At 38.9% G+C, this 128512-nt stretch overlaps 2 protein-coding genes across 2 annotated transcripts; one reads left to right on the forward strand and one right to left on the reverse strand.

The window, feature by feature from the left end:
* Nucleotides 1-6480: 6480 nt before the first annotated feature.
* On the reverse strand, nt 6481-37701 carry ANKRD16 (ankyrin repeat domain 16). The gene is made up of 8 exons (XM_043965403.1): nt 36827-37701; nt 29169-29389; nt 22829-22871; nt 22637; nt 20304-20367; nt 16056-16093; nt 14637-14798; nt 6481-6546 (listed from the first exon to the last, which is right to left on the reverse strand). Exons 1-8 carry the CDS (start codon nt 37189-37191, stop codon nt 6481-6483), a joined length of 960 nt encoding a protein of 319 aa, XP_043821338.1. The 5' UTR covers nt 37192-37701.
* Nucleotides 37702-38788: 1087 nt separating this feature from the next.
* On the forward strand, nt 38789-117178 carry FBH1 (F-box DNA helicase 1). The gene is given in 22 exon segments (XM_043965402.1): nt 38789-38855; nt 52896-53036; nt 53039-53053; nt 61200-61762; nt 63246-63376; nt 64834-64969; nt 67642-67832; nt 71978-72073; nt 72316-72410; nt 82077-82245; nt 83035-83257; nt 85978-86065; nt 86153-86239; nt 87470-87606; nt 90867-90966; nt 91050-91171; nt 92905-92980; nt 107081-107278; nt 107631-107756; nt 109129-109235; nt 111884-112015; nt 113427-117178. Coding segments are annotated over 22 exon segments (3105 nt in total). The 5' UTR covers nt 38789-38854; the 3' UTR covers nt 113598-117178.
* The last annotated feature ends 11334 nt before the right edge of the window (nt 117179-128512 follow it).

The raw sequence follows: 128512 nt of genomic DNA on the forward strand, positions 1-128512 counted from the left end.
GGCATCTGTCTCAAATTATAAAAATCTATTTGGGACAGGTAGGCAGGCCCACTCCCCAGTGACCTATCCACACCCCTACTTCTCACTGTCGGGGAAAACAAGGTGGTAGGAAGACCTATTTCCTTTGACTCCTCCCTCAGCCAGACTGCCCAGAATCAATCCAAGATATTTGACTGCCAACTTCTCTATTCTTTGCAGTCAGATAGAAGAAAACTGAGCTTTACCATCTGCCCTGCCATTGCTTCCTGGGGACCTCCAGGCCTTACTATTTGCCAGTCTCTATGTCTTACAGTCCCTGGCACTGTCATTTGACCTGATATAGCTTAAAGACTCCTGGGCCTTGCCATCTGCCCAGCAGCAGAACTTTCTATTACAGGCTTTCTCCCCTAATTGGAGTGTGAGCTCTTTGAAAACAAGGACTGTCTGGATTTTTCTACTTGAAACCTCAGGTTTTGTACAATGGTTAGCACATACTAAATGCTCAATGATGCTTCATTCATTGCAGAGAAGGTATTAACCAGCATTGGTAAAGGGCATTTCTTAACCTGGACATTCCCTATAACAATGAAATCACAGTTCCAGTTCCTTTCCTATCTATACCTCTTAATCCATCACTCATCTTTTAGTCTCACTTTGCTCTCTTTGTAATTTTGATTCAATAGTTAAACCAGTTCAACAAGTAGAGCACTGTTCTCCACCCTTGAATTCCTTGCCCCTTTGTTCTTTCATTCTTCACACCCTCAAATCAAATCAAATCAAAATAGATGTAGGAATATGTGATTTGACTATCATGAGACAGGATTGCATAGCATGTTCATATTTTCACAGGATTTCTTTCCTTGCTTTAGTGGTAAAAACCTAGAATTCTACTATTAAGCCTATAATTTCTCGTTGTTTAGTTGTGTCTGACTCTACATGGATTTTGTCCATGAACTTCTCTTGGCAAAGATACTGGAGTGGGTTTGCCATTTCCTTCTCCAGTGTGTGTTCCCATTTTATAGATGAGGAACTGAGGCAATAGAGGTTAAGTGACTTACCCAGAGTCACACAGTTAATAGTATCTGAAGCTGGATTTGAACTCAGATCTTCCTGTCTCTAGGCTTGGTGCTCTGTGTACTATATCACCTAGCTACCCTATGATAGGGCATATCTTAAGCCTATCATAGGGCTTAAGGAAAACCAAGTGCTTTGTTAATACTTATTGAATAAAGTGTCAAATTATGCTTGTGGTTAGAGCCTAAAATTTTTAAAATGGAGGAATAAGACCAATTAAAACTCCATTACTATTCAGATGGAATTTACCTAAATGCCAGAAAAATATGTCTGTTCGGATGTTGAGGTTTTATTTTTCTTGTTTTATTTTTTAAATTGGAAAACTTAGAATTTCATTTAAAGTGTTCACAGACAACATTTATAGCCTGGGAATAAGTATAAATGTAATTTTGCTTGTAATCAGCCACTCCCAAGAACAGAAACTTTTTTTTTTTTGGCTCAGTCAGGAAAGGTTCTTAGAATTATAGATCTACATCTGGAAGGGACCTAGTCTATCCCCCTCATTTTACAGAGAAAACAACTGAGGCCAAGGGAGATTAGGTAGTGTACAAGTTTCAGATGTAATCATCACAGTCTTTACAGTATTTTACCAAAAATAATCAACAAACACTTACTGTGTGCCAGGCACTGGGAAAACAGATAAAATGAATGAAACAATCCCTACTTAAAGGAGCCTACATGCTTTTTTTTTTTTTAAGGATCTTTTGTCAAGGTAATTTTTTTTAAGTGTAGTAATCCTTGTGGATCTGGTACATGGGGGAAAAGGTAATAAAAAAGCAAATTCTTTCTAGTCTAATCAGGAGCGAAAAGCTGATACTCAGGTAGCTGAGAAATGTTTGCATACTGAGGGGTAGTGAAGACTTATTTATAACTCTCTTCTACTTACCTCTTCGCTGCTACTCCCTGCTCCCCGACCTCTGCCCCACTTGGTATGCCCCTCACTCCTTAAACAAGTCCTCGGAGAGCAGGGTAACTAACTGAACCAAGAGGAATTCATTTAACTGTGCTATTTACTTTTTGTTTTGTTTTTTTTTTGTTTTTTTTAGTGAGGCAATTGGGGTTAAGTGACTTGCCCAGGGTCACACAGCTAGTAAGTGTTAAGGCTCTGAGGCTGGATTTGAACTCAGGTACTCTGACTCCAGGGCCAGTGCCTCTATCCACTGCGCCACCTAGCTGCCCTGCTATTTACTTTTTGACACATATGCAGTATAATGGCATATAATGGGGACAGCTTAGGTGTGCAGTGGATAGAGGACTGGGACTGGAGTTGAAGAGACGTGAGTTCAAATATGGCCTCTGACAATTACCAGCTGAGTGATCCTGAACAAATCACTTAACCTCTGTTTGTCTCAGCTTCCTCATCTATAAAATGGAGATAATAATAGCACCTCTCTCCCAGCAATGAATTATGTCTGTGATGTGCTTGGTACAGTGCCTAGCACATGGCAGGTACTCTAAATGTTAGCTGCTGCTTATTATTAATTCACCATGACCTAATTCATTAGCTAATATACTCCATTTCTTTTCAAGGGGACACCTGAGAGGGTTACGCCTGAAAGATGAGGCCACTGAATGGGTAAAGAAGACAACCCTCACTCACTTCCACTCAGGAAATTAAGGATCAGAAATGGTGATTTTAAACTACTCATTCTCAGCCTCAGATTTAGAGTACTTTGGCATCCTGGTAATAAATATGAGTAGTAGTAAAAGAAAACAAATTCCCACATTAGTAGTATTTGAAAATGTATAGATATAATATTTTGCATCTTGAGTCCATCACTTGTCTATCATGGTAAGGTAATTCATCATCAGAATGAAAGGAGAAGGCATTTACATTCTTTTTTTTTTTACTTACATTCTTTTTAAAAAATTTAAATTATTTATTTTTAACATTCATTCCTTTTTTAAAAAAAAACTTTGAGTTCTCTTCCTTCCTCCCCTTTGAGAAGGCAAACAATATATCAATTATACATGTGAAGTCATACAAAACATTTCCATATAGCCATGCTGCAAAAAAAGCAAGCAAAATAAAGTTTAAAAAGTATGCTTCAATCTATATTCCAAGTTCATCAGTTCTCTCTTTAGAGGTAGGTAGCATTTTTTTTAACATAAGTCTTTCAGAATTGTCTTGGATCTTTGTATTGCTGAGAATACAGAAGTCATTCACAGTTTATCATCTTACAATATTGCTGTTACTATGTGCAATGTTCTCCTGGTTCGGCTCACTTCATGGCACAAGCTCATATAAATCTTTCCGGGTTTTTCTGAAATCTGATTGCTTATTTCTTATAGCACAATAATATTCCATCATAATCATGTATAATTTGTTCAACCATTCCCCAACTGATGGATATCCCATCAATATCCAATTCTCTGCCACCACTAAAAGAGCTGCTATAAATATTTTTGTATATATAGGTCCTTCCCTTTTAAAAAAAATCTTTTTGGGATACAGACCTAGTTTTGCTGGTTCAAAGAGTATGCAAAGTTTTATAGCCTTTTGGATATAGTTCCAAATTGCTTTCCAGAATGGTTGGATCAGTTCACAACTCCACCAACAGTGCATTAGAGTCCCAATTTTCCCACATCCCCTCCATCATTTGTCATTTTCTTTTTCTGTCATATTAACCAATATGACAGGAGTGAGATGGTAGCTCAGAGCTATTTTAATTTGCATTTCTCTAATGAATAGTGATTTAGAGATTTTTTTCATGTGATTATTGATAGCTTTGATTTCTTCTTTTGAAAACTGCCTGTTCATATCCTTTGACCATTTATCAACTGGGGAATGGCTCTTATTTGTATAAATTTGGCTCAGTTCCCTATATATTTGAGAAATGAGGTCTTTATCATAAGAGAAACTTGATGTAAAACTTTTTTTCCTCACTTTCTTGCTTTCCTTCTAAAGGAGCTTACATCCTAAGGAGGAAGACAAAAAGGACATATATAAATGTATAAAAATATAAAGAAAAATAAAAGTATTTTAGTACAAGGTACTTTGGAAGGAAGGGTATTATGAGTTGATGGGTGTGTATGTGGAATCAGCAAAGTTTTCATGTAGAAGGCAAGTTGTGTCTTGAAGGAAGAGAGGTATTCTATGAGGCTGAGGTGAGGAGGGGGCAGTGATGGGGCATGGCTAATACAAAAGCAAAATAGATAGAGTGTTTTGGTTGTGGGAAAAGATAAAGGCCCAATTTGGCACAATTGCCATGTCAGGAAGATCAGTCTGTAATGATAGGATTGAGGTCAGGTTGGGACAAACAGAAGAGTTTATATATTTTAATCTGGAGGAAATAGGTAGTTACTAGCGTTGGTCAAGTAGGGGAATAATTGATCAGATATGTACTTAAGGAAAATAATTTTGACAGACAGGGAGACCAATCACGAGGCTGCTGCAATAATCTAGGCAAGAGGCAATGAGGACTTGTACTGAGGTGGCAGCTGAGGTGTGATTTGAGAGGAGGGAAATATTATGGAGGTAGAAACATTGAGATCTGGCTAATGATGGGGGTTGTGGAATACCCCCAGCTTATTATAGACATTTCCTTTCCAAACACAAACCCAGGCCCATGAAATAATATATGTGGGGTAATGGAGTGTGAGGGGTTGAGAATAATGACAAGGTTATGAATCTGGGAGACTAGAAATTATGGTGGCAGTTCTGACAGGAATATAGACGTTTGGAGAAGAGGTGGGCCTGAGGGGAATTGAGTTATCTATCAAATAGATAATGAGTTCCATTTTGGACTAGTTGAGCTTGAGATGTTTTCAAGGCATTCACTTTGGTTGGTTTTTTTTTTTTTTTTGCGGGGCAATGGGGTTAAGTGACTTGCCCAGGGTCACACAGCTGGTAAGTGTCAAGTGTCTGAGGCCAGATTTGAACTCAGGTACTCCTGAATCCAGGGCCGGTGCTTTATCCACTGCGCCACCTAGCCGCCCCAAGAAATTCACTTTGAATGACTGAGACTAGATATATAGATCTCTGAGTCATCTGTATTGAGATATTAATAATTTATTTTTTTTTAATTTTGCAGGGCAATGAGGGTTAAGTGACTTGCCCAGGGCCATACAGCTAGTAAGTGTCAAGTGTCTGAGGCTGGATTTGAACTCAGGTCCTCCTGAATCCAGGGCCAGTGCTTTATCCACTGTGCCACCTAGCTGTCCCCTGTATTGAGATATTAATGAAACCCTCTGGAGCTGGTAAGATTACTCAGAGCATACATAAAGGGGAAAAGAGGGCCCAGGACAGATCCTCTATATCCTCAGTTAGGACATGGGATGTGGCTGGTCATTCAATAAAGGAGACTAAGAAGGAGCTGTCAGACATGCAGAAGAACCTGAGAATAGTCCTATGAAAACCCAATGAAGAAAGAGTATCCTGGAGAAGGTAGACAGACAGCAGCATCAAAAGCAGCAGAGAAGTTGAGGAATGTTAGGAAAGAGAAAACACAATCAGATTTGGAAATTAAGAGTTACTTAGGGGGGGCAGCTAGGTGGCACAGTGGATAGAGCACTGGCCCTGGAGTCAGGAGTAAATGAGTTCAAATCCGGCCTCAGACCTTAACACTTACTAGCTGTGTGACCCTGGGCAAGTCACTTAACCCCAATTGCCTCACCAAAAAAAAAAAAAGTTACTTAGGGGGGCAGCTAGGTGGCACAGTAGATAAAGCACCAGCTCTAGATTCAGGAGGACCTGAGTTCAAATCTGACCTCAGACACTTGACACTTAGTAGCTGTGTGACCCTGGGCAAGTCACTTAACTCTCATTGCCCCACCAAAAAAAAAAAAAAAAAAGGAGTTACTTTGTAGCCTATGATCAAACCCAGAGAGGGGAGAAAACCCAGGGGAAGAGGGTGGTTAGCGTGTCAAATAGTGTATAGTTGTCAAAGTAGAGTATAGTTGGAAGGAATGATGATTGAGAAAAGACCAATAGATTTGACAATTAAGAGATCATTTGTAACCCTTCGATCATATTGATAGAGAAGGAAATTTTACAATGAAGATAAATAAATCATATCAAGTAAATTGTGACACTGTGGGGTTAACTTCAAAAGTGGGGAAACTGAAGTACAAAGTGGGAGGTATATGCTGGGTTAGGATTTCACATGTCTGTAATAGAGTTTGGAATACAACAGAGGCTTTGTAGTTCTCAGAAGTAAATCTAGTACCTGGACGTTGTCTCCTGATGATCAAAGACATCCTTACTCAGGTATAGAGGAGGAGCTAAAAGCACCCAATGATGTCCAAATTCAATAGTCATGTTTGTTAACCAAAAAATTAGCAAGAAAGCTATAAACACTGCCTCTTAAATATTTCTTCTTTTAGGAAAATTTGTGGGTCATGCCATTTTTTGGTCAAAGTGATAAAGAATGTCTTGTTTCTTTATGAGCTCTCGAGCCAGGGTCCCTGTGGTGTCTGGAGAGTCCTTTAGTCCACATTCAAGGAGAAACTCAATGCAGGCCAAGTGCTGACCTGCACAAGCCAGATGCAGGGCTGAAGGAAGATATGATCAAAATGAACTTAGTACAACATAGCTAAAGCAATCCTTAATAGATTAACTCCATTTAAAGCAATACCTACAAGCTATTTTTGAGCTATTCAGTTGTCCACAATATATACTTTCAAAAGTTCATCACCATATCCTTCCCATAAACCACTAAGGTATGCTTTATATGGAAAGAAAGGGTTTTTTTTCAAAATTTAGTGAATTCTATATATGAAAAAATATCAGCCCCCATATGAGTTTGTTGAAATGAAACAAAATAAATTCTGAGCTGTCCCATTCCGGTCAATTTGCTCTGAAATTACTTTCAGGGGCCCACATTTAAAGAGTTAGAGTGAAAATACAACTTCTAGACCCACTGTAGATACCTACCCAAATATATGCTTAACCTCCCATTTCCTCAACTTGCTCATTTCCCATAACTTACCACTTTGCTCCTCCAGTCACGCCTGAAAATAATCATAACCCTTGATTTTGTCATCACACACAAACGTACCACTTTCATATTACGAACTCTAAAATTCCTTCATCTGATCACAATCCCATGTCACTCCACCTCACACTCCACTTTGCAACCCCAAAGCCTATCCTCTATCCTCACTGTGACCTCCAATTCTTTGACCCCTCAGTTCTTTCCCAGGCCATCACCCCAGCACTGGCTACATTCTCCTTCCTTCCAGGTCTTGACTCTTTGGTTTACCGGGTCCACTCTACATTGTCCTCTTCTCATGGGGCCCTTGCTCCCTTAGCCTATTGAAGATCTTGCTCTGTCCACCATGCACTGCCTTCCTTTCTAACAAAACTGTGTTGTTAATTGTGCCACTATAAATTTATGTTACATAATCTGAACTGGGCCCTAACTGTAGCAAGGCAATTATTTTACACCTCCCTAATGGATGCACCATCCCACTTTCCACAGCAGCTCTTGCAGCCCTTTTCATGCCTGCGCAAACCTCCCATGCCTTGTTCTCTTCCCACCTTCTCACCTGGCCTCACATTTCACTGAAAAAACTGAGGCCTGTCTCTAAGAGATCCCTTATCTTCCCTCCTCTGCATTGTAGATCACTTAAGTGCCTTTCATCACTTTCTCTTCCTTAACCTGTCTAGTGAGAAGAGGTGGTCATTCTAGATAAGGCAAAACAATTGGCTGAACAAGTGATCCTATTCCATTCTGTCTTCTCCAGCAGACTGCCCCTTCCATCATTCCCCTCATCTTCAGTCTCTGACATCTGGCTTCTTCTGTACTGCTGACAAATATGTCTAGGACTTCCCCAGCCTCCAAAAACTCTCACTTGATCCATCCATCTCTACTAGCTACTGCTCTATGTCTCTTCTCCCTTTTGTTGTTAAACTCCTTGAAAAGACCATCTAGAGTTGATGCCTCCACTTTCTCTACTCTCTCTTCTTCATTCTCTGTAGTATGGCTCCTAATCTCATCATTCCATCACAACTACTCTCTCCAGAGTTACCCATGATCTCTTACTCACCATATCTAATGGTCTTTTATCAATCCTCAATCTTATTTTACCTTTCTGCAGTCTTTGATTATGTTGATGATCTACTTCTCCTCGATAATATCTCTAGGTTTTCATGATGCTCTTTTCCCCTAGTTCTCCTCCTACCTCTCTGACCCTTCCTTCTGTATCCTTTGGTAGATCCTCATCCAGGTCATGCCCATTAACTATAGGTGTCCCCTGAGGCTCTGTCCTGGGCCCTCTTTTCCTCTCCCTCTCTAATATTTCATTTGATGATCTCATCAATTCCTATAGATTCAACTATCATTTCTATGCAGATGATGATCAGATTTATTTGAACAGCCCTAACCTCTCTCCAGAACTGCATGCTCACATCTCCAACTGTCTATCAGATATCTTGAACTGGATGGTCTGTGGACATCTTCAACTCAATATGTCCAAAACTGAACTCGTTATCTTTCTCCCCCAAATCTCCCCAAGATACATATACAAGTTGTATATATAAAATATGCATATATATATAATACACACATATTGTCTGCCCTGCTTATATCTATAGTAGAGAATAAATTTTATATATGTATGTACATACATATATACACGTATACACATGCATACAAAGGTAGAAATGACAAGACTTAATTAGATGTGTGTGTGTGTGTGTGTGTGTGTGTGTGTGTGTGTGTGTGTGTGTGTGTAAAAGAATGAGAGGTTGAAGATGACACCTGGGTTGCAAGCCTGAGTGTGATGGTATCCTAGACAGTAACATGGATGGTAAGAAGAGGAGAGGATTCAAGGCGAAGATAACGAATGTGATTTTGGAAATGTTCAGTTGAAGATGTCTATAGGACATCCAATTTAAGCTATTTAAAATGTGAGAGATGTGAGAATTCAGTTCTGGAGAGAGGTTAGAGCCATTCAAATAAAACTAAGAATCATCTGCATAATTGTTGTTGTTTGTCCTCTGTTCTTGAAGAGGATCATGACATCTGGCAAAGTCATGACTTGCATTGAATTGGATTTAAGTGAGGGAGGGCTATGCAAGGTCACCACCCTCCCTCTCTCCTCCAGAACCATCTGGGTCCAGTGGCAAGATAAAGAAGACTAGAGATGGCCCTGGATGTTTAAGGCAATTGGGGTTAAGTGACTTGCCCAGGGTCACACAGCTAGTAAGTGTCTGAGGTGAAATTTGAATGCAGGTCCTCTTGACTCAAGGGCCAGTGCTCTATCCACTGTGCCATCTAGCTGCCCATCTGCATAGAAATGCTAATTGAATCCATGAGGACACACACACACACATACCACACACACTCTTTATCTCCTCTAATACTACCACCATTCTTCTGTAGGCCCTCATTACCTCATGCCTGGATTATTGCAATAACCTGATGTTAAGAGTAGGGTCTGCCCAACACAAGTCTCTCTTTATTCAACCCATCCTACTCTAATCCATCCTCCACTCAGTTGTCACACTGATCATCCTAAAGAATGAGTCACCCAATATCACACCCATATTTAATCAACTTCAGTGACTTGCTTGTAGAATCAAATATAAAATCCTCTATTTGGCTTTATAATGCCCTGCATAACTTGACCACCACCTGCCTTTCCCCTTATTCCCCCCTACTTACTCTTCAATCTGGTCATACTGGCCTGCTCACTATTTCTCTCACAGGACACTCCATCTCCATCTCTAGGCATTTTTACCGCCTTTCTCCCATGCCTGGAACTCTTTCCCATCTCATTTCTGCTTCCTTGCTTCCCTGACTTCCTTCTAATCTCAGTTAAAGTTCCACTTTCTATAAGAAGCTTTTCCCAGTCCTCCTTAGGTGGCACAGTAGGTAGAATGCTGGGCCTGGAGTCAAGAAAACCTGAGTTCAAATTTTCCTCAGATACTTCTCTGAGGAGTTCTGTGTGTTCCTTGGTAAGTTGCTTAACCTTCCTCAGACTGTTTCCTTATCTGTGAAATAAGGAATAATAATAACACCTACCTCCCAGGGTTGTTGTGAAGATAAAATGATATAATATTTGTAAAATGTTTGCAAATCTTAGAGTTCTGTATCAAGATTTTTGATTCTTATTTTCTCTGAGATTATCTACAACTTACCCTGTACATACCCTATTTATACATAGCTTTTTGCAAGTTGTCTTCTCCCTTGGATTCTGAGTCCCTTGAGAACAAGGCTTTTTTTTGCCTTCTTTGTATCCCCAGGCCCTGGTATACAGAGGGTGCTTAATAAATGGCTAACTGACAGATTGACCTATTAATCTAAAGATAAGGTACACATACGTGGATTGGTTGGTATGATTAAGAATTGGTTGAGATCCAAAGATGTCACTATTTAGTTTTGTAAATGGAATAAGTGATTTCATTTTTTAGAAGATGCTAATCCAACAAAGCTATTTTGTAAAGATAAGGCAGCAGGGGCATAGTAGAGAGAGGGCCAGGCAGATCTAGTTTTACTTCCCACATTTCACATATGCCGGCTGGGCAATCTATTGGTGCTCTAGACCAATGGTGTAAAACTCAAAGAGGAATGGATCCTTGCCTGCTGAATAGTGATTTAGAAAACCACAAATTAACATTATCTATGTTGTATTATATTTTTATTTTGTTAAACGTTTTTCAATTACATTTTAGTCTGGTTTTGCCACAATTGAGGTTTTTTTTGTTTTTTGTGCAGGGCAACGAGAGTTAAGTGACTTGCCCAGGGTCACACAGCTAGTAAGTGTCAAGTGTCTAAGGCCGCATTTGAACTCCGGTCCTCCTGAATCCAGAGCTGGTACTTTATCCACTGTTCCACCTAGCTGCCCCCCACAATTGAGTTTTAAGGCTGCTTGCTGGCAGGCAAGTTTGACACCTTTGCTCTAGATAATTAAGGCAATAAATTGCAAAGAAGATGCTGATATTCATTGGTAGAGGGGTTTCCTTAGCCAATGAAATTACAGATGGAGGCTTTATGCTTAATCAATGAAATGTAATCTTCTTAAAGTGTTACTCTGTTGCTTTATCATTGTGCCCAAGTTTTCTCTCTCTTTTTTTTTTTTTTGGTGAGGCAATTGGGGTTAAGTGACTTGCCCAGGGTCACACGGCTGGTAAGTGTCAAGGGTCTGAGGCTGGATTTGAACTCAGGTCCTCCTGAATCCAGGGCCGGTACTCTATCCACTATGCCACCTAGCTGTCCCCCACCCCCCGCCCAAGTTTTCTCAAAGTGTTTATGGTTAAGGTAGGAACTAATGGTTCTATCAGGTCCTACCAAGCTATAAATGCTTTGAGTATGAGCCTGATGATAGGCACAGTGTTTTAGTCTAGCTAAATTCAAAAGGTCATTACTCTTCCCAATCAGTAGATGATGAATTTCTTTGGCCACAACTCATGAAACTACCTATTAAGGTTCAGAGTGTTGCAATTTACATCATTGGAAGAATAAACCAGTGAAATTAAAGATTATTTGGAGCAAGTATTTCATATGAAACTCAAATAAGATCCAAATTCAACTTACAAAATATTTACATGGTTTGTTTACACTGAACATCAACATAATATATTGTGACATTAGTTCTTACCTGATCGATTTCTTTCATCTTTAGACTCAAGGTCAGCTCCCAAGGACAAAAGAGTCTTCACTGTACTTGTATGTCCCTCCTGATTGATTAAAGAAAGTAATTACATTAATGTGCAATTGAAATAAGGTCTTAAAATATATTCTAATATGCCAACTCTTTATTTTTGGCCATCTTTTTTCATTTGTGAGTGTCTCTCCTTCTTTCCCCTCTCTCATTCTCAGCACTTAAGAGATTAAAGAAGAGGAGGAAAACAGGAAGGAACCCCTGACTACTATAGATATAACCTTCCTAGAACCTCACATAGCTATTGCCCCTGTACTCTTGTGTGAGTTTCACAAAATAAGGGCCAATTTAACAATTGTACAGCAGTATGGAACACTGTGCAAACCTACCTTTAAATATCTCTTCTTTTGCAATCTAAGTGTTAATGGAACTCCCAGAGTTTACCTGTAGCACATAGGTCAGTTAGATTGCTTTACCTCTCACATTTGTTGTTATCTTAAATATAATTTTTATATAAATATGGGGCAGTGATGAGACTATTAAAATGTAACACACAGCATCAAAAAGTCTCACACCAGGGGTAGCTAGGTGGTGCAGTGGGTAAAGCACTGGCCTTGGATCCAGGAGGACCTGAGTTCAAATCCAGCCTCAGACACTTGACACTTAACTAGCTGTGTGACTCTGGGAAAGTCACTTAACCCTCACTGCCCTGCAAAAAAACCCAAAACAAACAAAAAAGTCTCACACCAACTGGTTGTATATAGCAGGCCTCACGCTTTGTTCACAAATTTAGGAGACCACTTAAGTAAGTCATAAACTTATTTATCTGTGATTGGTTAGTTCAGTTGTTTAGCATTTATTATACTAAGGTCATGGGTTTAGTTCAGTTCCTTGGTGGGTCCATTACACTGGTTTTGTTCTGTCACCTAATACTAAGCTATAACGTTGTATATACATGTCCTTGATCATGAAGGTGACTGGACATGAGAATGTGTGTAGATTATTGCAAATTCATCATTACTTGAAAAATAATTCAAAGTATAGGCATTACTAATGGTGTATCAATTGTTTCATCTCTGTAATTGGTGAGCAGAACACAGCTCTTAAAATCTGAGAGGAGGCTCATTAGATTATAGATTTTAAGTCGGAAGGGTCCTTAGCAATCTAGTTAAATCCTGTCATTTTACAGATGAGGAAACTGAGGCTGAGAGCCACAGGGTATCCAAAGTCACACTGAGGCAGAACTGGAATTGGAATGAAGGTCCTATAACTCTAAATCTAGCACTCTTCTCACTACTCTATCCTTCTCCTTGAGGTAAATTGCTTACTGATTAGTGGAAATTAATTTGTCTAAATGGTTCATGTGTCATAAAATATAAATCCATGTATCATAAAATATAAATTAATATTCTTTTAATACCCTACCCCCTGATCTCACATATGATAGGCAATATCTTAACTTTTGACATACTATGTGTCTGTTGAATACAACTCATAAGAGTTTTTACAGAATCAAATCACACTGTTTTTAAAAATGTAGAAACTGGGTATCTCATGAAGGTAATGGCTTTTTTTAAGATTAAAAAGATTAAAAAATTAAAATGGAAAAATCATCATTTCCATATACAAAGAACTGAAAATGTATTGGATGTGAAAATATGAATCTCTATTTCATGCAGCTTATTTTTCCATTAAGTATGACATAATAGATCTAATATTTAACTTTGAAAGCTGTCCTGCTTGTTCATGTTTCTTCTGATCTTCTTTTTTTCCTATGCATTTTTAAAAAAAATGCTTCAAACATCTCTCTTCTTCTTTTTTTTGCTACCCTATCCTGTTACAGATCCTTTTCTTTACTACCTTTTTCTATGTCTCTACAACCTAGTATAAGGCTTATGACACCATTAATATAATTAGCTTATTGTAACCATAGAACAATATAATGGCCCTTAAAATCCATGTGATTCCCTCTTGTGCAGCTTTGGTGTTTATTTTAGAAGAAAAGTTAGGAGTACAATCACAATCATTCTGAATCTCCAGTGAGGAAAATTCCTAGCACTTGGGCAGAAGTTTGTCTCACTGCCTTAATTTGCATTTCTAGCTAATTACAAGTTTCTCTGTGGTTGAGGTAAAATTGGGGTTACTGGAAACATTTGGATAAAGAAAAACATTATATTACATCTGTGGATAGTCAGGTACCAAGAAGGGAAATGGGAAAGAGGAGACTTTTTCTCAGGGCCTCCTTCTGTCTCTGAGTAGAGGGGGTACATTGGTGGCCTAAATCTTCTGTCCCAAGATGCCTATAAGGACGATTGCCTTGCTAGATATCTCCCTTTTTGTTCATCTTTTTCTCTCTTCTTCCTTTATCTTCTCTTTCTCCTCTTGCTGGTTGCCCTTAAGCTGCAGATTCTTTTTGACTCAACTAGAGGGGGCCAAAGACAATCTACCCAGCTGCACTCCTTTGGATTTTTCTATCATGATTACCTCTTCACCCTGTCTCTTCCCACACACAAAGGTGCCTTCTCCCCGTTTTTGAGCTTCCTTTAGTGTGTCTTCTTCCATAAGACTGTAAGCTCCTTGACAGCAAGGACTATCTTTCTTTTTTGTATTTATATCCCCAGTGCTTAGCACAATGCCTGGTACAGACTTGGTGCCTAATACATGTTTACTGCTTCACTGACTGAATTAGGTATAACCCTACATCTCCTCTGCTTCCATATCCTTGTATTTTTTTAAACAAGTTCCTCTTGTTTGATTCTGATTGATTTATTCAAGAAATATTCTCACCTAACAAAGATAATTACTTTTAGATGTGAGATAATCAATGGAGCCTTACTCTTTGTGGGGCATGTTTCTGCTTTATGGCCTACTTAATTTAAGAAGGATAATTATTCAGAACTCACCTGCTTTAGGAGTTGTGCCACATGTGATTTCACCAAGCCAACCCACATAAATGAGTTGTTAAAAGTTATTCAATGAGGCAGCTGGATAACAAGTCAGATAGAGATAGGAATACCATTACAAATAAAACCAACCTTAGCAGCATAGTGGAGAGCTGTGTATTGAGTCACTGTTGCTCTCTCATCAACTCCAACACCAAGATCAGAGACTAGGAATCGAATAGCTTTTTCTTGACCAGTGACTGCTGCTTTGTGTAAAGCTTGGGCACCTAGGATATCCTTGGCTATGAAACAAGCCTATTAAATGGAAAAAAGATGAGAGAGAATAAAGACAAGTTCAAAAGAAAATTGGAGTAAAGGAGTGGGTGGGTTAATAATAGTATTATAATAGCTAGAATTAAAGAGTGCTTTAAAGGGCTTTACCTAATATTATTTTATTCTCATAGTAACCCTGTAAGGTAGATGCTATTATTATTCACGAATTCCATTTTACAGATGAGGAAACTGAGGGTGGGAAAGTTAAGTGACTTGCTAGGGTCATACAACTAGAAACTGTCTCATGTAGATTAGATTGATCTCATGTCTTCTTGGCTCCAAGTTACCTTATTCACAGTGAGAGTTAATTTTACAAATAGTAAGACAGATTTTACAGATTGTGGGTTTAAAAAGCTCTTCACTTTTTTATATCCTTTAGTCACTACCCTTTAGATAAAATGAAGTAGGCATTTTTACACTCATTTCAATTAATAAATAAATATTTATTAATAGCCTACTATGTGCCAGATACCATACTGGGATTTAGGGATACAAATAAGAAGAATGACAATTCTTACTTGTGATGAGTAAATGTAAATTCGAATGGGGGGGCTAAGATAAAGAAATGTAAAAAATATAAGAATATATAAAAATATATAAAGAAGATATATAGCCTGAGAGAGGTTTAGTGTCTCACACAGGATTGTGCAGCTAATGATCATTTGAAGCAGGACTTGGACCCAGGTTTTCCTCCCTCCAAATTCAGTACTTGGTCCATTGTGATATTACTGCCCATATAAAAACATGCAGGTAGAATGAAAAATACTGAATTCACACATAACTATAAAGGAAGGCTTTTGGTTTAGTGGCTAGATAATTGGTCAAATGATTTCAGCAGCCAGTTCTCCAAAAAATTTTGAAGAATACTCCAAATCACTAAAAACAAGGGAAATGAAAATAAAAATAGCCCAGAGGTTTTACCTTACACACTGCAAATTGGCAAAGATGGACAAAACAATAGTAATAGTCAATGTTAGAAGGGTTGTGGGATGATAGGTACCCAGTGCATTGTTGGTAAAGCTATGAGTTGGTACAATCACGTTAACAAAGCAATTTGGAATTATGCAACTAAAGTGAATATAATGTCCCTATATTCAGAGATTCCATTACTTTTCCAAGGAGCCATAGTGGGGTTTTTTTGTTTTTGTTTTTTGCAGGGCAATGAGGTTTAAGTGACTTGCCCAGGGTCACACAGCTAGTAAGTGTCAAGTGTCTGAGGCTGGATTTGAACTCAGGTACTCCTGAATCCAGAGCCTGTGCTTTATCCACTGCTCCACCTAGCTGCCCCTAAGGAGCCATAGTTAATAAGAAGGTCCCTATCTGCAGCAAAATATTTATACCTGCGCTTTTTGTCATAGCAAAGAATTGGAAACAAGTAGATGTCTATGGTTAAACAAACTGTGGTATGTGAATGTAATGGAATACTACCATGCCATAAGAAATTATGAATGTGATGAGTACAGAAGCATGGAAAGATCTACATAAACGGAACGAGATTGAAGTAGAGCCAAAAAATAATATATACAATGACTACAATAATGTAAATAGCAAACACACTCAAAAATAAAAAATTTATGTAGCAAAATTATAAAGATTAAATATGAGTCAAAAGAAGACATATAAGAGGACACGCCCAACCTACCCCTTTGTGGAAGAAGGAGGTCCATAGGTGATGTACATGTTTTCAGACTTTTTCAATGTATTAATGAATTCCGCTGATTTTTCCTCTCTTTTTTTTTAATCTTAAGAAAATAGTATTTGTTATATGGGATGGCTCTCTGGGAAAGAAAGGCATACTGCATATAACTATGATGGTGGAAAAAAATCCCCAAAAGATATCTATTAAAACTTATTTAAAATATATGTATATGTATAGAATAAAAATAAAATTATGTATTTAACAAGGTAATTTGGGAGGACACTAGCTGGTGGGGAATCATACAGAAAATGGTGTCTGAGCTGCATCCCAAAGGAAGAGAAGGATTCTTTGAAGCAAAAGCACAGAATGAGTGCATTCCAGGCATGTGGGATGTCCAGTACAAAAGTACAGCAGAGGGAGATGGCATGTCGTGAGTAAATAACGTTCTAAACCGAGAAGGCCAAATCTCAGAGTACAGAAGAGAGAGTAACAGTATAAAGACAGCTTGGGGCCATATTGTGTAGAACTTTAAAAGCTAAAAAAAAGAGGAATTTATATTTTGTAGATGCGATAGGAAACTAATGGAGCTAGTTAAGTAGAGCAGTCATATGGTATGCACTTAAGGTGAATTCTTTGGTAGTGATGTGTAGGATGTATTGAAATGGTGAGAGACTTGAGGCAGGAAGACCAATTAGAAAAGCACTGCAATAATCTAGGTGAAAAATGATGAGGGCTTGACTTGATAGATAGCTATTTGTAGAGAGAAGGGGTGGGATGCAACAGATGCTGTGAAGGAAAAAGCAGGGGAGCAAGGGAGAATGAAGATTACAGGACAATGTGGAGATTATGAGCTTGAGATACTAGAAGTAATAAAAACACAGAGATTTGAAAGAGAGGTAAGATGAGTTTGGTTTTAGACATGTGAGTTTAAGTTATTTCTGAGACATCCAGTTTGAAATGTCTGGCAGGCATTTGGTGGTCTGGGATTGAAGTCTGGGGGAGAGACTTTTTACAGATAAAAAAATTGAAGTTTAGGGATGTTTTGGCCAAGGTAAGAAGGCTAGTGAGCAGAACCTAGGTCTTTTGAATTCAAATCCACCATTTTCTCTGTGCCTTTCTATACATTTATGTGTGAATGCAATATATTTCATTTTGTCTGCATGCCTTTAAGCAGAAGGGCAGCTATGTGGCACAGTTGATAGACTTCAGGGCCTGAAGTCTGGAGGACTGGTCTTCCCGAATTAAAATATGGCCTCAGATACTTACTGGCTGTGTGACCCTGGGCAAGTCACTTAACCCTGTTTGCTTCAGTTTCTTCATCTGTAAAATGATCTGGAGAAGGAAATGGCAAACCACTCCAGCATCTTTGCCAAGAAAACCCTGAATGGGATCACGAAAAGTTGGATACAAATGAAATGACTTAACAACAACCATACCCACAGTGGGTAGACTGCTGAAATTGGAGGCAAATCCTGCTTCAGACAACTTTTAGCCACACAACCTGGGGGGAAGAAATTTTGTTTGTTTGTTTGTTTTTATTTGTGGGGCAATGGGGGTTAAGTGACTCGCCCAGGGTCACACAGCTAGTAAGCGTTAAGTGTCTGAGGCCAGATTTGAACTCAGGTCCTCCTGAATCCAGGGTCGGTGCTCTATCCACTGCACTACCTAGCTGCCCCCTGGGGGGAAGAAATTTAACTTCTCTCAGGATCATTTTTCTCATCTATTAAATGGGGATCATAATAATACTTGCCTTACAAGGTCATTTTGAGGATCAAATGAAATAACACAAGAAAAGTATTCTGCAAACCTTAAGTTGCATCAACAAACTTGTATTACCTACTTTCTTTGTGTTGGGCAGTAGCAGGGGATAGAAAGAAAAAGCAAAACCAGTTCCTGCCTTCAAGCATTCTAAAAGGGGAGACAAGACCTACATAAAGAAGTACAAATAAGGTACATGAAGAACAGAATAGATAAGAAATCATCTTAGAAAAGCAAGTGCTAGCGGCTGAGGAACCTGCAAAGACTTTCTGTAAAAGCCTGTGTTTGAGTCTTTTAGGAAGCCAGGGAATCAGGGACTTTAGAAGCAATCTGTTCCTCCTTTTTTACAGATGAGGAAACTGAGACCAGAGAAAGGTTATCTGTCTCAGGTCCCATAGCTAAGCTGTCCTTGCACCAGTGAATCTTACATCCAGCCCAGTGCACTGTCCATCACACTAGTCAATGTCTCCATGTTAGTGTTATTTATCATAAAACATAAATTTGAGGGCAGGGATCATGTCTCTTTGCACAGATTCCTTTAAAATTAAGCGCATTTTCATGATGATGACTGAGTAGTTCAGCCCTGACCTCTCTCTGGACCTCTAGTCTCACATCTCCAACTGCCTATTAGACATCTCAAATTGGATGTCCCATGTTTTAGTCATTTTTCAGTCATGTCTGACTCTTTGTATCCCCATTTGGGGTTTTCTTGGCAAAGATACTGGAGCGGTTTGCCAATTGCTTCTCCAAATGATATCCCGTAGATATCTTAAGTTCAACATGTCCAAAACCGAAGTCATTATTTTCCCCCCCAAACCTTCTCTTCTTCCCAACTTCCCCATTATCTGTCAAGGATACCACAATTTTCCGGTTGCACAGGGGTCATCCTCAAACACCTCACTCTTTCTCACTCTCCCAGAGCCAATCTATTGCCAACTTTTACTGTTTCTACCTTGGCTACATCTCTCCTATACAGTTCTTTCTCTTCTTTGACATGGCTACCATCCTGGTATGCCCTGAACTATTGCAATAGCTTGTTGATGGGTTTGACTGCCTCAAGTCTCTCTCAGCTGTCAAATTGATATTCCTAATAAACAAGTCTGACCATATCACTGCCCTATTCAATCTACCCCAGTGGTTCCCTACTGACACTAGGATCCTCATTAAAGTCCTTGATAACTTGCCCCCTTCTCCCTTTGCAAGTTTCTTACCCCCTCCATTTACTCTGCTATCCAGGGACACTGGCCTCCTCACATATGAAAGAATGTTCTCCCTCCTCATCTCTGCCTCCAGCTTCCCTGACTTCCTTCATACCCATCTTCTACAAGAAGCCTTTCCCAGGTCTCTTTAATCTTAGCACCTTCCCTTTTTGATGACCACCAACTTATCCCATATTTCTTGTTGTTCATAGTTGTTTTCATGTTGTCTTTCCCATTAGACAGTGAGCTCCTGGAGGGCAGACTTTTTTTTCTTTTTGTATCCCCCATGCTTAGCTTACCTGGCATACAGCAGGCTGACTACCAAAGGAAAAGGATACTTATTTTAAAAATAATGAAATATTAGGTGGGTATTTAAACAATGGAATAAAAAGATGGGCTGGAGGGGCAGCTAGATGGCGCAGTGGATAGAGCACCGGCCCTGGAGTCAGGAGTACCTGAACTCAAATCCGGCCTCAGACCCTTGACACTTACTAGCTGTGTGACCCTGGGCAAGTCACTTAACCCTAATTGCCTCACTTAAAAAAAAAAAATGGGCCAGAAATTTCACATAGACTTACTTTATTCACATGACATGTCCTCAATTATGAAAAACTGAGAACTCATTATATACATTTAACAGTATTATCTTCATTCATAGAAAATTAAAGTGCTTTAACCAGCGTCCTAAAGAAATTTGTTAGTGGAAGAATATTAGACTAGAACACAAGTCTTTCTGATTGGCAAAATAGTGTCAAAAGTTGAGTCAGCTAGCACAGACCTTCTGGCTAGCAGCTTTTTCCTTGAATTTGCAGACTCAAATGAATGAACTATAATAGTGTCCATACCTTATGTTTTTCAAGGAGAAGTTGCGTCTGTGTTGATGTGGCCCACACTGTATTGCATCCATAAAGGGGGTAACGCCACATTTGTCTCTGCTGTCTGGCTCATACGGCACCTAGCAAGAAATAAGCAAGAAAGAGAGGAGCTAGGTACAACCAAAACAACTGAAAAGCACCAACAGAAATCCCTCTGACAGGCACTGAAGGTCCTTTATAATCGGGCTCCAATGACATTCCCAGGCTTATTCTACATCATATTCATCTTCACATACGGTACAAACAGGCCCCAACTGCCCTTATCACTACTGTGAAACAATACTCCTTAGTCCTGGCTCCGTGCTTTTATACTTTTATACTGGTTGTCATTCATGCCTGGAATGCTTCAACTTCCTTACATGTATCTATTAGAATCTTGCTTTCCTTAAAGATTCAGCTTAAATGACACCTTCTTTATGCTAGTATGCTGAAACCACCCCCCCTATTTTGGCTGATACATTAACTAGGTGAAAACTGGGAATCAATTCAAACAAAAATTCTTAGAATAAGGACAAGAAAGTCATTTGATGAAGTGAAATTAAGCCACACAAGAGGTCTATTGCAATTGTCCATGGGGTTTGTTATACCTTTTGTGTTATTGTATAAAAACATTAAGTTATGTCCAATGGGAAACCTTTCCAGAAATTGGAAGATGTGGCTTACCAAGAAGGAACTCCCTGTGGTGAGGGTGGGGAGGAGTTGAAGAGAGAGGAGGAGAGGCCTTAGTCAGGTCTCCTTTCCCCCTGTACCAGGGTTCCCCCCTCCCCCACTCCTGCAACATGGGTTAGGCCCTAAAAAGCAATAAAGCCAGGACTTGATTAGCCTTTATTAGCAAGGCTCAAGCTGTGTGTAATTGGGTTATATGGACATGGGTTCTTGGTCACCTACGAGCACTAAAAGGTTCTACCCAGTTGGGCTCAGGACCTTAAGATTTAGTGGATGCTTAAGAATCATCATATCCACACCTGCTGAACAGATATGCTTCCATATGGAGATTAGGACTCCTCCCCACCACGCCCACCCCATCTCAACCTAAGCATCCCTGCTGACTATCTTTGCTATGTTAGAGCTAAGTAAACTTTCCTTTGAAATGTTCTTCCTTTGAAATAATGCCCTTATTTCCTCCCAAAAGCAAACTTAAACTATCAGACCCACCTCTCCAAAGCTTCTAACTTTGAAGGATCTAGAGAATACTGGACTTCTTATATTCTCCTTTGGTGTTCTAAACAGTATTCTTTTTTTTTTTTTAGGCAGTTGGGGTTAAGTGACTTGCCCAGGGTCACACAGCTAGTAAGTGTTAAGTGTCTGAGGCCACATTTGAACTCAGGTATTCCTGACTCCAGGGGCCGGTGCTCTATCCACTGCGTCATCTAGCTGCCCCTCTAAACAGTATCTTGATAAGCTGGCAGCAATGTCTACACTGGGAGCCAATGGCTGACTGTATACAGATTCACCATGCTAAAGGGGAGATTCTTGAGTACTCCATAAGTGGGAGAAAAGGACTTCAGCAGCCAAGAGCTGGAAGTTACCCCTTTGCCACCTGTGGTTTTTAAGCTGGAGCCCATTTTTTCACAGATGTTACACTTACTTGTTGGAGAGTAATTTACATGTTTTTGGAGGAATGATTTGTACCAACCGTGTACCAACTTAGTCCAAATTTTATCCCTCCCTTTCCTTCCTCCCCACTCTCCTCCCTGAGGGGGTAAGCAATCAGATATAGGTTATGCATGTGCAATTATGGTAAATATTCTTTTCCAAAAAGCTACTTATAGCTAGCTAATTAAATGATTTTCAACTGATAATCTAAAGGAAGAAGCATATCATTGAAGGCTGGAGCATGGCATGAGAGACTACTTATACTCCTCAGGGACCTTGAAGGGGGAAATATGGCCAAATTAGCAATAAGCATTTGACTTGTCTGTTAAGAGTAGCAGTTGGGATAAAGATCATTAGAACATATATAGGCTACATACATGAAGCCTTTTCTGATTCTCACCACTGCTAGTGTCTCCCCTCTCCCCAATTACTGTGTCTATTTATATATGGAAATATCTCTCCCAATATAATGCAAACCACTTGAAGACAAAGATTGTTGTACTTTTGTCTTCGTATCTTCAGTGCCTATCACAGCGCTAGGCATAAAGTAAATTCTTAAACAATTTTGGTTCCCCTTCATTATCATAAATTATTTGATGAGTTGGCCAAGCGGGGTGGGATGGTCTAAGGTCTAGCTTTTTAAACTGTGGGTCTCAACATTTCTTGGGCAAAAAGGGTTCATGAGTGGAAAAAAGTTAAGAAGTTAAAAGTTTAAGCTCTGGTCTAAGCATCGGGAATTCTCTTAGGAAAAACCCTTCCATCAATGCTGACAGGTAACCATTTTTTTTTGCATTTTATAATAATTAGAGAGTTACCTGGGGCATTGAGAGTTTAAGTGAATAAATGTCTGAAGCAAGATTTAAACCCAAGTCCTTTTACTCCAAATGTCAAATTTCCTCCACTTGTGCCTCACTGCTGAGAGCACATATACAGAAGTCAGCTTACCTCTCCAGAAGTACCTTCACTGCCTCTAAGCAGCCATGCATTGCTGGTATTGAGATGGAAAGAGAATGAAAAAAAATTAGAGCTTTTGAGCATTTAGGCAACAAACTTCCTTCCCCAAACTCTAGTGCTCTAATTCCTTGCAGATCATCATTTATGAGAAAAAAAAATCAGTTTTAGAAATGTGGATAAATTTTACCTATAAATTAGAGACTCTGAAACCATGGGGGGTGAGGACCTCCTGGGTTTAAGGAATTTACAAATAAGGAAGAGATGATTAGATTATTTTAGACATTTCAAGTCCTTCATTTGGCAGCCCTTGTCTTTCTAAAGGGTGATTTTGTGACTACCTTGGCTTTGTACTAGGGGGAGAAAAGGAAACACATACATAAGACTTAAGTGTCCAAAGGAGATCTATTCGAAAGACATTCCTCACAGCCAGATGAAGATGGCAGTGGAATCCTGCATTCAAACTGATAATGCTACAGGCATTCCCCAGACTGGGGTGATGTGGCCTATCGAAAGATAACTTTCAAGCCTTTTCTTTTTGTATAGGAAAAGCATCTCTGACATGTGCTAGAGAAGCTTCCTCCTTCTTGGAGGCTCCAGCATAGTGGCTGGTGGGGAGTAAGGAGTTATCTGCTACTTCTGTGTCCAGATCTATGCTTTGGGATCTTTAATCCTGGGAATTGGTGGAGGTGGATGAGAGCATGTCTCAAACAACAGGGACAAGGAAGGTTTTTTCTATGATGCTCAATATTATGGAGCTTTTTAAGCCCATATGGACACTTTATCTATGGGTTATGATTGGGAAAAGAGGAAAACCTGGGTTGGTTCTGAGAATGAAAGCAAAGAGCAAGGATGCAAGCCAGTAATACCAACAGACCTTCCCAGGGAGTTCAGGAGGATTGCCAGAAGAACACCTTGGTATTCTCACAAGTAAGGAATCAAAGGGCTTACAGAGATGCTTAAATAATTTTAAATCAATTATTGTGATTCTAAATATGAAAGCTAACAGAGTCCATAAGGAAAGGGAAACACTCTTTCTTTTTAAAAATGTTTGTATTGTTATTTTCTGTTTCTTACATCACTATGGTTATCCCAAATTTCCATCTCCCTCCCCCTCCCAGAGAGCCATTCTATATAACATAATATTTTTCTAGAGAGAAAAAAATTTCAGCAAAACTGATTGATGCATTGAAAAAGTCCAAAAATTATGCAGTGATTAACACTTGTAGACCTCCCACCTTCAGGAAGGGCTAGATTGAGGGTGTCTTCTCATTTTTCTTCATTTGAATCCCGCTTAAACTTTATACTTTTGTTATATTTACTTTTGAGTTTTGGGGGTGTAGTTGTTCTCTCCATTTACATTATTGTAATCATTATTTATGTAGTTTTCTTGTCTCTGTTTACTCTGTATCAGTTAATATAGATCTTTCTGTGCTTCATAGTATTCATCACACACATGATTTCTTACAATACAGCAATATTCTATCACATGCATGGAGCACGATTTGTTTAGCCATTCCCAAATCAATGGGTATCCCTTTGTTTCTGATTAAGTATCACAAAAAGTGTTGCCATAATTTATTTACAGTATATGGGGACTTTTTTCTTATCAAAGGCTTTCTTGGGGATATGCCCAGTAATAGAGTCGCTGGTTCAAAGGGTATTTACATTTTAGTCACTTTATTTACATAATTCCAAACTGCTTTCCAATATGGCTGGAAAGCTCCACCAACAATGTATTAGTGTGTCTATCATTCCACAAGCTCACCTCCAACATTTACTGTTAGCATTTTGGGGTCATTTTTGCCAATTTGCAGGTGTGAAGTAAAACCTCAGGGTTGTTTTGATTTACATTTCTCTTAATATTAGTGATTTGGAGCATTTTTTTTATTTGGAGCATTTAAAAAATTAATTGTGAATATTTTGTAGTTCTTTTGAGAACTGTTCATTTCTTTTGACCATTTAATTATTGGAGGATGGCTATTGCCTTATAAATATTTACTTGTTTATATATATTGGATACGAAACCCTTTGGAAAATTCTGATGCAAATATTTTCCCTTTTGACCACTTCTTTTCTTATTCTGGAAGCATTAATGTTGTGCAGAAGCTTTTAAGTTTCAAGTAATCACAGTTATCTATTTTATCTTTTGTAATTACTTCTATCTCATGTTTGGTTAAGAATACATCTCCTACCTATGACTAAGAGATATATGATTTGTTTTTCTTCTAAATTTGAATAGTATGATCTTTAATATTAAGGACATATATCCGCTTAGACAAAGGCAGGTAGGTACACAAAGGCAGGATGAAGTACCAGGCTGGGATTCAGAAACACCTGAATTCAAATATGGCCTCAGACACCTATAAAATAAGCTGTAGAAGGAAATGACAAGCCACTGCAGTATCTTTGCCCAGAAAACCGCAAATGGGGTCATGAAGAGTTGGACACAGCTAAAATGACTGAACAACAACATCCATTTAGATTGCATTGTGGAATGTGGTATATAATGTGTTGATCTAAGACTAATTTCTGCGAGACTGCTTTCCAGCCTTCTTAGCAGTTTTTATCAAATAGGGGATTTTCCCCTAAATAACTTAAGTTTTCTACTTTATCAAACACTGGGTTATTGATTTCTATTGTTTCTGTATCTTTTTTTGTCTAGTCTGTTCCATTTATCTTTCTTCATTCTTTAGCCAATACCTGATGGTTTTGATGACTGCTGCTTTATAATATAGTTTGAAGTTTGAAAGTGTTAGTCTCCCTTCTAATCGTTTTTTTTTTTTTTGGTGGGGCAATGAGGGTTAAGTGACTTGCCCAGGGTCACACAGTTAGTGCCAAGTGTCTGAGGTCACATTTGAACTCAGGTCCTCTTGACTCCAGGACTGGTGCTCTATCCATTGCACCACCTAGCTGCCCCCTCAACTCTGATATTTTAGATATTTTGTTTTTTCAAAAGACAGATAGTTAATGCATTTTTACATTTAGATCTGTGGACATTATTTCCTTCCTTTATGAGTGATTTTCTTGTTGATTTATCTATGTTCAAGGTCTTTGAACTTTCTTCTTCCTGAAATTTTTGGTAATTGTAGGGTTTTTTCCCCTCCTTATTTTCCTTATCACTCATTTTCTGACTTCGATGGTAATTTCCTTGGGAGCTTCATCTCAAAGTATCTCATTCTCCTCCCATGATGAGTACTTCATAGTTCACCAGCCTAGGTCTTTGTCCCAGGTGACTTTTGAGTGATTATTACTGGCCCCAACTAGATGCTGTGTTCTTTCCCCCAGGATTGGTGGAGTGCTATACAGCTCCAGTGCAGCCAAGTGTCCTGTCCTGCTTCCTCTGTTCCTTAGTTCTTTGCCCAGCACTGGAAGTTCAGAGCTTTACAGGACTGTTGCTATAGGGTTGTCCACCATGGCTCTGGCTCTGCTGGAGATACAGAGTTATTTTCTCCAGCACCATAAGTTCAGAGCTTTGTAACACTGATGCTACAGGGTTGTGGACACTGGCTGGTTTTTGCACCTGAGGGACTATGGCTGACAGGGCAAAGCCTAGAAATGGGGGTCTCTACTCTTGGGTTCTGCTAGTGTAGCCTTGCTGCTAGTAGTGTGAGAGGTAGAGAAAAGTGCCGAGTGAGCTCAGGGTTACTGAATTGTCAGTTCATGCTTTAAGAAAAATTTCTTTTAGATTCTGGATGTTCTAGACGATAGATATAGTTGTAGTTGCTTTATCTTTGGTGCATAATTTCTGGTTTGGAGAGGTTTCAGAGTTAATGGGAACCAGAAAAATTTCTAGTCCTCCATATTCAGAAACAAACTTTAAAAAACCAAAGTTTTCTCAAGGCCTTAATTGTTAATATAACTATTTATAAGCATATATATGCATGTATATATTCAATAATAAATAATATTGATTAATTTCTATTTCTCAGAGTACAAATATAAATTCATTTGTAATTACAAAATTCTAAGAGGTAAAAACTATATCCTTATACACATAATAAAAGGTTATAGAAACCACAGGCCAGATGCTATGAAATGAATCTCAGCAGTCACAGTTTAACAGGCTAGGTAACAACCTAACATTACCATTTGATCCAATGTTTAATTAGATAAGGCAATATTAGGGTGAACAGTTAATTCCCTAGGCTTAACAGTAAACTGAGTTTTTCAGGATAGGTAGGCTTTAGATAGCTACAGAACAAATAGGAGTTAATTTATTTAACTTCTGATAGGGGAAAAGAGCAAAGGAATGAAAACAATAATGAGCAATATGTATGGGGAGACAGTGAATAAACCAGCTTGGCTGGAACATAGTAGTTATTAATTGAAAATAGAGGGAAATAACATTGGAGAGATAAACTGGGACCAGCTTAAGAAAGTTTTTGAATGTCAGGTTAAGAAATTTGGAATTTATCTTGAAGACAATGGAGAATCATGGAAAATTTTTTGAATAAGCACATCATACATACACATCTATACATATATAAAAACACATTTGCATGTCTGTACTATATACTATATATATGTGTATATATATATATATATATATATATTACACTTAATGATTTTATCAGCTCTCATGATTTAAATTATCATCTCTCCATGGATGATTCTCAGATCTAACTAATCTTAACCTCTCCTGACCTCCAATCTTATATCTCTAACTGCCTATTATACATATTTAACTGAACACACATTTTATACTCAGCATGTTCAAATCTCTTCATAGTACTACCATCCTCTCATTCACCTAGGCTTGCAAGCTAGGTTTTATCCTTGACTACTCACTCTCAATCCCTATATCTAATTTATCACCAATTCCTGTCATTTTTGCTTTGGTTATATCTCTCCTATACTTCCCCTTCTCCCTTTTGACATTGCAACCACCCTGGTATAGGCCCTCATCATCTGATACCTAGACTACTGTAATAACCTGCTGGCTTTTCCCCCCTTTAACTTCATGTGTACAGCAAATGCTTTAGATTAAAGTTTCTTCAAACTCAAAATCCAGGATTTTATTCCATACCCCTTCTCCTCGTTATGTCATCTAATCTTATATTTTGGTGGTGGCGGGGGTGGGGGGGGGTAGGCATTAAGAATTTCATTTACTCCAATGACTTCAAAGTTATGTTTTTAAAAAAAAATTTAATTTTTGTGGGGCAATGGGGGTTAAGTGACTTGCCCAGGGTCACACAGCTAGTAAGTGTTAAGTGTCTGAGGCTGGATTTGAACTCAGGTACTCCTGACTCCAGGGCCGGTGCTCTATCCACTGCGCCAGCTGCCCCAGCCTAGCATTTTCTAAGCATCATGCTAAGCATTTGGGATAGAGAAAAAATGAAAAGTCCCTTCCCCATCTAATCTATATTTTTCCATATGTAGCCAGACCCATCGGAGACCCATCTTCCTTTTTTTCAATTTAAATTTTAAAAATTAAAAAAATTTTAAAATTCATTTTGACAGCCTCAGACACTTGACAATTACTAGCTGTGTGACCCTGGGCAAGTCATTTAACCCTCATTGCCCTGCAAAAAAAAAATCATTTTGAACTTGAATACAAATTGAGAAAAGAACAAAACGAACATTTCCATGTACACAGCAGAACATGAAAGGATTCAATATAAAATAACAAAATTCCATTTCTCAAAACCTATGTAATAAATCCTCCACATTGTCTTCAAAGTAACCAAGGTTTTCTGTGCTTCCTTCTAGGTTTTCTTTTCTTTTCTTTTTTTTTTTTAAGTGAGGCAGTTGGGGTTAAGTGACTTGCCCAGGGTCACACAGATATTAAGTGTTAAGTGTCTGAGACCAGATTTGAACTCAGGTACTCCTGACTCCAGGGCCAGTGCTCTATCCACTGTTCCACCTAGCTACCCCTAGGTTTTCTTTTGTTCTTTGTTGTGTACAGACCCTGCTCCACCCTAGACAATGTATATGTGTGTGTGTGTGTGTGTGTGTGTGTGTGAGAGAGAGAGAGAGAGAGATACTCCCTGACTGGTCCATGTTCCATGAAAGCAGGGACCACATCTCATTTCAAAATCTTCTCTAGAATTAGACATATGTCGCTATGATTCTGTTATGTAATCCAGCCTATAAAACAAACAAACCAGTGATCAAATCTAACATGTGTGCAGCTCTAGAATTAAAGATCTCTAAAGACTTAGATATAGAAAGGACCCTCAAGATAATAGGTCCAATCTTCTCTTTACATAAGAGCAAACTAGGGGCTAAGTGATTTGGCCAAGGCCACACAGGAAGTAAGTAGCAGCATTGGGATGTGAATTCGTATCTTTTGACTCCAAATCCAGTACTTTGAGCAGCCCAGAGTCTATACCTGCAGTATGTAGAGGTGTTCTTCTGATTTTGCTTTCTGTCTGCCAGACAGCCGGGGAAACAGTAAGCAAGTACAGGAGGATCACAGGGTCACCTTCTCGGCTGGCAATATGAAAACTGTTCCAACCATCTTTGTTCTTCAGGGTTGGATCAGCCCCATGTTCCACAAGATCCTGGATCACTTCCAAGTTTTTCCTTGTGCAAGCCATCATCAGAGGAGTCCTAAGGCCGGTAAAGAGAAACTTATCAGGCTTAAGATTAGCTAAGTACTATTATTATATGACAATTGCCTAATAGTTAAATTCTTTGTGTTGAGATGGGAAACTAGAAGGATTTAAGAGCTAAGAAACAGCATAGTAAAGGTTTGTGGCCTCTCTTAGCAGCTTCTCTGCCTGTTTTGTAGACTATGGAAAAATAACAAGGGGAGAAAGAACTGTGATGTATGAGGGGCAAGAATGTGATGCAGAACTCCAGCACTGCTTCTGTATTCTAGGCACTGAGATAACAGAGGGTGGTTGATAGCAAGTGCAATACTATTTTGGGGCTCTTCCATTATATCCCTAGTAAAGTAAAAGATATACCAGAAACATGAAACAAGCTGGCTCTTGCCCACAAATAACTTGCAACATAGTTGGAGAGACATAATAAACAATCAGTGAGTACAAGAATATGGGAAAGGAACAAAGATGAAGGAGTAAGATACAATAATATAGTTCAACTTTTTACCACACCTACTCCATGAAAGATTGAGAAGTACCAGACCAGGTGGTGGTTGGAACAGTAAAGGACAGTAAGTCCTTTTTCCTGTCCCCTTGAGCACAGGAAGAAAGGAAGAGGACTACCTGCAATGGTGAGGGGGCCGAACCAGGAAGGTCCAGTACAGGACCTTCCAGATCCCAGGTTTATTTGGGGCCTGAAGCTGTGTAATGAGGCATGGCGTAGGAGTAGGAAAAAGCCTAATTTTCTCTAACCCCAGAGCAAAGTATCAAAACCTTCCCTCAGAGATGGGGTCTGCAGCCTAAAGTATGTACTCCTTTCTCATCACCCTCAGCTTTGGGTGCAGGAATAAAGAGAGGAAAAAGTATAAGAAAATAGGATGAAGGGAAATACACAATAAAGCATCATAAATGTGAACATGAATAAATTCAACCATAAAATTGGAAGAGAATAGCAGAATGGATTAGAAAGCAGACTCCATTAATGTGTTGTTTACAAGAAATATATTTGAAATATAAGGATTCACAAAGAGTTAAAATAAGGAACTGGAGCAGATGACTATTGAATGGGAATAGAAAAGAACAGATACATTTCTCAGTACTAGAAGGAACCTTTACAAAAACTGACCGTCTCTTAGGCCATAAAAACCTCATGACCAAATACAGAAAAGTAGAAATATTAAACCCATCCTGACCACAATGAAATAAAAATTATATTAAATAAAAGGTTATTGAAAAAAGATCTACAAATTAATCAAAAACTAAATAATCCTAAAGCATTGGTGGGTCATTGAACAAATCACAACATACCAAAATTTGTGAAATGCCTCTAAAGTAGTCCTAAAAGGAAAATTTATATCTCTAAACACTTTCATCAAGGTGAGAAAGATCTAATCAACGAACTGGGAATATAACTAAACAATGAAAAAACAAACAACCCCCCCCAAGAAAACCAATAAATTTTTTAAAAAACTCAGATACTAAAATAGAAATTCTAAAAAATTAAAGAAAACATCAACAAAACTGAAAGCAAAAACCCATATTGAATTAATAAATAAAAATAGTTTAAAGACAAAATTAAAAAACAATAAAATAGATAAACGATTTGCCAGTCAGATTAAGAAAAAAGAAAAAACAAATTACCAGTATTAAAAATGGGAAAAGAAAATTTATAATAAAGGAATAAAGCAAAGTATTAGAAACTATTTTGCCCAATTATATGCCAATAATACTCACCAATTAAATGGATGAATACTTTTAAAAGTATGAAATGCCCAGATTAACAGAATAAGCAACAGAGAAATAAACCTAAACTCAGAAAAAGATATTGAACATGTCATGAGTGAACTCCCAAGGAAAAAACTTGAGGACCAAATGTAATTACAAGCAAGTTCTATCTATTGTTCAAAAACCAATCAACTGCAGTATTACATAAACCATTTGCAAAAGTAGGAAAGGGGACCCTTTCAAATTCCTTCTATGATGTGAAAATTTAAAATAAAATATGAATTTAAAAACCTATAGCAACATATCACAAAGCTATATGCTGACTAGGTTTGATTGCTTTAATGTTAGGGAAAACCATAAACATAATAAACCATATCAATAATATGAGTACAGAATAAAGCATTTAATTGTGTGGCACTGGCAATTAGATACCAAGACAATAGAAAACATTAAAGCAATGACCTATAATAGAATGAATACCTAATTATAAGCAAAGAGACTTATGTTCTTAGTTCAGTCTCACATTTTTTGGCCTCTGTTGCTTTATGTGCAAAATGAAGGGGACAGACTGGATGAACTCTAAATTTCTTTCCAGAGTTAAATTCTGATTCATTGATTATTATAAGGGTACTAATTTTCAACACAGATAGATAAAGGCAAAGGAAATTAGAAGAGATCAATGAGGACTGGAATCTTTAGAGAAGCTTACAAAAGGAGGTAGAACTTAAACATTAACTAGATAGAGATAGGGGGAAGGTGTCTTAAAAGGAAAGGATAGTGTGACCAAAGCTTCAAAGGATAGAATGATTATGGTGTGTGTAGGGGAAAATTAAACCATTCCTACTTCTAATGTTTGCCTATGTTTATTTTAATGCAATGACTCTACCCGGTTGAATAAATTGTCTGTTGCTTGATGAGATGCTCACACTGTGCAAGGCACAAGAACCAAGACTGACTAAGGGAAGAGGAAATTCATATCTCATTAAGTGAAATGATGGTCAAAGTTACCCATATTATTTCAATTGCTTCACTTTGTCCTCTCTCTTCTTTCTCCCCCTCTCCCTCTCTCTGCAGGAAGTCACTTGATTGTGCTGACTCATTACAAATTTCTTATCCAATCTCAGGTAGCTAGGTAGTGCAGTGGATAGAGCACTGGCTCTGAAGTTGGGGGGACCTGAGTTCAAATTCGACCTCAGACACTTATTGGCTGTGTGACCCTGGGCAAGTAATGTAACCTCAATTGCCTTAAACATCTGGGGACATCTCCTGATCTATATCTTGCCATTGGACTCAAATGACTCTGGAGGTGAGAGTGAGGTTGCTGGGTCCTCCTTTCTTTTTTCCTCTACATTCTCTCTGAATTCATCAGCTTCCATGGGTTGGTTAATTTATCATCTTTATGAAGATGATTCTCATATCTATATTTTTTTCTGAACTCCAGTCCTAAAGCCCTAACTGCCCATTGGACAGACATATAATATTGGATGTCCTGTAAGCATCTCAAACTCAACCAGTCCAAAAAAGAACACATTTCCCTGCAAAACTCTTACCTCCACTGAACCTATTTTTGTCAAGAACATCAGCATTCTTCCAGTATCTCAGATTTGTTTTTTTTTAATTAATAAAGTATTTTATTTTTTTTCCATTACATGTAAAGATAGTTCTCAACCTTTCTTTATACAAGCTTTACAATTTCAGATTTTTCTCCCTCCCTCCCCTCCCTCCCCCCTCCCCTAGACAGAAGGTAATCTGATATATATATACATATACACACACACATAATAACATTAATCCTATTTCTGCATTAGTCATGTTATAAGAGAAAAAAAAATCAGAGCAATGATGGAAAACCTCAAAATAGAAAAAAACAACAGCATCAAAAACAAAAGAAATAGTGTGGTTCATTTAGCATCTATACTCAGCAGTTCTTTTTTTTTTTTTTCCTGGATTTGGAGATCCTCTTCCATCACGAGTTCCCTGGAACTCTTCTGTGCCATTGCATCGGTGAGAAGAATATAGTCCATCACTGTAGGTCAACACTCAATGTTGATGATACTGTGTACAATGTTCTTCTAGTTCTGCTTATCTCACTCATCATCAGCCCACGCAAGACCCTCCAGGTTTCTCTGAACTCCTCCTGCTCATCATTTCTTATAGCACAATAGTATTCCATTGTATTCATATACCACAACTTGTCCAGCCATTCCCCAATTGATGGGCACCCCCTCAACTTCCAATTCTTTGCCACCACGTAAAGAGCAGTTATAAATATTTTTGTACATGTGGGTCCCTTTCCCCCTTCCATGATCTCTTTGGGAAAAAGACCCAAAAGTGGTATTGCTGGGTCAAAGGGTATGCACAGCTTTATTGCCCTTTGGGCATAATTCCAAATTGCTCTCCAGAATGGTTGGATCAGTTCACAGCTCCAACAATGGATTAGTGTTCCAATTTTCCCACAGCTTCTCCAACATTTATTATTTTCCTTTTTTGTCATTTTAGCCAATCTGATAGATGTCAGGTGGTACCTCAGAGTTGTTTTTATTTGTATCTCTCTAATCATTAGAGATTTAGAGCATTTTTTCATATGGGAATAGATAGCTTTGGTTTCTTCATCAGAAAACTGCCTGTTCATATCCTTTGACCATTTCTCAATTGGGGAATGACTTGGGTTCTTATAAATTTGATTTAGTTCCCTATATATTTTAGAGATGAGGCCTTTATCAGAAGTACTGACCTCAAAAATTGTTTCCCAGCTTTCTGCCTCCCTTCTAATTTTGGATGCATTGCTTCTGTTTGTACAAAAATTTTTAAATTTAATGTAATCAAAATCATCCACTTTGCACAGTATCTCAGATTTGTAACCTGTGTATAATCTGTGACTCCTCACTCTCACCTGACATCCAATCTATTACTAAATTTTGCCATTTCTATCTCATCATATCTCCCTATCTCTGGGTACACATGATGTAATCAAGTGATGGATCATTCTCCTTTTGTTAACTTTAACTCTTCAGTCGCCAACTTAGTTTAGGACCTCATACCTTTCACCTAGGCCAACGTAATGGCTTTCCTAATTAGTATCCCTGCCTCAAGTCTATCCCCACTCCAATCCATCTATTACACAACTGCCAAAATGATCATGTCATTCTCCTACTCAAACTCCAGGGACTACCTGTTACTTCTAGGATCAAATGTAAACTCCTCTGCTTGGGATTTAAAGCTCTTTACAATTTGGCCCAGACTCTTGTCTCTAGCCTCCCCTTCCTGCACTCCATGGTTCAAGCAAATTGGTCTTTTATGTCACAAATGTCCCTTTCTCACCTTCACCTCATAGAATTCCAGGGAAGCTCAGGTATCTCTTTCTATACTGTCATAGCCCTCCCCAGCTACAGTTGCAGCACCTCCCTTATATATTTATATGTTTATCTCAATAGAATGTAAGCTCATCCAGAGAAGGCATCATTTCACTTTGTGTGTGTGTGTGTGTATATCTTTTTTTTTTTTTTAGTGAGGCAATTGGGGTTAAGTGACTTGCCCAGGGTCAGACAGCTAGTAAGTGTTAAGTGCTAAGTGTCTGAGGCTGGATTTGAACTCAGGTACTCCTGACTACAGGGCCGATGCTCCATTCATTGTGCCATCTAGCTGCCCCAAAACTGTGCATACCTTTTTTTTTTTTTTTTTTTTTGGTGAGGCAACTGGGGTTAAGTGACTTGTCCGGGGTCACACAGCTAGTAAGTGTTAAGTGTCTGAGGCCGGATTTGAACTCAGGTACTCCTGACTTCAGGGCCGGTGCTCTATTCACTGTGCCACTTAGCTGCCCTGTGTGTGTATATCTTGAAAGATTACCTGCTATATAGCAAATTTTTAACAAATGCCTGTTGCATTGTTTGTCACACTATGCATTATAGTGATCTGTAATTTCATTGATTTAAGGAACTTCCTAATGAGGAAGCCCCTTTGTGGGGGACCTCATCTGACTCAGTCTGGTCCCTTGGTAGTTTAGGTCCAATAGTGGAACAAAATGAGACATTTGTAAGTCATTCAATAATTACAAAAGGCAGTTTACTTAGTTATGGTAGGAGAAAGTATATCCAACAAGGATATTCACTAAGGACACTTTGATTGATTTGCCCTGCAAAGGATAAGTCAATCAAGCAACAGAGCAGGGCTGGAGCTTTGTAGTTTTTTGTACTCAGATGACCTTTAGTCTCTTGAGCCATCTAAGTCTTCATGACAATTTCAATACCTTTTTAAGGAAAAGAATTAGCCCAGCCCAATGGGGGGTGGGGTGGTGTCTTTGGTAACTACTATTTCTCTTAGCATAAGCTTCTTCTTTTTTTTTTTTTTTTCAGGGGCAAACATTCCTTTACTTCTGTAACAGGCAGAGTGGGGATTACAAGTTGCTTTCTCCTCCCACCTTGGAGGCTCCAGGAATAGTCCTGGATGCTGCCCATGGGGCTGCAAGCCCACCTGGGGCCAGGGGTCCTGTGCCTGTCCCTGCATTACAATCCTGTCTCCAGGGGAGGTCTCCAACGAGGTCAGGCAAGGGGGAGGAGGGGCCCTGGACCCCAAGGGGAAGATGGCTAGGGGTGTCAGGGTGCTAGCTGAATTTGGCTTTGGTTAGCATACTCTTCTAATGCACATCAGCATCTTTTGTCAGTTATATTCCTAAGAGAGTTGCTGTGAGCACTGAAATATTTAGGGATGTGCCCAGCCACATAACTAGGTATGTATGATGGGAAGGCCTTTATTTGCTATGCCATTCTGTTTCAGAGTCACAGAATCTATGGATTTAGAGATGAAAAGGATAAATCATGTCTACCAAAATAGAATTAGTGCAATTTCTCAACATTTCTTGTTATAAGAGTGCTTCCATTTTATAGGATCTCACCTGGTATTTAGTTTATCATTCCAGCTATCTATTGTTTATGTCTCTGATTTGTTCTTAACAGTGGTTCACAGACATATCACAGCTAGTGCCAGAGTGAACCAGTCTCACAAAACTTAGTAGTGTGGGTTCTGAGTAAAAGTAAATTGAAAAAAATGAATGCAATTAAAAAGGTGGATATCTGGCAAAAAAAAACCCCAAACCCTAGATATACATTATATACAAGCATATAATGCTTTAAGGTTTGCAATGTGTTTTCCTCATGATAATTTGAAGACACAGTACAAGTATTATTATCTACATTTTAGAGATAAGGAAACTGAGGGAATCTGAAAAGTTAAGTGACTTACCCTTGATCAGCTAATAAGGTGGAATTTAAACTGAGGTCTCATCTGTAAAACAGGAACAATACTTGTAGTGCCTATCAAAGTATCTGAAGTATCTTGTTGTAAGAGGCAAATGAGATGACTTCTTTTAAAGGACTACAGAAATGTCAGTTACTCTCATTATTAGTGTTATGTTCCTTGAATGCCAAACAGATTTTAAACTCTTTAAGGATAAGGGAAGTGTTCTATATTTTTATTTTCCTTCTCCTGTGAACTTTGCCTGCATAAAACACATAACAGGCACTCCATAAGCAGTCATTTGTTTGCCCTGTCTCCTAGCCAGCTGACTGCATTTTAGGAGAAGGTTGCGCGAGGGGGATGAAGCTCAACTGAATGATGAGCCAGCAGCTCGGGGAGACAGAAATAAGGAGGGTCGCCGAAGCCACAGCCTATCTTCGGGCAGGGCTTAATCTACGGACACATCCAGACCCTCCCCACCTACCAGTCCCCCTTCTTCAGGCAGTCCACAGCCGCCCCTCTCTCCAGCAGATACAGCACGCAGTCCCGGTGTCCCATTGACGCCGCCTCATGCAGGGGACGCTTGTAGTCCCGGTTAGGGGCCTCGATGTCCAGCGCCCAAGCTTCAACCAGGTAGGCCAAGATATCCCGATGCCCGAGGCGGGCTGCGGAATGTAGGAGAGTGTCACCCGCCCTGGCCGGGCAGCCGGTCTTCACCTGCGGGCCGCGGCTGTGCTCCAATTTCCCGAGCTCCTCTTGCAAAGGCCTTAGTAGGCCCTCCTGGATCAGCCTGAAGAGCCGCTCCTGCGGCTGCGGCTGCGACTCCTCCGGGCGCCGGCGATGGGCCATGACGGCGCCCGCGGCTTGGGCTCAGGGGGAGGCTCGGGAGCCTGGCGCAGCGGGAGGAGAGGTAGGAGGCGCGGGAGGCCCCGGCGCCGAACCTGATCCGAGGCCGCTGCCTTAGCGCGCCTGCGGCTCCCTTAAGGGAGGACCCGCCTCCCCGCCTCCTCCGGGGACGGTGAAGGGAGCGAGCGGCAGGCCCGAGGCCCTTCCTTCCCTCCGCGCCTCTTATTCCACGACTTTGCCCTGGACTGTGGCTCCCCTTCGGGGAGCCGGGGTTGGGACTTGCGGGGTTTCATCCCGGGAGGGCTCTGACTCCCGATGTGCAGGGTGTCCCTAAAATCTTAGTGCTGTCAAAGCTGAAAAAGCTTTTGGGAAACCTCACGGGGAGTGTGTGCATCAGTGTGAACGGGGTGAATGACATGGGGGTGAGCGAGGATGGGGCGGCTTTCGTAGCATCCTAGATCTCGAGCGGGAAGAGTCCTCAAAGGCCTCCTAGGCCGACCTTCTTATTTTACAGACGAGGCAAGTGGTGCTGGGGAGGGACTAAGAGACGACAGAAATCAGAATTGTACACGTTAGGGATGCATGTCTGTGTGGAATGGGCAGCCTATTTGTAGCCTGCTCAGTGGGTGGGGGAGGGAGGGAGAGAATGTGGAAGTGGAAATTAAAAAAAAATTCTAATGCGTTTATGCTGTGTGGCTCTTAGATTTTTCTAAGGGCTCCAGAGACGGAGCTACAGATATTCAGTAAAATGCTAAATACCTCAATACCTCAAAAGATGCAAGGTTTAAACTTAGGTCTTCTTCATTTCAAGTCTGGCATTCTCGATACGAAACAATAATTTAATAAATTCCTTTTGAACGGAATCTGCAATCCACTCTCCTGGTACCAACTTTGAACCTTAATTTCCTCATTTGTGAAATGCGAGGGTTGGATGATCTGTAACTATCCCTCCTACGCTACTCCGCTCCCACCGGCGTTCAAATTCCCCCACCCCCCCCACATTAGCCTGAGAGCCCCTAGAGAGCAAGAGCTTTTTTTGGGGGGGGGTCTTTATTCCCAGAGTTTAGCATGGTGCTTGGCATATAGTAGGTGCTTAATAAATGCTAGTTAACTGACTGACCCTGGCTAAATTCTGTACTTCAGTTTTCCCATCTGTAAAACAAGAGGGTTGGTCGAGATGGCCTCTGAGGTTCCTTCTAGGGCTAGACTAAAGATACTACGATCCGGACGGCCTAAGTCCTCAACCAGTTCTCCCACCGCAAAAGGGGTAACCCAAGGAAATTCTCTTCCCCCTCTAAGATCAGAATGAAGAAGAAACAAGAGAAAGAGTCGAGGCTTGCCATTGGGTGGCAGTCTGCTTCGGCATTTCTATTGGTCGAGAGGGCAGTCAATTAGTTCCATTGGGGGCGGTTGTTGTTGTTTTGGGTTTTTTTTTTTTTTTACATGAGCTGTGGCTGAGGGGTGGGACTTTGGGGAGGAAGTCACAGGAATTCCGAGTCCTACTTTGTAGCGGTTTGGGAAGATTGGAACCAGGCCGGAAGGAGCGGAAGGATCGAAGGGGCGGAAGGGGAGAAAGGGCGGAAGGGGAGAAGGGGCGGAGGGGCGGGGCTGTTGGAGGAGGAGGAGGCCTCTGCGCGTCTGTAGCATCCACACTCCGAAATACCCAAGTCCGTGAGAGCGGGTGGCTTTGCGGTGAGGGCGGGGACTGGGGCTGGGGAAGGAGGTGGAGGGGGTGGCTAAGCCCACCCCAGTTTGGCAGATTTAGAACCTGAACGACGATCGCTGGTTTCCGATCCCACGGATGCGTTTGTTTATTCTATTTGTATGAGCAGTGTGACCTTAGAAGAGTCACATTTCCTCCGTGGGCCTGTTTCCTCCTCTGTAAAATGAGGGGCTTAGCTTAGATCTCAGGAAGAGAAAGCCCTTTCGGCTCTAACATTCCATAATTCTATGGAAGACTAGATTTGGTAGGAGGAAAATACAGCTGTTTTAGAGAGGGGGAGGGGGAGGCTGGCGAGGGGGAGGGGTGAGATCGAGGGAAGTAACGCCACAAGCATTTATTGAGCTTTTAGAATGTTATAGACATTGTGCTAAGCCCGAATAAAAAGAAAATCCTTGCCTTCAAGGAGCTTACGTTCTAATGGGGGAAAGAACCCCCCCCTCCCCCGCGGAGCTAAAGAATGGGTGGGAGGGAGGAAGAGAAGGAGACCCTGGTGGGACGCGGTCTGGAGGGAGAATGAAGATTGGCGGGCCTAGGCCCCTCCCCAAAATGGAGGCTCCGATGGTGGTGCTGGGGGGGGGGGGGGGGCGGGAAGGCTGAGGAGGCCGCCGGGACTGAGGGAAGCGCAGGATGAGACTAGCCAAGGTATGCGGCTGGCGAGAAAACGAATCCCCGCCATGTGCTGGAAGAAGCCCGTCCGATGGGCCCAAGTAGCCACGCTTCCCCGACCCTCTGCCTTTTTCGTGGCGGCTTCTTTTGCTCGTGCTTCCGCTCTCCCTGCTCCCAGGGCTTTCTCAGTTATCCTCTCGAACTGCCATCATTACGCGGGGGAGAGGGAGGAGGAGGAGGAGGGAAGGAAGGCAGGAAGGCGAGGGAGGGGAGAAAAGTGGCTGTGCACAAGGAAGCATCTCACAAATCGTCATTTCTTACAATTGGGTAATATTGGGAGAGGCCTGAGTTCAATTTTCCAGTTTCCACATTGTGACTGGTTGAGCGGTTTTACCTTTCATCATCTTTGAAAACAACAACAGCAACAAACAAACCTCCTTTGCCTCCTTCCTTTTCCCAAACCCTCATACTTAAGCATGACACTCAGGCTGATTGGCTGTCTGGCTCTGACTTAAATTTCACTGTGCTTTCACCCATCCTGACCCCCCCACTTCCAGGACAGACCTTCCCTCCCACTCTGCCTATTAACATCCATTCTTTCTTTCAAGCCCTAGTTCAGCTGCCATCTTTTCTATCACATCTTGCCTTCTCTGCCCTCCTGGCAAACCTGGCATGTTATACCTGGCAATCATACAACAAGTGTCTATTGAGCAGTTAACTGTGTACCAGACACTGTAATAAGTACTGAGGATACAAAAGAAAAGCAAAAATAGTCTGTCCTCAAGAAGCTTATATTCTAATGAAAGATGTATGTGCAAGTGTGCACACAGCCAGCCAGCCAGCCAGCCACCCACTCTACTCCCCTCCTCCCATTAGTGAGTTCTTCCTCAAACTTCCTCTTTAGGGGAAGGTCCTGACCAGCCCCCATTGGCTACCTTCTCTAACCTTTTTTTTAGGATTCCCTTTTATATGTCTTTCCTCATTAGAATGCAAGCTCCTCAACAGTACCCCCCCCCCCCGCATTTATTACAGTGCCTGGCACTTGATATAGGGCCTTAATAAATGCTTGTTGCCTGTCTGTCTAGAAGGAAGGGGATCTTATAAGGGGATGGGAGAAGAGGAAAGGTCTTTTGCAGAAGGTGGCATTTGAGCTGAATCTTGAAAGTTTGAAGTGAGGAAGAAGAACATTCTAGGCATGGGAGACAATGCAAAGACACAGAGAAAGGAGTTGTTTGTTTTGTGAACAGAAAGACCAGTATAGCTAGACTGTATGTGGGGAATTAATATGTGAGAAGATGGAAAGACAGGAAGGTGCTAGATGTTTAAATGTCAAAAGGAGTTTTTTTGATCCCGAAGGTTTATTGAGTTGAGGGCGAGGGTGCTACAGGCTGACCTGCACTTCAGTAAAAATCAGTTTGGTAACTGAAGGATGGATTAGAGTAGGGAGAGAATTGAGGCAGGGAGACTTACTGGTGCTTTTTTTGCAGTAGTTCAGCATAAAGGTGGGGAGAACATGAACTAGGGTGGTGGCTGTGTAAGTAGATGATGTGAGGGAGTGAGGGAACCTGGGTACTGGGCGGATGATGGTATGCTTCCCAGGAATTGTAAGTTGGTAAGAAGGATGAATTGAGGGGAGGGGTATGATGAGTTCTTGTTTAGATATGCTGAGTTCAACATGCTTCTGAAACTTCTAGTTCAGAATGTCCAATAGGTTGTTGTTAATGCCGGACTGGAGCTCAAGAGAGAAGCTGTGGCTGGATGAGTAGACCTAGGAATCATTGTTAGGTGGTAAAGTGGGTATGAGTCCTGGATTTGGAATCTGGAAGATCTGAGTTCAGGTTGCACCCCAGATAACTTAAAAGTTTTGTGACCTGGCAAGTCACCACTCTCTCAGGCCCTTAGTTTTCTCATCTGTAAAATGGGAATAATAATTACACCAACCTTATTGGATTGTGAGGATCAAATGAAATATGTACAAATCTTTAAAATGCTTTATAAATGTTAGCTATTATTTGTATAGGGGTGATAATTGAGGAAGAATTGTGTGGGTAATGAAAGAGTATTGAAATAGGAGACCTGTGTCATTTTGGTAATATTACTTATCTGTTAGACTTTATGTGTAGAAACAACCCATTTTACCTCACAGACTTATGAAGGACAAACAAGATAATGCATGTGAAGTAAAGCTGTCTGTAAACATGTTATTACTATTACTGTCATTTTTAAATTAGATAATCATAGGGGCTTTGTGGATGATCTAATCTAATCTTTTGGCCAGCTAGACTGAAGTCAGGAAGACTCATCTTCCTGATTTCAAATGTGGCCTCAAGACACGATCTGTGTAACCCTAACGCAAGTCACTGGACCCTGTTAGCTTTAGGTTCTTCATCTGTAAAATGAACTGGAGAAGGGAAATGGCAAACCATTGCAATATTTTGCTAAGAAGACCCCAAATAGGGTCACGAGAGTTAGAAACAGCTGAAAAACAGCAATCTAATCTTCTCATTCTGTAGATAAACTAAGAAGGGAAATGACTTGGCAAGAGCCTGGTTAGTGGCAGAGTTAGATCCATATTCCCAGTCTAGTTCTTCCATTGTACCACAGAACTTCCATAAGGATAGTGTTGTTGTTGTTTTTTAAACAGTCTCATTCCCATGTCTTAGTGTTGTTTTTTCACAATACTTAGAAGCCCTACCCTTTGACATCTGATCTGGGCCTGAACCTTCCTTGAGCAATAATATTTCCTTGTGTTCTGGATCCAAGCCTCCTAAAGCCCCCACTTCCTTCCATCCCCCCATCAAATTGTTTTCTGCTTTCTGTGACAACTAGCTAACCTGTTAAATAATTATGCAAATGTGTCATTTCCCTTTCTTTCTTTCTTTTTTTTTTGCAGGCAGTGGGGGTTAAGTGACTTGCCAGGGTCACACAGCTAGTAAGATGTCAAGTGGTCTGAGGCCGGATTTGACTCAGGTACTCCTGAATCCAGTGTCCGTGCTTTTAACCACTGCGCCATCTAGCTGCCCCAAATGTGTCATTTCTTGTCAATTGAATGTTTTATTGAGCACTAGGAGAGATGCAAAGATGAAGAAAACTTTAAATGCTATATAAATGTAAATATTATTGTTTCGTAGTAACATTGGGATAGGGAGTTAGGACTGAATTTGTGATTTCAGTGAGATAAGGAATTCCCAGATGAGCAAACTTCATCTACCAGTCTATTCACTGCAGCTAAGAGAATTGCTCAGAGTACCAAAAGGATAAATGACTAAGGCAGTGTGACCAGTGTGAGTCAGAGGGGACACTTAATGGGTCTTCTTGACTTTGAGACCAGCTTCCCATCCACCATGTCACGGCACTACTAATAAAACAGAACATGGTGAAACTCTGAAGAAGGAGGCATGAAAACCTGAGTTCTAGACCTTCATCTGCCACTTACTGGCCAGGTGACACTGTTATGTCACTTAATTGCCTTGGGACACATTTTTCTTACATATAAATAAAATTATTTAAAAGGGTTGATCTCTTAAAGTTTGTTCCAATTTTGACATTTTATAATCTTATTCTATACAGGTCATGCCTTTGAACAGTTTATAATCTAGTTTTTAAAAAAGATGAATAAAAATAACTAATAGAAGGTAAAAATTTAAAAGTTCAGTGAAAAGTACAAAATGCTTTGGAAATTTAGAAAAGGGAGAGATTGCTTTTTTTTTTTTTTTTTGTGGGGAAGTGAGGGTTAAGTGACTTGCTCAACATCACATAGCTAGCAAGTATCAAGTGTCTGAGGGGAGACTTGAACTCAGGTCCTCCTGAATCCAGGGCTGGTGCTTTATTCGCTGTGCCACCTAGCTGCCCCTGAGATTGCTTTTTGCTTATGGGTTAAGGGAAGGGTTCCTATTAGACGTTAAATTTGAGTTGGGCCTTGAAGGCGGGCTAGGAATTGGAGGAAGGGTGGAGTTGTGTTTTTTTTGAGGGGGTGAGAAGAGGAAGGCATACACACCATCTAGGAAACAGGACCTTCTATTAAAGATACATATTTTTCTTTTTTAACAAAATATTTTTCTCCATTATGTTAGAACAATTTTTAACCTTCATTTTTTAAAAATTTGAGCCCCAATTCCTCTCTCTCTCCTCCACCTTCTTGAGAAGGCAAGCAATTTGATATAGATTGTACAAGTGCATCAGCACTTAGGTGGCCCAGTGGATGGAGTGCCAGTCCTGGAGTCAGAAGGACCTAAGTTAAAATGTGGCTTTAGGGGCAGCTAGGTGGCACAGTAGATAAAGCACTGGCCCTGGATTCAGGGGGGACCTGAGTTCAAATCCAGCCTCAGACACTTGGCACTTACTAGCTGTGTGACCCTGGCAAGTCACTTAAACCCTCATTGCCCTGCGTCACCCCCCCCCCCCCCAAAGTGGCCTTAGATACTGGGCAAGTCGATTAACCTTGTTTGCTTCAGTTTCCACATCTATAAAATGAGTTGGGGAAGGAAATGGCCAACCACTCCAATATATTTGCCAAGAAAACCCCAGGTGGGGTCATAAAGAGTTGGACACCACTGAAACAACCGAACAATACATGAGCAGTCATGCAAAACATTTCCATACTGCCTATGTTGCAAAAAAAAAAAACGACCAAAAAAACCCAAGAAAAATAAATATTGAAAAAGTATGCTTTGGGGGGGAGCTAGATGGTGCAGTGGATGAAGCACTGGCCCTGGATTTAGGAGGACCTGAGTTCAAATCTGGCCTCAGACTCGTGACACTTACTAGCTGTGTAAACCCTCATTGCCATACCCTTCACGGGCCCCCCCCCCCCCCCCCCCCCCCCGCCCCAAAGCTCAATCTGCATTCAGATTTCTTCATTTTTTTTTTGGAGATGGTAGCATCATTCATCATAAATCCTTTGTAATTGTCTGAATCATTGTATTCCTGATGATAGCTGTCATTCACAGTTATCATACTGCAATATCTCTATCACTGTGTACAATGTTCTCCTGGTTCTATTCACTTCACTTTGTATTAATCGATAAGGAACTTCCCAGATTTTTCTGAAATCATTCTGCTCATCATTTGTTATACCACAGTAATATTCCATCACAATCATATACCACAGTTTGTTTAGCCATTCCCCAATTGATGGACATCCCATCAATTTCCAGGTCTTTGCTACCTCAAAAAGATCTACTATAAATATGTTTGTACATATAGGTCCTTTTCATTTTTCTTTGATCTCTAGGATATAGATGTAGTAGTGGTATTGCTGGAGCAAAGAGTATGCAGCTTTATAACCCTTTGGGCAGAGTTCCAAATTGCTCTCCAAAATGGTTGGATCAGTTCAGAATTCTACCAACAGTACATTAATGTCCCATTTTTTGCACATCCCCTCCAACATTTGTCCTTTTTCCTTTTCTGTCATCTTTGTCAACCTGAGTGGTGTGAGTGGTACCTCAAGAGTTGTTTAATTTATATTTCTCTAATTAATCGTGATTTAGAGCATTTTTTCACATGATTGACTGTGGATAACTTTGATTTCTTATGAAAACTGGCTGTCATATCTTATTGACCATGAATCAATTGGAGAATGACTCATATTATAAATTTGACTCAGTTCTCTATATATTTGAAAAATGAGGACTTTATCAGAAAAACTTGGCTGTAAAATTTTTTCCTCAATTTACTGCTTTCCTTCTAATCTTACCTGCATCAGTGTTATCTATGCAAAACCTTTTTAATTTAATATAATCAAAATTATCCATTTTCCATATTGTAATGCTTTCTTGTTTCTTCATAATTCTTCCCTTATCCATAGATCTGACAGGTAAAATATTACATGCTCCTTTGCTATATGTTGAAATCATGCGCCTATTTTGCCCTTATTTTGGGTATATGGTGTAAATGTTGGTCTACACCTAGTTTCTGCCAAACTGCTTTCCAGTTTTCTGAGCAGTTTTTTATCAGATAGTGAGTTCTTGTGCCAAAAGCTTGGATCCTTGGGTTTATCAAATATTAGATTAGTATGGTCATTTATTGTATATTTAATCTATTGCACTGATCCACCACTCTTTTTCTTAGCCAGTAGCAGATTGTTTTGAAGATTACTGCTTTGTAATATATTTTGAGATTTGATATGGCTAGCCCACCTTTCACTTTGCCCCCACAAATTCCCTTCATATTCTTGACCTTTTGTTCTTATAGATGAATTTTATTCCTTTTTTAAATAGTTCTATAAAGTAATTTTTTGGTAGTTTGATTAGTATGACATTGGATAAGTCAATCAATTTATGTAGAATTATCATTTTTATTATATTGTCTTGGCTTACCCCATAAGCAATGAATATTTCTTCAGTCATTTAGGTCTGACTTTATTTGTGTGAAAAGTGTTTTTTGATTATGTTGCTGAGTTTTTTCTTTGCAGGTAGATTCTCCCACGGTTATTTTAAATGAAATTTCTTTTTCTAGCTCTTGCTGCTGTATTTGGTTGATAGAAATCTGATGTATTTATTTCCTTTTTTATATTTTCCTGCCTGGAGTTGGCTTTGTGCACTGCGTGTGACTGTGACAGGACTCAAACTGGATATTGTAGGCCAAGATTCGATTCCTGGTGACTTCAGGACCCAAGGCATACTGGGTACTTCTGTCCCATCTTTGTTACTGTGGGAAGGCACTTTTTGGGAACTGGTTTTGTCCCCTGTTGCAGGCTTAACAGGATATCAGAGAGTATACTAGATCTCTCCAAAGGCCCAATATTGAATGTCAATCAATAAACACAAGTGCCTACTACATGCTAACTGTGCTAAGGATGTGATTCTGCATACCTCTACTATTCTATTAAGTCACCTACTAGGAGTTGATATCCCCTACTGTGACTCCAGCAGGCTTAGGTTGAGGTCCCATTGACTTTAGAGCTTTATTTACCAGATATCACAGTATCTTCATGCTGCCCTGGTACACACCCCATCAGAATACTCATAAAATCTTCTTTTGTAGTTCAGGATAGAGTGGACGTTTGCTGATTTTATTGAATATTTCTTTTATCCAGAGTCTTTTTATCTCTGAGAATTTCTTGTGGTCACTGGGCTTTTCTTGACACTTTTCATATCACTGTCTTTGCAAGAAGTCCTTTAGGAAGAAACATTTTTAAAAATCACATTTGAAAATAAAACCAAAAACAAACCGCACACATCATACTTTAAAGAAGTTTACTTTCAATATGGAAAAACAAACACTTAGAATTTAGATTGTGCATGTGAGTGTATAAAGAAAGCTGTTTCACTTTTGAGGAAAACCTGATGTCACTTGATTATCTGATTAGCTCCCATGGGTTTTAATTTTATTTCTTGAAGATAACTCCCAGTTCTACATATCTAGCCCCAGTCTTATTCCCTGAACTCTAATCCCACATTCCCAACTGTGTATTGGATATTTGTCTTTCCCTTCATGCCCTGGCTTGTCCTCCCCACACCCCTAATCTTACCTTCCAGATTTCTTCATTTCTGCCGAGGGGTATCACCATACTCTCTCTTCAGGTTTTCAACCTACTATTCTTGACTTTTTCTCTTTCCTCTTACATATTCAATCAGTTGACAAATCTTGTAATTTCTATGTCTTTAACATCTCTCAAGTTTATCCTCTATTTCTATAGCTACCACCTTAGTTTAGGACTTCATCTCTCCTTTTTTACTAACTGTCCTTCACACACCTGCATCCTTCATGTCACTCTTCCACTTGGTAAACTCCATTTGCTCTCGGTTTTGCATCTAAGATCACACATAAACTTGGCACTCTAGCTCCCATTTCCATGCCTTTGCAGAGGTTCTCTCTCATCCCTGAAATGTACTCTTGTCAGCCACAAATAAAATCCCTTACTTCAGGGTGTACCTCAAGCATCATCTTCTGCACAAAGCCTTTTCAACTTCTGGCACACTCCCTCCTTAACTTCCCTTTTATTTAACCTTTGGTTTTTTTCAGTCATGTTCAACTCTTGGCAAGGATACTGGAGTGGTTTGCCAATTCCTTCTCCAGGTCATTTGCAGATGAAGAAACTGAGGCAAAACAGGAATAAGTGACTTGCCCAGAGTCACATAGCTAGTAAGCATCAGAGGTCAGATTTGAATTCAGGAAAAGAAGTCTTTCTGACTCCAGGCTGGGGCTCTATCTACTGGGCCACTGCTTTTTAAATTACCTAGCATGTGTTCTCTCTGTTAATTCTGTATATCTTTTATAGCCCCTTTGCAGTGTGATTCTCTTAACTTTACTCTAGGCTGGCTTCCTTACCCCAATTTCCCCTCACTCCAGCACATCTGGGATTACCAGAGAAAAGTTAGAACTACATAGTTACAAACTTGAACTCGTTTCTGAGTCCTAATGTAGCCCTTTGTGGGGAAGATAATATTACTTATCACATTAGCATATTTGTTCCTCTTGCTCTTGAGTTAATGAAGCGGTGACAAACTCTTTTCATTCACTCACCCATAACAGGGTGCTGAGAAAGTGTTACATGATTGTAATGATTTGTAGTTTAGAGAATTTAAGCTTAAGCTAGAGAACTGCCCATTTACACAGTCAGTCACTATGACACTATGATTAAAAATAAAACTTTTATTTAAGGATAAGGAAGAACAAGAATAATGTAAAGCAAGTACAGAAACATTCAATACACCCATAAACTTGGGCCACACTGTCCAATACATGTAGTATTTCTCTCAACCTTCCAATATGAGTGGGTGTGTGTTTTTAGAAACTTAGCAGGGAGATAATGAGTAGGAAAACTCATGTACTTGGGTTAACAAAACTTGTACAGTAAGCATTGATATCCTTGGTTGCTTAGGAACAATTTGTACCACACAAAGCCTCTTCTCTGTTAAGCTGCTCCCATTCTGGCTTTCTTCTCTTCTGTAAGGCTCTTGAGTTAATGAAGCAGTGACAGATGTTTAATTTACAATCACAAGGTCCTGAGAAAGATATGCTATTGTGACATAAAGTTTCCTTAAGCTTGATAATTACAAAGTTCCTCAGCTTGACTTAGTAGGGAGATAAGCCCAGTTAGCCTGCCCTCAGTGTGATTCTATTTTTGTTTAACCTATCTAGGTTAGGAGGGCTTACACCAACACTCCTTAGGTTGGCTCTCTGGATACTGTAGACATGCTCAGCCAATTCTTCAGTCAGTTTGAAACTTCTTAAAGTCGGCCATTCAGTATCCTTTTGTTTCTCCCTCAAGCCACTTTGAGAGGTTTCACTCCTCAAACTGTAGGTGGAGCTAGGGGGTAATAGCTCAGACTGCAGCTGACTTGTGCTGTTGTCCAGCACGCTTCTTACCACCTGCTCCAGCCTTTGGGACATTCAGCCTGTAAAGCAGTAGCTCTCAGTCAGTCAGCAGGCTCCCAGAAACCCAGCTGAAGTTTTTCTGACATCTAACTTAGCTGATGCCTTCTTAATTAATTCTGCCTTTTTGCAGCTGCCTTTTTCACTTCCATTGCCTCCTAACAGAGGTCAGTGGACTCATTTTTCTTTTATGAGATAAAACTCACAAAATCTACCTTTTTTTTCTCAGACAAACCCAACAGTAATTTCCCCCAGGGTCCTAAAGTTATGTAATTTACCTCTTTATCAGTTTATAATGTTGGAGGCAATTGGGGTAAGTGGACTACCCATGGTCATTATAGCGAGTAAGTGTCTGAAGCTGGATTTAAAATTCGTACTTTGGATTTCAGGGCTAGTGCTTTATCCACTGTGCCCACCTAGCTGCCCCAGCTTGGTGACACTAAAAAACCTCGCCATAATATGCAAATGAGTAGGAACCACACTACCTTACAACCTCAGTCATTCTCTACCTTCAAACAGGTCATTTCAGTGCATTCATCTGAGGGGACAGTTCTCTATCTGGTCCTCTAGCCAACTCTGTGGATCTCTTCACATTTTACGGGAGAAACTTTACTTACTTGTTTTTTCTTACACAGAAGTAGTTTCTTCTTACACAGAAATTCTTTTTCCGCCCCTTTCTACAACCAAACTGTTTGGGTGATGGTTTACATTCCTTGACTTTTTGTATTATATACACTTTTGGTTCCCTGGTGAAATCTATGGATTATCAGTATAATGTTTTTAAATGCACATAATAAAATACATAGGATTACAGAAAAGTCCAGGTATGTTGAAATATAGTTATCAAAAAATATATATTTTTTTGTTTTTTGTTTGTTTTTTGGCCAGGCAATGAGGGTTAAAGTGACTTGCCCAGGTCATACAACTAGTAAGTGTCAAGTGTTTGAGGCTTGTAACGATTGGAATGACGCCACCTGCTGGAGACTTAACTGTAGAAGAGTTCTGCCCATGAAGCGAAGGCTTTGAGGGGCAAGACCAGGAGTCAGAAAGTGACGCGGGCTAGTGGGGAGGAGGAAGGAAGAGACTGGCGCTCGCTCTCGCGCTCTTTTCCTCTGGACTCTGGCGGAGAAGGGAGCTAGAAATGTGCTCTCCCTTTAATCGATAGGAATCTAGGCCTTTTTCTCTCTCTTTACCAAATTCTTATTCTCCTTAATAAATGCTTAAAAGTCTAACTCTTGCTAAAGCTTATAATTTATTGGCGACCACTCAGTAGATATTTTAGACAGTTTAGCTAGAATTTTAGCCTTAACTAAGGCCGGGTTTGAACTCAGGTCCTCCTGAATCAGGGCCGGTGCTTTATCCACTGCGCCACCTAGCTGCCTCAATATAGATATTTTTAAAAGACCAAGTCCAGGAAACCCTGTTTTACAAGCTGCTTTCATCCTTTAAGGAAAAAAAAAAAATTCCTTTTATGCACCCTTCAGTAAGTAAACTGTTTACATCTGAAAGACGTAGCACTTATAAATTTATTAGTTTTATTTCCTGTTAAGCGCTTATTTAAAGTCCTGCATGGTTTCTCTGGTGCAGTCCAGCCTGCTTTTCTCTTTTTTAGTTCTGGGCTTTAGCTATGTTATTACTGTATTATATGTATTGCTTAATTGGCTGCTGATCTGAATGAATGAGTTAACTGCTATTGCATAGTAGTTATTTTTGGCAACTGTCATTTATCCATTTTAATCCATTTCTTTGGACTCTTAGAATTAGATAATCAAAATTTTATAGCTAAAAGGAACTTTGGACATCATCTGGTTAGTCATTTCATAAATCTTGTCATAATATTTGTGTTGTAGTAAATTTACATTTGTTTTAACAGAACCTGTAGCTAACTGACACAGTGTAAAACTGTAGAAGACACAGCATTTGGAGCCAGAGCACACCTATGTCAGGACCTGTGTGACCTTGGACAAGTCACTTAACTCTAGGTTTCAGTTTCCCTTTCTCTGAAATGTGGGGGTTGGACCAGATGTCCTTCATGGTTCCTTCTAGCTCTGTCTTTGATCCCGTGACTGTACAGATAATTTGCTTATTACCATGTGTCCATATTTCTACCCCCCATTAGTTTTGTGGTATACAGCTAATTTGTATCCTATAGGTATAATTAATTCATTGCTGGAGAAAAAGGTTTCTTTAAACTCATAAACTTTAAAAAACAGCTGTTTCCTACTTTTGTAACATTTAAAGACTTTAGCTTGATTTTAGAACTATGGTTCAGAGGAGACTGAAGCCAAATAGCTATTGAAATTGCCTATGCCATAGAGAACATCACTTCACAATTTAAACTTATATGTCACCACAGTCAAATTTTTGTTTCTTTAGAGAATAATTGAGTGATATTCTAGCGTTTGCTAGGTTGATAATTGTTTAGAATCATGAAAACAAAATGCCCTGGAGCAAGGTTATATGGTAATGTAGTTTAACTCTTCCTTTTTTCTCCCCCATCATCTTATACTCTCCCAGCCAGCCGCTGTAGGCAAAGTAGAATATCATAATGTATACTTCCAGAGTTCACCATCAATAATCGAACAGTTAGGAGTACTTTCCTACATAGTTTCTGTTAGTTTCTTCTGTCATAATACACAGGAAACATATAGATATAGGCTTTCCCTTTTCATTTGAATCGAGAGTATTGACAAAATCTTAATTAATACTCCGCTTTTGATATTATAGAAGAATCTGGATAGAGTTATGTAAAGGATTATGTGAGTTGGGCTCTTTTCTTTTTCTTTTTTTTTTTTTGGTGAGGCAATTTTGGGGTTAATGACTTGCCCAGGGTCACTCAGCTAGTAAGTGTTAAGTGTCTGAGGCTGGATTTGAACTCAGGTCCTCCTGAATCCAGGGCTAGTGCTCTCTCCACTGCGCCATCTAGCTGCCCCGAGTTGGTTCATTTTTAATACTTAACAATACATTCTTGATGATTTTATGGTAATGAAAATAAATAATGAAAATCCATGAACAATTTTTAAAAAATAATTTTAAACCCCAATTTGATTTAATCCAACAAACATTTAGTAAATTATGCTTTGTCAGTATTATGTTAAATGTTGGGGGAGATGCAGAGTATCAATAAAGATGGTTCGCAGCTCTTATGGAACTTAAGCCTAGTAGTTTTATCAAAGAGGTGACATTTGGGTTGGGCTTTAACAGATATGTTGGAAACCATGTCAGAGTTCTTAGATTTTTGTCTGTCATGGGAACGTCCTTTGGCAGTCTGGTAAAAAGCTATGGGTCCCTCCTGAGAATATTTTTAAATGTGTAAAACAAAAATACATAGGATTGTGAAGGAAATCAATTATTGAAAGCAATTAATAAAATAAAATTAAATGTGACCTTGGGCAAGTCACTTAACCCTTGATTGCCTCCAGAATATATATGTGTGTGTGTGTGTGTAAAATATTTTTAAAATCCCCTCAGAGCCCAGGTTAAGAACCACCGGTGTAAATAGAAAGAACAAAAGAAAAGAAAAGAAAAAAGAAAAGAAAACGAATGCTGTGTAATTGTAATGACCAAATTTGGCTCTAAAAAGAAAGGAGAAATGCATCCATCTTTCTTTGCAGAGGGAGGGAACAGTGGACCTGAAACATTGCATGTCCCAGCAGACAGAATTAGTGCTCATTTGTTCAGAAGATCAGAGATGTAGAACTGTGAGAGATATTAGAGGTCATCTAGTTTAACTGCCTTACGTTTTGACAAGGGAAAAATAGAAGACATCTTAGCTGTAGGAACAAGACATTATTTACCAGTAGTATTATAACAATAAATAACAAAGTCAGCTATTTTCATTTTGCTATTCTCAGCTCTTTCTTGAAATACTAGGAAGTGATTCTTAGAAACCAAATGGTCAAAAGTTGGTAACTGGGAAGGAGCGGGGGAAGGGGCCAGGACAAACCAGAAACTGGATAGTTAGCTGCTGGATAACTGAGATTTGATTGTTTTTCCTGGCCAGCTTGCTGAGTTAGTGATAACTAGTAATGTTCCTTTCTTTTTTTTCTATTTCTTTCAGTGAGACGGTTTAAGCGCATACAACTCACAGCTATTGACTGCCAACACTTGGCCCAAAGCAGGGAAGGCTCGTTTTCTCTGACCCAGCCCTTAAGTCGAAGGTGGACAACTAGAGATCTGAACTGGAGACTCTATCCTAAACCACAAAAGGAAACAGAGGTATATTTGTACTTAAAAAACTGAAAGAGGATGTAAGAGGAAACCTAATTTAATTTCAGTTTGACAGGAGAATACACATCAGTTTGACTTCTCTTCCAGGCTGAAACCCTAGAGTACTCTTTGACCTTATAGCCAAAAAAAAATAAAAATAAAAAAAAAATTGAGTTACAGCAAACACCTAGGTTCAGAAATTTACAGGAAACTCGGTATTCAGGAAGCTGTCATAAACAAAGACTTTAGATAATGCAGTGGAGCAAGCCGACAAAGCTATGCATGTACTCTGGTAATATAAACAGAGGTTTGTTGTGATGGATGTAAGAAACTCACTTAGCATGAGGCGAGGAGGGATACATGGTAGGGAGGAAACATGCTCAAAGTTGGGGTTCAGGTGGTAACATATATTCTAAGAATAGGCTTGGTTGGGATATGGGTAATTTGGCCCAGATGTTGAGAGGGGCATTCCTATCAGAGCCAGATGTGGGTAGAGAAGTTCTCAAGGTCACTTGCTTTTTTGGTATCAGGACTACTTAGCCTAAGTGACTCCCTATGGGAATCATATCATAAGTGTAAATATCAAATTATATAAAAGTTAAAAATTATCCCACTCTTTCATCTCCTTTATCTGCCTGGTCATGAAGTATGATCCATTCTTCCAAAATGTTTTTTCTTCATTCACACAGCAACTAATTTAATTTAGTTTAGGCCCATATCACCTCATGTTTAGACTATGGTGATAACCTCCCAACTGTGCTCAGAAACATTTTCTGTTTCACTCTATTCTGTATATTTCGTAGCCAGATTAATCTTTTTAAAATAATAATTCATCAATGGTTGCTTGATTGTTTGAGAATCATTCCTCATCCTGGTAGTATAACCTGGCCCTACTCAATTATCCAGCTTTGATGTTCTGCTAGTCTTAAGCATGTGGCATAACGGAAAGACAACGGGTTTGAATCTTACCTCTTCCTCTTACTGTGTGACCTTGGGCAAGCCCTTTTTGATTCTAAATTTTTTCATCTATAATAACAAGTATAGTATATAATGTTGAAGACAACAATGAGGTGGAGCAGAGAACACTGCACTTGGAGTCAGATAAAACCTGAGTTCAAATCCTGCCCCAAATATGTATTAGCTCTCTGAATCTGGGCAAGTCATTTAAACCTCTGTTTGCTTCAGTTTCCTCATCGGTAAAATGGGGATAATTACACCCCCAATTGCCTTAAAATTCTCAGGGTTGTGAAGTTCAAATGAGATAATATAAGCTTTTTGCAAACTTTAAAGCATTGTATAAGTCCCTGGGGATACAAAGAAGAGCAAAAGGATAGTCCTTGCCTTTAAGAAGCACCCAATCTGGGGCAGCTAGGTGGCACAGTGGATAGAGCAACCGGCCCTGGAGTCAGGAGTACCTGGAGTTCAAAATCTGGCCTCAGGCACATAACACTTACTAGCTGTGTGACCCTGGGCAAGTCACTTAACCCCAACTGCCTCACTAAAAAAAAAAAAAAAAAAAAAGAAGCAGCACCCAATCTGATGGAAGGAAACAACATGAAAATGACTATGTACAAATGAGATTAGCAACCTCAGAGGAAAAGGTCCTGGTAATTAAGAGGGGATCAAGAAAGGCTTCTGTAGGGGGCAGCTAGGTAGCTCAGTGGATAAAGCGTAAAGTGGATAAAGAGGACCCTCCTGAGTTCAAGTCCAGTCTCAGACACTTGACACTTACTAGCTGTGTGATCCTGGGTAAGGTCACTTAACCCTCTGTCCCTTTTTTTAAAAATAAAAGGCTTCTATAGAGATGGGAGTTTAGCTGGATCTGGGAAGGAAACTAGAGAAGACAGGAGGCAGGAAGTGAGGAGAGGATTAGATTTACATTATTTTTTGGGTCCTTTCCAGGTCCATATCCTCAAACTGTTAAAAGAAGACTCTTTACTCCCAGCCAGGTTACTATCCATTGTCCTTTGAATTTGTCCAAATCATTTCTACTTTTTGTTACTTTATTATCCTGGAATGCTTTCCCTACCCTAATCGCCGTCAGCTCTTATCCTGCCCAATTGTTAAGAACTAGGTCCCAAGTCCCATCTCCTTAGTGAAGTTTTCCTTCAGTAGAACTTTGAATCTTCCCCCTAAACTGAAATAATACCGATCTGTGCTGGGGGGAGGGCGGGGGGCAATGAGGGTTAAGTGACTTTCCCAGGGTCACACAGCTAGTAAGTGTCAACTGTCTAAGGCTGGATTTGAACTCAGGTTCTCCTGAATGCCAGGACTGGTGCTTTATCCACTGTGCCACCTAGCTGCCCCCCTACCATTTTGTGCTTTTTTAAGAAGGATTTTACATTTATAAAATACATTAAAGTCCAGGGAATTTTTACATATATTATCTTTTTTTGTGTGTGTGAGGCAATAGGGGGGGGTAAGTGACTTGCCCAGGGTCACACAGCTAGTAAGGTTAAGTGTCGGAGGTCCGGATTTGAACTCAGGTACTCCTACTCCAGGCCGGTGCTCTATCCACGTGTGCTATCTAGCTGCCCTACATATATAGTTATCTTAGAGGCAGCTGTGGCATGAGTCATACATGTATAGTCATGCAAAACAATTTCCACATTAGTCAGACCGAAAAAGAAAGAAGACCCCAAAAAAACCTACCAAACTTAAGAAAAAGAAACGTAAAAAAAAAATGTGCTTCAATCTGTATCAGACACCATCAGTTCTTTCTCTGGAGATGGATTGCATTTTTTATAAGTCCTTCCGAGTTGTCTTAAGTCATTAATATTCTTGAGGATAGCCACGTCATTCACAGCTGATCATCTTACAATATTGCTGTTGCTTTGTATATAGTACATCTCACTTTGCATCAACTCATCTTAGTCTTTCCAGGTTTTTCTGAGAGCATCCTGCTAATTATTTCACAGTTACTATTGCTAACTGAATTTCCCTCCTTCCTACTCCCTCCCCATGTCATTTACTCTATTCTCTATCTCCTTTCACCCTTTCCTTCCTCAAAGATGTTTTACTTCTGACTGTCCCCTCTCCCAATCTGCCCTCCCTTCTATTACACCCTCCCCCCCCAATACTCCTACTTTCCTTCAGGGTAAGATAGATTAGTATACCCAATTGAGTGTGGATGTTATTCCCTCTTTGAGCCAATTCTTATGAGAGTAAGGTTCACTCACTCCCCAGCACCTCCCCCATCTTCCCCTCCACTGTATAAGCTTTTTCTTGCTTCTTTCCTCTCTCACCCCTTAATTTTATTTTTTAAAAGATATCATCCCTTCATATTCAACTCACATCTGTGCTCTCTGTCTAAATATACTCTACCTGCCCTAATAATGAGAAAGTTCTTATGGGTTATAAGCATCATTTTCCTATGTAAGAATGGAAACAGTTTAAGCTTTTAATATCCCTTATGGCTTCTTTTTCCAGTTTACCTCTTTATGCTTTTCTAGAGTCTTGTATTTGAAAGTCATATTTTCTATTCAGCTCAGGTTTTTTCATCAAGAATGCCTGTAAGTCCTCTCTTTCACTGAATTCCCATTTTTCCTCTTCAAGGATTATATTCAGTTTTGCTGGGTAGATGATTCTTGGTCGTAATCTCAGTTCCTTTGCCCTCTGGAATATCATATTCCAAGCCCTCTGATCCTTTAATGTAGATAAAATCCTGACTGTGGTTCCACAATACTTGAATTGTTTCTTTCTAGATGCCTATAATATTTTCTCCTTGACCTGGGAGCTCTGGAATTTGACTATAATATTCCTGGGAGTTTTCATTTTGGGATCTCTTTCAGGAGATGATTGGTGGATTCTTTCAATTTCTATTTTATCTTCTGCATCTAGAATATCAGGGCAATTTTCCTTGACAATTTCTTGGAAGATTAAGTCTAGGCTCTTTTTTTTGATCATGGCTTTCAGGTAGTCCAATAATTTTCAAATGATCTCTCCTAGATCTATTTTCCAAGTCAGTTGTTTTTCCTATGAAATATTTCACATTGCCTCCTATTTTTTCATTCTTTTGGTTTGCTTTATTGTGTCTTGATTTCTTATAAAGTCATTAGCTTCCATTTGCTCATTCCTAATTTTTAAGGAGTTATTTTTTTCAGAGAGCTTTTGTATCCCCTTTTCCATTTGGCCAATTTGGGTTTTCAAGGCATTCTTTTTCTCATTGGCTTTTTCTACTTTTTTTTACCATTTGGCCTAGTTTGTTTTTTAAGGTGTTATTTTCTTCAGCATTTTTTTGTGTTTCCTTTACCAAGCCATTGACTTTTTTTCATGATTTTCTTACATCATTCTCATTTCTCTTTCCATTTTTTCCTCTGTCTCTCTTACTTTATTTTCAAATTCCTTTTTTAGCCCTTTTATGGCCTGAGACCAATTCATATTTTTCTTGGAAGCTTTGAATGTAGGAGCTTTGACTTATTTTTTTTTTGGTGAGGCAGTTGGGGTTAAGTGACTTGCCCAGGGTCACACAGCTAGAAAGTGTTAAGTGTCCGAGGCTGGATTTGAACTCAGGTCCTCCTGACTTCAGGGCTGGTGCTCTATCCACTGCGCCACCTAGCTGCCCCGCTTTGACTTCTTCTGAGGGTGTATTTTGATCTTGTCACCAAAGACACTTTCTAGGGTCAGCATTTTTTTTCTGTTTGCTCATTTTCCCAGCCTATTTCTTGACTTTTAACTCTTTGTTAAAGTGGGGCACTGCTTCCAGGGTGGAGGGTTCACTGTCCTAAGCTTCAAGGGCTTTGTGCAGCTGTTTTCAGAGATCCTTCTAGGTATTTGTAAGTTTTTAGTTCAACCAAGGTGATATGATTTAAGGAGAGGTTTGTTTACTATTGTGGTCTGTGAGCTGCCACAAGCCCACTTTTCTGCCCTGGAACTGTGAGGTTCTAGCTCCGCTGTGGCCACAAACTGGTATTCTAGTGCTCCTCTCAGCCCTGGTACTACCACCCAGGACTGCAATCTGGATCCATCAAGTATGGGAAAGCAACAGAGTTGTACCTTCAGTGCCAGTAAAGAGACCCTTCTAATCTCCTTCTGATCAATTATTTCACCCCCTTACCATCTGTGGGCTGAAAGTTCCAGAAGCAATCATTGCTGCTGCTAATTCAGTGGTTCCCAAAACCTGCTCCTGGTTTGCTGGGGCTAGGTCTGTGTTGGCGCGGGTTGTGTTGCACTGTGCTCCACTCTTACCTCGGTACAACAGACCTTTCTTGCTGACCTTCTAAGTTGTCTTTGGAAGATTATTTTATCCTGTCCTTTTGTGGATTTTGTTGCTCCAGGAATTACTTTATGGCATTATTTAAAGGTATTTGGAAAGGTTTTGGGGAGAGCTCAGGGGAATCACTGCCTTTCCTCTGTCATCTTGGCTTTGCTTCTAATTTTCAGTTCTTTCAAAGAGAGGAGTGTTTACTACTCTCTTAGTCTGTGCTCTTGTCTGTGAGTGACCACAAGCATTCTTTTCTTCCCTGGAAGTGTGACCATGGTCCCATTCCCCTGTGGCAACAAGTTCTTGTTTCCTCCTCCTTGCCCTGAGAGTAGAGCTCAGAACTTCAACCTGGAACTGTGTATGGGTAATACAACAGAGTCTTACACCCATTGCCAGGAAACAAACCCCTATCTCCTTCTGACCAATTGTCCAACTCCCTTATGGTCTGTGGACTAAGATATCCGAAAACTGCTACTGCTGACTCAGTTACCCCAAAGGTCTGCTACTGGCTTGCCTGGCATTGCTTTGGCTAGACTGCACTCTACTCTCACCCTGATGTGACAGAGCATTATCTGCCAACCTTCTAAGTTGTCTTAACCTAGAAAATGTTTCATCCCATCCTTTTGTGGGTTTTGCTGCTCCAGAATATGTTTTTAGGCATTATTTTAAAGTTGTTTGGAGGGGAACTTGGGAGAGCTTAAGCCAGTCCTTGCTTTTTTCTACTACCTTGGCTTCTACCCCTTTGATATTTTTTTCAACAGTTGACCATTGAAATTTATTTTCTTTTTCTCCTCCTCCCCTTTAATTTCCTCTTCCTTTGGTGGTCTGTTATCTGGGCAGTTTTCTTTTATGAACTATTTAACCTCTAGCTCATGGCATTCACATAGTCCTATGATTCCTTTTTTTTTTTTAATCTTAATCTCTTTTCTAGGTCATTTGTTTTTGTTTGTTTGTTTTTGTTTTTTAGCTCAGGGCAATGGGGGTTAAGTGACTTGCCCAGGGCCACACAGCTACTAAGTGTTAAGTGTCTGAGGCCGGATTTGAACTCAGGTACTCCTGAATCCAGGGCCGGTGCTTTATCTACTGCACCACCTAGCCGCCCCCTTAGGACATTTGTTTTTGATATGAGATACCTTACATTTTCTTCTATAATTTTAGTCTTTTGACTTTGTTTTAAATGTTTCTTATCGCTTTGTGGCAACATTGACTTCTGTTTGGTTCATTCTAATTTTTAGAGAGTTTATTACAAAATGTGACTTTGTAGATGCTTTGGAGTCATTCTCTTCTCTGTCTGTGTCTTGACTTTCTTGCTACCATAATAACTCTTTATGGAGAGATTCTTTTGTTTGTTTGTTCATTCTTCCAACCTGCTTCCTAACTTTAGACTTGATATTAGAGATGGATTCTGCAGTACTTCTGGAGTCTGGGCTAGTTCTATTTCTGCTTTCTTGGAGTATTGAATGTTGTATTATTCTATGATCTCAGGGCCAGGCTGGGGACCTACAAGCTTTCAATGCTTCCATAGTGGTCTGACGGCAAAGTGATTGCTATCCCTCAGGTCTGGGCTCTGCAATTTCTTGATCTGCATTTGGATCTGTGCTAGAATAGAGTGCTGCTGATCTCTGTCCCTGTCAGCCAGCCAGAAAGTTTTATTGGTTCGATATGGGGGAATCATGGGCTCTTTTTTGGTCTGGGATTCCTCTCTGCAATCTGAAATTCCTCTTTGCAGTCTGGGCTAAATGCTGGATATGAGCCTCTGCTTTGAGCCTGGAGTATGAGCTATACTGCTGCTGCTGCTGCTGCTGTTGTTGACATTTCTCTTTCCAAACACAGCCCAGGGCTCTCCTATCCAAGAATCCCACTCTCTTGCACGGGTCTCCTCGATTTGCCCTGGATCTGTAATCCAGAAATGAGTAATGTGTGTCACGGTTGCATTGGCATCTGTCCCTTTTGCAGTGCCCTGTTATGGGTCTGGTGGAGTATGGGTCTGCATTGCCCTGGTGCACTTGAGTATTCCATAGGCAGTATATTCCTGGTCTGAACTTAGTGTCCATAAGGTCTCTGTTTCTGTCTCTCTATGCTGAGCTTGGGTGAATAATTGATTCACTGTGCTTTTTTCAGGATTTCTCTAGTGGGATTCAGTTTATTGCATATTCTATATCTGTTTAAAGGATTTTTTTGCAGGCAAACTCCCACACCAGTTCTTACCACTTCTCCATTTTAGCTTTACCTCTGCTTCTCCATTATACCTTTTAATATTTAACAAAGAGCCAATGTGCTTTTCTGAAACCTAATGACTAGATCTCTTCTTCATAGAAGACCTTCCAAGACATGAGTTTTCTTTAACAAGAATAAGTCAAAAGGGACTCAGGTCTTGACTTAGAAGGGTTGAATGTATGTGGCTCTAAATCTATGAATGTGATTGATCATATCTCTCTTTTTTTTTCCCTTCAGCACATAAGTTCTCAGTTTGCATCATGTTATTCAGTACTTATTTAAATATTCCTTAGTATGGTACAGCACATAGTACCAAAAAACATAAAGTGCTTATTCTTCACTCATTTATACCTCAGCTCAAGTGTCACCTCTTTAAGGACTGTTAAATTTTTATCTTTGTATCCTTAGGGCCTAGGAGAGTGCATGGCACATAGTAAGCATTTTATTGACTAATTGACTGACCAAAAAAAAAATGGTTATTGATTGACTGATTAGATTCGTTTGCGTTTCAGAATTTGTCCACCTGTACCTAAAGTCAAATATAAATGGCACATGGATTTACTGTTTTCCATGGTCAGTCATTTCTAGTCAACCCTCTAATCTCCTCCGTTAACATGGATAATTAGGAGTTAGTTTGTGTAGTTAAAGAGCACTAAGTGTCTGTAGATGTTCCAGACATAGAATATGGTAGTTATTATTCATTTAATTTCTTTCCTCCTTGGTTTCTCCATGCAGCACTAGGATTTCAGAGACGAATGACTGATTACTTCCCAGTTAGTCAACGATCATGCACCAGTGACATGGCCCAAAGTGGCTCAGCTGATGACAATAATACTGCTGATGATGAAATGGCCTTTGCTTGTGGTTTGCCTCAAGAACATGAAAGGGAATCTAAAGTAGCCCCTTTGGGATCTGTTGTGACTTCTAGGAAGCGATGTCTTTCCTTTGACCAGGAAGGAAGCCAAGCCACAGGAAGAAGCCCATGTGGTGGTGTTGCTAAGAAAAACCTTAAGGACCAATCCACAGATCTTGGGGAAACAAAATGGGAAATGAATTGTTTATTCCAGGTCCCAGTGGACCCTGGAAAAATTAAGCAAGAAGATGGGGGAAATGGCCCTGAACCTGATGCTTATTATGGACTTCTTGGAAACTTGCCTTCTCAAGAACCCCAGAGCCACATTTGTAGTCTCCCCACTGAAGTCCTGAGGCATATCTTTGGTTTTGTCCCTATGGAAGATCTCTATAAGAACCTAAGCCTGGTGTGTCACCTTTGGAAGGAAATTATCAGTGATCCACTGGTAAGTAGGGTGCCTGTAGACTTGAAATGAAATAAACTTTCTCTTATAAAACACATAATGGAGTCTCACCAGGAAATTCTTTTTCCATTGGTTGCTTTTCAGGCAGGACCCTTGATACTGAAATTTATGACTTTCTTTTTTTATTATTGGAGTGGATTGGTTCCTATTTGGGATGTATTTATTGAAATTGATGCCAGAGAGCGCAACCTGTATGTACACTCCATAAAAACTTTGCAGATACTACTGTGTATTTCAGCATACTAATCTTAATAAACAATTGACCTAGACTAGTAGGGAATTTTCTCACATTGGTATTAGATTTCTATCTTGTGACTTTGTATTGTTTTGATAACTTAATTAGCTTTGCCTGCACTCTTGACAAAGGCTTGTAGGATATTTTGCCAAACTTATATCTCACATATGCCAGGTATGGGAACTGGATCTAAAACAAAGCTTATACCAACTTCATATATGTATAAATTTGAAAGTCAAGGAATAGGGTACAAGATGGATAAAAGTGAACTTCAAAAAAAAAAAGAAAAGAAAATAGAAAAGAAAAAGAAATAATGGAAAAAAATTAAAAGGAAAGGGGTCTAGTAATATAATATCTCAAAAGAAAGGGGGGGGCAGCTAGGTGGTGTAGTGGATAGAGCACTGGCCCTGGAGTCAGGAGGACCTGAGTTCAAATCCGGCCTCAGACACTTAACACTTAACTAGCTGTGTGACCCTGGGCAAGTCACTTAACCCCAATTACCTCACCCAAAAAACCCCCAAAACATGAACTTCATGAATTATTTCAAAGTACAAAGGATATGAGACTTGACTTGAAGCTTTGAGCTTCAAGACTTTTAAGACTTCAAGAAGCTTTAAGACTCTTGAGGAATAGGACTTTTGCCATCCTTGCCTTTTTGGCTTCTTAGAGCTCTTTCTGGCTCAAAATATTAGTATTATTTTGTGTGATGTTTCCTTGACCCCCTAAATATGGTACTTTTTTGAGTTGGTGTGAATTATATAATTGATTAAGAAAGAAGTGGCCTTTTGGGATATTCATTCAGCTTTGACAGTTTTTTGGAAGAATGTCCATGCTTTGCACTTAACTCTTCAAATGTAACTTAGAACTAATATTTGTCATATTCTCATAGGCATTTTCATGGGTAAAAATAAGAATTATGCACATGGCTCATGCAGAAATATGTTTTGCATGTCTTCATGTATATAATGGGAATCCTCCATTTCTTACCTTGTGCATGTTTCTCATTTTATCTTTGTTGCTAGTCCCAGGAGCCTTAGGTTCATTTCACCATTTTATAGATGGGAAGGACTTCTCTAAGATTATACAGGATGTTGATGGGGATATCAGGGCTAGCAATCAGGACTCATTATTTGGTCATGGGGCAGTTATTCTCTTTGTGTGGCTTAGGCTCTAGGTTATCTTATTTATGTCCTGAACTTTCTTGTTTCCTTTAAATTCCCTGTCTCACAGTTTATTCCTTGGAAAAAGCTGTATCATCGTTACCTGATGAATGAGGCACAAGCTGTCAATGAAGTGGAAAATATTCTTTTGAGCTATGCTATATCAAAGGAGGACAACTTGTGTATGCTGAAACTGATACGGTGAGTTAGTTGGGGAAAATGGGATCTTGGACTAGTCTAGTCTCCTACAAAGTCAAACCAACAAAAAGTAGAAAGTCCTGTAAACCAAAGAAGCATATTCCCCTCTTCTACCCCCTTCCCTTTTAGGTTATATATTACAAAGTATATTGGGAAGAGTACTTTATTCTAAAGTCCTTTCCAGAATTACCTGACTAAACAAAACCTAGAACTTTTTAATATCCTCTTTCAGCCTAACCCTTTCTTTTGTTTTTTTTGCAAATAATATTTTATTGATATATTTTATTTTTACATTGCAAAATTTATCCCAGAATCCTCTCCACTCCCTTAGAGCCATTCTCTAGAACAAATATTTTTTTAATAATAAACTTTTTTATTTATAGTTTTGTACTCCAATTTTTATTCCTCTTTCCCTCCCCCCTCCCCGAGGTGGTAAGCAGTCAGATATGAGTTATACATGTACTATTATAAAACATTACCATATTTGTCATTTTGTACAAGCAAACTCGATTAAAAGAAAAAAATGAAAGAAAGTAAAAAGTAGCATGTTTCATTCTGTTCCATCAATATATCAATTCTTTCTTTGGAGGTGGATAGTATGTTTCTTCAGTAGTCCTTTGGGATTGTCTTGAATCATTGTATTGTTGGGAATAGTCAAGTCATTCACAGTTCTTCATCAAACAACATTGCTGTCTCTGTGTACAGTGTTCTCTTGGTTCTGCTCACTTCACAAAGCATCATTTCATATATGTCTTTCCAGGCCTTTCTGAAGTCATCCTGCTTGTCATTTCTTATAGCACAGTAATATTCCATCACCATCTTATACTACACTTTGTTTAGCCATTCCCCAATTGATGGGCATTCTTTTGATTTCCAATTCTTAGCCACCACAAAAAGAGTTGCTATAAATATTTTTGTACAAATAGGTCTTTCTCTTTTTGGGAATGTCTTTGGGATATAAGCCTAGCAGTGGTATTGCTGGATCAAAGAGTATGCACAGTTCTATAGTAGAACAAATAATTAAAAAAAGAAAAGCAGGGAGAAGAGAAAAAGAATCAGTAAAACCAATTAATGCAAATCTGAAAATATATGCAGTGTTCCACATATATTGATTAAAGAGGGTTTTAGGAAAATGATTTTATTGGGTGTGTCAAAAGTTGTGGTGATTGTTCTGTTTATGGAAGCAAAATGTTAAGAGAATTTTCACCAAGGCTCTATGCTTTATCTTATTGTGGAATTTTATTTCTGAAAATATTTTAAGTTGTAAGTTCAGAATGCCTTGTATGAGAGAGGTTTGTGAGGGCAGATTTCTGTCCCTTTACGTTTTCTAAGCAGAAGTACTTAGAATTAGAAGTAATTAGAATAATTTACTAAAAAAAATTTTCAGGCAGGTTTGTGTTTGTTCCACAGGCATTTATGACCATCTTTTTTATTAACCCTCTTTTTTGGCTCTCCTACAGATACACAGTTGGTACCAAATATGTTCAGCATGTTAATCCTGAGGAGGCAAGGTATTGCCTGAAGGATCATCCTCTCTTTCCTCAGGCAGAGGCATGTCTTCGTCACAAGATGCTTGATTTGTACAGTGCTCCTGGGGTATGTAAAGGGACCTGGGGGAGTTATAGGGAAAGATGGCATTGCTTTCTCTGAAAGAGAAGAGTATATATTGGGGAATAAGTTCTGCTTAAAACTACTTTGTATTTTTATAGAAACTTGCTTTCCTGAATTTGATAATTTTTTGATACTCTAGTTAATATAGCAGTTGGTTTTCTCTATGTCCCAGTGAAGCAATGAGAGACCATAAAATTAGAATACTTTCGAGTTCAAGTCTAATAGACTCTTTAATAGTGTCTTAATCTAATACCAGAATCCTTTCTGTAGCACCTCTGGCATATATTCATCTAACCTCTGCTTGAATCCTGGATTCCGTAGTGATAGAGAACTCATTACATCACGGGGCAGTCTGTTTTAGTTGTTAGACAATTCCAGTTATTTGGAAGGTACAGGTTTCAATTTTGCTACTTGGCACTGCAGACTTTCAGGACTACATTTGTAATTTGAGAGGGAATGTAAAAGAAGTTCCAGAGATGAGGCCCATCAGTAGAAAATATTTTGTCTTTAGTTTGAGTTAGAAGACTATTCATATTCAATCCCTAGGGTTTTTTTTTTCATTCAGTTTTTTCAGTTGTGTCCAGCTCTTCATTTTCTTGGCAAAGATATTGGAGGGGTTTGCCATATCCTTCTCCAGCTCATTTTACAGATGAGGAACTTGTCAATTTCTTGTACCCAGAGTTAATGGACTTGGTTGACAGTTTACAGATAGTCTTTTTATGTGATATTGGGTAAGTCAACCTTTCTTGGCCTCCATTTTTTCATCTATAAAATGAGAGGGTTGGACCAGACAAACTCTAGAAGACCTAGAAGAAGTTCTAACGTTCTTCTAGTTCTAAACACTTACTGATTCTGGGATATGAGTATTCTATAAATTGAGTTACTTGCCCTAGACCATTACAGTGAATGGCAATTCACTTAGACCGTAACACACTTAGTTCTGTTCCCATGGTTCTCACATTTTGATTAGAAATTTGTTCTTGAGTGTAATTGTGAAATGCGCATGTAGTGCTAACACACAACTAGTCTTAGAGTGGAAAAATCTGTGACATAATTTCTTTGCTATTTATGAAGGACATTGTTAATGATACCAGTGGTCAGTTCAGGGAGTATATTCTTTAACAGGGAGACAGTTTAGCAGTGTTAACACAAAATATATGCTTTTCAATGAGTTGGTTGCTCTATCTGCAAGTATGTTTAAGAAGAACTTTAATTTAAAAAAGGTACCAATAGAAAAGGTGCTAATAGTTCTGTGTTTGTGTGTGTGTGTGTGTGTGTGTGTGTGTGTGTGTGTGTGTGTGTGTGTGTGTGTGTGAGAGAGAGAGAGAGAGAGAGAGAGAGAGAGAGAGAGAGAGAGAGATTCTTTTAGTAAATAATGGGAGGCAGCATGTTTTACCTAAACTTGTATCTCCTCCAGGGACTACCTCAGTTCTTGGCATACAATAGTATGTTAATAAATTTTAAAATTTTAATTTGTTGAATGTTGCCTCCATAATGAAGAGCTTACATTTTAATGTGGCAGAATAATTGATTTTAACTTTCTTATAAGGCACCTGTATTATACTTCTTTCATATAAGGCAACTAGGGTGGTGCAGTATGGATGGAGTGCTGGGTCTGAAGTTAAGAATACCTGAGGTTCAAATTTGGCCTCAGACACTTCCTAGCTGTGTGGCCCTGGGCAAGTCACTTAAATTCTGTTTACTTCAGTTTCTTCAAATGTAAAATGGGCATAATAACAGCACCTACTTTGTAGTGGGATCAAATCAGAAAATATTTGTCAAGCACTTAGCAGAGGCTCTGGCATAGAACAAGTACTCTGTGCTACTTATTCCTTTCCCTTCCCTCTTCCTGTGTTGCCTGAACCTGTAAATTCTTTGAAGGCAAAGATTTTTATCCTCAATGCCTGGGCATTTAAATGCTTGTTGAAGTGAATTGGGCACAAAATGTTATTGTAGTTCAGCTATTTTCAGTCATGTCTGACCCTTTGTGACTACATTTTGGGATTTTATTGGCAGAGATACTGGAGTGATTTGCCATTTTCTTCTTCAGATCATTTTACAGATGAGAAAACAGGGAAACAGGGTTAAGTGACATGCCCAGGGTCACACAGCTAGTAAGTGTCTGAGGCCAGATTTGAATTTGGGAAGGTGAGTCTTCCTAACTCCAGGCCTGTCACTCAATTCACTCTACCACTTCGATGCCTCTATTGTGTGGGCACACTTTAGGCACTTAGTAATTGCTGACTTGACTGTACTAGACTGGATCCCTAGATAAGAGGTCCAGTCTAGTATGATCAAGTCAACAATCTGAAGGTCCCAAAGATCTCATGCTGAAATAAAGTAATGAATGAAATAATGTCCTGTAGAGACTTAAAAACATGAAAGTAGCAATCCATCGTAGCACCAAAGTCAGGCTCTTAGAAGAAAATGAAATGCTGTTTCAGACCTGAAAACTGTCATTGGACAAAATACCTATTTCTCTCATGGCTGGGTTGAGATAGGGCCATTTTGTCTTTAACATGTAGACTTTGTACAATTGGTTGGCAGCTGATGGGTAGCACACCAACCTTGCACTACTTTAAGGTATAGATTGAATAACATGGCTTTCATTAAATGCAGTATGTGTCCTCTTCCCTCCTTTCTTCTCTGTTCCACAGGGGATCAGTGTGTGGGCCTTAATAGCAACGATCATACTTCTCTCCAGCAGTATGCGTGACATTCAGAGGCTGTTATCCTGTTTCAAGAGGCCTGCTTCCCCAGTGACCATATTAGACATCACTGAGACCCTGTACTGTATGGCGGTACTGCTGCATGCCATGAGAGAGAAAGGGATTAAGATTAGCAACAGGTGAAACAAAGGAGGAAAAGGGGTGGGGGGAGGGGAATTCATTTCTTAAATTGAGAAAATCAAGTTTGTACATTTGAAATTTTTCAACCTTGACTTTCATTTATTGGAAGCCTTCTTCAAACACAGGGCTTCTTAAAACTTTTTTCACTCGCAGCCCCTTTTTGCCTGAGAAATTTTTTACATGAGCCCAGGCATATAAAATAGGTATACATAACCTTTTACTGTTGCCAGATTTTTCGAGACACTTACATTCAGATCCACTAGAATAGATGGGAAAGAATGGGCTTAGAGGCATAAGTAGAATGGTTGTTCTTGGAAAGAAGAATTAGTTCAGTCTGTTACACTTGAGGAAAGGATGGACAAAAGATGTACAAGTATTTTAAGTTATGGAATAGGGAAAACAAAGGAGCTTGTAATGAATGACTTCAGTGTTTTTAATAATAAAGTGAGGATCAAACAAAAGAATCAATCTGGGGAGGAGAGTGGAGCCAAGATGGTGGAGGAAAGGCATTAAACGCTCAGAGCTCCTGACACAGTTACTCCAAAAAACAGCCATAAGACAACCCCTGGAGCAGCAGAACCTGCAAAAAGACAGGCTGAGATTATTTTCCAGCTAAAGACAGAAACTCAACAGGAGGGGACCCCTGTGCCAGGCTGGGAGTGGAGAGAGACTTACATTCAGTTGTGCTACCCGATATGGGGTCGTGACCCACACTTTAAGAAGCTTTGGTGTAGTGCACAGGACACTGGTCCAAAGACTGAAGTACAAGTCTGAGTTCTAACTCTTATTATGTGACTTGACCAACTTTCTCTCAGGTTACACATTTGTAAATGGAAAAATAGTATTTTTCATTGCAATATTTATTACATGTTCTTCTTCCCCTCCCCCCAATTTTCATTCTTTATCTACATGTCCTTGTATATTGTGCCTTCAAATAGTCTTAGGTCTACCCAAAATCCCTTAAAATAAAAATCTTCAATTGATTTGCTATCTCTCCAAGCTATTCTCCTGAGTTTGTACCTTATATTATACCTTCACTTTCATACTTTCTACAAAAAAAAGTATTTCATACTCACTGCTTTCTTCTTCCTTATCATCCACTCAGTTCTTTCTTTTGTTTTGTTGTTTGTGTTTGCAGGCAATGAGGGTTAGTAGTGACTTTGCCCAGGGGTCACATAGCTAGTAAGGTGTCAAGTGTCTGAGGTCAGATTGAACTCAGGTACTCTGCCTGAATTCAGAACTGGTGCTTTATAATCGATACCATACCACCTAGCTGCCCTCCCACCCCAGTTCTTTCTTAAAGTTTACCTTTTTTTTTTATTATTTCGAGCTTTCAGACTCAAATGTTGTGTCATGTTTAGTACTGGTGACTTTGAGGTTTATCAAAAGGGTATTAACTGAGGCAGATCTCTGTGCAAGATAACACTTATTAGCAGGGTCGTGCTATCTATCAGAAAGTGGGTCAGTAAATTACCTCCATTTATGCCAAAAACCCAGAACAAAAGGACTGTTCCTTTTTTTTTTTATAGGTTTTGGGCAGTATAGAACAGTGACATTAAGGGTGATATGATTGGTTACAGAGCTGAGGTGCAGGGAATGATATGATTAATTGGGTGTTTGGTAATAGGGATTAGCAACAGCTCCCCCTTTTCTCATGAGACTAAGAAGTGCTCTTTATTTGAGTCTGGGTGCAAGATAATGGTTCAGGCTTGGTCAGCAAAGCAGACATCCTTCAAGGATAGCTTGGTGGAGTAAAGATATCTGGCTGACTCCCTTTCTTTCCTACACATTCCTCAAGGTAGGCAAAATTCCTTGAGACAAGAAGAGCTCAGTGATTGGCAAGAGAGCTAGATTTCTAGAATTAACACATTATAGGCCAGCTGAATTCAGAACTAAGTTCAGAGACAAAAAAACTACGACTTTAAGCAGTTATAGGACAAAATAAATTACTTGTAAATAGGATCAATAAAAAAAGATACAAGATAGGGGGCAGCTAGGTAGCGCAGTGGATAAAGCACAAGCCCTGGAGTCAGGAGGACCTGAGTTCAAATCCAGCCTTAGACACTTGATACTTGCTAGCCGTGTGACCCTGGGCAAGTCATTTAACGCTCATTGCCCTGCCAAAAACAAAAAAAGATACAAGATCAATCCTAATGTATGTCAAATTTAATGCTGTACTAAAAAATATTACTGTTTGTATCTCCTTAACTGTTTTGCTTTCTTTAGAAATGTTTTTTTGATGTCCTTTTTTGGGTACATCTGTCACTACATACTAACTCCCCTCCTCAGGACTGCCGCCTCCGTTTTACCAAATAAGTGTAATCAAGCAAAACAATTCAGTGTATTTCATGTCTGAAAATGTATGTTACATTCTTTTTTATAAATTAATTTTTTTTTCAAAGAATCACTTCTTCTTCCTGCCTCGTTCCTTTTTTTTTTTTTTTTTTAGTGAGGCAATTGGGGTTAAGTGATTTGCCCAGGGTCACACAGCGATTAGGTGTTAAGTGTCTGAGGCCAGATTTGAACTCAGGTACTCCTGAATCCAGGGCCGGTGCTCTATCCACTGCGTCACCTAGCTGCCCCCCTCTTTCCTTTTCAACTCACCTCTTCCCTCTACCCCCAATCAAGAAAGCAAAAAACACAAAGCCTTCTAACATAGTCAAGCAAAAACATGTCCAAAAATATGTCTCAGTTTGTGCCATCACCTCTGATGAGTCCTTTGGAATAATGGTTGGTCATATCAGAGATCTTACGTCTTTCAAAGTTGATTATCTTTACAATATTGTTACTGTATAAATTGGTTCCCTTATGTCACTCTGTATCTGTTCAAGTAGGTTATCTGAAACCATTCCATTCATTATTTATTACAGCACGATAGTATTTCATCACCTTGAACATACCATAATTTGTTGAGCCATTCCCAAATTGATGGGCACTTCCTCAGTTTCCAATACTTTGTCACCACAAACAAAGCTGCTATAACTATTTTTGTACATGAGTCCTTTTTGCTTTGATCTCCTTGGGGTATATACCTAGTAGTGGTATCAGTGGATCAAAGGAAAAGCATAATTTTAATAGCTTTTTGTCATAGTTCCAAATTGCTTTCCAGAATCACTAAATGAGTACATAATTTCATTAACAGAGCATTAACGTATCTGATTTCCTACAGCCTCCAACATTTGTCATTTTCCTTTTTTGTCAACTTTGCCAATTTGAAGGGTGTGGAGTAGAAGGTCAAAGTTGTTTTAATTTGCATTTCTCTAATTATTAGTGATTTAGAGCATTTTTATATATGGCTGTTGATAACTTGTATTTCTTCCACTGAAAAGTTCCTGCTCATATTCTTTGACCATTTATCAATTGGAGAATGGTTCTTATTTATGTAATTTTAATTAGTTCCCTATATATGTTAGAAATAAGACTTTTGAATGAATGAATAAGGCATTTATTAAGCACTTAACTGGGCAAAATTTCACACTAAGCAGTAGGTATACAAATAGAAAAGCAAGGTAGTCCCTGGTCTCAGGGAACTCACATCTTTTTGGGGGAGGGTGGAAGGCACAATGAGGGTTAAGTGACTTGCCCAGGGTCACACAGGTAGTAAGTGTTAGGTGTCTGAGGCTGGATTTGAACTCAGGTTCTCCTGAATCCAGGACTGGTGCTTTATCCACTGTGCCACCTAGCTGCCCCGAACTCACATCTTTATAGGGGAAATAACACATATGAAAGATTTTAGCTGTAAGCCTGATGGAAAAGTACCATGATCCTTAGGTGCAGTAATCAAACAGATGTTAAATTGTTTATTTATTTATTTATTTAATTATTTTTGGTGAGGCAATTGGGGTTAAGTGACTTGCCCAAGGTCACACAGCTAGTAAGTGTTAAGTGTCTGAGACCGGATTTGAACTCAGGTCCTCCTGACTCCAGGGCCAGTGCTCTATCCACTGCACCACCTAGCTGCCCCCTGACCTGCTTTTTATTTAGTGAGAACATTTAAGTTCAGAGAGGGGCAGTTACTTGGACAGTGGAGTCACACATAGTAAATTAGTGGCAGAACTGGGGCTAGAACCCAGGTTTCCTTACTCCCAGGCCTTAATAAATCAATTAATTGCCCATGTCTTTTTTTTGTTTTGTTTTAAATTAGGATTCATTACAACATCTCCTGTTGCCTATACCTTCAGGAGAATTCGAGATTTCAGACCATAGGCATCAAAGAAGAAGAAGCCTCCACTTGTTACGGGTAAATATTGCTAACATTTGTCATACTGAAAATTTGCAAAAATGTTTTTTAATGTCAGTATATGTTCACAAGGCCTGCAGCCCCCCTGCTGTGTGTGTGTGTGTGTGTGTGTGTGTGTGTGTGTGTCTGTGTCTGTGTCTGTGTCTGTGTCTGTGTCTGTGTCTGTGTCTGTGTCTGTGTGTAGGAAGGAAAGTCAATCTCTTCCTTTTCTTTAGAAAAACTAATTTCTCTGTTGATTTCAGGAAGAAAGTGACTATTCAACTAACACATGAACAGCAAAAGATCCTGAACCACGAGATCAAACCTCTCCAGGTGGTGAAAATTATGGCTTTTGCAGGTTAGAGAATTTCCTTTCCAGTCTTTCCTCTTTTTTTTCTCCCAAGCCTTCCAATTCAAGATACGCAGTCATGCATATATTCTGTGCTTCTCTCTTGTGTGTGGAAGACAGAGATCTGTGTAAATGGATTTGTAATCCTCAGTACAGCTGCCATTGTCAGTGGGGGTCAGTGTTTAAGAGTGCTCTTCTGTCTCCATTTCACCTTTGGTTTCCAGTCCTAATGACTTGTAAGTTAGCACTGATTTAGGTCTGACCCTTTTAATGTAATAATATTCACAGAAATTAAATTTTTAGAAGCGGATGAGCAAGTTATTTAGTTTTCTGATCTTGCATTTTCAGTTCCATGTTGCCTTTCCATTTGGGAATTTGCTGTCCCCTCTACCTGGATGTATTCCTTTCCAAACTCTGCCTCTTAGAGTCCCTAACTCCCTTAAAGGCTTATCTCCAATCAGATTTCCTTTTCAAAGCCTTTCTTTTACTTCATAGTTGTTTAAGCTCTCTTCCTGTTCAAATGACTTTATTTATCTGTATACGTGTTTAATTCCCCAGTACCATGTAAGCTGTTCAGGGTTGTACTAGAGCCAGCTCTTAGCCAAAAGTTAAATTTTCAGGGTGAGTATTTACACCTATGGCCAATGACAAAATGATGCTGATTATCTAGATGTAAAGTGATGAAGTTATTTCTCCAGCAATTTGTTCAGTTTTGTATTTTCCCTTTTGTTTATCTTTTTCAGTTTAGGATAAATTTAACAAAGATATTTTTGTTGTTGGTTTTTGTGGGCAATGATGGTTAAGTGACTTCCCCACTGTAACGATGGGAATGATGCTACCTGCTGGAGAGCTACTGTAGGAAAGCTCTGCCATGAGGAGAAGGCATCTGAGGGCAAGCCATGAGGCTTTTCTTTGGCATCAGGAAGTAACGTTTGCTTGTGGGAGGAAGAAGGGGTGAGGCTGGCTCTCTTGCTCTCTTTTGCCAGGACTCTCCTGGAGAGCGGAGCAAGAGAACTGTAGCTCCCTGAGATAGATAGCTGCATCTAGGCCTCTTTTTCTCTCTCTTTACCAAATTCTTATTCTCCTTAATAAATGCTTAAAAGTCTAAACTCTTGCTAAAGCTTATAATTTATTGGTGACCACTCATTAGATATTTTAGACAGACTAGCTAGAATTTTAGCGCCTTACACCAGGGTCACACAGCTAGTAAGTGTCAAGTGTCTGAGCCCAGATTTGAACTCAGGTCCTCCTGAATCAAGGGCCAGTGCTTTATCCACTGCACCACCTAGCTGCCTCCAAACTGAAAGAGATATTGAAGAGTCCTGTCACTTTTGTGTTACTGTCTATCTCCTTGTGGTTCAGATAATATTTCCTTGATGAATTTTGATGCTAAGGCATTTGGAACATATAAGTTTATTAAGGGTGGTTTGTTATCTGTGATTCCTTTCAGCATAATAGTTTCCTTATTATCCTTTTTTATTTTTTGAATGTTTGTTTTTACTTTGTCAGATAACAAGATTGTAACTCCTGCTTTTTTGGATTCACTTGCTGCATAGTCATCTCTTTTTTTTTCCATCCCCATAGTTTTGTTTTGTGTATGTCTTTGTTTTTAAAATATTTTTCTTATAAGCAACTGGTTTTTTTTATTATTCATTCTGTCACTCTTTTTCATTTTTATTAGATCATTTAATTCATTCACATTTTTCTCCATCTGTATGTAATATATTTTCTCCCCAAAGTATTTTTTTCCTTCTTCTATAAACACAGTATTATGTTCCTTCAGTTACTTTATTCCTTTCTGGCTCTTTGCCTCTTATACCTGATTTACTTCTTATTTGTTACCCCTTTTTCTTTGGGGTTTTGCTTATTATTTTCTTTTTTCTCTCCTGCTTTTCTCTATTTATATAATTCTTCCTCCCTTTTTTTCCCCTTTCCCCTTGTCCCCTTTAACTAGTCATTTTTAGTACCCCTTTCCAAAAAGAATTTTTCTTACTCTTCATTATCCTCTCTTTCCATCTGCTCTACTCTCATCCTCTGATTCAGGACCCCTACAATTATCTGGTCTCTCCTCATGTTAAAAAAAAAAATGCCACAGTAGCAATTCCAGGCTCTCACTTCTGAGCAGTTTTGCCATTGCCACATAGAGCTGGCCCTGTGAATTTCCCTTCTCCATTGTGCCTTACCCCTAGAATAGTGCCATTTATTGTAGGTGTAAGAGAGGATACTTGACACATAATAGGGTTCCTTCCCCTCCACATCCACCTTCATCCACCTCTTGATTATGCAGCCTACCACTGATCTCTTCCCTCCCTTAAATTACTTTTTTTTTCCTCCCATTTTCTTCAAAATCTCCTCTCTGGGTGTATGCTTTCCCACTCTCCCAGGTGCCAGTTGCCCAGAGGAGTTCCAGCCCTCCACTTCTGAGGTTGGAAGGGTGGACTTTTCAAGCCCCCCAGACCACACCTGGTACAAGGTTTCCATTTCCTTTCACTGACCATCTCTTTTTACCCATAAGAGAATTCATTAGTGGAACCCGCTCCCACCAAGATATGGCCCCTTTCCTTTCCTCCCCACTTTTTATTCCTTTCCTGGGGGGGTAAGCAATCAGATATAGGTTATATATCATTAAAACATCCCTATTTCTGTTGAGAACACCACCATCCTTCTAGTTACCCAAACTTCAATGCTGCCCTTGATTCCTTCTTCCCTCTTCTTCATCCACTTTCCTGCCAGTTCTTTTCTTTCTAAGACCACAGGGTTCACTTTCCCTTCAGTTTGACCTCAGCTTGTTAAACATTTCTCTTTATCCCCTTGCTCCCCTTATTCTCCTCCTTTGTATTGTCGCCCATGTTGTAATGTAGTCTCATAAAAAATATTGATTCACCAGTGGGCAGGGTATCACCAGATTCTACTCATCACAATGTCCTATCATGGCAGTGGGCTTCTTCACTGTTACTTCCACCAGACTTCTGCCTTCACCTGTCTCCTTGTGTATGTTTAGAAAGGAATTTCTTACTGATTTCTCTGCTGTTACTCTGTTAGTGCTGCTGTTCTTGGCTCCTGCATTTCTTCACTCCTGTATTTCAGTGTGTTGTTTAAAAATCTAAATGTGGGTTCCAATCTGCCCCCCCCCCACTTTTGGGGGGAAACTGGCTAAAATCACTGATAAATTCACCAAGAGTTTATGCTTTTAAGGGTTTATTAATAGATATAAGATAGTAAAGAGAGAGAAAGATTGACAACAGATTCCTTATAGCATGAAATCCTAGCCTTCCTAACCCCTCACTTGAAGCCCTGCCACCAAGCTGATGTCTCCAAAACCAAAAAAGGAAGGAGCCCCCCACCAGCATAGGCTTCCTACTTCGTGTCCTCCTCCCAGAAATGGGAGGCTCTTCAAGTTGATTGGCTGAGAGTGGTCTCCTGCTGATGCAGCAGTCCACAGCCTCTGAGAACACTCCTCAGGGCTGGCCAAATTAAAATTCAAGATCTAATCACCTCTAAGTGGGCACCCAGTAGTTCCTCATTCACACCCAATTCAAACACTACTAAGTCAATCAAGTCAGAACCCTGGACATCTACCAAATTCCATTATCTTAACACATCAAGAAGCAAATAATCTTTTCAGTTCTGTTTTTTAGTTTTTTTTTGGAGTAAGTCAATCAATAAACATTTCTTAAGCACCTACCTGTGTGTGCCATTCACTAAGCACTGGGGACACAAATAAAAAAAAGAAAGACAGTTTTTGCCCCTCAAGGACCTTACAAATCTAATGGGGGAAACAATATACAAACCTATATATAAAACAAACTATGTACAGGATAAATAGGAATTAATTAGAAGAGGGAAGACACTGGAATTCAGATGAATTGGGGAAGGCTTTCCATTAAAAGTGAAATTTTAGTTGGTACTTAAAGGAAGCCAGGGAGGTCAGTAGTTGGAGAGAAGGAGGGAGAACATTCCAGGCATGGGGGGAAATCAAAGAAAATAGCCAGAGTCAAGAGATGGAACGTCATGGAATAGCCAGGTGGCCAGTGTTACTGGATAGAGGAGCAAGGTATAAAAAGGCTGGAAAGGTAGGAGGGGGCTAGGTTATGCAGTGCTTTGAATGCCAAGCAGAGAATTTTGTATTTGCTCCTGGAGAGTTTATGGAGTGAAGGCTATTATGTATTGCATTGTAGGAAAATCACTTTAGTGGCTGAATGGAGAGTGTATTGGAATGGGGAGAGACCTGAGGCAGACAGATCCACCAGCAGGCTACAGTCCAGGCATGAGGAATCAATAGGCATTGGCAATAGCTTGGACATGGGGGTGAGTAAGTAATCCATGAAGACTCCTAGGTTGTAAACCTGAGGACAGTATTGCCTTGTACAGTAAGTAGGAAGGTAGGAAGGGGGAGGAGAGTTTAGGGGGAAAGAGAATGAGTTCTATTTAGATCACTGGCCCTGGAGTCAGGAGTACCTGAGTTCATATCTGGCCTCAGACACTTAACACTTACTAGCTGTGTGACCCTGGGCAAGTCACTTAACCCCAATTGCCTCCCTAAAAAAAAAAAAAGATGTCTACTGGACATCCACTTTGAAACGTCTGAAAGGCATTTGGAAATGTGGGAATGGAAGTCAGCAGTGAGATTCAAGACAGATACTTAGATTTGAAAAACATCAGCATAGAAATGGTAATTAAATCCATAGGAGCTGATAAGATCACCAAGTGAAGTAGTATATAGAGAGAAAAGAAGACCTAGTACACCACCCTGAGGGCTATTTAGGATTAGAGGGTGTGATCTTGCAGAGGATCCAGCAATGGAAACCGAGCTAGAGTAATCTGATAGGTTGGAAGAAAACCAGGAGAGAGTGGGGTCCTAAAAACCTAGATAGAAGAGAGAGGGATTGAGAGTGTCAAAGGCTCCAGAGAGGTCAAAGGGAATGAGGATTGAGAAAAGGTCATTGGATTTGGCTGCTAAGAGATCATTAGTAAGTTTGGGAGAAACAGTTGCAGTGGAGTAATAAGGCTGGGAGCCAGATTAAGTAGAGTAAGAGGTTGAGAAGAGAGTGAGAAAAGAGGTGGAGGTAACCTCTTGTAGGTGACCTTTTCGAGATGTTTAACTACAAAGGGCCCAAGAGAAATAGGACAATAATAGTAGGAATGGAAGGATCAAGTGAGGGTTTTTGTTTTTGTATTTTTTCAGAATAGGGGAGACGTGGGTATGTTTGTAGACAGTAGGAAAAGAGCCAGTGGAGAGGGAGACATTGAAAGTAGGTGAAAGAATAGGGATGACAGAAGGCAGGTTTTTTTGGAAGAGACAGGATGGGATGCAATCAGTTGAACAAGTAGGTTAGTCTTGATAAGGAATAAGTTTCATCATGTGAAAAGGGTGAATGAGGAAGGAGAACGTGATGGGAGAAGAGGAAGTTCATGACGAATGGCCTCAATTTTTACTGTAAAATAGGAGGCCAGGTTCTCAACTGAGAGAGTTGGGGGGGAAGAGGAAGCCATTGGGAGGTTTGAGCAGGAATGTGTTGTGATGAATCTGCGATTGAGAGAAACTGAAACACAAGAGTCTGAGCATAATCTATTGGCAAAGTTAGCATTTACCAATAATAGAGGTCAGTAATCCCTCAGTGATCAAAGACACTCCTTTACAATCAGAGTAGGTCTTGTCTCAATTATGCCTCCTCTCTAGTCCCTTACAGAACGCATATAGAGAATAAATCCAAATCTAAACCGTAGAAATTGGTTACAGTGATTACTGTTATGATTTCTAAAACTCTTAACTATTAATCAATCAGTAATCAATTTCACTCTTTGGTCCTTGAAATGCTTAGAGTGCCGTTTTACACCTATAGTTTCAAGAACACCTTTCTCTTTTTCAAAGTGTACTTATTCAATTTAGAAAAAAATACCTTCAGTTCCATATTCTGAGTGTTCAGGATTAATGGTCTATTAATGATTCAGTTTGGGAAAATTTGACTTCCAGCAGGGTCAGGAATCCTTATTTCATACTTAGACCAATAATATGTTCCAATCAAACATAGCAAAATAAGTTACAAGTGGTAGTATCAGAATCCATGTATGAGAAGGGCAAGCCTTTCAATTTCCTAGAAACAGACAAAATTGTTGGTATAAAAAAACCCCCAAAACCCATTATTCATAGGTATTAGGTTAAATTTATCAGGACAGCAGTGGTGAGATTTATTGGGGTTGCAATAGTCATATTTACTAAGGTGGATTGGTTTGTGTGATTTGGTCTAATAGGAGTAGTAGTACTAACAGACCATTGAAATGGGAAATATGCCATTAGGGACAAAAGAGAGAGACATCTTTCATATAGGTCTATGTTGAGTCTTCAACATTTGGAACATTTGGATAACATAACTAGATTATTAGGACTATAAAAAAAAGAACCCTCAGGTTCTGGTCAACAACCTACATAACAGTCAGAACAAACAAATGGCAACCCTATCAATAATGAAATGAAAATGGGGTCAGGAGGAAATGTTGGCTGTCTGAACTGCAAATCAAAACTCCACAAAGTAAGAGTCCTGCTATAACCAGCAGGATAAAAGGAAACCTCACAACTACACACCTTCTCTGTGTCCTATGTTCTCTAGTGCTGCTTTTGGAGTATGTGTTGTTGTGCTGTGGTGTAACAGAATTAGCAGACTACAAAGTGCAGCATCTGTCAGAATATGGCATAGATTTCATGTGTGAACATTGAATCCAAGAGTCCCTCCCCAGTCTTGATGGCAATTGAGATGGTCAAAGGCACTTGAAATGAACTTTCCCATCTTCCCATACAGGCCCATTTTTGAAAGTTCTTTCTATAGGTTTTTGTCACCAGGTGGAGGTCATGAAGTGAAAAGTCCAAGGGCTCTGGCTGTATTGCTGCTCCTGTGACATGGAGTGTTCTCAGTCTATGTTGCAGTTCTTGTATATATAATAGAACAGAAATATCTCCTCCAATTAATGATGTATACACTAGGGGAGAAAGTTTTGCTTTTATGGGAGGATGTCCAGAAAGCATTTCTTTTTTTTTCCTTTTTTTTTTCAGAAAGCATTTCATAAGTAGATGCATGTAATTCCCCCCTTGGTCTGCTTTGTAGGTGGAACAAGGCAAGGGGAAGGACATTTGCCCACTTAAGATGGGTTTCTGAGCACTATTTCCCAATAAGGGATTTTAACTCTTTTTTTCATGCTCTCAACTTGACCCAAGCTCTAGGAGTAATAAGGTATATGAAATTTAGGAGGGAATCTCCACATTAGAATAGATCTGAGGGGCAGCTAGGTGGTGCAGTGGATAGAGCACCGACCCTGGATTCAGGAGGACCTGAGTTCAAATGTGGCCTCAGACACTTAACACTTACTAGCTGTGTGACCCTGGGCAAGTCACTTAACCCCAATTGCCTCACCAAACAAACAAACAAACAAACAAACAAAAAACCAACCAAACAAAAAGAATAGATCTGAGAGGGGCAGCTAGGTGGCACAGTGGATAAAGCACCGGTCCTGGATTCAGTAGGACCTGAGTTCAAATCCAGCCTCATACACTTGACATTTACTAGCTGTGTGACCCTGGGCAAGTCCCTTAACTCCCTCATTGCCCCAAAACAAAAACAGAATAGATCTGAGAGCAAACGGAATCTGCAAAATGAGAATTGTAGTCAGAGTCTGTCTGAGCTGGGGGTGGGGGTATATATAGATATAACAGGAATTAACAGCACCTAAATCCTGACCAAAGTGATAGGTTTGCGATCTGGGCCTGGTTTGGTTTCTTTACAGGTAGAATGGGAATATTACAAAGGGATTTGCATGGTATTGTAATGCCTTGTTTCCTAAGAGAATCAATAATAGAGATGATTCCTTCAATTGCTTATCAAGGTAAAGGGTATTGAGATGTGGATGGTGTGGGTCCCTTCTTGCTAGTAATTGTAATTGGGACAGCAGATTTAAAAAATCCTATGTTAGAGGATGAATTATCCCATGGAGAGTCAGGAGGATCTGGTGCAAAACGGTTTTGAGTAGCAGGAGACAAAACGGGGAATAAGGGAACAAAATTGTCATCAACATCAGAAAGATCAGTTAATACAGAGATCATGGAATCAGAATCTGCAGGGAGGTGAAGAGATAGGTAATTACCAGAAAGACATGAAATAATGGCTCTTAGTTTACACAGAAGATCTCACCATAACAGACGAACAGGCACATCAGGCATTAATAAAAAAGAATGTTGTACTGAGAGAGGGCCCATAGTGCCAGTTTGTAGTGATAAAAGAGGAATATCTTGGAGGGGCCTCTCAATATGTACAACTCTTGGAAATACACATTGAAAACTCGGTATGGAATTTAAGACTGAATTAGAGGGACCAGTGTCAATCAATCACAAGAAACATTCTCAACCTTAAAGGCAACTTGGAGTTCACCAGCATGGAGAGAGGCAGACAGGGATAAATGGGTAAGGACTTTCAATCCAGAAAAAAGAGGTCTTCATTATCATCCATAGGCCCTGTCTTTCACCCATATCTTCATGCTAAAGGCTCTCTTAGGGTCTTGAAATTTTTTTTTCTCAGGAGCTTTGCAAAATCATCTCTTGGGAATCTGCATACCGAGCATTGTTAGGAAATAAGGACTACCAAAGTTATCTCTACTCCAAAAACACAGATTACCCTTTGTTTTGGGCAATTCTCTTCTAAAATGTCTCCTTTTATGGCAGTAAAAACATGCAAACTTACGAGATGGAATTGGGGTTGCTTGGGTAATTGCTAAAAGGGAGGGGGCTTGCTTTTTTGTTTTTTTCCTTTGGAGCCTTTTCATCCTTGTCCCTACCCTCATATTCATACTGAGTTTTAAAACTATCTTGCTAAGTAACTAAGTAACAAAAACTGCTCTGCATCCCTGGGGGTTAAATAGCTCTAACCCTGCATATTTCTTTACATTGGGAGTTTCACTGGAGAAGTTGTTAGTAATGCAGATTAAATTGTGTGTTGGCATTTTTAGAGAGTTGGTTGTTAAATATTTACCAGCATACTCTTGGCTCCGAACAAAGACCTTTTCAGTTTTTCTCTTTGTATTTCTAATACCTCATAGGTAGCAGGCACTTAATAAATTCTTATTGATTGATTGGCTTTTAGATAGTAGCTGCCTAATAAGTATTTGTTGAATTGAATATATAACAACATCCTTATTTTACAAATAAGGTAACTGAGCCCTATTGTTGAATTAACTTGCTCAAAGCCATTTAGGTAGAAAGGTGCCGAGTAAAGGTCTTCTGACTCCAAATCCAGTGATCTTTCTATTCTAGCAAGGTGTTGGGTTGAGACGGTTTAAAAATACTAACTTGCAATCAGCTGTCTGGCTTTAGTTTCATCATCTGTGAAGTGGGGGTAATTAGCTAAAGTCCTGCTAAGGTACCTAAGAGCTAACATTTTCTGAGTCTACAAAAAGACCAGACTTTAAGTTTTTGATATAGAACTTTCAGGTTAATTGAAAGTATTATGCGCAAGAAAGATGCTTCTGACCATATTTAGCATAGTACCTTGTATATTGTGGACATTCAAATAAATATTGATTTAAATTGATAACTTAGTATAATTACCAGTGCAATGAACTGTTTTTTGAGGTAAAGTAAGCCCCCTTTTTCCCCACAGTCAGAAATATACAGACTTTTCTCTTGGTTTCTAGGCACTGGAAAGACCTCAACCTTGGTCAAGTATGCTGAGAGGTGGTCTGACAGAAAATTTCTCTATGTGGCATTCAACAAGAGTGTTGCAAAGCAGGCTGAAAACATGTTCCCAAGCAATGTTATCTGCAAAACTTTTCACTCCATGGCCTTCAGAGACAAAGGGAGGCTGTATGTATTGTTATTACCATCATTATTGTTGTAAATTGTTACTAGCTTGCATGTTTGTGGTGTGTATACATTCTTTGTACAGATAACATATAGAAACATAATATATAACATAGTTTATGTGATGTGTATATGACATTTGTGATCATTTATGAGCTGTACCTCACTATGATAGTAAATGGAAGGTTTAACATCATTGTCCTTATTTACAAATAGGGAATAGAGGACGAGAGCACCATCTCAATCCTCTTAACATTTTGAATGGTAGCAACACAATTTACTCAGATTTTCTCTCAATGCAAGGACACAAGCCATACCATTTTCTTTGCTACTTGTAAGCTGCCTAGACTTACCCTGCAGGGAAATATGGTGACACGGGAATGTAGCAAGGTCTATGAAGGACACATATAATCAATATTTTTTTTACTGTGAACTTGACAGTGGATTTCATGTTTCTTACCTGAGGATCAACTTATCTGAGTTCAGGGAGGCTCTTCAGCAGGTTTTGGTTTTTTTAGTCATACTTGCTCTGGAAGAATAAAGTTGTGATTTGTATCAGGTGAAAGGGAATTCACTTTGATTAAGTTTAAAGATGCTTGAAGAATTGATTAATGTAATTCTAAGTATATCCTCATTTGATCATGACAATATGATGAAGGCAGGTTAGGAATTTTGATTCCTAGCCCAATATTCTATTTTACCCATCCATCCATGTATGCATCCATCCACCCACCCACCCATACACATACTGCAGTTTACTGTTTATGAAATAACTTTGGATGTACATTACAGGTACCAGATAGCGAAGAAACTGAATCCTTTCAAGCTCACACCCTTCATGGTCAACTCTGTCCTTTCAGAAGGGAAAGCAGGGTTCACAAGGGCCAAATTAGTATGCAAGACCTTAGAAAACTACTTTGCCTCTGCCGATGAAGATTTGAACATTGAACATGTGCCCCTGTGGTGGAAGAACAGTCAGGGACAAAAGGTCATGGTAGACCACAATGAAAAGCAGGTACGTGTTGAAACTGAAATGATGGAATGTCTTAGAGATTCAGATTTGAAGAGAGTGAATGTTGACATGGTTTCACTATCAGTGTTTTTCTCTTACATTTTTCCTTGTCATCCTCTTTTTTATTTGCTTATTTTTCCTGAGGGTTCCTAAATTTACTAGAAAAATAGCAACAACAGCTATTGAATAGCAGCACCTCTTGGTCTTAAAGTTCATCACGACTGTCTGCTAGGTAGCTTGCAGATTAAACAAACTGTCAAAGTCTGGAAGTTTCAGCATTTCTTTGATATAAGAGTCTATTTCAGTGATCTCTTGATTCAGAACTTCAGAACAAAGACCTCTGCATAACCTTCTTTTCCTTTATTCAGTTTCCTGAAGATAGCTCTCATAGGGCAGATCCTCTCTGGATCCATTTCATCAGTTGAATAACATATCCCTTGATCCAACTTTTTGCCATGGATGGGACAATCTCCTAAAACATAGACTTGTTCCTATAGCAGTTGTTCCTAATGTGGCTATAATTTAAAAAATAAGTTGTATTGGGGCAGCTAGGTGGCGCAGTAGATAAAGCACTGGCCCTGGATTCAGGAGGATCTGAGTTCAAATATGGCCTCAGACACTTGGCACTTACTAGCTGTGTGACCCTGGGCAAGTCACTTAACCCTCATTGCCTTGTTTTCTTACCTCTCTCTTTCCCTCCCAGAGAACCATCCTATACAATAAATAGTATTTTTTTACAAACAAGAAAAAGAGGAAAAATCATCACAACCAATCAGTACAAATAATGTGCTATGTGCAAAACTTGTGGGTCTCTCTTTTCTACAGAGGGGTGAAATGGGAGTGTCTTCTCAGATCTTGCTCTCTCTTTTTTTTTTTTTTCCTTGGAGGCAGTTGGAGTTGTGATTTACCAGAGTCACACAGTTAGTAAGTGTCTGAGGCCAGAATTGAACTATTCTCCTGACTCTAGGGCTGGTGCTCTATCCACTCTGCCACCCAGCTGCCCCTTCAGAGCTCTTCTTTCAAACTTGCTTGTTTTTATGATTTTGCAATGTTTGGTTAGTGTGTGATGGGGCGGGGGTGGGCGGGAAGGGAAAGAGAGAGAGAGAGAGAGCTGTTTTGCATGACTGCACGTGTATAACTTATATTGAATTGCTTGAGTTCTTAGGTGGGGAGGGAGGGAGGAAGAGAATTGGGAACACAGTTTTAAAAATTGATGTGAAAATTTCTGTATACATGTAATTTGGGGAAAATTCTAAATTAATAAATTAAAAACAGAGGGAGGGAAGGGGGAGAGAGAGAGAGAGAGGAGACTCTATTTACATTGTTATGGTCACCACAGATATATTTTTTTGGTTCTGCTTACTTCACTGTGCATCAGTTCATATAAATCTTTCCAATGCTCCTCTGTATTCATCACATGCATCATTTCTTAGAAGACAGTAATATTCCATTACATTCATGTATTGCAGTTTGTTTAGCCATTCCCCATTTTATGGGCATCTACTTTGTTTCCAATTCTTTGCTGTCACAAAACGTGTTGCTATAAATATTTTGTAGTCTATGGGGACTTCTTATCAGTGATCTCCTTGGGCAAGTAAAATGAAATATCTCGTTCAGAAGTTATGGACATTTAGTCACTTTATTTGCATATTTCCAAATTGCTTTCCAAAATGGTTGCACCAGTTCATAGCTCCACCAGCTGTGGCCCAATGTAACTGTCTTCCCGTAATCCCTCCAACATTAACAAATGACAAAGTCATCTTTATCAGAGGGATTTGATAGCAAAAAGTTTTTTTTTCCCCATTTGACTACTTCTGTTCTTATCCTAGATTGATTGTTTTCAGTTACATGTAATCATGTTATCTGTTTTATCTTTTGTAATTACCTTCATCCTTTCTTTGGCTAAGAATTCATAGGGGCAGCTAGGTGGCGCAGTGGATAAAGCACAGGCCCTGGATTCAGGAGTACCTGAGTTCAAATCTGGCCTCAGACACTTGACACTTACTAGCTGTGTGACCTTGGGCAAGTCACTTAACCCTCATTGCCCCACAAAACCAAAACCAAAACAAAACAAAAAAAGAATTCATTACCCACTGAGAAGTTTATAACCTTCTGATTTTTTATATTAATATCATATAACCATTTATAATGTAGTGTGGAATATGGCATAAAGTATTGGTCTGACTAGTTTCTTTCACACTGCTTTATAGTTTTCCCAGCAGTTTTTAATCAAATAGGGAGGGCATTCCTAATTAATCATGTGTTTTCTAGTTTATTGAACACTGGGTTATTAAGTTTCATTTTTTCTGATTCTCCCTTATCTTGTCAAGGGAACCTTGATAAATCTATTTTTTAACCATCACCAGATGATTTTGATGACTACTGCTTTATATTGTAGTTTGAAATGTGGAAGTGCTATTCCCCCTTCGTCCCTATTTCTTTTCATAATTTCCCTTGATATTCTAGATCTTTTATTTTTTTGAATAAATTTTGTTTATTTTCATCAGGTTCTTTAAAGGATCCCTTTGTTAATTTAGTCTTACTACCCTACTTACTTCTAGACCCTGAGGGTATAGAGGACAGACAAGTTTTCATAGAATTTGGATATTTTCCCAATCAATCAGAATTATAGTTTGGGTTGGAAGAAAGTGTTCTAGGTTGTGACCATAGCCTTCTCCTTTCTGATGCCTTCAGTCTTTGATACTATATGATTTGCTTTCTAGAATGGTGCGTATGAAGCAGCCAGACTTTGGGAGAACATGAAAAAATTGGAAGAATGCAGAGAAGAGGCGTATCACATGACTCATGATGGTATGGGAAGTCTTCACAGAAGTCTTACACATGGAATATGGCTTGTTTACTCTGGAGACTTGAACTGTAACCTCTTGTCTCTTTTAGGTTATTTGAAACTTTGGCAACTTAGCAAGCCTTCTTTTGGTGCTTATGATGCCATCTTTGTGGATGAGGCCCAGGACTGTACTCCAGGTGACAAACCTAACATAAGTAGAAATTGTGCTTGCTCTCTCTCTCCTCCCCCCATATATGTGTATGTGTTTATATATGTATGTGTAACATCTACATAATGTATATGAATATATGTGTGTGGAAAGAGTTAACATTCTCTGACACTGACACTCAGTGTACAGTCCTGAACAATTCTCTTAAACTCTTTAGGCCTTGGTTTCTTCACCTGTAAAATGGGCATACTAACACTTTGTAAACCCTAAAGACCTTTTCACCCACATTTTTATGAGGTAGCATGGTATGGAGTGGCATGCTGAACTTGAGAGAGTTGACAGTGGCTTTGAATTTTGCCTCTCAACCTTTCTAACCATGTGTAAGTTTCACTGCCTCAGTTTACTTTTCTATATATGGTATTATTTCATAGGATTGTCATGAGGAAAGTTTTTTGTAGACCTAAAAGACCCAAATAAATATGAATTATTATCCATGCTTTAAAAAGTGGCAGTGGGGGATGGGGCAGCTAGGTGGCACAGTGGATAAAGCACCAGCCTTGGATTCAGGAGTACCTGAGTTCAAATCCGGCCTCAGACACTTGACACTTACTAGCTGTGTGACCCTGGGCAAGTCACTTAACCTCCATTGCCCTCGCCCCCCCCCCCCCCAAATGTGGCAGTGATAGAAATCATCCCCAAACCATTTGTATACTACTTTGAAATATATCATATAAAGGTAAATGTGCATACCTTTTTACTTATGTTTTGCTTCAGTTAGCATTATTAAAATATACCAGCCTTCCCTGCGAACCAGTCAGCTGAAGGCAAAGGGTCACTAATCTTAGGATGAAAATTTTGTTAGAGATAATATCCATGTGGATAATAGAGAGTTGCATGTACATGTGAATGTAGTTCTCTGAGAGATATTGTTGGTTTCCAATGGGATAAAACAAACAGGACACATTGGCTTGTTTTTTAAGGATACTTGTGCTCAGTAAATGTTTGCATCATCACAGATTGTCAGTACATATAGAGAACAGTTTATAGTTGTACTGATAAACTACATCAATGACTAATAGTATTTTTGGTTTTTATCTATTTACTTAAGAAAATGGAAGAACAAAAAGCTTATCTGTATCATGCTGGCCAGAGCTTACAAGATTTAGTTTCCTTTTTTCCTTATGAAGAAATATTTGTTTTTGTTTTATTGGCTGTAGTCCCTTGAGATCATACTCTATCTTCTCCTTTTTGGTTGTAGCCATCATAGACATAATTCTATCCCAGGCATGTGGAAAAATATTTGTAGGGGACCCACACCAACAGATCTACACCTTTCGGTATGCTATTAATGCCCTTTTTGCAGTGCCACACACACATCTCTTCTATCTTACACAGGTAAGAACTTTCTCTGCTCTCAAAGCATCATTTTTATATTTGTTTTTTTAATTGTGCTTTCCTCCCTTTGCCCTTTTGTTTGCCCAGCAGTGAATAGGTAAAGGCTTATGAGGAGGGCAGAAAAATTCTGTTAAGTTATGGGCCTGAAATATGTGCCCAAATCTTAGGTTCTGGGCCCCTCTTTTCTTTTTGTGGTTTTCTTCCTGAAGGGCAAGCAAAAGTCCACTCTCTTTTTTGCATCATTTGGGTCCTTCTAAGGAGGATTTTGTTAGGTACAATCTGTAGCTTTCTCCTCTGTATACCTACCACCAGCTTTCCTGTGCCTGGAAGTCCCAGTAGTGTTTGGAAAGGAGCTGGGGCTCTGGCAGTCCCTGCAGCCACATCATAACCCTCTGCCATAATTTTCTGTCCGATACATTGTATCTAGCCCTGCTGCGTCTCTTATAAGCCATAGCTATTGTTTTGACTTGGCTGTAATTACAGCCACGTTAGGCATGTCACATGGCTTTTTGTATGACCCATTACAAGATAAGATATTGTTCATTTTCAAATATGGAGTAGCTCAATCAATCAGACATTGAATCTGGAACCAGAACTCTGAAGTAAGAAATCTTTTGTTCAATTGAAGAGAAGCTTTCAGGATTCTATCTAAGAACCAAAAAGAAGCGGGCAGGCAGGCAGATCCTGAAGACTCTACAGTTTTTACTTCAGTAGACATTAAGAATTCTGTGTGCTCTACACAAAAATGACATAAGAAACTGTGCATGTGTGTGTGTGCGTGTATGTGGGGATGGTACACCAATAACTAATAAAAATTAGAATGAGATAAGTGAACGGAAGAGAACCAATAGAGAGGCCTAAGGAGATTCTTTTGGGAGGGTAGAGGAAGGCATCGGGGAAGGCTCTGCAGAGGTAGCAGCCTTACACAGAGGGGTGGTGAGCGTAAAGGGAAGAGGTCATGAAGACGAGGCAAGATTGGAAAACAGCAATAGCCTAGTTTGGCTAGAACAAAGCTTCTTAAAGTGGGGGGGTCCTGAAAAATTTGGCAGCAAATGTTTGATTTGGATGCCTGTTTTATATACCTAAATTATATCCCTAGGGTCATATAAAAATTCCTCTGGTGAAAGGGAGTCGTGAGTGGAAGCAGTTTAAGAAGCCCTGAGCTAAAGTATAGATGCTTGGCAATTGATAGCGATGGAAATGAATTGTCCTGAGTTGGGGGTGAGGGGAGTCATCAGATGCCTTAAAGTTTGCATGGCCTTTTATCAGAGCCAGATAGCAAATTGATACAAGCATGAATTCTTGAAAATGGCAGGTACCTGGTTATGTATACAGGGGTGACTTAGAAAGCTCCTTTGAATGTGTCATCGATTCCTTTGGCAGTCAGAAAATTGTTTTCACATGGATAAAATAGGATTACAAAGGAAATCAGTTGTACTGAAAGAAAGATGTCATTTTCCCCCCATCCGAGTTCATGAATCTCTTGGGCCTTGGTAGAGTACCTCTGGTCTAGAGAGAAGGCAGATAGAACACAAAAGGGGAATGTTGCTATAGTGCTTGGATGTGAATGGGTCCTTAACCAAGGTTAGAGAAGTAGTGTGGTATAGGCGGATAGAAGTTCTGGATTCAGATTCTACTTCCAGTATCTGCTATATACTGGGGAAAATACTTTAATCTCTTACTTTGTTTACTTATCTGCAAAATGTACATATGGTTCTGTGAAGAGCCAGTTCTAGATCTGTGATCTTCTGACATCAAGGGGAAGGCCCAAGAATTTAAAAGGAAGGAATGTAGGTGAGAAACATAATGGCAGATACAATTCAAAGAATTTGCATCATAGGGAAAGGAGATAGGATATGTCCAAGAATCGTAACATCACAGTAGCTTGGAGCTGAATTAGATTCTATACCACTCATTTTGCATTCCCCCCTTGCTGTGCCTCTCCATCCCCATCCCCAGCCCAGTGAATACCTTCTTCAACAACCTGTAATGGTCTCCAGCTTTAAGGTTTCACAAGTAGTCCAGATTTTAACTCAGGGCTTCTGACTCCATATTCAACATTGTTTCCACTGTACCATACTGCCTACATTCAGATTCTACTGGAATGCCTTTAGTGATTGAGAAATTACTACCTCATGAAACATTTTTAAATGGCTCTGAGGTTTCAATCCTGGATAACTGGGAGAATGGTGTTTGAAAGATTTGAAAACGGGGCAGCTAGATGGCGCAGTGGATAGAGCACCAGCCCTGGATTCAGGAGTACCTGAGTTCAAATCCGACCTCAGACACTTAACACTTATTAGCTGTGTGACCCCAGGCAAGTCACTTAACCCCAATTGCCTCACCAAAAAAAAAAAAAAAAAAGATTTGAAAACACAGTCAATAGTTTCTTGGGAGACAACATAATAACCAGACTCTAGTTAGAGCTCATCATCAGATTCATACTTGAAGGCTTTCCAGCTTGATAGAACATGCTAGAGCATTCTCCTGGCATAGAGGCAATTAGGTAGTACAGCACTTAGAATGTTGAACCTGGATTCAGGAAGACCTGAGTTCAAATCCTGCCTCAGACACTTACCAGCTCTGTGAACCTGGGCAAGTCTCTTAATCACTTCTTGCCCCAGTTTTCCTCATTTGTAAAATGGGGATAATGATAGCAACTATCTCCCAAGGTTGTTTTAAGTATCAGATTTCTCAAGCACTATGCAAATGATGGCTATTGTTACAGCCTTTGAAAACCTAGAGTCACTTTTATATCATGTGTGTAGGACTTTAGTGGAAAATGGACCAAATGGTGGATCACCTATTTATTGTACAAAGACCAGTCTTTCTAAGGTTGGAAGAGTTCATCTCTAGGTTGGTTATATAGAATAGTGAATTTGTCAGCCATGGCAACCTTCCAAAACTTAACTACTAAGTGATAAAGGGGTTACTATGTGCATCAATGGAGAGAATGACCACTGAAAAAATTATAGATCCATAAAGTACTAAATGGTAAATTTAGGTACAGGTAGTTTTATTTTTTAAAAAAATTTCCAAATATCCCTTCCACATAGGGTGAGTCAGAAATTATGTTTAGCAAAGCAAATGAGTTCAGCTAAGTAACATACTAGTAATTATTATCCTCCTTGAAATGCTGAGAATTCTAGTGCATGTCTTTATTAAGATTAATTTACTATTGGTGTCGCTTGCTGGTAGGAATGTGTTGTATGCTGGGATGCAGCTACTAATTCTTTTGTCCTCTTGATTCTTCTCAACAGAGTTTTAGGTTTGGTGCTGAAATTGCTTATGTGGGAGCTACCATCTTGGATGTTTGCAAGAAAGTCAGGAGGAAGACTTTGATTGGGGGAAACCAAAAGAGTAAGACTCTAGTTCCTCTGGTTTATGGGTTCTAAAAATTAATTTCTTTCTTTACCATAGAATATATGTTTCTTTCTCAAAAGGTACCATGAGAGGCAGTTCAGAAGGACAAGTTGCCTTGTTGTGCCGAACCAATGCAAGTGTGTTTGACGAAGCAGTACGGGTGACAGAAGGGAAAGCTCCCTCAAGAATATATTTGATTGGGGTAAGAGTGAATTTCTTTTGGCTGCTTCATGCACTGAAACTTTTGAGAGAAACATACTTTCTCCTATGAAAGGAAAATACCTGGTGCAAGAGATCTAAATTGATTAGCTAAATTATGGAAGGAAGAATTTATTTGATTGTTGGAAATTTCTGTTGTTGACCTCTTTCATTTGTCAGTTAGGTAGTAATATGATGGAAGTTTCTACTTCTAGGAGGACTAGCTTATTTTGACTAAATATTGAATCCCAGTAACTGAAAGACCCTTCTGTACCCACTCTTTTAAAAATGTAGGCCCTCATCTCACATGCATATTTCTTTTTTCGGGTCTCCAGCCATTTGTTGTCATTATTCATTGCTGCAGAATTGATCAGGATGACCACACATAGCCCAAAAGCACTGCTGAAATCTACTGAATAGAGCTTTGGACTGAGGGTTTGGAAGCCAGAAGCTTTAGTTCTGCTTTCGACTTTGAGTGCCATGGGACAAATCACTTCATATCTGTCAAGAAGATACCAGTATCTCCTTTTTTTTCCACAGAGAATTTGGGAATATCGGGTGAAGATTAGGTTTCTGAAGGGAAGTTGCCATGCCATATAAATCCAAAACACTAATATTTTCCAAGGTCCTTTTATATGCATCATAATACAAATAATACTTTTTAAACATTACACATACTGAACATTTTGCAAAATCCAGTTGATTACTTCCCTTCTTGACTACCCATAACACAACTGAATGTACTAAAAGTTATAGAACTTGATTATATCCAATCAAATACTTTGATGCATAGTCCCTGGTATTTTCTCAGTATTTTATATATATGTGTGTGTGCATGTTTTGTTTTCCTGAGAAGACTGAGTTCCTTCAGGACGTGGACCATGTAATAAACTTCTTTGTATCCTTTATGGTGATAACACAACAAGTCCTGTAGCTCATTATTTGCAGCAGGGTAGAAGAACTTTAGCTATGGGGAAATTCAGAAAGAAGAATCACCTGAAACTGAGCTTACAACAGACTTTTATAGCCTATGGAAAGCAACTTGTTTTGTCTCCCGTCTTGCAAATGGTGCTGGATAACTTATTCCATTCTGTGTTTAGCTCTGCAAGTAAAACTGGACTTTTTGTTTACTTGTAGGGTAGGCTAAACTCAGATTCTGAGAAGGGTATGTGGCTGTTTTACCTAAAATGTCTAGAGAGAAGAAGGATACAGTGCCTTTCTTTCTGGGCCCCTACAGCATCTAGCATTGTGGAGCACAGAGTAGGTACTCAGTAGGAGTTGAATTAAATTTAATTAAATGGACCTGGGCCTTACCTATTTGGGGTTTATCTTTTAAAATGAAGTATGACACAGGATTTTTTTAGTAGTACCCTCCACCAAAAACATGATAAATGTGTGTACTTAAATAATTATTTATCTTGCCATGTGCCACCATATGTTCCTAAAAAGTAGCTTCCTCTAATTAAACAAAGGTACAGAACAGATGCCTTGGCTTTGCTGAGAACTTTGAGGAGCTAATAGTTGAAGCAAAACACCCGAATTGGCTATCCCGAGTTCTCAAGGTGCAATAAAACCCAGTGATGCCTTTCAGTCTTGACCTGCTTATTGTTTTATGCTTCTATTACACTTAGAGTTTGTTTCTGAAAAAATCACTTTGTTTCAGAGTTTCAATACACTTGCTTTACTTTGTTTTACTTTTTAAAAATCCAAACCTTCAAACCTCAAAACCTTTTTCAGGGAACTAAATCATTTGGATTGGACAGATTCATTGATATTTGGATCCTTCTTCAGTCAGATGAGGAGCAGAAGAAACGTGAGTACCCTGGTGGTCCAGGTTCAACAGAATAAGCATTGGGGATGAGATCTGAATGTTTTTCCATTGTGTAGTATCTGCTTAACTGAATTGTTCTCTTTCAGGGGAAAGGGTATTATTCCTTTCTGATGATACTTAGTGAATAAAGCAGGATTTGATAATTTATTTAAGATTCTTACCCCTGGTCTCTACTTTTCTGGTAGTAGAAGGAGTCCTGGATTTGAATCCTAGTTCTGTTACTTGATTCCTATGTGACATTGAGCAAAGGTTTTGCAGTTTCCTCATCGGTCATGAAACAATGGTGTTGAAATCGCTGTCTCTCTCAGGTCCCTTTCAGGTTTCATCTCTTTTGAATAAGGCATGAGAGGCAGCCATGGTATAGTAGAAAGAGTGCTGGCTCTGGAGTTAGAGGACCTAGATTCAGTTCCTGCCTCTGTCATTTACTACCTTTGTGACTTTGAGCAAGCCACTTCTTTCTGCAAGTCCTGTTTCTTTTCCCTCTTAAAACTCTCAGAACCTCCCGAAACGTTTGACTCAATGCTTGTTTTTCTTATTTAACTCCCTTGATACCCTTTGAAGACATTAAGGTTTTTGCTGCTTCTTTTAAAATGTTAGCATCATCAGATGACCCCTTCACTATTGCTCAAATGAATATATCTTAATGGGTTTCACAAATACTTTGTGTTTGCATTTCAGAGTTCCTGCTCAGCTTTGGTCTTTTCATCAAAGATGTTTGAAAGTCTTCTATTTCATTAAAGGTCCATTTTCCCCTGTAGACTCAGCTTTGCAGGGTAAGTTAGTCTTGATTGTAAGCTTCTCTCTTCTGCCTTTTGGAATATTGTATTCCAAGGTATCCTCTCATTTATAGTAGACATTATCAGGTATTTTATTATCCTCATTGAAATTCCTTGGTACTTTGAAGTTTTTTTCGGCTTCTTGCAGTATTTTTTCTTTGTCATACAAGCTGTGGATTTTGGCTATGGTATTTCTCAGACTTCTCTTTTTGCGAGTCCTTTCAGGATGTGATTGGTGGATTCTTTCTTTCTCTCCTTAGCTCTCTGATTCTATAGTAGATCTGGGTAGTTTTCACTAGTGATTTCTTGAAATAAAGTATCTGGGTTTATTTTTTTTTTTAATTTTAATTTTTTTAAAGCATGACTTTCAGGGAATCCAGTGATTTTTTAAAAAAAATTATCTCTCCTTGAACTATTTTTCAGGTCAGTATTTCTGATTGGAGGCACCTTATATTTTCTTCTGTTTTTTTCAGTCTTTTGATTTTGTTCTAATATTTCTTAACTGTCTCATGGAGTAACTGATTTCTCTATGTTTATTCTGGTCTTTAGGAATTCTTTTACTTGGGCTCTATCTGTTGTAAAGTATTTATTCTCCTTTCAGTTTTTTCCTCTAGAGCTCTGACTATTTCCTTATATATACTTATTTAGTTGTTGTGAAAAGTCCTATTTTTTCCTTTTAGTTTCTACTTCTGGTCGTTATGGAGTTACTCTTCCCTTGTAGGATGGATTTTTGTGTTTCTCTGGATCTGTTCTCTTATAGCTGTTACCCTTGTGTAGGCCTCCATCACTCCATGTCTGGACTATTGCACTAGTCTTCTGGTTTGTCTCCCTACCTCGAGAGTCTCTCCACTCAGCTACCAAAATGATCTTTCCAAAGCACAGGTTTAATAATGTTATCTCCTGCTCAGTAAAATTCATTGGGCTCCTAGTGCTATTCCTGCATCAAATATAAAATCTGCCTGACTTTTAAAGCTGTTTACTACCTGGCCCTTTCCTACCTTCCTAGTCTTCTTACACTTCACTTCCTCCATAACTGGAATGCTCTCCTTCACTTCTATCTCATGGCTTCCCTGGCTTTTTTCAAAGTTCAGCTCAGATCCCACTTTCTGCAATAATCTTTTCTCTAATCACCCCCTTCATGTACCTTCCTTCTGATACTACCTCTCACTTACACTGAATATATTTTGCATGTACTTAGTTGTTTACAGGTTGTCTCTCCCATGAGAATCTGACCTCCTTGAGGGCAAGGGCAATGCTTTTGCTTTTCTTTGTATCCCAGGGGCTTAGCACACAGTGCCTGGACAATACATAGTAAGTTCTTAGAATACTCAAAAGGCATTGCTTATTCTGTTGTATATTCTATTCTTCCTAAAGAAATTAGAAAGCATTTCATCCTGATTCTTTTGTCTTCTGTGTCTTCAGTTTCCTTAGTTCTTCAGCCTTAGTTCCTGAATTTGTGGGACTTTGTGCCAGGGCCAGGCTCTACCCTCTGTTATACTTTTGTGTGAGGTTGTCATGTCTGCTTGGTGATGACCTGAATCATTTAGCTTCCTCTTCTGACTTCTGTCTTCTGGAGTTTGGCCCTTTGGATCTTTGAAGGCCTTCTCTGGTTCTTAAGGACAAAATGATAAAGACCTTGCAGCCCCTTACCCCGAGGCATCCTCATCTAATCCTAACCCTATCAACCCAGACTCTTATCAACTTTACTGGTTGCTATTGCTTCTGGTGACTTCCGAGATAGCTCCAGTGGAACTTTTCTGTAGGGGACAATCTTCTAGCTCTTATTGCCTTCAGATACAAAGCCCCTTTCTCAGTTTTGCATAAGTCTAATAGAAAGATAAACAAAAAGGAAAACAGAGAACTGAATAATTTACTGAAAAAAAAAACCAGAACTAAAAGACATGGCATCTTCTAAATAGGACTGCAAAAGAATCTCCGTATTTTTACCAGATGGAGCTTATAAAAATTGACTGTATATTAGGATACAGAGATATTGCAAACAGATGTAAAAAGGCAAAAATAGTAATTACATCCTTTATAGACAATAATGCAGTAAAAATAGTAATCAATTCAGGGACCAGAAAGGAAAACCAGAGAGTCAAATGGAGACTTAACAATGAAATCCACAATAATAAGGGGATTGAACAAATCATAGAAACAATTAATAATGATATTAAAGAAAGTAGTGATGAAATAACATCAAACTCTTGGATGCAGCTAAAGAAATCCTTAGGGGGGAATCATATTGCTATAAATATACATTAATAAAATAGAAAAAGAAAATTAATTAGTTGAATATGCATGAAAACCCCAAAACCAACATAAACTAAAATCAGCATAAAAGAGGAGATATCAAAATTGGATGATAAATAAACTGAAGACTAAAAAAAAGCTAGAAATAATTTTTAAAATCTTAAAACCTAGTTCAGTGAAAGGACTTACAAAATTGATAACCTCTTGCTAATCTGATTAAAAAGAGGGCAGAGACAATAGCAAATGAACATGGTGAAATTTTAATAAAACAAGAAATAAAAAGAATAATCTGAGCCTGTTTTGCAGTTATATGTTACCAAAACTGAAAACACAAAAGAACCATAAAAACACCTTCAAAGATATAAAATATCCAAACTTAGAGAAGACCAAATACAGATCTTAACTATCCCAATCTCAGAAAAAGAAATAGAAGGAAATAGGTATTTATGTAGTGCCTACTATATGACAGACACTGTAACTAAGCACTCTCTACAAATATTCTCTTTAGATCCTCAAAAATAGCCTTGCAAGAGAGGTGCTGTTATCCCTATTTAACAGTTGAGGAAACTGAGGCAAATAGATGTTAAGTGACTTGCTCAGGGTCACTTGGTAAGTGTCTGAGGCCAGATTTGAACTCAGGTCTTCCTGACTCCAGGCCCAGTTCTCTTATCTTCTGAACCATCAGTTTCCTCAAAAGAATTGTTGTTCAGTCATGTCCAATTCATTGTGACCCCATTTGAAATTTTCTTGGCATAGATAACTGGAGTGGTTTGCCATTTCCTTTTCTAGCTCATTTTACAAATGAGGAAATTGAGGCAAACAGGTTAAGTGACTTGCCCAGGGTCACATAGCTAGTGTCTGAATCCAGATTTGAACTCGGGAAGATGAGTCTTTCTGGCTCCTGGCCCAGCATTCTATCCATTGCACCACTTAGATACGTCCAAGGGGAATTGTCAATGAACAATACTTTTGGTTCTGATGGATTCACAGGAGAATTCTTTCACTCTTTCAGAGAATAAAAATGGCTACTTATATTTCACAAATTAGTCTCTAAAATTGAAAAATAAAGCACTCTAACAAAAACTTTTGTATGAGATATAGTCCTAATACTTAAACCAGAGAAAGATTAAAAACAGAAGAATTCTAGATCAATATTATTAATGGATATTGATTAAAAAGTTTTAAACAAAATTATGTCAAACAGACAACAGCAATTTATCCAAGAAAACATTCACTGTTACCTAGTGGAATTTATCCTGGGGATCTAAGGATGATTCAGCATTCAGAAAACAAAGTATAGGCATAGAGATTTTCTTTTTAATTTCATAAAAAACATGTGTCTAAAACCAAAAGCAAGTATCATGTGAAATGGGAATACAGGATCCTTACTCTACCCACTTTTATTTGATATAGTTCTGGAAAGGCTAGTGATAGCAATAATACAAGAAAAAAAATTTAAAACATAAAGATAGGAGAGAAGATAAAACCATTCCTATGTATAGATGATAGAGGAATCAGCAAAGATACTGTTTGTGACAGTAGATTTGGCAAAGTTCCAGGCTACAGCATAAACCCTCAAAAATCAGCTGCCTGTCTATATAACAAAATCCAACAGGGAAAAATGGAAAGGGAAATCTCATTCCAAATAATTACTAAATGCCTAAGATATCTTGGGATCAATCTACTAAAACAACCAAAAGACTCAAATGAAAATGTTCTATAAAGAAATGAAGAAAAGCTTTTTAAAAATAGCTGGAGGATTATTCAGTGCTCATGGCTGTGTCGTGCTACTATAATAAAAATAGCAATACTAGGAAAGTTAATGTACACTTTTAATGCTATACCATTCAGTTTATCAAGTGGATACTTTATAAAACTTGATGAAATAATAACAAAATTCATTTAGAAAAAAAGCTAGCCTATCAAGACAAATATTGAAAAGAAGTATGGACCAGGGGAGAATAAAATTTCCAGTCTGTAAACTGTATTATAAAACAGCTGACATTAGAATTATCTGGTATTAAAGATATCCCCCAAAAGAGAAAAAGACCTATCTGTACAAAAATATTTATAGCAGCTTTTTTTGCGGTGGCTAAGAATTAGAAATCAAAGGAATGCCCATCAATTGCGGAATGGCTAAACAAGCTGTAGTATATGGTGGCGATGGAATATTATTGTATTATAAGAAATGACAAGCAGGATGATTTCAGAAAGGCCTGGAAAGACTTGTATGAACTGATGTATAGTGAAGAGAGCAGAACCAAGAGAACATTGTGCACAGAGACAGCAATATTGTTTGATGAAAAACTTTGAAATACTTAACTGTTCTCAACAATACAATGATCCAAGACAATCCCAAAGGACTATTGATGAAACGTACTATCCACCTCCAAAGAAAGAACTGCTATTTATGGAACACAGACTGAAGAATGCTATTTTTTACTTTCTTTCATAAAAAGCAGTCTGGCAGAAATTCAGCTTTGCCTAACATCTTATGCCATATTCCACAATACATTCTAAATGGAAAGATTATCTTAATATTAAAGATCATACTATTAAAAAAAAATTGGGGCAGCTAGGTGATATCATGTATAGAGTCCTGGACCTGGAATCAGGAATACTCCTCCTGAGTTCAAATCCAGCCACATTAACTGTGTAACCCTGGGCAAGTAAGTTACTTAACATGTTTGCCTCAGTTTTCTTATCTGTAAAATGAACTGGATAAGGAAATACTCTAGTATCTTTTCTAAGAAAACCCCAAAAAGGGACTTGGAAGAGTTGGACACAACTGAAAACTCAATAACAACAAAAAATAAAAACATTAGAAGAGAACATACTTTCCATAGCTATGGCTAGGAGTTGCATTCAAGCCATTCTCCAGTAGATAAGTGTTCTAAGGATGTGAACAAACGATTCTCAAAGAAGAATTACAAACTGTTAACAGGTGCAAGAAAGAGTGCTCCAGATCACTAATAAGAGAACCTTACATCAAAACAACTCTGTGGTTTCACCTTATACCCTGCAAACTGAGAACGATGATAAAAGATGGCAATAGTTAATACTGACAGGTTGTGGGAAGATAGACGCCTTAGCACATTGCTAGTGGAAGTGTGAATTGATAAAATCATTTTGGGAAGCAATTTGGAGTTAAACAAGTAACTAAAATGTCCCTACTCTTTGAAGCAGAGATTCTGTTTATATAATTCCTGGCTTTGTTTTTGGCAGGTGTACTCCAGATATTTTATACTGTTTAGAGTTATTTTAAATAGGGTATCTTTTACTATCTCTTCCTGAAGGGTTTTGTTTGTGATATGTAGGAATGCTGATGATTAATGTGGATTTACTTTATATCTTTATTAATTGTTTCAACTAACTTTTTCATTGAGTCTTTGGGATTTTCTAAGTATATCATCATATTGTTTGCAAAAAGAGAGTTTTATTACTTCATTCCATATTCTGATTCCTTCTATTTCTTTTTCTTCTCGTTATTGTTATTGCTTGGATTTCCAGTACGATATTGAATAATATTGATGATAGTGGGCATCCTTGTTTCACACCTCATCTTACTGAGAGGGTTTCTAGCTTATTTCCATTACAAATAATGCTTGCTGATAGTTTTAGATAATTTTTTAAAATCAATTTAAGGGAAAATCCACTTATGCCAATAGTTTCAAATGTTTTTTAATAGAAATGAGTATCTTATGTTACCAAAAACTTTTTCTGCATCTATTGATATAATATTCTTTAAACTTTTATTATTGGTACAATAAATTATGTTAATAGTTTTCCTTATGTTAAGCCATCTCTTGCATTCCTGGTATAAATCCCACTTGATGTATATATTTTGTGATATATTGTTATAATCTTTTAGCTATCAATTTTTTTATAATTTTTGCATCCATTTTCATTAATGAAATTGGCCTGTAATTTTATTTCTCTGTTTTTACTCTTCCTGGTTTAGGTCAGTATTACATTTATTTCATAAAAAGAACTAGGTAGAATCTTTTCTTTGCCTATTATTCCAAATAATTTAATCAATATTGGAATTAGTTTATCTTTAAATGTTTGGTAGAATTCACTTATAAATCCATCTGGTCCTAGTGCTTTTTTCTCAGGAAACTTATTTATATTTTCCAGTGAAAAAAATTAAAACAATTTATAATCATGTGAAAACATACTCTAAATCATTATTGATTAGAGAAATGCAAATTAAAACAGCTTTGAGGTATCATTTTACATCTACCAGATTGGCTAAAATGATTGGAGGGCAAAGTGACAAATGTTGCAGTTGTGGAATAATTGGGACATTATTGGTGGAATTGTGAACTTACCCAACCATTTTGTAGAGCAAGCTGGAATTATGCCCAAAGAGTTATTAAACTTTGATCCACAATTCCACTATTAGGTCTATTTCCAAAGATAATTAGGGAAAAAGGAAAAGCATCTATATGTTCTAAAATGTTTATAGCAGCTCTCTTTGTGGCGGCAAAGAACTGGAAATTGCAGGGATGCCCTTTGATTGGGGAATGACTGAACAAGTTGTGGGATATGATCGTGATGGAATATTACTGTGCTATAAGAAATGATGACTTCAGTGATCTTAGAAAAACATGGAAAGACTTGCATGAATAATGAACAGTGAAATCAGGAGAACTGAGAACATTGTATGTAGTAACAGCAATATTGTTTTAAGAATGACTGAGCAAATAAGTCATTTTGACTCATTAACATTTTGATTTGTTAATTTTGACATATTAACTATAAATGACATATGAAGGACATATGACATATGCTATTTTGGCTCCAGAGAAAGAACTGTTAAATGGAAGTATGTATAGAATAATTTTACATGTATATACCTATTTGTGTCTAATGGTAGCCATCTCTAATGGGGGGGGGGAGAAGAAAAAAAATTTACATGATAACTTCATTCTATTTGTTTTGTTTTGTTTTGTTTTGTTTTTAAGTGAGGCAATTGGGATTAAGTGACTTGCCCAGGTAGGTAGTAAGAGTGTCTGAGGCCGGATTTGGACTCAGGTCTTCCTGACTCCAGGGCTGGTGCTCTATCCACTGTTGCCACCTACATGCCCCTGCCACTTAGCTGCCCCAATATTTTTAAAAGTAATAACAAGCTGTACATAGATTTGCTGTTTTATTTGTAGTCAGATTTTTTATTATACTATGTAATGGAAATGCTTATTTTATTTCATAAATTAAGAAGAAAATTTTTTTAAAAAAGACCAAGCATGGGGGCAGCTAGGTGGCGCAGTGGATAAAGTGCCGGCCCTGGATTCAGGAGTACCTGAGTTCAAATCCAGCCTCAGATACTTGACAGTTACTAGCTGTGTGACCCTGGGCAAGTCACTTAACCCCCATTGCCCCGCAAAAAAAAACCAACAACAAACAACAACAACAACAACAAAAAGACCAAGCATGGCTTGAAAGAAGAAATATTAGAGGCTTCTCTCAGTCCACCCTTTCTTGCAATTGATAGATCCACAGATGTTACACATTGCACATTTCTTTTGACTTTTTTGTATTAATTGGTTGTGCTGAATTTTTCCTTTTGTTTGTTTCTTTGTTTTGTCTTATAAAAATGGGGAGGAGATGGGATACTAGGTAAAACTATGGTGATTTAAAAAAACAAAAGAAATCAATTAAAATGTATTTTAGAAAAATAATTATCCCAAAAATGACTTTGGAAGAAGGTATCTTACTATAAGAGAGCAAAACTCAGTCTTAAAAAAAGGAGACAAAAAGTTTAAACTTTCAGCATGCAGAGATTATAAGCATCTGTAATTCAGTGAAGACAATGCCCTCTTAAAATGTTAGCCAAAAGGTTTATAATTTATTTAGACTTAATAAAAGTGTTTCTTATTATGAAAGGAGACTCAGAAGAGGGTGTTTTGGTTACAGTTTCAGTATACTAATAATAAATATAGAGATTTGGTTCATCACTTTGTCTCACTTCATAGTAGAAATTTTTGTGTTAGTAGTACTTAACATTTTGATAAATGTCTTAGTAGTTAAGTTTGGTCAGTCATTGCTGTTCTTTATCTTTTTCCTATGGGTTATGAATTATAACTTATTTTACACATGCATTAGATTTATTTTTAAAATTAAGTTATTTTTAACAAGCATTTGTTTTCTATATCTCTCCCAAATCTCCCTCCTCACTGGAAAAAAGAAAAGAAAACAAAACTCTTATAACAAACATGCATAGTCATGCCAAAAAAACCCCCAAAACTTCTTATATTGGCCAAGTCCAAAATGCACCTCTCCTTCCAGAGAGAAATATATCTTCCAAAGATTCTGGTTACAATTTTACTATTATTTTTTTTATTTATTTGTTTGTTTATTTGTTTACTTACTTACTCACTTATTTATTTATCTATTCGTTCATTTATTTATTTATTTTTTGTGCGGGGCAATGGGGGTTAAGTGACTTGCCTAGGATCACACAGCTAGTAAGTGTCAAGTGTCCGAGGCCAGACTTGAACTCCAGGTACTCCTGAATCCAGGGCCAGTGCTTTATCCACTGCGCTACCTAGCCGCCCTCATTATTATTTTTTAATATCTACAATGTACCTTCTCACCTTCCCCTTTCAATTTCCCATTCCTCAGTTGAGGACACAAGAAAAACAAACTCCATTAAAAACATGTATCATCAATCCAAAAAAAAATTTCCACATCGGCCATGTCCATAAAAATATTTGTCTCATTGTGTTTTCTGAATCCTTCACTTCTCTAGTAGGAGATGGGTCTCATGTTTCCTCATTATTCCTCTGGAATGCTGGTTAGTCATTAGGTTGAAAAGAGTTTAGCACAAGATTATTTCATAACATTCTTATACCATGTAGCTTGTTCATATTTTCCAGTTCATGGGTACCTCCTCAGATCTCATTCTTTGTCACCTCAAAAAGAGTTATAAATATTATTGTATAGGACTAATCCCTCCTTAATTTTCCCTCCCTCTAATTTCATACTCTCCCCCAGTCCCCCTTTTCCCCTTTTTGTCCAATTGATTTTCCTGTTGAGTGAAATATATTTCTGTACCCAGCTGTGTGTGTGTGTGTATATTATTCCTTCTTTTGACCAGTTCAAATGAGAGTAAGGTTCATGTCAGGTGCTCCTCCTAAACCCTCCTTGTTTGTATACACTGATTATGTGAGATAATTTCCACCAACTTTCTTTTCCCTTTTCCTCCTCTACTCAGTGAATTCCTTTTCCCCTCTCTTTCCATTGTTTTCTTAAGATCATCAAAGTATAATAGAACCATTCCCAGGGCTTTGTTTAACCCCTGATGGTGTTAGGGTTCAAAGAGGCCACATGTATCATCTTGTATTTGAATGTGGCAGTTCATCCTTTAGTCCTTAATCATTGTTCTTTTTTGTTTCTCTCAGCTACTGTGTTTGAACTTCAGAGATCCAACATCTCAGGTCTTTTCATCAAAAATGCTTAAAAGTCTTCTATTTTATTAAAAGTCCTTTTTTTTTTCCCCTTACAATAATACACTCAGCTTTGCTGAATGCATAAACCTATATTCTTTGCCTTCTGGAATATTATAAGTTCTCCACTCCTTTATGATCCTAAGTAGGCTCCTTGGTACTTGAATTCCTTCTTTTTGGCTATTTGCAGTATTTTTTTCTTTGACTTGGAAGGAAGCTCTGGATTTTGGCTATGATGTTCCTGGGAGTTTTAGTTTTGGGTTTCTTTCAGGAGATAACTGGAGGATTCTTTCTGTTCTTACTTTGTCTTTTCATTCTAAGAGATCTGGACAGTTTTCTTTTTAAGATTTCTTGAAATGGGATATGATGTCTAGGTTGTTTTGGTTTTGGTCATGGCATTTCTCAGGACACAGAAGTATTCCATTATATAACACAGCTTGTTTAGTTATTCTCCCAGTGATGGGCACCCTTTTAATTCCCAGTCTTTGCCACCACAAGTAGAACTGCTATAAATATTTATGTACATATGGGACCTTTCCCTTTTTATTTGACCTCTTTGGGGTAAAGTCTAAGTAATGGCATGAATGGCTAGCATGTTCTTAAACTACATGGATACATTAATGTTCAGAATGGGAAAGGTGATAGTAATGTTTATACTTTGGGTCAGGTCATAGCTTCTAAATTTATGATCTTGTGGTCTTTTTATTTTCAGTGATCGATGCATCATTTTTAAAGGGATATTGACAAGCTAGACTTAGGTCACCACAGGAAGGTGACCAGAAGGGTGAAGTGACTAAAGTCAAGTAAACACCTTATCTTTAGAAAATAACTTCCTTGAGTAAATTTTGTTTTTTGTTTTTGTTTTTTGCGGGGCAATGGGGGTTAAGTGACTTGCCCAGGGTCACACAGCTAGTAAGTGTCAAGTGTCCGAGGCCAGATTTGAACTCAGGTACTCCTGAATCCAGGACCGGTGCTCTATCCACTGCGCCACCTAGCTGCTCCCCTTGAGTAAATTTTAAGCCCTTTTCAGAGGTCTGAATAGACTTGGAAACTTTTTCTGGGTAGCACTTTTAGTAGAAAATGACCACCCAGAATACAAGTATTTATTGTTCTCTGAATTTATGTTATAGTGATGGTAAAGCAGGCGTGTGGATTGATAATTATTGCTATTTTCATGTTTAACATGATTGTATACATATAACCTATATCACATTGGTTGCTGTCTTTTGTGGGGGAGGGAAGGGAGAAAAATTTGGAACTTGGAATATTATAAAAATGAATTTTAAAAACTATTTTTACATGTAACTGGAAAAAAAATACTATTAAGGTTTTTAAAAAGTAATTATTGCTATTTTCTCAGTCACCTTTTTCAGTAATAACAGTTATGATTTCCCCCCCAAGTGTTTGATATCCACACCTCTTTTAACTCTCCTGAGAATCAGTCCTTCAGTTTCCTCAAAATTGTATAAACTCCACTTCTCTACTTTGCTATTGCCTTCAAAGTCACTGCAGTCTTTCAAACAGGTTAACAAGTGAATCATCCTTGATTCTTCTGTCTTCCTGACCCCATATATCCCATCAGTTGCCAAATTTTGTCAGTTATACCTTAACCTCTCTTGTACCTATCTCCTTACCACATATACTTATAACTACCCTAATTCAGGACTCTTTCCCTGACTATTGCATTAACTTCCTAATTGGTCTCTCTGTCTTAAATGTTTCCCTTCTCCAATCTCAGTTCAGCTGCCAAAGTAATATTCCTAAAGAGTAAACAATTCTATGCCACTCCCTTGCTCAAAAAGCTTCTTATTACCACTGAATCATTTCAAGCCCCTCCCAGACATGACCTCAGCCTATCCTTACAGCTTTATTGTATATTATTTCCCTTCTTGCATTCTATAGTACAGTCAAACTAACCTTGTTGTTGTGTACATATCTCATTTTCATACCTTAGCACAGGGTGCTGCCTCAGCTCCCCCATCCCTGATAATTCCTCCTGGCCTCCACCCCTTAGAATCCATAGTTTCCTTCATAGTTGAGCTCCAGTGCCACTTTTTCATGAGACCTTTCCTGATTCCCCACCAACACAAAATTACCTTGTGTTTACCTAATGTGTGTCTTTATATATACATACATATTGTGGTTCCCGTACTTTAAGGGCAGGGACTATTTCATTTTTGTCTTTGCACCTAATGCAGTGCCTGGCGCATAGTAGGTTAAGAACCTAACACTTATTGATTGATTGGTTAACTAACATGGCTTCTAGGCTCTTCTCTTTCATGGAAACATCAGTTAATCTTTCTTAGGAAGTAGTTATTGTCTGTGTTAATATTTGATTTTTTCATTTTTTTTGTGTTAACTTATTTTAACACCAATTTCATGTCATATTTTCCTATTCTTATTTGGTATCAGTTTTTATCTCTGCTCTAATAAGTTGGTAGTCTGGACACAGAGAGGTTATTTGGAAATAACTCCCACATTACTAATCAGTCATGTTCTGTTTGCTAAAGTGCAACAAATTTCATGGGGTTTTTTTTGGTGGTATGGTGTTGACTATGTTACCTCTGAATCTTATTCACAGTTTAAAGGTATACTGTGTAATTAATTTACTAGCTGTTGGTCCTTTGTTTCTGACTACTCAGCCATATTTCCTAATTTTTCTTGCCATCTTCCCCATAGGGATCTTTTTATTGAATTTGCCAAGTATTAAAGTTTAACTTGGAAGGTCTGAATTCATTGCTTCATTCCTTATCTCTTTGTTACCCGCAACAGAGGCATATAAGTTGCAATTATCTTTATGTTGCTAAAGAGGACTTAGTGTTCCGTGCAAAATTGTTTCTCATTACCTTCGAGTGTGTGATAAGCTTCTCCAATTCTTAGTGGTACACTGGTTAGAATAGTGGGCCTGGAGTCTGAAGAACTGAGTTCAAATCTAGCTTTAGTCATGTCCTAGTTGTGTGACCTTAAGACAAGCTATTTAACCTGTTTGCCTGTTTCCTCAATTGCATAATGGGAATAATAACCCTGCTGGGTTAATTGTGAGGATCAAATGAAATAATATTTGTCAAAGTGTTTATCATAGTGCCTGGTACATAGTAGGCAGTAAATAAATGTTTATTCCTTCTTCTACCTTTCCCTTTTTTATTTATTTGTCTTTCTCAGGAGGACCTTGGAGGTATCTTCCCATTTAGTGGCAACTTCTTTTGTTGTCTTCTTTTATTTATTTAAAGCAAGAATGAGTACCAACTGCTTAATTACTATTAACAGATGGTCTGAAACACTATGATTCTCAGGCCCTTCTGTCTCATTGCTGTCTAGGACTTAGGGCTATTTTATATTTTTCTTTCCTTCATGGGTTGCCATGACAAAAGAATCCATCCTTTAGATAGTGTCATATTGAAGAAACTTGATGTATTTGATGAGGATAGTTCTTCCAAAGCAGTTCCTGCTTTGAAGCTTTTCAAGCTACTGCCAAAGCCTTTGAGAACACAGGGTCACTTCCATGCCACATTGCAACAGTAGAATAGGACTTAGTGGAGGGAATATGTAGCCACTTAAGTTTTATAATAATATCACTCATTTCCATGTATGTGTATTTTCTTTAGAAAACCTTTCCATCAAAGACAGATTCATCAGGAGGTGGATTCACAAAGATGGCTATGGAGGCTTAAAAAGGTACGCTGTTGCTGCTGAAGACAAGGAACTGATGGCAAAGATTGCGGTCGTTGAAAAATATAATGTCCGGATCCCAGAACTGGTGAAAAGGATTGAGAAGTGCCATGTAAATGATGTAGAATTTGCAGGTGAGGGATAACAGGATCCCTTTTCCATCACTACATTTTGTAAGACTTATTGCCATATTTTCTGCACTATTCCTAACCAAAACTTTCTCAGTGCTGGCCTTGCAGCTCCATGGATGTCAAGGCAATGCTTGACATAAAGGGGAACAGTCAGTGTGTGGTTCTCAATTTCTAGGAATGGTACCTACCATTCTGTAGCTTGCCTCTTAGCCTCTTCAGTCCTTCCATTTTGCCCTTGTACTTTATAGTTCCACCTACTTAAACCTACATATTGTCAGTTAAGAGACATTTCTGTTCTGTATTTTTTCCCCTTTCAAGCCCCATTCTACAATGTTCTACCTTTTTCTTGTTCTAGAATATGTTTTGGGCACTGTTCACAAAGCCAAAGGCTTAGAGTTTGACACAGTTCAGGTTTTGGATGATTTTGTAAAAGTTCCTTGTGGCAGACATATCCTTCCACAGATTCCTCACTTCAGAATTGGTAAGAATATCAGAAATTTTTCCATGTTAACTATAAAAATTGATATACCAGTATGGCAGTGTTTTTACCTGACTGTTATACTTTTTGTTAGGTATGATTTATTCCTATTTTATTTTTCAGATAACATGCATTTATTATCTTCACTCCTTAGCCTTTCAGTTGAAAAGGAAAAAAACCCCACCCCTGTAATATAATACATATTTAAGTAAAACGAACTTCCACATTGTTCATGTCTAAAAATGTTTTTCTCATTTTATGCCAATAAGTCCACTTCTTCCCTGCCTTAGACCCTGGTTTCGAGCATCAGTCTGTGTGTTTTATGATAGAAAGGATTGTTTTTGGTGGTGACAGTTTTACGTTGGTGTTGCTTACAGATGTTAGTTGATATAAAGGATTTATGCCTATATGTTATAATTTGAGAGTTACATTTTGTGATTAAGTTTATGACTCTCATTACATGTCATATTAGCATTGTATTAGAAGGCATTGTTTCTTTGTTGTATAGCAATCAATAAATTATTGAATTGAGCTCCTGCCCTGTATGCTAATTTCTGTGGGGAATACAAGAGGTATCTATGGCATGGTCAGTAAGGATTTGTTCTGTTTCCCATAAGTAGTTAATTAAACATATTTTAGTGATAAGATGAATAGTACTTCCTCACTAAGTTCATCCATCCTTAATATATCAGGCAGCAGGCCTAAAAAGAATGTGATACTGACTGACCTGGGAATTCATATTTTGTCTACTAGGCAGAGCCTGAGATTCTCCCTTCTTTGTGATAACAAAATATTTGTGATTTCATTAGTGTGGGTACTCCCTGCACAAATACAAATTGCAGTTGTGCCTTACAAGACAATTTCACAAGCTGCTGTGCCCCCCCCAATTCCAAAGGACATAAATTTAGACCAAGAAGAATCTTAGAGACCATCTAATCAATTTCCTCCTTTGATAAATGAGGGAATTGAAACCTAGAGAGATCACATGGCCTGGTCCAGGCCACACAGGTAGAAAGTGGAAACAACAGGCATCTAGTTTGAGTCCAAGCCTATCCACATTTGGCTAGACTGGTCCATGGACAGCAGGCACAAGCCTTACTAGGCCTCTATTCAAAGCTCTTCTCGAAGTTATGGCGTACTAGCACAGCCTTCATCCCTCCTTTGTCCCAATCAGCATCGGTACTTGTACCATTTACCACAGCATTGTGAAAAAATGCTTTCTGTGGCTTTAAAACACTATGTAAACATCACTTGTTATATAAGGAAGAATAGGAGGGGCTAGAGAAATTTAAATGTGACTAGATTTTTGTCAGTTATTTAATTTTTTCCTTGAAGTAACATTCCCCTCTTTCTTTGCCTCACCCACCTTCTTTAGAGTCGTTTCCTGATGAGGAATGGAATTTGCTGTATGTTGCAGTGACTCGTGCCAAGAAATGCCTCATCATAACTAAGTCACTGGAAAACATTTTAACTCTGGCTGGGGTAAGAGAAATGATAGGTAATCTGGCAGAGTTGGATTTTGCATCAGATAAGACATGGGGCACATAGTAATATTGTCAAAGGCCTGGAAATTGTAAAAACTGAATTGGGGTACAGAATTTGGGGAGATTAAAGTGTTTTACCGGATTAATAGCTCTAATCTGCAGCATAAGAACATGGTGTCTTGTTTAGGATCTATTGGAGAATGGCTGAGAGGTGGAGTTCTGAGGCTGTTTATACAACAGAAATGTTCCATACCTTTTCTGGGTTTTTTTGTTTGTTTGTTTATTTTTTACGTGAGACAGCTTATTCTCCCAGTTTTGCCACAGTTGCTCATATCTCTTCCTTTGAAAAAGAAAATCAAGTAAAGCTAATTTCTGCACAAATTTCCCATACACATGTTTTCTCTCCCCACTTCTACCTTGTCATTGAAGCAACAACTGCCATTGCCAGGAAAGACTTGTGTAAGTAGAATGAATATGTTTTGTCCAGGGCTAAATTAAATTAAAAGTGCAGCTGTTTACTTGTCACTGGCTAGAGTACCTAAAATTGACAAGTCAGTGCTCATTCTCTAACGCTCGGCAACTGTCTCCTCTCCAGTGTCCTGACATACTTTATAGTTCACCATTTCTCCTTCCTGGGTTAGATTTGGCCTTCTCGATATACCCCCGATTCTATATAGAGATTAAATGTAGGACAGCTAGAGCTGTAAAAACTGTCCAGTTCTCTTTTCCCTGAACCAAAGAAACTTAGGTTATTGAAATTTGAAAGAAAAGGAAATCCAGAGTGTAATTACTGCCTTTCATTCCTTACAAATCATCTTTCTCTCTCACAAATACACATGATACTTTTCTAGATGGCTTGGTTAAAGCAGTCTTTGACACAGCACTTTTGAGTAGCTGGTGAAGGAAAGTAGAAGTGTCAGGAGCTCTAGAATCCAGTTAATTTTGCTACTGATTGCTGCAGAGTCACTTTCCTTTAATTTAAAACAAAGCTTCTTAAACTGAACGTGGGGGTTGCAGAAAAATTGGGCAACAGTAAAAGGTTTGTGTATGTGTGTGTATGTATATGTTTATAATACCTATTTTAAATGTGTGTGTGTATATATACATATACATACACAACACACACACATATAATATATACCCATTTTATATACCTCTGTACCCAGGATTGCATAAAAATTTCTTGGACGAAAAAAGGTCATGAGTGGAAAAAGTTTAAGAAGCCCTGGTATAGAGGACTGGAAATCTTAAAGATTAATAAAAGTTGCAAAGAGTAGCAGCATACATGTGCTCATATTATTTCTCTTCCATGTTTTACAGTGAAAATAGCTGGAGACCAAAAGAAGTAAAAATAGTACATGACTACAACCAAGATAGCCAAGGAAGAATGAGGGAGGGATGGATGGATGGATAGATAGATAGATAGATAGATAGATAGATAGATAGATAGATAGATAGATAGATAGATAGATAGAGCGAGCATTTATTAGCATTTATTTTGTTCCAGGCACTGTGCTATGTGCTGGGGCTGCACATATAAGCAAATAAGACAGTCTTTCTAGAAATTGACATTCTCATGGGATATAACAGCACACAAAAGGGAGCTAAAAAGAAGGGAGGAGAGTTTTTTGCACTTGGTATGAAAATGGTAGGAAAGTATCATGGAAACTTGGGTCTGGACAACTTGAGGGTGAAAGTTACCAGCCGAGGATCCTAGAGGTGAAATCCAGTTTTCCAGAGGAGGTTGGGTAAGCTTGGGTGAAGTGATGACTCCATTGAACTAAATAATCCTCATTTGTAAAATGAAGATAATAATTTGCCCTACCTTCTACTTTACAGGATTATTTTGAGAAATTGGGTTAGCATATGTAGAACAATCCATAACCATTAAACATTTTATAAATATAAGCTGTCATTACTATTTATAATTGGAAATTAGGATAAGCATGAGCTGGTGAAATATTTTAATAATCACAACCAACCTCATTACAGTTCATAGATTTAATACAATCCCTCATTAAAGCTTTTCTACTGGAGTGGAACAAGAAGCCAGTTGAACATATTTAAATGTTGTCTCCTGTCCTGCCTCCTACACAGTGACTCTGTGACTCTGGGCAAGTCATTTAATTTTTCATTGCTCTAGGCTGGTGGATTCCAAAGTTGGGGTTAGGGACCCTGGGGGAGATGGGTTGGCATGCATACTCAAAAAAGTTCTTACATAAAGATAAGTTTGGAAACTGCTGCTCTAGGGATCTAAGATTATAAGTTGCAGGAAAAGTGCTGACAGACGTTGGTAAAAAAGGAATTTCCTTTTCCAGGATTTTCCTCTTTGAATGAAATCACTGATCCAGTCCCTATTCCCTATCCCTTATCCCGAATCCTGTGGATATTCCAATAAACTGTGCCCTAAGAGCAGGGAGTATGGGAAAGGAGGCAGAGAAGCCAAAAACTCAGATGGGATATAGATGGGACAATCAGATCAGTCCCCTTGATATTTTAGATGTGAGATGAGGGACACCCAACTCTACTACAACTGGAATGTTGTAAGAACTGACAGGTCTGTCTGAGTGCTTGAAGTTCTTTTAAGATTGCTTAAGGAGTGGGAGGTGGCTTAAGTACTACTCTTAATCTCTCTGTCTTTTCCAGGAATACTACTTGCAAGCAGAGCTAACCAGAGATGTCTTAAAAAGTGGAGAGGTACTTTGCTGTGTGAGGCAGTGCAATAACATTATCCCTGCAGAGACTATCCTGACCATGAAGAAATTTCCTATCACTTATGTACGTAGGTCACTTTTGACATTGGGCCCAGTTTGAGTCAACAAATCTTAATACACTATATTCAGCTACATGCCTACTACTGTGGTAGTGGGGGGTGAGGTGGGGTAGGGAGATGTATAAGAGAAAGACTTTTAACAATCAAGCATATGTTATTGAATGCCTACCAAGCCTATAATATTGAGAGAGAACTCAAATATACAAGGAACATGTAAAGAAAAAATACATAACAATATGAGTAAATGCTAGATTTTGAATGATATAGGCATTCAGAGAATGCCAAGGACCACTGTGAGTTGAAGTAGTTTGTAAAGTTTCATTGAATCAGAGCCCAGCCTTTGATCACATGGATTGCTCTGACACCATTGTTAAACTGAAAAGTGTTTAGTGAGAGCATCTCAGTCTTCCTTGGCTCATCATCTTCTGATTTAATAAAATCTCCTTTGATTTTTAAGACCTCATACTGAGTAGTGTGTATTGAGGGTGGGCCTATTGAGCAGGTTACCTTCAAACTGAAGTAAGTGCTGGTGAGAAGGAGTTGAAGCAATAATAGTTAACATCTTCATAATTCTTTAGGGTTTGCAAAGAAGCTAAGTGGCATAGTAGATAGAAAGAGGGCTGAATTAGGGATTCAGGAATATCTGAATTTAAATCTTGTCTCAGACACTTGGCTATGTGACCCTAGGCAAGTCCCTTAACCTAACTCAGCCTCAATTTCCTTATCTGTAAAATGCATCTAATAATAGCCTCTATTTCACAAGGTTGTTGTAAGGATCAAATGAGATAACTTTTGTTATCTCTGCAAGTCTTAAAGCATTATATAAATGCTAGTTATTAGTACTATTAAAAAGAATACTAATGGTCTCATGTTATTCCCACAACTACTCTGGGAGATAGGTACTGTTATTACTTCCATTTTACAGATGAGGAAACTGAGGCAGAGAGAGGAGCTCAGTGAATTGTCAAGGGTCACCTAGCTAGTAAGTGTCTGGAGCTGGATTTGAATTCAGGTCTTCCTGACTCCCAAATCCATCCCTCATTTCATGGTGCCACTTAGCCCTCAGACTGTGATTCAGCCCTAGATATATCCATGATTAGTTTCCACAGACCTCATTGGAAGTGGTGGCTTTTTGCTTGGAGAATGGTCATGAAGTAGCTATTTCCTTACATCCTTCAAATGGCTGAACTTCACTTGCTCATCCTTGCAGATACAGTAGAAGGGAATATCTTTTTGATAAATATTTTACATATTAATTTTATTAGAAAGCTTTAGTTACTTTAGCAAACCAAAGCCAACTTAATTGGCTTTTGCTTGTGGCAGTACCATAATATTTCCCTCAGTAACAATGTCTCTAAATATACTTTAGCTCTTCACTTGTTCTCTTTGCCTTCTTTTCTTTATCCCTCACTTCAGACTGGCAGAAAGGAAGACAAAGGTGGCTACTTCTGCCATGCTTGTTCAGAGCAGCGTATTGGGGCCCTCACATTCCTGACAGCCTCACCAGAGCTGATATTCTCTATGGAGCATACCTTTGAAGAACTGGAGCTGCCTAGACACGAAGCTCAGCTTTTCCTTGTCTTTTGAAAACCAAGGCAAAACTTCTCATCAGTATGGAACTCTTTGTCATTAGTTTCCTGGAAAGAAGAATGTAAGAGTTGGGGTGGGGGAAGACCAGCCTCCCACCACACCTGGAGTCTGTGAATCCTTGAATAAGCAACCTTAGTGGTTCCTGGAGTCCTCAGCTCCTGAACTTGGAGTTTTCTAGTGTTGGACTGTTTTCTGTTTTTATACATAGGCTCAGGGGTGTGTTTGATTCTTTTCAACCAGTTCCAAGATGTCTCCTGTCTGGTACCATTTGCCTTCATCCAGTGGCCAAAGCCCTTATAATATGCTATGATTAATTCAGGATTTATTCATCCATTTGTAGGACAGTTTCTGAAAACCTATTCCTGTTGGTGATTCTTAGATTCATTCAAAAGCATTCCCACCTGATAAAGATATCAGGTTTCTGGATTCATTTTGTTTACTTATTAAAGCCTAATAATGTCTGTTGATTTTGAGGGATATAGGCCTTCTGTGATTACTCTACATGAGGTTAAATTTGTATCCCAAACACCTGATAAAAAGCATAATAGAATCACAGGGCGGAGGCCCAGATGAGAGCTTCTTGGGCCCTTTTAGCTCACTTGGCATGTGTAACTGGCAGCCATTTAAACAGGACATGAGATGGCAGTGAACTCAATAGTGAGGAATACTGCTGAATGCAGATGGAGGCTACCCTCCTTGTCTAGTGCCCTGTATGCCAAGTACCCCTTGTATAGGTACCCTTCCTGTTACATCAAAGAATGTTAAGAATGTGCTCACAGGCATTGATATTGACACTGGTTAAGGCTTTACCTGACCCAGCTGACGTGAAATGGCTGCTTATGCCATCTTTAAACAAATTTTTAAAAAAATTATAATAAATTACCTTTGATAAAGGTATGTCTGTTACAACTTAGGAAATTAAAGTGGGTCTGGTCCTGGGCATCAAATCAATTGGGCATATAATACCCTGTCACCATAGAAGTGTATAGAGTATGGGCTGGGTGTGCCAGCACACCCTGGGGGAGAATCGGCCCTTCCCCTGCCCCTTATCTGGAATGCTCAGAGTTTGTTCTGGGAAAGGGCACAGGGACATGCTCCCTAGCACACATTTGGTACATGCCCATCATCCACAAGCCCCACTCCTCTTAGAAAGGTGAGTTCTGAAAGTGGAAACTCCACCATCTCCTGGCCTTGATGAGCTAGGGAATCTCAGCTGAGGCAACTCAGTAGAATCATAGCACCTCCATGCCCTCAGCCCTGTCATCCAAGCATGAGATCAGAGGATAGACAGGAAAGAAGGGGTGAAGAGGTTAGAAATGATTCAGCCTGATATATTTGCCCACCCCCTCAAACCAAAATTAAAATCAGCAACTTTATCAAATACACACTGACTCCAGGAAATAATGGAGCAATAGTAATCCATCCCTCCTCCCAACTCCCCAGACTCTATCAGGGAGAGCCCCCAGCCTAAGTGAATTTTCTTACATTGACCCAGAATCGGAAGCAAAAGGTCTAATTTAGCATCTCAAAGGTTCATCACCTTAAGTCGTCATAGTAATTCTTCAACATCTAGTGATCACTCCCATTTGAGTAGAAGGGATATTAAGTCACTCAATTATTATATCTCAGACCCTACTTTTTATGACTAGAGGGACATTTTAACCTGGACAGGATTTGCATAGAACAAGGATTTGGGTTTATTGTCCAGCCAAAGTGACCAGACTGGCCAAAGAGTTCATAGCATTTCTCTGTGCTTTTGTCACTTTAAAGCTTCAGCCGGGCTCAGAGAGTTAGTGGGATTCATTTGCCCATATTTTATCCCTAATGATTCTTAATAATGAACCTAGGGTCTCACCAAAATTAGATGTAATGGAAGTGAGTGTTCTTATCTAAGATTGTCTAGGATTTCATTGGATTAAATTAGGGCATAGAGCAGGGCTTTTAAAATACAGGACAATGGAATTAAATTTTGTAACCCTAACAACTGAAAGCAAATTTGGTCAGGTTGAATGGTTACTCCAAACATAACAGTTTCTAAGCACTTGTTAAATTGTCCACATGTTCAGTTAGCATAACCAACTATTCTAACATCTGCTAGAGCTCTCTGTCAAGAAAAAGAGAAATGTATGGTCTGCCGTGATGATTCAATAATATTAAGCACCTACTTTGTGCAAAGCACTGTGCTAATTTAGTGCTGGGAATATGAAGACAAAAATAATTCCTTAGCCTCTAGGTGCTTACATTCAAGGAGGGAGAAGACTAAATATATTTAGTACAAGAGAAATTGAAATAAGTAGTCATAAAATTTCATCCTTCAAAAGGTGGAGAAGCAATGAAAGGAACCAAATAACATCTCAAAAGATGAAATAGGTTATACTTAAGCAGATAAAAACACTTTAGTGATGTGGATGCTATTGTTGACCTGCTATATGTGTACACTCAGCAAAGATGAGGATTTTAAAAAGCAAGAAGAATAATGAGGAAAAGGATTTGTAATAGAATCAAAACAGCTCATTTTTGAACTAATCAAGTAATTGACAATGGAAAACAAGTCACAGGTGTGTATTTTAATAATTTTATAGAGAAATTTAACCAACATAAATCTATTTCCACAAGACCAAAAAAGCTGAGAAAGTGCCTTTGAAAGCAAACTATTGTCAAGTGGAAGATGAGAGGCAAAACTTTTGAATATAAACTTATTTATAAATTCTCATGGAGAAAGTTGATAGATAAGTATAAGCAGTATCATCTCATAAAGCAGAGAGAATCATTGGAAGATAAAAGTTTTGCAGGCTATCCTGCAAGTAAAGTCATCCCAAGGACATTTAAGTATAAAAGCAAAAGAACAACAAAATAAAAATGAGACGCTTATTATAATAAACTTTTCACCTCAAGGACAATTGAAGCACTGCACTTTGACTCAAGCATTACAGCTCTGTGCTAGGAAGATAGAAATGGGGGAAAGAAAACTTTCCAAAGATGGGAAGAGCAGCCAGATTGGGCCAAGTGCATATGATCCATACTAGAGGTTAAGATAATTGTGAGGGTTATAAAAGATTGATATATAAGGTATTTAAAGAACTGGAAGATAGAAAAAGTCTGCAAAAACAAAAAAACCTCAGACCTTACCAATATCAGTAATGCAATCAGAAAAATGCAACTAAAGATACATCAAATACTGATCAATCTGCCCACTCTCATGTATACAAAATTTTTATGAGAATCATCTATACATAAATCAAGGTTATCTTTAATGAAGGTATTAGTAGAGAGCAGGCACTCTTTTTCAAGGTTCCATATATGTATTCATAGCACTTTTTTTGTGATAGCAACAAACTGGAAACAAAAGTAGGTGCCCATAATTTGGGGAAATGATTAAACAAATTGTGGTTCATGAATGTAAAAGAATAAAAAGCAAAATGAAAAGTCTCTGTCTCCCTCTACACACCCCAACTCACCTTAAGAGAAAGGTATCAAACTCCAGCCCAAAAAACTCCTGAGTGTGACCCGAACCAGATTAAAATGTAATTTGGAAGTCTTTAACAAAATTAATAAAAATACAACAAAGATAATGCTAACTTACGGTTTTCTAAGTCAGTATGTTTTTTATGTATGTATTTGTGGTTTTCTGTCAATTTGAAGGGATCGGTTTGACACAGCTGCCTTAAGGGATATGGGCAGGGTTAACTTTTTTCAGACCACACCTTTCTCCTAATGGACATGCAGGAGGTAAGACCTTCCTTTGGTCCATTTCTCTACTCTGCCCCAGACCATCATTGAAATGCCTCATGGAGGGGGGCAGCTAGGTGGTGCAGTGGATAAAGCACCAGCCCTGGATTCAGGAGGACCTGAGTTCAAATGTGACCTCAGACACTTGACAAAAGCTGTGTGACCCTAGGCAAGTCACTTAACCCTCATTGCCCCACAAAAACCAAAAAAACCTCATGGAGGAAGCTAAAAGGGATAACCTGACCTCCAATCAATAGTAGCCAAAAGGGTTAACAGAAACTAAAAAACTGAGTTTTTATCAACTGTAACTGGATGGTTTGAGTCTATCAACCAACACTATCAACAGAAGCTTGGGGAAGGTAACCAGGGACCATTAACCATTAATAGCCATTAATATTCCTAGATGATAGGAAACAGAAACTACCTAGAAACCAGATCTTAAAGAGAGACCCTTGGAGTCTAACAAGTTTAAACATGTATTTAGGAACATGCGCAGAAAGACCAAATTGTGTCCTTAGGTTCACCTTATGACGCTTAAACCCCCAAAACACACCCCTAGGGAAAAAGGTACCCTCTATGGAGGACATCTTAGGACCTCAGGAAGTCCAAATTAGGATATGAACCTCCGTAAGAAGGAGATTAAGATAATGAGGAGATAACCTACTTTTCTCGCTATAAATATAACCATTTTTCCTCTTCCTATTGGAGACACCTTTCTCCTGGGTGATTCTCCCTGTGGCCACCAGTCTTTTACTAAAACTTGGGAAACGGAGTCGCTGAGTCTTGTAATTCTTTGGGATGCCTCACAATCTATTTGATCAATTAAACCCATCCCCCTACATCAATACCTGCCCACCAAACCACCTGAATCTGGCTCATCAATGACTTCATTAGCTTAGGCAGTACATTCTATCTCTGTTATTTAGGCACCAATAAGAGTTATTAATAAAATTAAAAAATATCTTTAGGTAAATAAAGAGGAAGGAGGGAAAAGGGATGATGAGGGAACAAAAGTCTATAGACAGTGGAGCTTATGTTGGTTTTAAAAAATTATTTGTGATATATAATTATATTTTACACATCAAACAGATATATACATATATGACATATGTAAAATTTCTACATTATTAAATTCAGATATGCCTAGATATATTCTAATACATATAACTTAGTATTTTAAATATTTAAATAACAAATAATGTATACATATCAATTTATATAAATAATATATATGACAAATTTGTTTAAATACAATTATTGTGAATAAGACCTAAATAACTCATATATGTGCAACATACATATTTATGTGTGTGTATATAAATACATATACACCTCCCGAACCCTTCCCCCACCTTAAAAAAATTTTTTTTTCAAATTAAACATCTTTATTTTGATTTTTTTTTCCAATCTCTATCCCTTCTTCCCTTCCTTCCCTCCTTCCTCCCCAAGGTTGCAAACAATCCGATATGGATTATACATATATGATCATGCAAAACCATCATCTTAATGAAAGAATGTGGAAAAACAGCATGCTTCAATCTGTTCCATCACTATCAGTTCTTTCTTTGGGGGTGGATAGTATGTTTCATCAATATTCTTTTGGGATTGTCTTGGATCATTGTATTGTTGAGAATACTCAAATCATTCACAGTTCTTCATTGAGCAATATTGCTGTCTCTGTACAGTGTTCTCTCGGTTCTGCTCACTTCCCAATACATCTTTTCATATGTGTCTTTTCAGGCTTTTTTGAAGTCATCCTGTTTGTCATTTCTTACTGCACAGCGATAATTTGTTTAGCCATTCCCCAATTGATGGGCATACCTTTGATTTCCAATTTTTTGCCACCACAAAAAGAGCTGCTATAAATATTTTTGTAAAAATAGGTATTTTTCTCTTTTTGGGGATATCTTTGGGATATAAACCAAGTAATAGGATTGCTGGATCAAAGGGTATGCACAATTCTATATATAGCCCTTTGCGCATAATACCAGATTGCTTTCCAGAATGGATCTTTTCACAACTCCACCAACAGTGGGTTAGCATCCCAGTTTTCCCACACTCCCTCCAATTTATGTTGATTTTTGAAGGAAACTAGGGAGTAGAAATAGGAGTGAAATGCATTCCAGTTGTTTATACCAGGGCTTCTTTTTCCACTCATGACACTTTTTTGCCTGATAAATTTTTATGTGACCATGGGTGTATAGATATATAAAATAGGTATACATTACCTTTTGCTGTTGCCAATTTTTTCTTGACTCCCACATTCAGTTTACGCCACCCCATCTGAGGTCTTGACTCACAATTTAAGAAGCTAGGGTTTATGTGGCACATCTCATACTTAAGCATATAGGTAAAAGATGCAGTATAGTCCGAGGAGCAGCAAGAAGGCCAAGTAGAGAGCAGGAAGGGAGGTAACAAGACTGGGCAGGAAGGTTGGGGTCTGGTGGTGAAGGGCTTAACATGCCAAAAAAGGAGTTTGTATTTTATTCTAGAGACAACAGGAAGTCACTGGAGTTTATTGAGTAGATAGAAGACATAGATTTGTACCCCAGGAAGATTATTTTAGTGGCTGCATGGAGAATGAATTAGAGAGGAAGACAATTTAGTAAGCTACAACAACAGTTAGGAAAGAGGTGGTGGCCTGAATTAGGGAGGTTGTGGCCTGAGTAGAGAGAAAGGAGAGACACTGTGGATGTTACATTGACAAGATTTGGCAATTCATTGGATATATGGAATAAAGGAAAGTGAAGAATTAAATTTAATAGTGAGGTTATGAACTTGAGTGACAGGATAGTGGTTCTCAACAGAAGTGGGGAAGTTTCAGGGAGGAATGAATTTGTGAGGAAAGATAATGATTCTGTTTTGGACACGTTGACTTAGATATGCCTGTTTGAAATGTCTAATAGGCAACGAGTGATGTAAGACTAGAACTCAAGAGAAACTATGACTGGGAGCCATCTGCATAAAGATGATAAACTTATGGGAGCTGATGAGGTAGAGTAGAGGGCCTACTTAGGTAAGAGCCTTTGGGTACACCCACAGTTGGTGGACATGATATGGATGATAAATCAGCAAAGGAGACTAAGAAGAAGCAGAACTAATGAGAACTGTATCATGAAAACATCTAGAACAAGTTAGTTACTACAGTAGTTTTTCTAAAGCATGGGTCTAATTATATCACACTACTCAAAAAACACTGGTCACTATTACCTCCAGCACCAAATAGACACAATCTGGCCCCTTCCTATTTTATTCACCTTTTTGCTGTTCCTCCCAAACAATAATCCATCTCCTCTCCACTTTTTCACTGTTTTCCATTTCTAGAATGCTCTCCTGCACCCCCTCCCCATCTTGTGTGGCAATTAAAATTGTCCAACTTGCAATAAAAGAGACTGAGGCAGAGCTCTGAGTCAATGGCATTTTATTAAAGGGTCCATGGTCCCCTCTAATAGAGTGGACCTCAGAGCTTCCTCACTATCTAAGATGCCTCCTTCTTCCCGGACCTTGTTTTTATAAAGTTTGATACCAGATCTGCTACCTGGACATTCTAAAGCAGCCATACAAAATACAGGATTCCATTGGTTGACATATGATGTATAAGCTAAAATAGGCAAAAATGGTATATCAGCAGGGTCATGGGTTGGGTGAAGCAGGGGGTATCTCCACTGACTAGATGTTCATGAGATGGTCACTTGCTCATGGTCTGGAGGTACAAAAATAAGTTGGAAGACTTTCTATGTAATTGAGTCACCTCTGCCACATTGGGCTTGGTCACCATGACAAGGAAAAACAGGGGTGGAGGGCCTCTAGTTAGCTTCCTATGATTAAACAAGTGAACTTATAACCTACAGTTCATAGCTCTGGGGCCTAATATACAGAAATCACTACTCCTATGGAACCATATCAATCTGATTAATACTGATTAGAACACAGCAGGGGTCCAAATGAATTCTCGCACTGGCTTCCTTCAAGGTTACTCTCAAATTGAACCTTCTGCAATCAGAACATTTCCCTACTTCTAGAACCTTTCCCATTTACAGTGTATTTATAGTTTTTTGCATGTTGTCTCTTCCAGTAGAATATAAGCTCCTTGAGGACAGGGGCGATGTTTTTGCCTTTCTTTGTATCTCCAGTGTCTAACACAGTAGCTGGCACATAGTAAGTGTAGCATGGCTGACTCCTGGTCCCACTCTGTCAGGATCAAGCCCATTATATTTTTTATGTGTTGCAGCACTCTTTTCCCCATTTTAAGGTATCTTGAGGAGTGGGGTGATGATTATCTCTTCTCTGTCAATGGCACATAAACCCTAGCTTCTTTTTTAGGAGCCCACAACATCAGATTAGGTTTTGTTTTGTTTTGTTTTGTTTTTTTAGTGAGGCAATTGGGGTTAAGTGACTTGCCCAGGGTCACACAGCTAGTAAGTGTTAAGTGTCTGAGGTCGGATTTGAACTCAGGTACTCCTGACTCCAGTGCTGGTGCTCTATCCACTGCACCACCTAACTGCCCCCAGATTAGTTTTTACAAAGAGACATTTTTCTCAAAGGTATCCTAAGAATAAACATGGGAGGAGGAAGCTAGGTAGCACAGTGGATAAAGTGCTGGCCCTGGATTCAGGAGGACCTGAGAGTTCAAATCTGGCCTCAGACACTTGACACTTATTAGCTATGTGACCCTGGGCAAGTCACTTAATCTTCATTGCCCCACGGGGAAAAAAATAAACATGGGAGTTTTTCCCAACATTTCCCCTAATACCTCAGAGGAGATAATCCTCCCCCTCAACACCCTCTATTCTAATGGATAGGAGGGAGATTGTTGTTGTTGTTGAGTTTAGCTCAGTTCTTATATGGTATCAGTCCCAGCAAAGTCAAGTCCAAAAGCCTTTGAGCTAGTGTCAACAGACCCTTGTTGCTCAGGACTTTGCTTAACACTTGGCCTTGATCCCGGATTCCCAGATCTCTCAAGCTCCTGGGCTGGATCACACTTCATTCCTTGCACTAGCAGAGAAGAGAACAAAAGAAAAGGCCCAAACCTGATGTCCGTTTCTTGGAGTCATGAGACCTAAGGAGGGTAGGGAAGGACGCCCTCAGACTCTTCCTCCTTTATCACATGGTATCACTGGCTGATGGTCAATGAGTTTTTCAACTTCATATGAAATCAGGAAAAGCTCTGATAATATTCAGACTGTTCTAACTATGCAGCCAATGGCAAAAGGCTCCTTCCAACTGTGTGTGTGTGTGTGTGTGTGTGTGTGTGTGTGTGTGTGTGTGTGTGTGTAAGTGTTTAACAAATGCTTGGTTGGTGACTCTGGAGAGGAAAATTTCAACTAAATGATGAGTCAGAAGCCAGATTTCAGAGAGTTTAGAAGTAAAAGGGAGAAGAGGAAGTGAAGGCAATAATGGAGACAGCTTTTCTTAGGAGCTCTCTCATCCTACTTATTGAAGTTTTACTTTTTTTCAAGGCCCAGTTCAATAACACCTTCTCCATGAAGGTTGATTCAAACACTCCAGGCCAAAGTGATCTTCCTTTTCTGAAGTCCTGTATTACTCATTGTTCATAGCATTCATTTGTACTTGGAGAATGGGAACCTGGCCCATAGTATCAGGAATGCCCGGTAAATATTTCCAGTTCTACCCTATCCCTTCTAGTATTGCTAAGTTCTTGCTTGAGGCTTATCTTTCTTATTTTATTTAGCTGCTACGGCTTTGATATTTTGAAAGGAATTTATTCAATCAGCCTCATTGGGAAAAGCAAGGGGTTTGGGGATGGGAGGGGAGGGTCTTGACAGCTGCTTGAGGAGCTTTTTCTGTGTTTCTACTGGGTGTGGTTACAGGTATAATTAACCAACCCCCCCCAAACCAAAACCCCAAACACCCCAAAAATTTGTTGATTGGTTTCATGAAAGTAATATTTCCTTTAAGGAAGAAGTCCTAGCTCTCTGGGAACAGAGCAAACAGATTCAGAGGCAGAAAGGATCTTCAGCCATAGAGACAGAATGTAGAAATAATGAAGCACAGCTAATTTCGAGGAGACAAAATCATAACATGAGTTGTCTGAGGAATGTTTTCCATCAGCAGAGTGGGAATCTGTTGGGAATTATACCCTCTTTGTTTATGAGGGGCATTTGATTTTTCCACCCTATTGAGAGACTGCATGGTATAATGCAGGGGGGGTCAAATTCAAGTAGAAATGAAGCTGCTAATGCATGTACAAGGATTCCTATAGGCTGTATATAAACAGTCTAAAAATGTAATGTTATCTATTTTTCATTGCATTTTTTTTTTTTTGCAGGGCAATGAGGGTTAAGTGACTTGCCCAGAGTCACACAGCTAGTAAGTGTCAAGTGTCTGAGGTCGGATTTGAACTCAGGTACTCCTGAATCCAGGGCTGGTGCTTTATCCACTGCACCATCTAGCTGCCCCCTTTCATTGCATTTTTATTTGCTTTGTGAAGTATTTCCTAATTACATTTTAATTTGATACCACATGTGAGTGAGTTGGCCAAGGTCACAAAGATGATAAATATTGGAGGTGGCATTTGAACCTAGGTCTTCTGATTCAAACAGGGCAACTAGGTGGTGCAGGGGTTAGGGTGGCCAAGCCTGGAGTCAGGAAGACCTGAGTTCAAATCCAGCCTCAGACACTTACTATCTTTGCCAAGAGAACTTTAAATGGGGTCACAAAAGTTGGACATGACTTCAACAACAACCACCACAACAACCTCTCTGACTCAAGAATCAATGAAGGTTTTACTGCATCGTGTTGGGAAAGGAAGAGATACCATAGCATGAGGACATAGAGAGGTATCAAGCAAAACTAGTTCTAGAGACTGATCCAAGCCCTGGATGAATCACACTCCATGGCAACTCTACACCCTCATGTATTTATAGTACAGCTCACTGTCAGTGCATATTGCCCCTTCCATAGAGTCATAACCATAGCGTCTTGGTGGTTTGGAAATGTCTGCCCATGAGCCGACAAATATTATCCAGTGTTCTCAAAGCTCCCATAGCTTTTGACCTTGAAAGCACTTCCACAGAGAAACAGTAGCCACTCAGAAAAACAAAGGTTTTGTGCAGGACTTATGGGGAGGATTACTACAGTGCACCTTGTGGGATTCCATTTTCTATTGACTGTGGGGAGTGGAGGAGTAATGTCTGACAGCCATGGCACAGCCTGGGACTAGAACAAAGAACTGAAAACAGAATTGACAGATCTGGAGTTGGTGAGATTTGACGGAGGAGGCTAAAAGGGTTAACAGATAACCTATCAAAGTATCTAAAAAGGTTAACAGAGAAACTAAGGTTTGAGTTTTTATCAACTGTAATTAGAGGGTTCAAGTCCCTATCAACCAATACTATCAACAGAAGCTTAGACAGTAATCAGGGACCATTAACTATCAGTAGCTATTAATATTCCTAGATGACAGGACATCTAGAAACCAGATCTTATATATATATATATTTTGGTGAGACAATTGGGGTTAAGTGACTTGCCCAGGGTCACACAGCTAGAAAGTGTCAAGTTTTGGAGGCTGGATTTGAACTCAGGTCCTCCTGACTCCAGGGCCGGTGCTCTATCCACTTCGCCACCGAGCTGCCCCGAAATCAGATCTTAAAGTAAAGAGATACCATCAACAGAGAGACCCTCTGGCTCTGACAAAGTCTAAGCATGTCTTTATGAAAGGACAAGATGTGTCCTTAGGTTCACCTTATGATGTGTAAACCCCCAAAACACACCCCTAGCAAGAAAGGTACTTGCCTTGGAGGGTATCTTAGGACCCCAGGAAGTCCAAATTAGGATATGAACCTCCTTAAGGAGGAGATTAAGATAATGAGGAAATAACCTACTTTTCTCACTATAAATATAACCATTTCTACATTCGAGACACCTTTCTCCTTTGGGTTCTCTCCCTGTGGTCACCAGTCTTTCTTTTGCAGTTAAAACAATTGGCCTTTGGAAGTTTTAATCCTTTAGTAATTTATTCTCATTCTGAGATGTTATTAAAAACCTGGGGGGCAGCTAGGTGGCACAGTGGATAAAGCACCAGCCCTGGATTCAGGAGTTCCTGAGTTCAAATCTGGCTTCAGACACTTGACACTTACTAGCTGTGTGACCTTGGGCAAGTCACTTAACCCCCATTGCCCCACAAAAAAACAAAAAAACAAAACAAAACAAAAACCTGGATCATCATTTTACAAAGAATAATATGTTTGGAATTGAAAAAGATCAAGCTAAATCTAATGAGAAAAGAGATATTCTCTACCCCTCACCCAGTATTTATTTTCTTCACTATTTCAGAGAGAGGCAGCTTCTTAAAAATAATAACTTCCCAAGATAATATATGCTCATTTCATACCTTAGTTTTCCTTTTGAACCCAGAGAGCTTAAGAGACTTATAAAAAAATAAACCTGAAAGTTGCATGGTGAAAATGATGGTGCAATTGTTGCTTGAAGATATCTTTGCATTGAAGTAACTGAGGCTTCTGGGGTTACTATGGGTTCCTCTATTGTGGCTTGGTATTGAGAATCCCTGACATAAATATAAAGCTCATGGACCCCAGTTTCTGATGGTTCCCACTTTACCCAAGACATGGAATGACTACAGGATGTTTAGACTAGGATGAAATCAGGTTTAAAATGTGTTCTCTCTCTCTCTGTCTCTCTGTCTCCCTGTCTCTGTTTCTGTCTCTCTGTCTCTGTCTCCATAAAAAGTGGGGAATTCTGAAAAGTAAGATGTGGTTTATTTCACATTCTGATAGTTTCTCCTTACTCTTGAGTGCTTCTCTGGTGTAATGGGGTGCTGACCAATGAAGGCCCAGTCCTGAGAACTGTGAGTGAGATTTTCCCTAATCCTTAGAGATTGTTCTGAGTATTCTTTAGTGGCTTAAGCAAATTCAGTAAGTAAGAAAGAAATTATGTAACGTGTTCCTATTGTGAATTTGTCTCTTGACCATCGCCTTTTTTTTTTTGGACCATCGTCCAACCTAGGTACTAGGTACTATCTTCTAAACTGAGGAGACCACTCAGCATTCGAATGATATCCATTATTAGACTTCTACAAAAAGCTCTGAGAAAAACCCTAAATTGGCTGGCTGCCAGGTATTTGTTTGGCCCTGTTACTGTCATTGAAGACCATTTTCGTGACTTGGTCACAGTGACCATGTTAAAATGTTTCATTTCTTTACCATTTGCATTATGCTATGAGATTCCAATGGGAGGAGTCAGTCTAAAAATAGTGTATAAATACTTTACAGCCCTGTAGAGGTATAAAACCCTGCTTAGCTCAAGGTTCTGGGTCTTCAGGTCCTAGACCTGAGACTGGCTTTATTGTGAGACAGGTACCTTCTCTCAATAAACCTATTTTCCCTACGGCTTGGAGACTTTGCTGTTTCCTTTCTTCATTGGACTTAGAAATTTTTGAGACAGAACACAGGTGTTTGAAGACTTTGCTTCCAGAAATGCTTAAAGTCCTGTAATGGAGGAGTCTGGTTCTTCTGTAACTGTTAACTTTCTGCTTATTGCAGGGTGAGGGAAAATTTTTCCAATGAATAGAGCTAAAACTGGTTATGCATACAAAGTGGCTAACTAGCCCTTTCTTCCTGGTTGTATTCAAGTGACAAATAAGTATTGCTTGGGTCTTGGTTCTGGGTAGGGGTGTCCCCTCATGCCCCATAGCCAAGAACACCTGATACAGATGTTTTTCTTTCTGTTATATTTCTTCTTTCTGTCTTTGCATACTTTTTCATAGGTGTCAGAATATTGGTGATGGCTATAACTTTTGAAAGGTCTAAAGAGAGAACCAGTGGAGGAACAGGAACAGGGACAGGAGTCCACAGTTGGTGGGCTAAATATACTTCAGACACTCCTGATTTTTCTTTGCTCTTGATTTTGGTTGTCCAGGAAATAATGGAACCACCAACAAACAAACTTGGCAGCCTCACAGTGTGACAGGGACATTAAGAAACACAAATCCTGTTCCTGAGGAATTAAGATAGAGGGTTTTGCCTGAGAAAGTCCCAACATGATCTGAGACCCACTGCGTGCACCTTGGAAGCTCCTGGGAAAGGCAGTGACCTATGTCCTAGGAACAATTAAGCCCTTGGGTTCCCAGGTCCCGATCATTCTGTCCTTAGATATAACATGGGGCCCAGTGGATACAGTGTTCTGAAATGCAAAAATGAGAAGGACGCTAACCCCAGAAACTGAAGGTAGGGCCGGAATCTAGGTGATTCATATTGAGACAAAAACAGGCTGACCACCTGACTCACTCTACCTGGCCTTGACACAAAACCTCAGTTCAGGAGCAAAAAGTGGAAAGATGAGTAAAATGAAAACACTAAACATCATAGACAATCATTCATTTCCCTTCCCTTCTGCCCTAGGAAACTCTTCATCCTGCAAGATCACATTGGCCCTGGAACTCACAACTCATCAGTATCTTCTTCCTCAGGACCCCTCTTTTTGGAGGATGGAGAGTATTCCTTAGAGAACTTCCATTTAGGAGGGTGCTCAGGCCAGTCATCTCTTCATTTCCCACCAGCTGTACTCCTCTGGATTTCTCTATCATGTCCCCAAGCCAGGTACCATCTCTTCAACCTCTTCATCTTTTAAAATTTTTAAAATTTTAACTCCACCCCTCCCATTAGATTGTAAACTCCTTGAAGGCAGGGGCTATCTTTCTTTTTTCAGTTTGTATTCCCAACAATTAGTACAGTGCCTGGCACATAGTAAGCGCTTAATTAATGTTAATTGATCATTATGAAATCATTAGTAAATTTGGAGAAAGCAGTTTTCATTGAAATGATAAGATTGTAAACCAGATTACAAAGGGTTAAAAAGTGAGAGAAGTAGAGAGTAAAGTATATCAATCATAAACACTTATCAAGCACCTATTTTGTGCTAGGCAATTGTGCTAAGCACTGGTGATACAAAAAGAGGCAAATAGTCCCTGCCCTCAAAGAGTTTATAATCTAATGGAGGAGATGACTTACAAACAGATATGCAATATGCAAAGCAAGCCATACATAGGGTAAATAGTGAACTTGGGAACATTATTGGATATTCTACAACCAGTTTGCCAACCATGCAGTGAATGCCTTCTTGATTGGCCATGAAGCTGGAACCAGAGTGCGTTCAAAAGGCACTCATGAGCCAAGGCCTGTACCTGGGTCTGACTTCTTTCT

This window comes from Dromiciops gliroides, chromosome 5 (genome assembly GCF_019393635.1).
Source record: "Dromiciops gliroides isolate mDroGli1 chromosome 5, mDroGli1.pri, whole genome shotgun sequence".
Taxonomy (NCBI): Eukaryota; Metazoa; Chordata; class Mammalia; order Microbiotheria; family Microbiotheriidae; genus Dromiciops; species Dromiciops gliroides.

Bases quoted from the DNA above. Each gene is read 5' to 3' on its own strand.
- ANKRD16 (XM_043965403.1), bottom strand. From the start codon at position 37,191: ATGGCCCATCGCCGGCGCCCGGAGGAGTCGCAGCCGCAGCCGCAGGAG. The intron at 29,390-36,826 runs GTAGGTGGGGAG...TACCGGCCTTAG, and splicing joins TGCCTGAAGAAGGGGGACTG to GACTCCTCTGATGATGGCTT. The intron at 14,799-16,055 runs GTACCTGAGTTC...TCCATTTAATAG, and splicing joins CACAGGCTCTGGATTCAGGA to GCTTGTTTCATAGCCAAGGA.